Raw genomic sequence first — 144,179 nt, forward strand, 5'->3', positions numbered from 1 at the left:
TTATATAAATATTTGTGTACAACTTTATGTGAGGGTGTATGTTTTCATTTTTCTTGGGCATATACCTAAGAGTTGGTTCCTAGATCATCTGGTAACTCTATGTGTAACTGCCAGACTGTTTTCTGAAGTGGCTGCACAATTTTATATTCCCACTAATAGTGTATGAGGGTTTGAATTTCTCCACATTTTCCCCAACACTTGTTATTGTTCGTCTTTCACTTTATTTATGGTATACTTTGAAACAAAATGTTTTTTTTAAATGTTTATTTTTGAGAGAGAGAAAGAGACAGAGCATGAGTGGGGAAGGGGCAGAGAGAGAGGGAGACATAGAAGCTGAAGCAGTCTCCAGGCTCTGAGCTGTCAGCACAGATCCCAATGTGAGGCACAAACTCGCGAAGTGTGAGATCATGACCTGAGCTGAAGTGGACACTTAACCAACTAAGCCACCAAGATGCCCCAAAACAAAATGTTTTTGATTTTCATGATGTTCAGTTTATTGATTATTCTCTTGTGGTTTGTTTTTGGTGTTATATTTAAGAGATGATTACTTGATTCAAGATGAAGATTTTCACTTACAGTTTCTTTGAAGAGCTTTATAATTTTATCTCTTAAGGTTAGGTGTTTGATCCAGTTTGAGTTAATTGTTATACCTGGTGTGAGATAAGGGTCCTATTTAACTCTTCTGCATCCCAGTACCATTTGTTGAAAAGACTATTCTTTCCCCCATTGAATGGTCTTGGCATCCTTGCCAAATGTTGACACTTGTAAAAATAAATAAAAGGAAACCTTATTGAGAATGGAGTCAGGAGACCAGGAGGGGGAAGCTCTTAAACTCTACCACTTAACAATTGCAAATCTAACAGGAAGAGATAGACCTTGCACATGGATACACTTCCTTAGGAGGAAGGGTGTTTCCCATAGCCTGACAACAGCCCAGCCAATAACAGACTGTCACAGCTCAGCCAATGAATAGCAACTATACTTCAAACTCCCAGTTTTTATTCCAATAGGCTTTTTGTTTATAACAGCTTTCCCAGCATCCCCCTTTCCTGTATAAGAGCAGTCCTCTCCTTTGTTCTGTGGATTTGCCTGTGGTTCTGCTGCAGCTTGCTTGTTCCAGATTCCAGTTCTCTGCTATTCCCAAACCCATTTTTGCTGGTAAAATAACTGGCAGTTTTATTTTTTAACATGTGAAGGTTTATTTTTGAACTCTCAATTTTATTCCAAAAGAGCTGGAAAATTTAACTGCTTGCTGTGTTTCAGCCACAATCCTAATCACAAATTCATTTACTCCTCATTGTAACTCTATGAGATGGGAACTATTTTTATTCTCCTTTTACAGGTGAAGTAGCCAAGATACAGAGTGATTTACCCAAGACCGTACAACTAGTAAGCGGCAGAGCCAGGACATGAATTTAGGCTGGCTGATGCTCTGTGAGAAATTAGAACCTAAAATCCCAATAACGAGTTCATTTTTTAAAAACCAGGTGGAGGTCGAATTGGCTAGTAAGTTTGGAAAAGCACAACAGAGAAGGAGCTTTACTAGCTTGCTTCTGAGTTTTAGAAACGGACCTGCCTTCCTTGATTGAAACGTTTCCAACCCCAACTTCACAATTTGTATGTCGACCCAGTAGGCTGGCTTCTTGGGCTACTGGGGCAGTGCAGATCACGGTTCCCCCTTTCAGTCCACAGCTACAGCTTCCTCTGTGCTTATTCCCTAGCCCTCATGCCCCACCCCAGTCTCAGACAGCTCTAGAGTCCAGGACTAGAAGGAGTCTGCGCCCAGGGCGGTAGGCTGTCTGGGATGCAGGAACTCTCGCGGGAAGATGAGTTCGTTGCCTCGGTAACAGCGTCGGTCGTGAAAGATGGCGGGGCGCAGTGTCGGTCCCCGGGTCAGTTCAAACACAGACACGCGAGTAGCGACTAGATTTCCAGCGGGCTGAGAACGCGGAACCTCATTTAACTTCGGGTCTGAAAGTCCCTTTCTCTTTTACAGAGACGGAGCGTTCCGGGCACTCCGCTCCCGCAGCGTATTCAGCAACCTGCTGCGCCTCGACGTGACCTACTTGCCCGGGAGGAAGAATATAAGTAAGAAGCCGTTCAGCTTTTCCTACTTTCCTTTACCCAAATGAGGCTGCTTGCAAGTACTTTCCTGGTGACTGACGGGGTCTTCTGGGTTACTCACTGTTTACCACTCTCCTTTCATCATCCTATTCGCTAGTCTTTCTTCATCTTTTCTCCGCTTGCATCGTCAGTGTTTGAAGGGGATGGGAATTTACCCCAAGTAAACATGTTCATCAGGAAAATGATAATGCTCTTTGTGAGTAGGATAGCAGGAATTGCCAATATTTCAGTTTCTAGTTTAAGAAAATCCACTTAATTTGGAGTCCCTAGAGTTTAGTTATGTAAATTTCTCTTGGTTTTTAAATTGAAAGCGTGTTTCTCATTGAAGTTGGAATTCCCGTTCTCATCCACATTTGGTGGAGTTGGGAGGAGCATTTCCTTATCTGCGCTCAGTGTAATTATACCTATTCTGACAACACGTGCTTTCATTTTTAGATCATTTCTGCCTTCATGCCCCAGTTTTCACACAGACCCAGAGTAATCATTCAATTTGATCATGTCACTCCCTTGCTTGAAACTTTGCAGTGGTTCCCTGTTGCACTTTAGAAACTGTCTGAAGTTAGGGAGGGAGCCAAACCCTAAGAGACTTTTAAAAACTGAGAATAAACTGAAGGTTGATGGGGGGTGGGAAGGAGGGGAAAGTGGGTGATGGGCATTGAGGAGGGCACCTGTTGGGATGAGCACTGTGTGTTGTATGGAAACCAATTTGACAATAAATTTCATATTAAAATAAATAAAAATCAAAAAATCAAAAAAGAAGCTGTCTGATCTGGCTCCTGTCTCTAGTTTGATCTGGTGCCCTCTCTTTTTTGCGTACCAATTTCGAGCCTCACTGGTCTTTAAGCTTCTCAGACTTTTCCCTTGAGGACAATCACACATATGCCTTCCACCTGTAATGCTCCACGTGGTCTTCCTGAACTATGTTAAAGTAAGCTCCCCAGTTACTCTTTTTATAGGGACTTACTAATTTTTCTTTGCAGTTAGCATAATTGTTACAAATTCATTTGTTAGTGTACTTTTTGTCTGTTTCTTCCACTGGGCTGTAAGTTCTTTAAAGTAAGAGACCACGTCTTTTATTTGTCATTGCATATACCCTTACAAAAAATTATATTTTACCAACTCATTTTCTTTTTAATTTATCTAATTTAATTTAAAATTGGGAAACATTATAGTACTGCATCATATAGTTAAACATAGAGTTACCATATGATCTGTACTTAAAATTAAAGCATATTTAAAGTTAAAACTGAAGTGAACTCTCTTGATGAACTAGACATGTACTCGTTAATTTGCCATAACATGTAGGAAGATAATAATTCTCCTCTATTTAATGAAATGGGCCTATTAATTCACTTCAGGAGTTTACCTAAGTAACTCATCTGTTGTCTGTGTACAGGTCTGAATCAGCTGTGCTCAACCCCAAATCGTTATTTTCATTATACTCTAGATAGCACTAAATACCTGCACTGATTAGGTTAATTCATTTACTTATTTAGGGGTATAATTTGCATCTAGCTCTGGTATGTTGTTATGGTCCTGCTTCAAGTCTTCTTAAAGACGTTTATAGGAGCTATTCTATTTTAACAAAAGTCATTTTGTGGTAAAGGTGGCCAGTTGTTGCTTGTTCTGTTACCTGTACTCAGGTGTGCAAATCTGAGGCATATATGAACAGAGTGGCTTCCTGGCTCTGCCTGAAGCTATAGATCACTTCTGTGCCATGCAGAAGAGTAAAATATCTGGCCATTCTTATGGGCAAGAATAAGAGGTAATAACAAAGTATTTTGCCACATGCGCTCTTGATATTAAGCATATTTGGGATGTCTCCACTCAGCAGAACACAGAATTTGCCGGGATCCCAATCCAGAATGGTCTACAATCAACTGCTGTTAGATATTTTCAGGAAATAATCACCATCTGAGAGAATATACTAAAGAATGTGCTGATTACTCAAGTCAGTAGGTTTTCCAAGTTTCTTGCCTATATTATAAAACTAGAAATCTAAACAGTAAGATTCTGTGACCTCTGTTATAATGGTCTTGATAACCGGTAGGGCAAGCCCCACTCCTCCCCACATCCCATACCCATAAATACCACTGACATTGGATTTATAGATTAATTGGCAGAGAACTGGCATCTTTATGGTATTGAATCTTTCTTTCCATGAATATTGATACATCTCCATTTATACAGGGGTTGGGGTTTTTTGGTGTCCTTTAATATTTTATATTACTACATTAAACCCTCACATATGTAATCTATTTCTAGGTGCCTTATAGTTTTTGTGGCTATAATGAATGGCTTTTTAAAATATTTCTAATTGATTAGATGTGTAGGAACATTGGTGATTTTGTATGTTGATCTTACGCCTGTATTTATATATAGTCAGTCCTGCTGAACTCTCTTAGTCGTTGTGTAGATAGAGTCCCTTGGATTTTTTATAATCATTGTTATATTAAATGCAGATAAGGATAGTTTTGTGTCTTCACAGTTTCTTATGCATTTTTTTAAATCAATCTGGTTAGCACCTCCACTGCAGTATGGAATAGAAAAAGTTATGATGAGCATCCTTATCTTGGTTATGATTTTAAGGAGCCCAGTTAATTTATCACTGTGTATGAAATTTGATAATAGAGTTTTACTAGATTGTTTTATTAGGTTTAAGGACATTGTTTCCTTTAATTCCTGTTTTGAATGAATGTTAAATCCTATCAAAACTTTTTTCCCTAATTAATTTAGGTGACTAAATGCCCTCCCCCACCATATTTAATGTTTTAACACTTTGAACTACTAAGCAGATTTTTTATTTTCCTTTAAAGACTGCTGGATTTGACTGCTCTAATTTTATGTAGGTTTTTTGCATCTTCAAACAAATGAAATTGGTCTTATACTTTTTTCTAGTTCTTTTCCTTTCTGATTTTGATACCCATATTATCCTAGCCACATGAAACAACAGAATAGTTTTCCTTTTTGTTTTTTTCTGTTCTTGGAAGCTTTTTGTAACTAGGGATCATCTATCCTTTGATTAAAACTGAAATTGAGTCTGATGTATTTTTTGTTGATGGAATTTTTTTGCCTATCATTTCAGTTTCATAAATGAATAATCATTAATTTAGATGTACTAGTGCTTCCAGAATAAATTTTGGTAATTTATAGTTTTCTAGAAAAGTGTCCACTTCATGTATGTTTTAAAAAGGTAAATTTATAATATAAAAACATAAATATACGCTTAATATGTTTATTTTTTAAGAAATAGTTAATTTATTACTATTTTTTTTAATTCCAGTATAGTTAGCATATAGTGTTATATTTGTTTCAGGTGTACAGTGTGGTGATTCAACACTTCCATACACCACTCTTTGCTGATCACGACAAGTGTGCTTTTTAATGCCCATCCCGAAGTTGACCTATCTCCTCACCCACCTCCCCTCTGGTAACCATCAGTTTGTTCTCTGTGGTTAAGTATTTCTTGGTTCTCTTTCTCTTTTTTTCCTCCTTTGCTCATTTGTTTTGTTTCTTAAGTTCCACATCAGTGAAATCATATGTTATTTGTCTTTCTCTGATTTAATTTTACTAACATAATACTCTCTACCATCATCCACGTTGTTGCAGGTAGCAAGATTTCATTCTTTTTTATGGCTGAATAATGTTCCATTATGTGTATATGTGTCTGATGTGTGTGTGTGTGTGTGTGTGTGTGTGTGTGTATTTTAAGTCTTGTGCGTGTTTGTTACCTTATACACACACATCTTATGGAAGCTTTCTAGTGTCATTTATTTTTGCCTTTTCTTTTTTGCAGTCTTGCTGGAAGGTCTATTTTATTGGTCTTTTCAGAGAACTAGCTTTTTTTTTTTTTCTTTAAGTAGGCTCCATGCCCAGCCCAACACGGAACTTGAACTCATGACCCTGAGATCAAGACCTGAGCAGAGATCGAGAGTCAGATGCTTAACTGACTGAGCCATCCAGATGCCCCCAGAGAACTAGCTTTTGATTTTGCTGCTAATCTATGTTTTTTTATTTGGTCTTTATCCTAGCTCTTCTAATTGTGGTGGATTTTTTTTTTTTTTACTCTTTAGTTTAGTAATTTAGCTCATATTTAGTTTACTAGGGCACCTGGGTGGCTCACTCAGTTGAGCAACTGGCTCCTGACTTCTGCTTAGATCATGATTACAGGGTTGTGAGATGCAGCCCTGTGTTGGGCTCCACACTGAGCATAGAGCCTGCTAAGACTCTCTCTCTCCCTCACCCCTCTCCCCTGCTCATGCTCTCTGTCTCAAATTAAAACAAAAAAGTTATTTTTAATTTACTTTAGTTTCATTTTTAGTTTTGTTTTTAATTTTTTAATAAATACATTTAATTTTTGTAAATTTTTCTCCACCTACAGCTTATTTGTATTTCAGGGCCTAGTTTGATATATTTCTTTTGTGGTTATTTGTTTTAAATATTTTATGATTTTCATAAGTGATTATTTAGGAGTTTTTTAGTTCCCAGGCATATAGATTGTTTGATTGCTTTATTTTTATAATTTTAAAATTTATGTTTAATTGCACTATGGTCAGAGAATTACATACTAATGATATTTGAAAATGTATTGAAACTTACTTCTGAATAGATACATGTTCAGTTTTTGTAAATGTTCATGTATTCTCTGATAGAAAGTATATTTGCTATTTGTTGATTAATCTCTTAGCTCAAGCTAATTAATTTGGCTTTCCATAATATCAGTATCCTCACCATTTTTTTTTTCTTGCTAGCTCTGTTGATTCCTGTTAGAGGTGTATTGAAATAAGCTATAACTATAATTTAAAAACTTCTTCATAGAATTGTGTTCATTTTTTTGCTTGGACACTATATTGTTTGATTTCCTTAAATCTTCCAGATGAAATGAATTATTCCTTTCATTATTAGTTCCATTTTTTATTCTTTTATTTATAAGCTTTTTATATCATTTAGTTTTAAAAACATTGTTTTTATATCCTGTCTGATCATTTCTGCCTCTGATAAGTGAATTTATTTACATTATTGTGTCATTAATTTGAAATTCTTTGGGTCATTTTATTTTTTGTATTTCCTCTTTACTATCCCTTTGTTCTTTTCTGTCTTCTATTGGGTTGAAGTTTTTGTTGTATCTCTATTTTTCTTTTTCTGGTTTGGAAAGACCTTAAAATGCTTTAACTTGGTTTTCTTCTATCTGTCAAGTTAGATAATACTTGACTTGCTCTTAGTTTTGAACATTCCTGCTCTCCAGGTTATCATTAATGTTATTTTTATGTTCTGTACTAATTTAGATTTATCATCATGTTTTCTAATTTTTTTCCCTGTTGTGACCTTTTTTCTAGGTCCAGCTTCCTCCTTCCTGAAGTGTAGACCCTTCATTACTTTTTCTGAGTCTGCAGTCTTTTTTGAAAATTTTGTTAACACTTATTCTTCTATGGTAGTTTAGTTGGACATAGAATTCTAAATGGTCAGTTTTCTTCCTCTGCAATCCATTGAAGTTAACACTTCATTGTCTATTGGAATCTAGAGATGTTGATAAACTGTCTACTCTCAGCTTTTTAGAACATCATGCTGGTAGACTATTTTTTTTTTTAAATAATTGCTTTGATAATTTAAAGATTATTTTTGTCTTTGAAGTTCTGTAATTTCACTATGACATATACAGGTGTGGGCTAATTTTCTTTCTTTCTTTCTTTCTTTTTTTCTTTCTTTCTTTTTTTCTTTCTTTCTTTCTTTCTTTCTTTCTTTCTTTCTTTCTTTCTTTCTTTCTTTCTTAAGATTTTAAGTAATTTCTAATCCCAGCATGGAGCTCAACCCCACAACCCTGAGATCACGAGTCATATACTCTACTGACTGAGTCGTCCAGGTGCCCCTGTTTTCTTTTTTGATATATGTTTGTTATATGATTATATATATATGTTTTGATATATGTTTGTTATATAATAATTTTAATTCTTTTATCCCCAGTGATTTTGAGAACCAGAATGATCAGAGTGGGAAAAGGAGATATGAATGTAACATAAAAGAGGCTAAGTAAAAACTCTGTAGTCTTGAATTTGAATTGGAAGAATGTTTGAACTTATGATTTATTTTATCTTTAAAACAAAATAGGGGTGCCTGGGTGGCTCAGTCGGTTGAGCGACTTCGGCTCAGGTCATGATCTCAAGGTTTGTGAGTTCGGGCCCCGTGTCGTGCTCTGTGCTGACAGCTCAGAACCTGGAACCGGCTTCATATTCTGTGTCTCCCTCTCTCTCTGCCCCTCCCCCACTCATGCTCTGTCTCTCTCTCAGAAATAAATAAACATTAAAAATAAATAAATAAATATATAATAAATAAACAAAACATCTCCTCCCCTTCCCCCCACCCACTATTTCCTAGCTTTGTCCATGAAAAGACCTAGAAACAGTAACCATTCTAATAACACCAACCTTAGTGCCCAGATTACAGTCTTTTTTTTTAAACTTGTTTTATTTTTTATTTTTTTAAATTTACATCCAAATTAGTTAGCATATAGTGCAAAAATGATTTCAGGAGTAGATTCCTTAGTGCCCCTTACCCATTTAGCTCATCCCTCCTCCCCACAACCCCTCCCATAACCCTCAGTTTGTTCTCCATATTTATGAGTCTCTTCTGTTTTGTCTCCCTCCCTGTTTTTATAACATTTTTGTTTCCCTTCTCTTATGTTCATCTGTTTTGTCTCTTAAAGTCCTCATATTAGTGAAGTCATATGATTTTTGTCTTTCTCTGACTAATTTCACTATTTTAATTCCACTTGAGATCCATGTCTTTCTTCAGTACTAGAAAATTCTCAGTATTTGAATATTGATGTTCCTGCTTCTGGGATTTCCTTCTGCAGCTTCTATTAGGTAGATGTACATATGTCTTTGTCAGTCTCTCTTCAATGCATGTTAACCTTTCTTTTGTTTTTTTATCTTTTTGCTTCTCTTTATCTCCTTTTAGGTGCATTGTCTCTTATCTCTCATTCATTTCCTCTTCAGTTCATTTGATTGTTCAGTGTAACCATTGAGTTTGAGTTTTTAAGTGCAATGACTGTGTTTTTGTTAATGTAATTTCTACTTGGTTCTTTTCTAAATTCAGTGTTCTTTTGTTAAAAAAAAATATTAGCTCTTGCCTAATAGTTTCTATTCCTGCTTTTTGGGGAGTGGGCAAATGAAAAATCCTGATTTAAAATATTTAAAAATAGATTTTAGATTTAGATTTTTATTTATAGATTTAGAAAATCTAGTTATTATGGTATAAGTTTTGTCGTGTCTGCTGTTTCTCTGTCTTGGTAACTTCTTTATGCAGTTTGTTATGTTTGTGAGGTTATTTTTAGCAGGGTTTGCTTTCTGAGAGAGCTCCATATGTTCTACATGAATAAATGTCATTATAGGTTGATTTCACATTTACCTTTCCTAGCTTATCAGAGTTTTCACTGCTTTCGGTGTACCTTTCTACACTAAAATTTGGCACAGTGTCCCCACACCATCTGGGAAAGATGAATTTGCTCTGACCACTGACAAGAGAATCTTTTCCACCCATGACTCCAGTTTCATTTCCATTTGCCTAATGTTATGGGTAGTGTTTTATAGTCTGTGTTTCACAGGTGTAGTCCTTCATGACTCCCACACATGCATCAGTTTTTAGCTGTTAGACTCTTTTGGCTTCTGTTCCTGTTTACTGCTCTCACTTTGAGTTACTGCTTTATTTTTAGTGTCAGGGTATTTTCCTTGCCTGAGTTGGAGTTTAGCAATATTTCCTTCATTACATTTTATCCAACATGTCCATTTGGACATCCATGGTTTGGAGCAGAATAGTGTTCTGAGTCATCCTGAGGAAACTATATTGACCAGAAGCTTCTATTTAAGTTCTCATGATTCTTAAGAAAATGTGAAAAATCAAGTAATGGCATCTTAAATGCAACTTTAAGTCTTTATTAGTTATTTTTCTTTTGATTAACTGATCTTAAGATGTAAAAATATTTCTTACATTAGACTGTTTTAGGAAGGCATAAGGAATGTAGTATTGCTTCTCTTCTTCCTTTTTTTTTTTTTTTTTTTTTTTTTTTACTGGGGGGTGGGGATTGTCTGAATTTTGTTTCTTCTGAATCACATATCGAAGAAAAACAAACAATATCATATCTCATTTTAAAAATTACTCAACATATTCCCTTCATGTAATTTCAAAAGAGACTAGATGGTCTAGAAATGTGACCTATGAATAAAATTAAAAAGTTACATGCTTTTGAAGATATTTATTATAGTGTTAACCTTTAAAAGTGAAAAAGAATCTTTAACAGTAGGAACAGTTTAGTACATTATGTTAAGTGCAACTCATTAGAATTGTGTAGCCATTTAAGGCATGAATTATAAAGATTATGTGGAGATACATATTCCTTCTGTTTTTTGTAGGAAAGCATAGTATGAAATTGTGTGTATAGATGAAAATTAGGGAATATGAAAAATAAAAACAATTGGATGATGGTGGAAGGATTATGAGCACTTTTTTCTTTAAAAAGAGTTTCCTTCAGTGATATTGCCATTCTTGCCATTCTTCCCATCTAAATGGAGCCTAATAGTATTCCTATTCTTGGTTAGATTCCAAGTAGATGTGGTGGGGTGAGGCAGGGATGGGGGTGGAGGAAGGAGTGGCAAGTGGAGGCCAAAACAGTCACCTTTGTTTCTGAAGCTGATACTGAAGTATGTAGCTGAGGTGTGAGCCACATTAGGTCTGCTCACTAAACCCAGAGTTATCTCCCCAGTTGCAGCAACACCCCAGACCAAAGCAGGCCTCTCCCCCGACCTGCCCTATTCCTGTCCCCAGTTGGAGTTGATCCCACGAAGATGGAGAGTGAAACTGAGTTGAACCCATCCAGTTTGTTCTACCCAAATAAATCATTCCACCTGAAGTGAGGGCCAGAGAGAGGCCACGAGTTACTGTATGAATTTCTACCACAAAAGATAAGGAATCATGAGTGGTTGGAGGTAAGAGTTCTAAAGTAATGGTAATTTTAGAATAGAAATGTCATGTGTGTATTTTGGCATTTTTTTGATTAACTAAAGTGTAGTTACTGAAATTTAATTGCTTTTATTTTTGTTAGAATTTTGAGTATATCCCAAATAATAATTATTTTCTGCCTTTAGGCGTTTAAATGCAGAATTGGAGGCAAAAACAGCTGATCTGGTTCGACAAGCTGAGGAAGTAATAGTAAGTAAATATGCAATTATTACTAATTTCATGTGAGCGCTAGTTTTTTTTAACTTTTTAAAAGTGCCCAAAACATAAATTTTTAGTTCAATGAATTATCACAGAATGAACATGAATATATGAATAGGTGTGTGTATATATATGCAAGTATATGTTTTTGATATGCACGCATTTTTGAAAAGCCACTGAAAAAGTGTTTTCTGTTTGATGTTCCAGTCATCTAATTAGTAAGAACATTCATACTTAGTAATCTTTCCCACTACTTTAAAATTAATGTTTGAGAGTAGATGTATATAATTAATTCTGGTAATTCAGTAAGGATAGAAATAACATGGGCTCTGCAAAAAAGTTGAATAAAGGATAACAGTCATCACTGACACTCAGATGGTAATTTGTTTCTTAAATTCTGCAGTTGGATGTAACTCAGATTCTTAGGGCTAGACTGTAGTCAGTTTTATAGTTAGAGAAAATGTAGTGAAGTTTTATCACTAGACAATATAAGCATATTTTGCCCCATTCTGGCTACCAAATTGTTTATTCCTAATGTAAGCAGCTCCGTATGCATCAACATTCCCATTATTTATTCCTTAGAGGAATAAAGTGGCTGCTTTCAAACTTTTTTCAGTTTTTACTCTACTTAATACATCTTCTTTTAAATTCTCACCCATCCCCCTTAGGAGGGTAGTGAAGAATAGGGAATAATTTGTTTGAACTGCCTTATACAGTCCTTCATTATTCGTTAGTTTTGAAATAATAAATATATGTTATATATAATATTATGTATACACATATATATAATATGTATATATATAATGTATTATGTATACACATATATAATATATAATATAATATATATAATATACATGTATACACATATATACACACATACATACACACACATCACATTCTTTTCAGGTAATGTATTCAGATAATGGTTATAGACTTGCTAGTTTCATTTGTAATTAAAAATTTACTTTTAGTAAAATATTTATGATATCTTTTAGTTTTTGCCAGTGTCTAGAGTAGGAAAATAACAAACCATATTATAGGAAAATGAGGGATTTATTGCTCCAAGAATCCTCTAATAAGGACAATCTACCTCTACCCGAAAAAGAGTAAAGTAGAAGCCCAGGAAGGGCTGGGAAAGGGGAGAAGACATTGTTGCCCCACAGAAGCTAATGGATATAACTTTTGCTCCCTTGAATTTTTGTTTACTCACTTTGATTTCTTGATACATCATTACAAAAAACTTAGTACTTTAGTGCTTCATGATCTTCTTAACATTGAAGTCTTGCCTATTTTGACATAAGCATTTCTACCCATTAAACAGATTTATGTTCTCATTTCCTGTGAGCCTAATTTCCTTTGTATGTTACAAGTTGGAAGACTAATGTAGTGGGGAAACAGGAGTTAGATAAGATCACATAAGGCATTGATACATTTTTCCTTTAAAATTGACTTTCTTAATCCAAAAAGAATGAAAGGCGAAATTACATTGTTCCAAACCTTATATTCATACCATAACATTTCGAATTCTGTGCCTGGATTTCATGGAAACTATGGACAACTCTGAAATGATTAACGATCAGAAAGGCACTTAACCATATCCTGGTTTTGTGATTTTTGTTTATATGACTTACCTTTACTCATTTAACTAGAGAGATCAGCAAGAAGACCAATTGAGGCCTGTTTCAACACAAATTAAATCATATGAAAAGGAAGAGGATTGCAATTTAAAGTAAGTTAAATCTCAAATACCATTTTTTTGATGATGCATTTGGATCTTTTTTTATGTAAGATCTTTTTGCATGTAAGTATTGGAAATTTATAATTTGAAGAATAATGTAATGTATAATGTAGTAATAAAATGGGAGCTTATATCAGCCAGACACAATGTAAACCCTTTACCTACTTTATCTCATTTAATTCTCAGAGTACTATTTTGAAATAAATGTTATTGTCCTCATTTTAAAAATGAGGAAACTAGAACTTAGCAAAGTTCAGGAGCTTGCCCAAGGGTATATAGATAATATGTGATTTCACTGAGATGCAAACCACAGTTGGTAAGATTTCCGAACCTGTTCTTACATCCTATACTTTCTTTTAAAATTGCATATGAAAATTAGGTAAAAATAAATAAATTAGTAAAAATAAAATATATTAGATCTTTTTTCCCTTGAATTTCATGTGGACTTCAGGTATGTTAAAAGAAAAAAATAGGGACCCAAAAAGTATTTAGGAATAAATTTAACAGGAAACATAAAAGATCTATGTGAATAAAACTATAAAATCTTAAAGCTGAGGCAATAATGATCACCCAACATTCTAAGTTTCTTGCTATGAGCAAAAGTCAGACTATTCTCTTCGAAGCCAACAGATAGGAGTTGGGTTTTGAACCTCAAGCTGAGTCTTTCTATGCCATGATCAGTGAAAATCCAGTTGATGAAATCTCCCAGCCTTGTCTCTGGGTGACCATATGGAACTTATGGTAGAAAAAAGTGTGGCTTTAGGTTTGTAGTTAGGTGGTAGCCAGTGAGGAAACTGATCCTGGAAAGATAGAGAAGTTGTATTAAATGTACCAGCAGTGGATTTAGTAAAACTGCCACCTTTGCTAAATGGGAAGGCAGAACAGGTGTCAAATGAACTTGTGCGTTAGGGAGAGAGGTTGGAAAACAGAATATTAGTAGTATGTGCTGTTAGTTACTATTAGCTGTATTATTCTTTGCCCACTGAATGGTCTTGGCACTTTTGTCAAAACTCACCTGACCAGAGACACATGGTTTTATTGGTGGACTCTCAATTCTACCCAATTGATCTATATATCTTTTTTTTTTAATTTTTTTAATGTTTATTTTTGAGAGAGAGAAAGACAGAGTGTGAGCAGGGGAGGCACAGAGAGATAAGGAGACACAGAATCCAAAGCAGGCTCTAGGCTCTGAGCTGTCAGCACAGAGCCTGATGCAAGGCTCAAACTCATGGACCATGAGATCATGACCTGAGCTGAAGTTGGACACTCAACCAACTGAGCCACCCAGGCGTCCCAATCTATATATCTTTTCTTATGCCCTCCCTCACTGTCTTGATGACTCTTGCTTTGTAGAATTAGCTGCTTTTTGACAAGAGAAATTATGATATAGAGAAAATCTTTGAGGAACAAAAGCCTATTAAAGCTCAGCCTTGAAGTAAAAGTCAAACTAAAGATGTGCGCTTCATGCTATTGATAAAACTTTACAGTGGATTAAGATTCTTCAGGGCAAGGATCATTTTGAATGGCACCTAGTGAAACTTTCCAATTGGGTAAAATGGCTCAGTGCAAAGATCTAACTAAAGCTGTAGTTTCCCCATAGAAGCCTGACAACCTCAAAGTAAGCCATTTTTAAAGTCAGGAAGGAGAAGGGGAGGAGGGTGAGGTGTTCAGTTTAAAGAAATACAGTCTCGGAGAGAACTGTAGGTGTGGTAATGGCACACAGAACTAACTGGAATCAAATAGGTGTGAAATCCACTAGTTTTTGAGGGAGTTTTATTGGCAAAGAAACTTTGAGTGATAGACTAAAACTGTGACTGTTTAAATCTTAAAACAGCTGTGCGTCCTCCCATTCTTCTGAGATGAAGAAGCAGGCTGTGAAAGCAGAACAGCCCCAAGAGGGTCTAATGTTTAAACACCTTAGAAGGCTTAGAAACAGAAAAGAAATGTGTTATTTAAGCAGTAGTACAGTTGGCTCATACTTGAAATATTGGGACATCATTCATTTACTCAAAAATACTGCGTATGATACAGCAATTCTCCTTTCACTGGTTACCCAAGAGAAATGAAGACACATGTCCAAACAAAAACCTTTATGCGAATGTTTATAGCACTTTTATTTATAATTGCAAAACTGGAACAACTGAAATATCTATCAAGTAGTAAACAGGTAGGATAAGCAAATTATGTTATATCCATGCAATGGAATACTACTTGGCAGCAACAAGCAATGAACTATTGATGCAGCAGCAACATAGAAGCTAAGTGAAGAAGCTAGACTAAAATATATGTATGCTGTATGATTCCATTTTTTTAAAGTTTTTATTTAAATTCCAGTTAGTTACCATACAGTGTAATATTAGTTTCAGGTGTACAATATAGTGATTCAACACTGCCATTACATCACCCTGTGCTCATCATGACAAGTGCACAGCTTAATCCCCATCACCTATTTCACCCATCCCCCCACCATTCACCTCCCCTCTGGTAACCATCAGTTTGTTCTCTGTAGTTAAGAGTCTATTTTCTAGTTTGCCTCTCTCTCTCTCTCTTTTTTTTCCCTTATCCCTATGTTCCTTTATTTGACATTCTGGAAATGGTAAAACTATAGAGACAGAATCTGATTCGTGGTTTTATGTTGTGGAGGGGAGATAATTAACTGCAAAGCACAAGGGAACTTTTGGGGGTGATGGAAACATTCTCTGTCTTGGTTGTTATGGTTATATGATCTAAAGTTTGTTAAAATTTATAGAGCTGTATAGCTAAAAAGAGTATATTTTACTGTAAATCAGTAAATCTTTCTGAAAAAAAAAGAAACAATTTTTGAACACCATCCATGCCAGGTCTAGCTACTGGTGATACAGTGATAACAGACCAGGTCCTGCTTCCAAGGAGTTAATGCCTGGTGCATTTTAATTTTTTTTAATAAAATTTTTTCCCATAAAAATTTTTTTATATCATCGTTTGACATACACACGTGAAACAACTCATCCTTATTATATATAACACTTTCTGATACTTTATGGGAAATGATGCTATCAAAATTCCAAAATTTGGATTACAGAGAAGATGAGGCATGGCTTTTATCAAGTAAATGAATAGATTGAAATGATGGTAATGACTGCTAATGCCTAGTTTCTGTTGAAGCAAGTGAGAGACTGATTTCACAAGCCTAAAGATAAATCTGTTGGTTTTCTTTCACAAAATTTTCCTTAAGTGCAAAGTGGTGATGACACCTCTGTTTACCTTGGTCAGGTGACTTTTTAAAAAAATACTACTGTTTGAACAATTGGCTTTTAAACATGCTACTTGACTATTAGTTGGGAATTGCTGAATCTGGAAGGTAATTCTGTAGAGAGACAATCCATTTTAGCTTGGAGAATAATACACCTAAATGATTATGGTCAGGCAGTATACATTATAATAGGTCTTCAACATCCAAGGTTACTCTGCCAAACAATACAGTTGGAAAACCAGAATCTAGCTTCTTAACAGTATGGGATACATATCCTTCGATCTGTTGGAAGCAAGGTTTACCACACAAATCCTTTCAGTCATGTTACGTACAAACCTTTCATGGAGAAATGTAATGAAAGTAACTAGAATACTCTATTTTAGTTCATTTTTCACAGAAATACACTAGCAAAGTAATGTCACTCAGCTAAACCTGAGGGAGACAGATAACCGTTAAATGTCTTTTGGCTGATACGTTTGTGTATCTGGGAAGGAACAATGGAAGCTACAGAAAATGTAAGGAAATGGCAAATATTTTTGATAAGAAGGCCATGGAAGAGGACAGCTAAAATTTTGTATAAAATTTGGTAACATTTTAATGTCATATGTGAGAATGATTCTTAGTCTGTAATTTTAAGCTGTTTTAAAGCCTTCTTTTTATTCTTTGCAAAGCTATTTCTGGTTCTTTGAGAGGTTGTATATAATATCTATCTAAGTATATTTTTGTATTTAATATTGAAATAACCTATGTGTAACTAGTTCAGTAGGTGATATCTGATAGAAAGTAATTTTGTTTTTATGTCCTTATTCTGGTAATGAGTTCTCAGGGGGATATGATGAAGTGTTTTGTTTTTTAAGTATTTTATTTATTTTTTTATTTATTTAGGGAGAAAGAGAGTGAGAATGTGAGTGGGGGAAAGGCAGAGAGGGAGGGAGAGAATCCCCATCCGGCTCCACACAGTCAGTGAAGAGCTGCACGCAGAGCTCCATCCCACAAACCATGAGATCCTGACCTGAGCCGAAATCAAGAATAGGACACTTCACCAACTGAGACACCCAGTGCCTGTTTTGCTTTTTTAATAGCAACAAGATATAGAAATAATAATATATGTAATGGGGATGATCTAGACAATTGATCAGGGGTAGGCAGAATCTTCCTGTGAAGAGCCAGATAGTAAATATTTTTGTATTTGTCAGCTTTACAGTTTTTGTCACTACTCAGCTTCGCTGCTGGTAGTGTGAAAACAGCCATAGATAATGTGAAAATGTGTTGATGTGGATGGATTCAGCCCATGGGCCAGAGAGTGCAGACCCCATAAACACTCTTTGTACTAAATAAAAACATATTTTGAAAACTGCGCAGAAAAATGAGTTGTATTTTAGAGGTACAAATTTCTAGTAATAAATTAAGTCAGTCACAGGGATGTAATGTACACCACAGGGAATATAGTCAGTAATATTATAACAACTTTGTACGGTGACAGATGGCAACTAGACCTATTGTGGAGATCATTTTGTATTGTATAAAAATACTGAATCACTATGATGTACACCTGAAACTAATAGACTATTGTATGTCAAAAAAATGTGAAGTTAAAATGTTTAAAAAATGAATTGTATTTTAGATTCATGCATTTAGCAAATACTTACTTGGTGACAATTTAAGAACCTATATACCATGTACTACACCATGTACTAGGCATAGAGCAGTGAACAAGGCAGACATGATTCCTACCTTCATGGATTTCACAGTGTAATGGGAGAAACAAATACAGACCACGTATTTAAATGCATTAAACAAAGGATAACACTGGGCGGGCTCACACTAAAAAGCCTTGTGGTGAATTATTTTGTAAAATAGATAATCCCTGTGTGTGGCAATAATCACTCCTTATGATTTTAATTTGTTAAAGTTTGTGCTTCATTTTCCTACAAAAATATTGGTATTACATTATAACTTCTTAAAGGTGAATTATTTAACCAAAGCAATTTTCTTGTGTTAATAAATTAACATGCACATAACTAGAATTATAGCAAAGTCTACTTGGTAGTTGTCTATTTTCCCTTTCAGATGTAATTACTGTTGACTTTTATTGTGTCTCAGCTTAGTATCATCTATTATTAATGTATAATGTTTATTTTTGGTCTGTAGAGGTCTGTTGTCTGAAGGGATAGTTCATCTTCATTCAGAAACTAAGGTATGAAATTGAACTTGCTGTAAATGTAATTACGTTGTATAGAATTTAGGTTATTTTTTAGGCTTTTCTTAGAACAAAACAGAGGAGTATGACTCTACAGAAACAGAATATAAGCCTTGATACTTAGAAGAGATGCCTTCATGATGTTACTTATAAAATAAGCTGAATCCTTTTTTGTCTCATAATTTCACTGAACAATTTGGTTATATACTGGAAGAAATTCTGAGTAAAATGAATCTGTAACCTAAGGAGTTTGTTTTCCCTCTGAAGCTGAAATTTACCAGGTATTCGACCCAAAAATGAAAATTATTTATATACTAAGAAGGTAATTTGAAAGGTTTATTCATTCATTTAAATATTTGCAGTGTATAGATCACTATTACAGGTGCTGGGCTTATTGAGGTCTACAGGTTCCCCACCCACAGATATCAAGGCCAAGAAAACAGCCTATGTGAAGGCCTGCCTGGGGAATAATCAGTGAGGAGAACTCAGTTCTGTGAGTCATAACATCCGGTTTAATATTCCACTAGCCAGCTGAATATCCTTGACTTTATGGGACTCATTTTCCTTATCTTTGAACCTGTTGGTGCTAGTGATATCTAGGTCTTTTCCAGCTATACAGTTTCTGGGATTCTTTAAAATACAATTCAATAATTCCATGAAAATAGGAGTTCTTCTGTGTAGTAAACTAGCAGTTCTCTGTATTACAAAACTGCTTTCCAGGGCAAATGATTAGAATCTAATTAATCAATAATTTAAATTCTTTGATGTAGCCAAAGACCAAAAATGTTGATGCAGTGAACAAGATTCAAAACAGACTACACTCTACAAATAAAGGAAGGAAAACAAATTCAAGGTATAGTACAGTTTTAAAAGTATTACTTTCTATTTTTTTAGTTTTATGATTCATACTATCATGATTTTAGTTATTAAGCTCTTTCTCTTTCTCCAGATCTTTTTATACCTGGCATCGTATATATCTTATCTACATTCAGTAATTTAAAACATTCTCAACTCAGAAATGTCTTACAGCAGTTAGTAAACATTGTACACAGTTCTTTTAAGCAAAATCGCCACATTTCAAATTTTTAAATGTTATTTTTAGTGAGATATTTTCTTAGAACTGAGTCTAGAACATAGGTGTCTTTGCTTAGTTCTCTCAGACTAGTCTACTTTTTCGAACATTTAATAGAACACCATACATTATTGTGTGTATTCACATACAGAGTGATTTGGTAGGCTCTAAATAAGACTATAGTATCATTATAATTTACATTCTATTGTTTTTGGTGATAAAGAATTCAAGACGGTTCTTAGTAGTTTAAGCTTGAAAAGGGGACCTAAGAGGCAATCTAGGATAGGAAACCTTCTGGAAAAGGAAGGTCATACCTACAATGGGTTGTACCAACACGCTTCTTATTCACAGTAAATTATTAAGTGTCTATTACTTATCCAAACTGATACTGCATTATAATCCTGGAAAAATCTTTGTTAATGTTGGTGTCTTTTAATAGGCTAAATAACTTTTTTTGTTTTTTGAATAAAAGAAAAAATACAGTGAAGGGATAAGGAAAATAAAATAAATCTAAAATAGGTTGATAGGGGAGCCTGGTGGCTCAGTTGGTTGAGGGTCCAAATTGGTTTCGGCTCAGGTCATAATCTCATGGTTCGTAGGATCGAGCCTCACATTGAGCTCTGCACTGATAGCGTGGAGCCTGCTTGGGATTCTCTCTCTCTCTCTCTCTCTCTCTCTCTCCCTCTCTCTCTCCCTCCCTCTCTCTCTCCCTCTCTCTCTCCCTCTCCCTCTCCCTCTCCCTCTCTCCCTCCCTCCCTCCCTCCCTCCCTCTTTTTCTCTCTCTCTCTTTCTCTCTCTCTGTCCCTCCCTCTGTCCCTCCCCTGGTTATACTCATGGTCTCTTTCTCTCAAAATACATAAACATTAAAATAAATAAATAAATTGATAGAAGAAAAGAGAACATATACTGCGTACATCAGTACATGCATGCATGCATAACTGGTTATCTTATTTTCAGACTTCAAAACTACTTTTTAAGGAAAAGGTTGTTTTTATAAATAGAATTCTGAAGTCTGTGCTTATGTATTAAAAGAAAGTTAGGCTTTAAATTAAGTAAAAAGTTAAAAACAAGGCTTTTGGAATCATAAACTTGATGGGTTAGGCTTGGCCCATTCCTTAATGCCTTTACTAGTGACTTTTATTTCATATTTCTTCTCTTGTTAAGAAAAGCAAATCCAATTTTTGGTTGATTTTGGTTCTGGTTAGAATGTGTTTCTTTAGGTGGAAAAAAAAGTTGATTTTGATTGAGCTAATAAATGTTCACTCTAATTCTTAAGAGGTATTATTCTCAGTGTTTGCAGAATTATGGCTAAACACAATATCACTTTATATAGTTCTTCAGCAGCATATAAGTTAAAATCCACAGTCTGGATCTAACTTGGGAGGCCAAGTTCAGCACTCTTAGTTTTGATGTTTACTTGTTTGGAGGCAATGTGTAGACAAACTGGTTTCATAAGCCTTCTCTAGCTCTGTGGCCGTGTGATTCATAAAGATTGAAAGTCAGCCAAGTCTTTTATAATATAATCCTTGGAAGTATCAATTATAGGTTTCATCATAAATTCAAAATTAATAATTTTTTAATTAATAATTTTGATCTTTTTTATTTGGATAAAAGTCATATTTCCTTTGTGTGTTGACATTGTATATAATATATAATGAGTATGTATATGTGTGTGTATGTTTATTTATAGTATAAAATTGAAATACTTTGATGTACAGACTGCCAATGATGTTGCCATTCCAGAGGATTTCTCAGACTTTTCTCTTGCTAAAACAATTAGTAAAATTGAAGGGCAACTGGAGGAAGAAGGCTTACCTGATTATATCGATGATGATATTTTTTGTGGTGTTAGTAATGACATTGGAATAGGTAAGTTTTCTTCTGTTTATTTTTATCTGTATATCACAATTACTTAGAAACAGATATTTGGGAAATATTTTTTTGCATTTAAAAAAAGTATTGTGATATCTTGCACTTGTTTCAAAATCATCTAGTGGGACATGATGGTAGGAGGAATGAGTGGAATTATAGATGACATAAAATTGGTTATGAGTCAGTTGTTGAAGATGGATGATAGGAAAGTAGTTTTTCATTGACAGCGTCTTTCTACTTTTATATGTTTGACATTTTCCATTATAAAAAGTAAAAATGAAAAAGACTATATGGTATTGGTTTCATTGACCACTGTTCAACTAAGGTTAAAATGCCCCATAGCTTATCATTAAACATTAAAATACTTTTTAAAACCCAATGTCTTTGTATTTCTTTCATTGATTGTTACCGTATTCTACTTATGGCATGTTAAAAGGATAAATGAATCACTCATGTGGCATCAGTTAAAATAATCAAATTAGTTTTCTAATGAATGTGATTTTCTTTCTTATAAACTCATTCTCTGCAAATCACTTTGAAAAATAATAATAAGTTTAGATACTCTAAAAACATTATCAGTAGTGCCTCTAGAACTGTTGAATTTATGAGGTGCCACCTATGCTATTATAAACATAAGACGTTGAGTGTAGATGAAGAGTTAATACTGAACTATAATTGTAAGTTCAGGCAAGCCACTTGGCCTCTCTGTAATTGCAATTTCTTAATTTCAAAATTTAGCAGTTTATATTAGATGGTCATCAGGTTATCTTTAAAATTCTGATTCTGTGAAAACAATAACAATTTATATGTATAATGATTATTGTGCTACATGCTACTCATTCATAAATGAGCAATTCATTTATGAATTTATCACATTTACTGGCTAGTAAATCTAAGCTTTCTGGGTGTACTTGTCAGAAGAGAAGATAAAGGAAGCAGGAAGCTGCCTTTAGGTCTTTGTCAAGATGCCTTCAAGGACACACTGGTCACATGTTGGCTGTTTCTCAGTACATAGTCACCCGTGGTCCCATTACAATATTCCCACTCCCAGATACATAGAACCAATACAACAGACTACCTTATATTGCCACTTGGTTTTTATTGCTGAATCACCTCTCTGCCACTTTGTCTCCCTGCATTCCCTTTCCAGAGTCTTTGGCCTAGGTATCTCCCCTTTTGGGGGAGTTTTTCTCTTATTCCAGATATGAATGGGTATCTTACAGGCAAGAGGAAAAGATAAGAAAAGTAGTTTAGTAGCACATACTGCTTTCTAAGACTAAAGTCAGAGGGAGATGGGGATGGGAGGTTAATGCTGTGGCCTACAGAGATGAGAGCACTCAACTCCTTGATGACACTAAGGTTAGTTGGGGAGAGAAAGAGATGGACAAACTCAGGCTCTCGCATTCTTCCTCCTTTCCCCTTAGAGAACAGCTACTGCAAACTTCACATTTTTAAATTTATCATTTCCCTTCTATCCTGTGCTGCTAACCTGGAGTGACACGAGAGGCTTGAAGGAGAGTTGAGGCTGGAGAGATCTAGGTGGGTTAGAGCCAGTCATCATTAATCATCTCCATGATAACACTGGAAGCATTTAATAGAGCTTTGGGGGCACCTGGGTGGCTCAGTCAAACGTCAGACTCTTCATCTTGGCTCAGGTCATGATCTCATGGTTTGGGAGATCTAGCCTTGCGTCAGACTCTGTGCTGACAGCACGGAGCCTGCTTGGGATTCTCTCTTTCTCTCTTCCTGTCTCCCTGTACCTCCCCAGCCCACATGTGCACTCTCTCTCTCTCAAATAAACTTAAAAAAATAAAAAGAAGAGCTTTGGAAGGAGTATGGATGAAGAGATTTTGTGCATTCTCTGGGGTATATTCTAATGACTTCTCAGAGACCACTCAGGGTGTTTACTCAACATAAGATCCATGAAGGCAAAGCTTGTTTTATCCCCATTAGGTCTGGAACATTGTAGAGACTTAATGTATATTTTTTCAATGAATGATTGAATGAATTATGGAGTGAGTGCTAATTTCAGTTTTCACTTTATTTACTTGTATACACCTAGAAACATCAAAGATTTACTGCTGATATCATTGAATAAAGAACTTTAGGTAGCAATGAAATACTTTGCAAAGGCAGATCTTAGAGTTTGTGCAAGAAAGCTTCAGCAGTAAGGTATTAGTGTATTTCTTTGCTTCTAAGGCACATAGACTACATTATAACTTCCGTGAAATTGGCATGTGTGTTACAGTCAATGGTATTTTATAATTACAATGGCTGAGACTGAAGTTGAGTTTTGCTCGAGTGGTTTTGTGTTTGTTTCTGCCAAACACCTGGGGATGTTACCAACCTGAAACCACTTTAAATTTTGACTGAGGTATTTTGTACCACCTTGGTAAACACAAATTCAGTTTGCAAGAGTGAATACTGGCTTGTGGTTCAGATTCTAAGGAGAGGTTTTTGGGTTTTTTTCCCCTCTTTACTCAGTTCCACTGTTGATATGTGAACAGTTCCTTTCTGTTGGGTGGATTTGTTTTTCCTTTACCTTGATAGTATGAGTATTCAGTGTCTTTAGTGTTCTCAAACAGGGGTCTCCTGATAAACTTGCCATCTTGAGCATTCTTTTTCCTCATAAAATGGTCTGTCTGCAGTTAATGGCATCTTAGATTCAGTGAAGGACAATAAATGTAATCATTTAAATCCACAGAAGCACAGAACAGATTTCTAAAGGCCAAACTCCGTGTTATGCAGGAGGAATTGGATAATGTTGTATATGAATGCAATAAGAAGGTATGTTTTTTAAACTAAATGCTCTATATTTAAAGATATGTTAGGAGCAGTTTCATTATTTTTACCATAAATGTTTATTGACATATAATTTACAGTTAACTTTTGAATTAAAAATTGTATGTAAATACTGACTTATATTCTATTCTGAGATGTTGAATTTTCACTAAGTGAAAAAAATTTAAATACTTGTTAGCAGTTAGAATTTTTTGTATAAGATTTACAAATGGAAGCTATTAAACACAAATGAAACTTCTAACTTCTATTTTTGAAGATGAGAGTGGAACACAATTTGTTATTCTCCTTGAAATGGATATAAGTATCTCATTAAAAATCATTGGAAACTCCTTTTTGTTTTCTGCTTTATGTTTTGATACCAAATCTTGTGTATTTTTCACATAATCTGTAATTTTATAACTATAGGAAAATGAAATTCAGGATTTAAAGTCTCAAATAAAAAACTTGGAAGAAGATTGTATGAGACAGCAGCGAACAATTAATTTGCAACAGTCTCAAACAGAAAAATATAAAACTCTTTTTGAGGAGCTAAATAAAAAATGTGATGGATTACAGCAACAGCTGTCTTCAGTAGAAAAGGTAATAATTTTGTGATTTTTCCTGCCCTAATGTTAAAAACACTATAAAACATTAAAGTTACATGTTTGTGTAGACATCACTTTTGTTCACTTATTTTGTTAGTGTTTACTAAAAAGTCTTCCACCATATATAGGAGAATATTAATAGATTTATTGAGATAAAATTCACATATAGTACACACCACACTCTAAAATTTTTTTTAATTTTTTTAATGTTTATTTATTTTTGAGAGAGAGACAGAGCACAAGCAGGAGAAGGGGAGAAAGAGAGAGGGAGACACAGATTCCAAAGCAGGCTCCAGGCTCTGAGCTGTCAGCAAGAGTCAATGCGGGGCTTGAACTCATGAGCTGTGAGATCACGGCTTGAGGCAAAGTTGGATGCTTAACAGACTGAGCCACCCAGGCACCCTGAAATCACCCTTTTAAAGTATACAATTTGGTGACTTTTTCTTAAAGTTTACTTATTTTGAGAGAGAAAGAGAGGCATCCAGCATGAGTGGGAGAGGGACAGAGAGAAAGGGGGAGAGAGAGATTCCCAAGCAGGCTCTGCACTGTCAGTGCAGATCCCAATGCAGAGCTCAAACTCATGAACCATGTGATCATGAACCAAGCTGAAATCAAGAGTGAGATGCTTAACTGACTGAGCCACTGGGTGTCCCCCAATTTAGTGGCTTTTAATATATTCACAGAATTGTGCAACTATCACCATGATCAATTTTAGAACATTTTAATTCAAATGAACATTTAAATTTAAATACAGGTTAACATATAGTATATAGTTTAATAATGATTTCAGGAGTAGAACTGAGTGATTCATCACTTAACCTATAACACCCAATTCTCATCCCAACAAGTGTCCTCCTTAATGCCCATCACTCATTTAACCCATCCCTCTCCTTCCTCCCCTCCAGTGACCCTCAGTTTGTTCCCTGTATTTCAGAGTCTCTCATGGTTTGTGTCCCTTCTCTGTTTTTATCTTATTTATCCTTCCCTTCCCCTATGTTTGTTTGGGTTTTTTTCTTAAATTACACATATGAGTGAAATCATGATATTTGTCTTTTTGTGACTTATTTTGCTTAGGATAATAAACTGTAGTTCCTTCCACATTGTTGCAAATAGCAAGATTTTATTCTTTTTGAGCACTGAGTAATATTCCATTGTGTGTATATATGCCACATCTTCTTTATCCATTCATCAGTTGATGGACATTTGGGCTCTTTCCATTCTTTGGCTATTGTTGATAGTAGAGCTATAAACATTGGGATGCATGTGCCCCTTCGAAACAGCACACCTGTATCCCTTGGGTAAATACCTAGTAGTGCTGTTGCTGGGTCATAGAGTAGTTGTATTTTAATTTTTTGAGGAACCTCCATACTGTTTTCCAGAGTGGCTGTACCAGTTTGTGTTCCCACCAGCAGTGCAAAAGAGATCCTCTTTCTCCACATCCTTGCCAACATCTGTTGGTGCCTGTGTTGTTGATGTTAGCCATTCTGACTGGTGTGGGGTGGTGTCTCATTGTGTATTTCCTGATGATGAGTGATGTTTGTATTTCCCTGATGATGAGTGATGTTGAGCATCTTTTCATGTGTCTGTTAGTCATCTGAATGTCTTCTTTGGAAAAGTGTCTATTTATGTCTTTTTCCCATTTCTTCACTGGATTATTTGTTTTTTGGGTGTTGAGCTTGGTAAGTTCTTTACAGATTTTGGATACTAACCCTTTATCCAATATGTCCTTTGCAAATACCTTCTCCCATTCTGTCGGTTGCCTTTTAGTTTTGCTGATTGTTTCCTTTGCTGGGCAGAAGCTTTTTATCTTCATGAGGTCCCAATAATTCATTTTTGCTTTTGTTTGCCTTGCCTCCAGAGACATGTCAAGTAAGAAGTTTCTGCAGCCAAGGTCAAAGAGATTGCTGCCTGCTTTCTCTAGGATTTTGATGGCTTCCTGTCTTACATTTAGGTCTTTCGTCCATTTTGAGTTTATTTTTGTTTATGGTGCAAGAAAGTAGTCCAGATGCATTTTTCTGCATGTTGCTGTCCATTTTTCCCAGCATCATTTGCTGAAGAGACTGTCTTTATTCCATTAGATATTCTTCCCTGCTTTGTCAAAGATTAGTTGGCCATACGTTTGTGGGTCCATTTCTGGGTTGTCTATTCTGTTCCATTGATCTGAGTGTGTGTTTTTGTGCAAGTACAATACTCTCTTGATGATTCTGGCCTTTTAATACATCTTGAAGTGTGGGATTGTGATGTCTCCAGCTTTGGTTTTCTTTTTCAGGATTTCTTTGGCTAGTCAGGGTCTTATCTGGTTCCATACAAATTTTAGGATTGTTTGTTCTAGCTTTGTGAAGAATGCTGGTATTAATTTGATAGGGATTGCATTGGATATGTAGATTGCTTTGGGTAGTATCAACATTTTAACAATATTCTTCCAATCCATGAGCATGGAATATTTTTCCATTTTTTGAATGTCTTCTTCAATTTCTTTCATAAGCTTTCTATAGTTTTCAGTGTATAGATTTTTCACATCTTTGGTTAGGTTTGTTCCTAGGTATTTTATGGGTTTTGGTACAATCGTAAATGGGGTCGATTCCTGGATTTCTCTTTCTGTGGCTTCATTATTGGTGTATAGGAATGCAACTGATTTCTGTGCATTGATCTTACATCCTGTGACTTTGCTGAATTCATGGATCAATTCTAGCAGTTTTTTGGTGAAATCTTTTGGGTTTCTGTATAGAATATCATGTCGTCTGCGAAGAGTGAAAGTTTGACTTCCTCCTTGCTGATTGGGATGCCTTTTATTCCTTTGTGTTTGCTGAGGCAAGGACTTCCCATACTGTGTTGAATAACAGTGGTGAGAGTGGACATTCCTGTTGTGTTCCGGACCTTAGGGGTAAAGCTCTCATTTTTCCCCCATTGGAGATGATATTACCAGTGGGTCTTTCATATATGGCTTTTATGATCTTGAGGTATGATCTTCTATCCCTATTTTATGATCTTGAAGTATGATCCTTTATCCCTACTTTCTTGAGGGTTTTTATCAAGAAAGGATACTGTATTTTGTGAGATGCTTTCTCTGCATCTATTAAGAGGAGCATGTGGTTCTTGTCCTTTCTTTTATTGGTGTGATATATCACATTGATTATTTAGCAGATATTGAACCAGCCCTGCATCCCAGGTATAAATCCCACTTGGTCATGGTGAATAATTCTTTTAATGTATTGTTGAATCTGGTTGGCTAGATCTTGTTGAGGATTTTGCATCCATGTTCATCAGGGAAATTGGTCTGTAGTTCTCCTTTTTAGTGGGATCTTTGTCTAGTTTTGGAATCAAGGTAATGCTGGCTTCATAGAATGAGTTTCGAAGTTTTCCTTCCATTTCTGTTTTTTCGAACAGCTTCAAAAGAATAGGTGCTAACTTTTCTTTAAATGTTTGGTAGAATTCCCCTGGAAAACCATCCGGCCCTGGACTCATGTTTTTTTGTTTTGTTTTGTTTTGTTTTTTTGAGAGAGATTTTTGATTACTAATTTGATTTCTTTACTGGTTATGGGTCTGTTAAATTTTCTGTTTCTTCCTGTTTTGGTTTTGGTAGTTTATATGTTTCTAGGAATTTGTCCATTTCTTCCAGATTGCTTAATTTATTGGTGTATAATTACTCATAATACTCTCCTATTGTTTTTATTTCTGCTGTGTTAGTTGTGATTTCTCCTGTTTCATCTTGATTTTGTTTAGTTGGATCCTTTCCTTTTTCTTTTTGATCAAATTGGCTAGGGGTTTATCAACTTTGTTACTTCTTTCAAAGAACAAGCTCCTGGTTTCATTAATCTGTTCTACTACTTTTGTTGGTTTCAGTAGTATTCATCTCTGCTCTAATCTTTATTATTTCCTGTTTTCTGCTGTTTTGGGGTTTTATTTGCTGTTCTATTTCCAGCTCTTTAAGGTATAAGATTAGATTGTGTTTCTGAGACCTTTTTTCCTTCTTAAGAAAGGCCTGGATTGCTATGTACTTCCCTCTTATGACCACATTTACTGCGTCCCAGAGGTTTTGAGCTGTGGTGTTATCATTTTCATTGGCTTCCATGTACTTGTTAATTTTCTCTTTCACTTCTTGGTTAGCCTATTCATTCTTTAGTAGGATGTTCTTTAGTCTGCAAGTATTTGTTATCTTTCCAAGTTTTTTCTTGTGATTGATTTCAAGTTTCATAGCACTGTGGTCTGAAAATATGCATGGTATGATCTCTATCTCTTGGTACATGTGGAGGGCTGATTTGTGTCCCAGTATGTGATCTCTTCTGGCGAATGTTCCATGTGCACTCAAGATGAATGTGTATTTGCTGCTTTAGGGTGAAATGTTCTGAATATATCTGTTAAGTCCATCCGGTTCAGTGTGTCATTCAAAGCCATTGTTTCCTTGTTGATTTTCTGTTTAGATGATCTGTCCATTGTTGTAAGTGGGGTGTTGAAGTCCCCTGCTAGTATGATATTATTATCAATGAGTTTATGTTTGTGATTAATTGATTTATATATTTGGGTATTTCCACACTTGGAGCATAAATCTTTACTATGTTAGATCTTCTTGGTGGATAGACCCCTTAATTATGATATAATGCCCTTCTTAATTTCTTGTTACAGTCTTTATTTTAAAATCTAGATTGTCTGATATAAGTATGGCTACTAGGGCTTTCTTTTGGTGACCATTAGCATGATAGATGGCTCTCCATCTCCTTACTTTCAATCTGAAGGTGGCTTTAGGTCTAAAATGGGTCTCTTGCCAAAGAGACTTTTAAAAACTGAGAATAAACTGAGGGTTGATGGGGGGTGGGAGGGAAGGGAGGATGGGTGATGGGTTTTGAGGAGGGCACCTTTTGGGATGAGCACTGGGTGTTGTATGGAAACCAATTTGACAATAAATTTCGTACTAAAAAAATAAATAAAAATAAATAAAAATAAAATGGGTCTCTTGTAAACAGCATATAGATGGATCTTGTTTCCTTATCCATTCTGTTACCCTATGTCTTTTGATTGGAGCGTTTAGTCCATTTATATTTAGAGTGAGTACTGAAAGATAGTAATTTATTGTCATTATGTTGCCTGTAGAGTTGGTGTTCCTGGTGGTGTTCTCTGGTCCTTTCTAGTCTTTGTTGCTTTGGGTCTTTTTTTTCCCCATCTTTTCTCCCCTCAGAGAGTCCCTCTTAAATTTTCTTTCAGGGCTGGTTTAATGGTCATGAATTGCTTTAGTGTTTGTTTGGGTAACTTTTTTTCTCTCCTTCTATTTTGAATGACAGACTTGCTGGATAAAGAATTCTTGGCTGCATATTTTTCTGATTCAGCACATTGAATATATCCTGCCACTCCTTTCTGGCCTGCCAAGTTTCTGTGAATTGGTCTGCTGTGAACCTGATCTGTCTTCCCTTGTAGGTTAAGGACTTTTTTCCCTTGCTGCTTTCATGATTCTTTCCTTGTCTGAGTATTTTGTGAATTTGACTATGATATGTCTTGTCAATGGTTGGTTTTTGTTGAATCTAATGAGAGTTCTCTGTGTCCTGGATTTTAATGTCTGTGTCTTTCCCCAGGTTAGGAAAGTTTCCTCTATGATTTGCTCACATAAAACTTCTACCCCTTTTTCTCTCTCTTCATCTTCTGGAGCTCCTATGATTCAAATGTTATTCCTTTTTAATGAGTCCCTGAGTTCTCTAATTCTTATATTGTGCTCTTTTGCCTTAGTTTCCCTCTTTTTTCCTGCTTCATTATTCTCCATAAGTGTGTCCTCTGTATCGTTGATTCACTGCTCTGCTTCATCCATCCTTGCCACTGGGGCATCCATGTGAGAGTGCATCTAAGTTACAACACTTTTAATGTCATCTTGACTAGATTTGACTTTTTTTTATCTCTGCAGAAAGGGATTCTATGCTTTTTTAAACCCCAGGTAGTATTCTTATTATTGTGATTCACAATTCTAGTTCATACATCTTACTTTTATTAAGTCCCTGGCTGTCATTTCGTCCTGTTTTCTTTTGGGGTGAATCCTTCGTTTTGTCATTTTGCAGGAAGAAAATTAATACAATAAAAATAAATAAATAATTAATTAAAAGCAACACAGAAAAAAACAAAGGATGCTAGATTCTAAATGTGTTTTGGTCTTGTTGAAAGAGGCTTGATAGAGTAGAGAAAAAAGGGAAAGAAAAGAAAAAAAAACGTTTGAAAATTTTAAAAGATGAATACACTAAAATAGAATAAATTGAAATGGTGAGAGTAAAATAGAACCAAAAAATTTACCAAAAAGTAAAAAATATAGTAGAAAAAATTAAAAATCTTCTTTATAAAAATAATTGTTTTCTCTTCCTATGTTCAAGAATAAAAGGAAAAAAATTGATAGATGGACCAGTGAACAGAATGAAATATGATTAAAGTTATGTCCAGTTTACCCTAGAAGTCCAACTATGAAGCACTTTATAGTCCGTGAACTATGCAGGCAGAGAGACTTGTGGTCCTCTAGAGAACGGTTGGCCCAGTTGGACAGGGCTTGGAGTAAGGACACTATTCTCCACTAGATGGCACTGCCTAATTTACTGGTAGATGGCACTGCTTAATTTACTGGTGTGGATTATTGTGGCACATGTAGCAACAGAGGGGTGAAAATGGTATCACCCAGCTACCCTGTCTCTAGTATCAGAACTCTGTGCTCTTGAGCATTGGCAATCAAGCACCCCTCCTTTGTCTCCAGCTTCTGTTAACTCCCCACTTCTATACTGTGACCAAGCCATCAGCCTGCCAGGCAGCACCTGTCCTAAGTTTTATCTCAGATGGGACTGTGTTTCTAGACCCCTCACTTCTGAGGGCCCTGCAGCTTTGACCCACTCAGACCCTCTGGGGAATGGCTAGGTGCTGGCCTGCCCTCAGGAACTTTCACATGACTGCTTTGCTGCAGATTCCCAGAGACTACAGCCAGGTGCCTACCTGCCCCAGAAAAAGTTTGCACAATCATGTAGCAACAGTGTTTCAAGGATTATGGGAAGTTACAACACACATCTGGCACCAGGTTTCACCCTCAACGTCCTTGTTCCAACACCAGCAAACATGGCTGTTCTCCAGAAACCCCTGGGACCTTTGCCTTTGGGGAGGCCGCACAGCCTCTATCAAATGTCCTCCCAGCAGGGGAACCGCCACTCTCCATGTGGCCTGAGGACCCCTTGGTCCTCACTGTCTTCTCCTGGGGATTCGCTCTTCCTACTAGAGCTCCACCAGGTATCAAGCTGCAGAGTTTCAGACTCTGTACTCCCCTGTTCATACAGTCTGAAAGGTATCCAAACCCTCTCCTTTCTCCCTTTCTTGTTCAGTCCCTTGCAGGTTTTCTACTCTTTCTCTTTCCCTCCAGCTGCTTTAGGGGGGAGTGCTTTTTCTGTACTCTCCATTCTCTCTCTGCAAGCAAAACCAGCTCCCTACCCTCTCTGGCTTCTCTCTCCCCATTTCATGTCTCTGTGCCACGTACCTGCTGAATTCTGTGGTTCAGGTTGTATTGTTATGTTAATCCTCAAATCAGTTTTCTAGGTGTGCAAGATGGTTTGGTGTTGATCTGGCTGCATTTCAGGGACAAGAGAGGCAAAAAAAACTTCCTTGCTGCTCCTCCATGTTAGCTGGCAACTCTCAAATTTCTATCTGTCTCTTCTTTGCTTACATAAGCACTTAAAGCTATAAATTTTCCTCTAACTGCTGCCTTATCTGCATTCCACAAATTTTGATGTTGTCTTTTAATTTTCATTAAGTTCAATGTATATTCCCATTTCCTTTATAATTTTTCTTGATCATTGGATTATATAGAAGTATATTGTTTAATTTCTAAATAATTGGGCATTTTTCATGTCTTTCTGTTGATTTCTAATTTAATTCTGTGGTGTGAGAACCTACCCTGTATGATTTCATTCTTTTAAAATTTATCTCAACTAGTTTTATGGACCAGCATTTAGCATCTTTTGATGAATACTTCATGTAATTTGAAAAAAATATATAGTATGCTGTGTTGAGTGGAGTGTTCTGCAAGTATTAGGGTGAGTTTGTTGATGGTGTTGTTAAAGTGCTTAATCATTTATTAGGTGCCGATGCTGAAATCTCTGACTAGAGTTGTGGATTTGTCTTTTTCTCCTTTCAGTTATATCAGTTTTGGATTCATGTATTTACAGTCTCTATTTTGGATGCCTGCAGAATTAGGATTGTAGTGGTTTTGATTAATGCTTCTTTGTAAATACTTTTTTAAAATCTCTGATGATATTTCTTGTTCCAAAGTCGACTTACTTTTTCTGATATTAGTGTAGTAGTTCCAGCTTCATGATGCATAGTGTTTGTGTGATACATCTTTTTACTTGTCATCTGCCTTTTATACTGAGAATGAGTTTGTTATAGCCAGTACAAAATTGGGTTTTGCTTTTTTATCTACTTCGATGGTCTCGTCTCTCATTGGCATGTTCATACCAATTACATTAATTCAGGTTTTGATATTTGGATTTAAATCTATCATCTTGCTTTTCTAACTGTTCTGTTACTTCCTTTCTCTTCTGAATTAAATATTTTTTAGTATTTTGTGGTTTTTCCCCTATTGGCTATATCTTTGTTTTATATTTTTATGTTAGACTCAACACAAAAAACATCAAAAATGTTTGCATGCATAAATTACATCAAACACAAAAAACATATTTACCATATCACAATCTACCTTCAAATCATGTTATACTATTTCAAATATAAGACGCTCACAACCATATACTCCATTTCTACCTCCTTTCCTTTATGCTTGTGTTGTTATACATTTACTTTTAAATGTCATAAATCTCACAATATTTCTTTAAATAGTTATAGTTTAAAAAGATTAACGTATGAAAATGCCTTTTATACTTGCCATTTCTGGTATTCTTCATTCTTTAGATCTGTTTTTGTATATGTCTGCTTGAAATAACTACTCTTTCCATTTTTGTGGTATCAGTTTGCTAATTACTGATTCTTTGTTTTTGTTTCTTTGAAAAAAGACTGTTTTCTTTAAATTTTTTTTATTTTGAAAATTATAGATTCACAGAAAGCTGGAAAAATAATAAGTCCTGTGTACCCTTCACTCAGTTCCCTCATTGATAACATTGAACATAATTACAGTACAATATCAAAACCAGGAAACCAACATTGGTACATGCCACAGGTATTATTCATATTTCATCAATTTTGTATGCACTTGTGTTTGGACCCTTACGTTTTTGAAGGGTATTTTCCTCTAGAGATAGAATTATCTGTTGAAAATTTTTGTCTTCTTTTAGTACTTTAAAGATACCATCCCACTGTCTCCTAGGTTATGTCATTTCTGACAAAAATTTCACAGTAATTCTTTGCTCTGTCTACCTTTTTATTTTTACATCTTTTATCTCTGCTTTTAAGACATTCCCTGGTACTGGTTTTCAGCAATTTGATAATGATGTGTTTTCTTAGTTTTGTGTGGAGAATGTGTTTATTCTGCTTGAAGTTTGTCGAACTTTTTGGATCTGTGGGTTTATAATGTTCCTGAAATTTGGAAAATGTTGGCAATTATTTCTTTCAGTATTTTTTCTTTATCCTCTCTCTCTCCCCCGACCTGAGACTTCAGTTATACTTTTGTTACACCACTTGATATTATCACACTGATAATATATCAATGATATTAGGTCACTGATGTTTTTAAGCCTTTTTCCTTTATATTTTTTGTTTGGATAGATTCTGTTGCTATGTCTTCAGTAGTTCACTCATCTTTTCTTTTCAATGTCTGATGTGTTCTTATTCTTAACCCAGTGAAAAGTTCATTCGGATATATTATTTATCTGTAGAAGTTCCATTAGATTCTGTTTTATATTTTCACTTTATGTTCTCATTATAATAATGTATATAATTAAAATAGCTGTTTGGAAAGCCTTGTCTGCTGGATCCATCATTTTTCTCAGATATGGATTTGTTTCTCTTGACTATTTTTTCTCCTGGAGATCAATCACATTTTCCCGCTTCTAGAATTGGTTAGTGATTTTATATTGGATGATACACATTGTGAATGTTATATTATTGAGTGTCTGTGTTTAGTGTGCTCTTTGAAGATAGTATTGGGTTTTAACAGATATTTTTCAATATAGTCCCTTTGAGGCCTGTTTTTAAGTTTGGCTGGGTGTATCTAGAGTAGCCTCCAAGAATAATTCAACTCTACTACCAAGGCTTCCCTTAAAGATATCTTCCAAAATCTCCACTGAATGCCTTAGATTATCACTATGGACTCTCACTTCTGTCTGTTTAGAGCTCAAATGTCTTCGTTCCTTGTCTGAATGACGTGAATTGTTCTATATACCCTTCCTGCTTGTTCTTTGCTGGCCTTGTTGAGTTTCTCTGTATGCAGGTGTGGCCTAATCCTCAGTATGTGGATTCCTGAAGTTCCTTCCTAATGGAGTTCCTCCTTACTTGAACCCTTCTTAGAAATTCTAGCTGCTTCAGTCTCCTCCAACTCCCATCTCTGTCTCCTTACTCAGCTCAACAGACCTTGAGCTCTATTTGTGTTTTCTCTTCCTTGTACCCAAAGTGTGGGTGTTGCCTTGAGGCAGAATGCTGGGTGATTATAGGACTACTTCATTTATTTCCCTTCTGTCAGGAATCACCATCCTACTCTTTTCCATGATCTCTAAATAGTCATTTAACAAGTTTTGATTATTTCTTTTAGTTGCTTATGGTGTGTTTTTATGTTAGATCCTTATTGTTTATCATGTGTGGAAGACTTAATCTCTGTTTTATGTTGGTTTTGGTCAAATTAAAGTCAGCAGGTACATCCACAAGTTTCTCTGACCATGGATTGTGTCACACAAACATGCTTATCATTAGTAACTCACTTTTTAAAAAGTCTGCTCTCTTTTTATCTTTTTCCCCAGCTAAAATTGATGTTTGTATCATTTCTTGAAGATACTTTATTCTTTTTTGCTTTTATAGCAAAACTACTCAAAATCATTTTCTTAATTTCTTCAAGTTCTTATTTTGCAAAGAAAGTTTTTAAAATTTTTGCCTAGATGTGTCCTGTAGAGCTGTTATATTAATGGTCCTTTTGTTTAATATTGTGTAGTTTACAAATTGCTATCACGTACATAAGATAGTTGTGTATACTCAAATACATTTTTATTATACAGATCTGTATCTCCCCCCAGTTCTTTATTCCCTTCCTCCCAGCTTAGTTTTCATGTTCACTACTTAATTATCCATTGTATATTCTTAATTTCCCTGCAAATCTAGTGTGTGGGCAAAACCCAAGCCTAGTTAAACCTAATGTCCTTGCTACTGCATGCTTCCTCAAGTGCAGTGAATTTGGGCTGTCAAAACAAAACAAAACAAAAAAACACCAGCCAAATGGATTGGTCCTATTTTAATTTATTTTACAAATCTCAGGTGTAATGCCATTCTCCTCTCCAACTTTCTGAGAAGTCATTTCCCTCTCCCAAGATGATTATTAAACAGGTGAACTTTTCTCCTCAACTTTTCAGTACTTCTTCTAACTTTCCCATTTTAAGTTCATGACTTTGCCCCCTGTTTTACTAAGAAAATAAAATCAAAAGATAACTCTTTGTCATCCTGTCACTAAATCTGTGAATGTCTCTGCCTCTGTACCCATCTACTCTGCTTCCCCCTAATGTATGACAATAGATTCCTACCTCTTCTGTGTAAATGCCTCTCTTTACCGTGTACTGGATCACATACCCTCTCTCCTACTCAAGGACTTTGCTTTTACAATTATCCTGTCTTTCTCTCTCAAAAATCACATTCATCTATTGGATTACTCATATTATCATAGAAACATGTTATAGAATATGCAATATATTTTTTAAAACCTCCATAGATCTTATATGTACCTCCAGCTCTATAACATTGCTCCCCATTATAGTGAAGCTTGTTAAAATGGTTGTTTATACCCAATGTCTCTATTCCTCATTTGTCATTCTCTCCTGAAACTAGTCTAGTTAGGTTTCCATCTCTGCTCTGCCTCAGAACCATTCTTTACAACATCATCAATAATCCACACTGCCAGTTGTAGTCAGTTATTATTCCTTTCAGTAATTTGTCTCTCAGTAACATTTGCCATGGTTGATTACTCCTTGAAATACTTTTCATTTGACTTCTATAGCACACTTAATGATTTTCGTCCTTATTTTCTTGATCTTTACATGTTGAAGTGCCCAAGGCTGAGTCCTTGGCTCTCTTCACTATTCTGTCTACATCCAGTTGTTAGATGCTCTCATTCACTTCCATGGCTTTATATACCATCCATATGTTGATCACCACCACATTTCTTTTTCTTGCTCTAACCTCTTCTTTGGTGCCCACTTGATACTTCTGCTTGATATGTTAAACTTCGTACATCTTAAAAGGAGCTCCTGCTTCCCTGCCCTCTGCAAACATGCTTTTCCTCTCCTTCTCAGTAAAAGACATCAAGTTGTTCAGGCCAAAATCCAAAAGTCCTGTTGCTCCTTCTCTCTTCCCATATCTACATCCAACCCATCAACAAGTTCTGTCAATTCTATCTTCAAAATACATAGAATTAACTACTTATCAAAAACTCACTACTTCTATCCAAGCCCCAGCTACTGTCGTTCACTTACTCTATTCCAGTAACCTCCTAGATTGATAGTCCTACCTCAATAGCAATACCACCTTGGTGATCTTTGAATATGCTGAATGGATTCCTACCTCAGGATCTTTGTTTTCATTGTTCCTTCAGTCTATAATTCTTCCCTCCAGATCTTTACAAGAATCATCCCCACATTTGGAAGCCTTCCAAATGTAAATTTCGGGAGTAAATATGACTCTCTTAAGGTAGCCAAATGCCTCATCACCTAATTAGTGACATGCATGAATAGATGAACAAGATTCCCACTGTCCCTACCTACTATCCAGTGAAACCAAAGCCAGGGGAACAGGCTTGGTGGAATCAGGGGGGAAAGAAGACCCTGTTGACCTTGACTCTAGTCTGGCATGGTGAAGAGACATGAGAGGTGTAGAATAAGTGGGAGGCCCCCAGTGGCCCACCTCCCATCCCTGTGAGGGGTTAACCAGGGAATGGGTCAACCAGGCAATTAGAGAAGAAATTTAAAAATAGATGGAAACAAATGAAAATGAAAATACAACAATCCAAATGCTTTGGGATGCAGCAAAGGCAGTCCTGAGAGGAATATACATTGCAATCTTGGCCTATCTCAAGAAACAAGAAAAATCCCAAATATAAAATCTAACAGCACACGTAAAGGAAATAGAAGCAGAACAGCAAAGACACCCCAAACCCAGCAGAAGAGAAATAATAAAGATCAGAGCAGAAATAATATAGGATCTAAAAAAAAAACCTGTAGAACAGATCAATGAAACCAAGAGTTGATTTTTTTAAAAAGTAAACAAAATTGATAAACCTCTAGCCAGGCTTCTCAAAAAGAAAAGGGAGAGGACCTAAATAGATAAAATAATGAATGAAAATGGAATTATTACAGCCAATCCCTCAGAAATACAACCAATTATCAGGGAATACTATGAAAAATTATATGCCAACAAACTGGACAACCTGGAAGAAATGGACAAATTCCATTGGAATTCCAACTTCTGTTGGAAGGTCTAGCATCAGCAATCAGACAACAAAAGGAAATCAAAGGCATCAAAATTGGCAAAGATGAAGTCAAGCTTTCACTTTTTGCAGATGACATGATATTATACACGGAAAACCTGATAGACTCTACCAAATGTCTGCTAGAACTGATACATGAATTCAGCAAAGTCGCAGGATACAAAATTAATGTACAGAAATCAGTTGCATTCTTATACACTAATAAGCAACAGAAAGACAAACTGATCCCATTTACAATTGCACCAAGAATCATAAAATACCTAGGAATAAACCTAACTAAAGATTTAAAAGATCTGTATGCTGAAAACTACAGAAAGCTTATGAAGGAAATTGAAGAAGATATAAAGAAATGGAAAAACATTCCATGCTCATGCATGGGAAGAATAAATATTGTTAAAATGTCAATACTACCCAAAGCAATCTACACATTCAATGCAATCCCAATCAAAATGGCACCAACATTCTTCTGAAAGCTAGAACAAGCAATCCTAAAATTTGTATGGAACCACAAAAGACCCCGAATAGCCAAAGAATATTGAAGAAGAAGACCAAAGCGGGAGGCATCACAATCCCAGACTTTAGCCTCTACTACAAAGCTGTAATCATCAAGACAGCATGGTATTGGCACAAAAACAGACACATAGACCGATAGAATAGAGACTCCAGAATTGGACCCACAAAAGTATGGCCAACTAGTCTTTGACAAAGCAGGAAAGAATATCCAATGGAAAAAGACAGTCTCTTTAACAAATGGTGCTGGGAGAACTGGACAGCAACATGCAGAAGAATGAAACTAGACCACTTTCTTTCACCATTCACAAAAATAAACTGAAAATGGACAAAGGACCTGAATGTGAGACAGGAAACCATCAAAACCCTAGAGGAGAAAGCAGGAAAAAACCTCTCTGACCTCAGCCGTAGCAATGTCTTACTTGATACATCTCCAAAGGCAAGGGAATTAAAAGCAAAAATGAACTATTGGGACCTTATGAAGATAAAAAGCTTCTGCACAGCAAAGGAAACCACCAACAAAACTAAAAGGCAACTAACAGAATGGGAAAAGATATTTGCAAATGACTTGTCAGACAAAGGGCTAATATCCAAAATCTATAAAGAGCTCACCAAACTCCACACCCAGAAAACAAATAACCCAGTGAAGAAATGGGCAGAAAACATGAATAGACACTTCTCTAAAGACATCCAGATGGCCAACAGGCACATGAAGAGATGCTCAACGTCACTACTCATCAGGGAAATACAAATCAAAACCACACTCAGATATCACCTCACGCCAGTTAAAGTGGTTAAAATGAACAGATCAGGAGACTATAGATGCTGGAAAGGATGTAGAGAAACGGGAACCCTCTTGCACTGTTGGTGGGAATGCAAATTGGTGCAGCCGCTCTGGAAAACTGTGGAGGTTCCTCAAAAAATTAAAAATAGATCTACTCTGTGACCCAGCAAAAGTACTTCTAGGAATTTACCCAAGGGATACAGGAGTGCTGATGCATAGGGGCACTTGTACCCCAATGTTTATAGCAGCACTCTCAACAATAGCCAAATTATGGAAAGAGCCTAAATGTCCATCAACTGATGAATGGATAAAGAAATTGTGGTTTATATAAACAATGGAATACTACTTGGCAATGAGAAAGAATGAAATAGGGCCTTTTGTAGCAATGTGGATGGAACTGGAGAGTGTTATGCTAAGTGAAATAAGTCATACAGAGAAAGACAGATACCATATGTTTTCACTCTTATGTGGATCCGGAGAAACTTGACAGAAGACCATGGGGGAGGGGAAGGAAAAAAAAAGTTAGGGAGGGAGCCAAATCATAAGAGACTTTTAAAAACTGAGAATAAACTGAGGGTTGATGGGGATGGGAGGGAGGGGAAAGTGGGTGATGGGCATTGAGGAGGGCACCTTTTGGGATGAGCACTGGGTGTTGTATGGAGACCAAGCTGACAATAAATTTCATTAAAAAAAAATAAGTGGGAGGCCCCTGGCGTCCCCGCCCCCCCCCCATGAAGGGGCGGGGCAGGGTCTGCCGGCCTTGCCAGCCAGCGGTGAAATACCACTACTCTTACCGTTTTTTCACTGACCAAATGAGGGGGGGGGGGGCAGGATGAGCCCCAAGGGGCTCTCGCTTCTGGCGCCAAGCCTTCTTTATTTTTCTTCATAGCCCTTATCACTACCAGATATTATGTATGAGTATGTATATATGTATGTGCTTATCATCTGTCTTTTCGTCTAGAAGGTAAGCTTTATGAAGGGAGGAACTTTGGTTAATTATCATGTGCCCATCATTCATATAGAATAGTACCTGGCACATAGTAAGTGCTTGATAAATGTGTTGCATAAGTAATTAGATATACATCTCATCACTTCCAATTTCAGATGTGGAAACTGAATCTATCACAGTTCATAGGTTTTCTGACTCCACGTTTAATGCTCTTTGTACCTTAGCCACCTGTTTCTAGAACCTTATCTGATCATTTACTTGTTGTCCTCATGTGATTATTTCTCTTCTAAATTACTGTGGCGACTTTTTCCTCTGAAAGCATTTGCTACATTTCATCCTGTGCTGTGGCTACTGATACATACCTCTCTGTATTCTTGCCCTCTTGTAGTGCCTTATGAATGCTTTAAAAGTTATCAGAGGATGGCAAATTATTTCTTGGATCTCATACTCTTTGAGTTTTAAAGTTAGATTTTATTTTCTTTAAGCTATCTAGATTTTTCTTTTAAAGCTGATGTAAAAGTAAGGGCTTGAGACCTTTCATAAAAATTTTCTCTAACAACATGTAAAATGCTTAACTTTGGTAACAATAGGTTTACTTTATTATTTTCAGCATATATAAAAAATATTGGTACTTTGTATGCATTTTGTAAAGAGTCCTTGAGTGTGACTGAAAACAGCAATGTTTTCAAGTTTTTGGTAAGGTTTTCCCTTAGTAGATTTACTCGTATAGGAATATTTTATTTCGTATTTTAGTATTCTAATGGCTACCGTTTTTCTTTTTCACTTCTCCCAAGCAGGAGGTCAATATTGATTCACAAAAAGGGGAACATAATGTGGTGTAGGATGGTTTCCATTTCTCTATGAAGCAGGTTACAAAGTCACCAGGAGGAAAGAGAAGGGCAAAGATTTATCTCAAATTCTTACGAGAGGAGGCTGAAATGAGGCAGCTAGAATTGTGGACTTTCTAGCTAATGAGAATCTCTGCCTTTTCCATGTGAACAGTGAGATAAATCAAGCTTGCTCTTACTGTAGCTACCACCCACAAAGCTGTGAAGAAGGCTGGTGATAGCAGATGGTATCCATACACAGTTTGATTTGTTTAGAAACCTACATAAAGAGCAGCATGTGTTTTGTTGTATTTTGTTTTGTTTTGCCCTTAATTACTCAGAGCCAGGGAGATCAGTTTTCAAATAAAACCTAGTGATGCAGCCAGGAGAAAAAAAACTTAATAAAAGAAGAAAACAGACAACTGTAGCTTTAACTGCATCATTTCAATTCCCTGATATTTATTGAGTATCTGTTGTATATAAAGCTCTGTACTAGGCACTATAGGAAATGCAAAGAAGAGTGAGTTAAGTATTACAAAATAAATTTAATTGAATAAACATGTCATTAAAGTTCTGGGAATACAGAAATTAAGACCATTTCTATCCTTAATAAGTTTATATTATAGTGGGGGAAATGAAGTAAATGGATAGTTTCAGTTCTCCACAGCAGGTACCATGATAAATGTGCATCACGGTGTTGTAGAAGCTCTAAAGGAAGGGTACCTAATCCAGCCTAGGAGGAGAATGAGGAAGATAATGAGGGAAGGCTTCTTGGAGGAGGTAAAGCCCTCGTGTACACCCTTCACTGAGTTTTAAAGGATAAGCATGTAAAAATGAGGAGTAGGCAGGAGGGATCAGGGCAGAAGCAAGAGCATGAGCAAAGGCTTAGAGGCAAGAAACATCATAGCTGTTTAGAAGAGATCCACATACTGCTGATACATCTGAAGGTAACATTTCTGGCAGGAGATGAAACTGTAGTGCCAGATGATGGTAGAATTTGGAGTTTATCCTACATGTTCATGTTTCTTCATGTGTGGCCTGTAGACTCTGTGCAGCAGCATCTCTTAGAATATTTGCAGAAATGCAAGTCTAAACCTACCCCAAGATGGGGAAAATTAATCCACAAGATCTGTTGTTTTTGCTCAGAGTTGGGATTTTCCCTATAAGGCTAACATAGAATGCTCTGTTTTTAACAAATATTTCTTCTATACTTTGTTAGGTTTACATAAACACAGTGTTTATGAGAGAGTTTGTGCCTTACATGGGTGTTTTGGGGAGGTTCTCAAAGGAAGAATTGTAGTTACAAGGAGTTGCTTATAAAATAAATACAGAGAATCTCTATACTACATAAAAAGAAGTAGAAAATTCCAAACAAATAGTAATTTGAAAGTTGAATTCATAACTACATTTTTAAGGATATATTTTCCTACTACTAATTTGGAAGTGAGAATTCCCTGAGACTTCTGTCAGTCAGTCTTCAGCCCTCCGCCCCCAGCTGTATGTGTTTGTGTGTGTGTGTGTGTGTGTGTGTGTGTGTGTGTGTGTGTGTAAAATTTGGGAGAAATGGAAAATGTTATATAATAATAGAGGGAACTTGTGATATATTTATAAATGTCCCATATATTTCTTTTACTGTACAGGAATTAGAAAATAAAAGAAGACTACAAAAACAGGCTGCTACTAATCAAAGTGCTACAGAAGTTCGGTTGAATAGAGCTCTAGAAGAGGCAGAAAAGTATAAATTGGAGTTAAGTAAATCAAGGCAAAATAACAAGGTATGGAAAAATTGAACAGTTTGGGTAGTGGTCACCTTTGGTAACTTCTTTTATGCAAGAGTCAAAAATAATAGTTTTTAAATTATAATTCTTGATGTCATGGCAAACATTTCTCTTCAAAGAAGAAATACTTTCATCATCAATATGTACATCTTCAATAAGTTAGGATTATATTTCTTGGGCTATTGCCATAATTGGATGATAGCACACCTCTTTAGAGGATTCAGTCATTTTCCCATCCAAAAATCTTTATTGTGTGCACATATTATGTGCCAGACATTTTTCTAATCTCTGGGGATAGATGAAAGGAAAATGTCCCTTTTCCACCTCAAGTCTGCTTCCTTCTCTGAGCCTCAATTTTTCAGTATATTAATGCAATTATGTGGTTCTCAAACTTGAGCGTGTATCAGAATTACTTGGGAGGCTTATTAAAACACACATTGCTGGGCCCCAACCCTAGAGTTTCAGATTTAGTAGGTCTGGGGTGAGGCCTGTTGTAACTACTTTAAGGAAGCAGTTTTAACAAGTTCCCAGGTTGATGCTGATGCCACTGCTTCTGAGACAACATTTTGATAGTCACTATTATAGGGTTGTTGTAAGGATGACTGTTGTATCCTGGTATCTAGCCAGTGATGGTCATAGAATTAGCACTCAGTCCCTGAAATGTCTGTTGAATAAATAAAGGCTCACATATCCATGTTGTGTAAAAACTTTTTGTATACTCTATTTTGTATATCAAAATCTTGTATAAATTTTGGCTATTAGTTTTTGGTTCTATGTCAGCCTAAAATTGATGCTCCATTGGAATCTCTCCCTTAGGACAATAATGAATACTTTAACAATGACTTGGGTGATGAAATTAGGAGCCACTGTCATTATAGACACAGATGATACATTTTGGACTAAATTAATAACACTTAACAAGTATTAGAACTAACAGTAACACTATGTTAGAACATAGAACTAAACTGAACTTGATGAATCCTCTAACATGTTTAACAGAGGCAAATATGTTACAGTGACTAAAGAGTTTTAAGATATCTTCTGTGAGATAGTTTATGCTGTGTGATCAGACTATGTTCATGTTCAAGAGCCATCAGTGATAGTATGATGACAGGGATTTATTAATAGAAGTTAGTAAGCAAGTTAGGAAGTCATCTTTATAACTTGCCAATAATTAGCATGCTCTTGGAGTATTATTTTCACTTTGGTGCACTCTGAAGGGATTTTGAAGAAAATGGAATAACCATGTATATGCCAGGATTTGCTAATTCTTGGTTGTAGATGTGATGTCTGTTTTAGCACACACATTAGAGAAGCAGAAGGAAAAACTAGTTTCCATGACAGCAATAATCCTAATCAGCCATTTTACAAATTCAAGTAATGAGGATTTGGTATGTGATCTCAGTTTAAAACCCTCAACACTGTAAAAACAAATGTGTCCAAGATAAATTTATGATCCCAAGTCAGCATTATGGGTGATGAGTTTAAAGACAGTTGGGATAACATTTTGTGTAACGATTTGCTATGAAGTAGGCATTTCAAGATCAGAGTTCTTAGACATAACTTATTTCAGATTTCTGAAAAAATATGTGTATGTCTTTAAGGTTTTCATTTTTTAATTACTTTGCTTTATTTCTAACTTCTGTCTTTGAAGGACTCTGGGCATATGCTGTTAGGTTTTTCCTTGTTGTCTAGTCTGTATATAAGTTTTGTGAGGAGGTATATTTTATTTTCCATTTTAATTCTTTGTACTTTGCTTCTCATTCTCAGACATATAAATAGGTAGGTAATTAAAATTATTCAGGTCTGTATGTTTAAGAAATAGTAAATTTTCCATAAAATAGAACAAGATTTCCTCAGAGTCATAAGAAAGTTAAAGATTTATTTTAAAAATAATGATATATTTATTCTCCACAGAGGTTAGGAAACAAGTAATCTGGCCTTAGAATAAGAGTAACTTTCAAAATGAAAAGTCAGTCAGCTTAAACCAGATGCTGCATGAGTGGAGGGACCCTGAATGTCTCATCCATTGTTGGGTCTCAGTGCCTGAAACATAATAATTGCCCCCGAAACACACTGCAGGAAGGAATGAGGAAAAACAACTTTGTGATAGTTTAATTGGAATTCTTAAAACAGGGCATTTGATGATTTGCTTGTAATCCATTTAAAACATGTCACCAAGTCCATGTCATTTAGGAACAAATAATATCTAATTCTTCCTTAATTCATTCAGAAATATTTATGAGGGCCTTCTAGGTACCTGCCAGATTTTTACTAGAGGCTAGAGATATAAACATGATAAAAATAAATGTGGTGCTTACAATCACACACTTCATAGTGAAGAAGCTGTGTGTTAGACAGTTCATCAAGCAAAACTAAGGTGCAACTGTGCTTTCAGCAGGTAACCAGGTCAAGGAATGCTTTTTTTTTTAATTCTTTTTTTTTAATGTTATTTATTTTGAGAGAGACAGAGCACGAGCAGGGGCAGAGAGGGAGGGAGACACAGAACTCGAAGCAGTCTTCAGGCTCTGCGCTGTCAGCACAGAGCCCGACGCGGGGCTCAAACCCACAAACCACGAGATCATGACCTGAGCTGAAGTCGGACACTTAACTGACTGAGCCAACCCTGCACCTCAAGGAATGCTTTTTTAAAAAGTAATTCTAAGCTAAGTTCTAAATAATATTAATGAGTTAGATGCTAGATTATGGACAAAAGGAATCCTATGTAAAAAATGGCACTGTGGCAGGAAGAAAGACAAGGTATGAAAGTCAGGGATGGATGTCAAGGGAGTGTTGCAAAGTGAGGCCTCCAACATTAGGTAGAGGCCAAACCATCTAGATCCTTTAGGCCATGTTAAGTATTACAGGTTTTACCCAAAGAGTAGTATAAAGTCACTGTATGGTTATTTGAAAAAGGTGAAAGGAGACTCTGCTATGATCAGATGTGTACCTGGAAAGTATTTCTGTGTGCTGTGTGGATAATTGATTGGAAGGATGGATGCTGGTTAAGAGGTGCAGTGTGAAAGATGAGGTAGCTTGGACTAAACTGATACTGGTAGAATCAAGTTGCATTCTTTTATATGTGAATATCTAATTTTCCCAGCACCATTTATTGAAAACACTATCATTTTCCCATTATTAGTTGACTGTATATGCATGGATTAATTTCTGGGCTCTTGATTCTGTTCCAGTGGTCTATGTGTCTGCTTTTATGCCAATACCATACTATTTTAATTACTAGTCTTACAATATAGCTTGAAATCAGGAAGTGTGATGCCTCCTGCTTTGTTCTTTTCTCTCAGGATTGCTTTGGCTTTTGGAAATCTTTTGTGGTTCTATATAAATTTTATGATTGTTTTATCTACTTCTGTAATAACTGCAACTGCAATCTTGATAGAGAGGCATTGCATTGAATCTATAGGTGGTTTTGGTAGTATGGAAATTTTGCTTGGAGTTGCATTAAATCTGTAGATCAACTTGGAAAAGTGACATCTTAATACTGTGTTTTCCACATCATGAATAGAGCATATCTACTTTTTAAGCCTTCTTCATTTTCTGTAGGCAGTTTTTTGTAGTTTTTGGAATACAGGTCTTGTACATTTTTTTCACACTTGTCCCTTAGTTTTTAATCTTCCTCATGTTATTGTAAATTTTTAAAATTTCAGTTTTCAATTATTTGTTGCTAGTATAGAGAAATACAGTTTACTTTTATAGATTTAATTTGTATCTTGAAACTTGGTAAAGTCACGTATTCTATCCTTAGGATTCTACACAGGACAAAGGTAGGCAAACTTTTTCCATAAAGGGCCAGCTAATAACTATTTTAGGTTTTGTGGGCTACATATTGTCCTTGTGACCTTCACCAAATTTCATTTTTTAAAAAAATTAATCTTGTCAAAATAAAAGAAAATCATCCTTAGTTCATGTGACAATATTTTGAATTTCAAATTCAGTTTCTCTAACAGATACATAGTATTCTATATAGAGGCCATCTGTACCTTATTGTGTGATTTGGATGTGTCTTTCAAAGCATCTTTGCATTTTTTTTCGAAGTCATTGTTTTTTTTTTTTTTTTTTATTGTAGAACATTATACAGCCAGTGGTAAAAAGCACAGTGAAAGTTTTATTTATTTTGTTTCTTCAATATATGAAATTTATTGTCAAATTGGTTTCCATACAACACCCAGTGCTCATCCCAAAAGGTGCCCTCCTCAATAACCATCACCCACCCTCCCCTCCCTCCCACCCCCCCATCAACCCTCAGTTTGTTCTCAGTTTTTAAGAGTCTCTTATGCTTTTGCTCTCTCCCACTCTAACCTCTTTTTTTTTTTTCCTTCCCCTCCCCCATGGGTTTCTATTAAGTTTCTCAGGATCCACATAAGAGTGAAAACATATGGTATCTGTCTTTCTCTGTATGGCTTATTTCACTTAGCGTCACACTCTCCAGTTCCATCCACGTTGCTACAAAGGGCCAGATTTCATTCTTTCTTATTGCCATGTAGTACTCCATTGTGTATATAAACCACAATTTCTTTATCCATTCATCAGTTGATGGACATTTAGGCTCTTTCCATAATTTGGCTATTGTTGAGAGTGCTGCTATAAACATTGGGGCACAAGTGCCCCTATGCATCAGTACTCCTGTATCCCTTGGGTAAATTCCTAGCAGTGCTATTGCTGGGTCTTAGGGTAGGTCTATTGTTAATTTTTTGAGGAACCTCCACACTGTTTTCCAGAGTGGCTGCACCAATTTGCATTCCCACCAACAGTGCAAGAGGGTTCCCGTTTCTCCACATCCTCTCCAGCATCTATAGTCTCCTGATTTGTTCATTTTGGCCACTCTGACTGTCGTGAGGTGATATCTGAGTGTGGTTTTGATTTGTATTTCCCTGATGAGGAGCGACGTTGAGCATCTTTTCATGTGCCTGTTGGCCATCTGGATGTCTTCTTTAGAGAAGTGTCTATTCATGTTTTCTGCCCATTTCTTCACTGGGTTATTTGTTTTCTGGGTGTGGAGTTTGGTGAGTTCTTTATAGATTTTGGATACTAGCCTTTTGTCCGATATGTCATTTGCAAATATCTTTCCCATTCTGTTGGTTGTCTTTTAGTTTTGTTGGTTGTTTCCTTTGCTGTGCAGAAGCTGTTTATCTTCATAAGGTCCCAGTAGTTCATTTTTGCTTTTAATTCCCTTGCCTTTGGGGATGTGTCAAGTAAGACATTGCTACGGCTGAGGTCAGAGAGGTCTTTTCCTGCTTTCTCCTCGAGGGTTTTGATGGTTTCCTGTCTCACATTCAGGTCCTTTGTCCATTTTGAGTTTATTTTTGTGAATGGTGTGAGAAAGTGGTCTAGTTTCAATCTTCTGCATGTTGCTGTCCAGTTCTCCCAGCACGATTCATTAAAGAGACTTTTTTCCATTGGATGTTCTTTCCTGCTTTGTCAAAGATTAGTTGGCCATACGTTTGTGGGTCTAGTTCTGGGGTTTCTATTCTATTCCATTAGTCTATGTGTCTGTTTTTGTGCCAATACCATGCTGTCTTGATGATTACAGCTTTGTAGTAGAGGCTAAAGTCTGGAATTGTGATGCCTCCTGCTTTGGTCTTCTTCTTCAAAATTACTTTGGCTATTCGGGGCCTTTTGTGGTTCCATATGAATTTTAGGATTGCTTGTTCTAGTTTCGAGAAGAATGCTGGTGCAATTTTGATTGGGATTGCATTGAATGTGTAGATAGCTTTGGGTAGTATTGACATTTTGACAATATTTAGTCTTCCAGTCCATGAGCAGGGAATGTTCTTCCATTTCTTTATATCTTCTTCAATTTCCTTCATAAGCTTTCTATAGTTTTCAGCATACAGATCTTTTACATCTTTGGTTAGATTTATCCCTAGGTATTTTATGCTTCTTGGTGCAATTGTGAATGGGATCAGTTTCTTTATTTGTCTTTCTGTTGCTTCATTATTAGTGTATAAGAATGCAACTGATTTCTGTACATTGATTTTGTATCCTGCAACTTTGCTGAATTCATGTATCAGTTCTAGCAGACTTTTGGTGGAGTCTATCGGATTTTCCATGTATAGTATCATGTCATCTGCAAAGGAAGCTTGACTTCATCTTTGCCAGTTTTGATGCCTTTGATTTCCTTTTGTTGTCTGATTGCTGATGCTAGAAGTTCCAACACTATGTTAAACAACAGCGGTGAGAGTGGACATCCCTGTCGTGTTCCTGATCTCAGGGAGAAAGCTCTCAGTTTTTCCCCATTGAGATGATGTTAGCTGTGGGCTTTTCATAAATGGCTTTTATGATGTTTAAGTATGTTCCTTCTATCCCGACTTTCTCAAGGGTTTTTATTAAGAAAGGGTGCTGGATTTTGTCAAAGGCCTTTTCTGCATCGATTGACAGGATCATATGGTTCTTCTCTTTTTTTTTGTTAATGTGATGTATCACGTTGATCGATTTGCGAATGTTGAACCAGCCCTGCATCCCAGGAATGAATCCCACTTGATCATGGTGAATAATTCTTTTTATATGCTGTTGAATTCGATTTGCTAGTATCTTATTGAGAATTTTTGCATCCATATTCATCAGGGATATTGGCCTGTAGTTCTCTTTTTTTACTGGGTCTCTGTCTGGTTTAGGAATCAAAGTAATACGGCTTCATAGAATGAGTGTGGAAGTTGTCCTTCCCTTTCTATTTTTTGGAATAGCTTGAGAAGGATCGGTATTATCTCTGCTTTAAACGTCTGGTAGAACTCCCCAGGGAAGCCGTCTGGTCCTGGACTCTTATTTGTTGGGAGATTTTTGATGACTGATTCAATTTCTTCGCTGGTTATGGGTCTGTTCAAGCTTTCTGTTTCCTCCTGATTGAGTTTTGGAAGCGTGTGGATGTTTAGGAATTTGTCCATTTCTTCCAGGTTGTCCAGTTTGTTGGCATATAATTTTTCATAGTATTCCCTGATAATTGCTTGTATCTCTGAGGGATTGGTTGTAATAATTCCATTTTCATTCATGATTTTATCTATTTGGGTCATCTCCCTTTTCTTTTTGAGAAGCCTGGCTAGAGGTTTATCAATTTTGTTTATTTTTTCAAAAAACCAACTCTTGGTTTCATTGATCTGCTCTACAGTTTTTTTAGATTCTATATTGTTTATTTCTGCTCTGATCTTTATTATTTCTCTTCTTCTGCTGGGTTTAGGCTGTCTTTGCTGTTCTGCTTCTATTTCCTTTAGGTGTGCTGTTAGATTTTGTATTTGGGTTTTTTCTTGTTTCTTGAGATAGGCCTGGATTGCAATGTATTTTCCTCTCAGGACTGCCTTCGCTGCATCCCAAAGCTTTTGGATTGTTGTATTTTCATTTTCGTTTGTTTCCATATATTTTTTAATTTCTTCTCTAATTGCCTGGTTGACGCACTCATTCTTTAGTAGGGTGTTCTTTAACCTCCATGCTTTTGGAGGTTTTCCAGACTTTTTCCTGTGGTTGAGTTCAAGCTTCATAGCGTTGTGGTCTGAAAGTATGCATGGTATGATTTCAATTCTTGTATACTTATGAAGGGCTGTTTTGTGACCCAGTATGTGATCTATCTTGGAGAAGGTTCCATGTGCACTCGAGAAGAAAGTATATTCTGTTGCTTTGGGATGCAGAGTTCTAAATATATCTGTCAAGTCCATCTGATCCAATGTACCATTCAGGGCCCTTGTTTCTTTATTGACCGTGTGTCTAGATCATCTATCCATTGCTGTAAGTGGAGTGTTAAAGTCCCCTGCAATTACCACATTCTTATCAATAAGGTGCTTATGTTTATGAGTAATTGTTTTATGTATTTGGGGGCTCCTGTATTCGGCACATAGACATTTATAATTGTTAGGTCTTCCTGATAGATAGACCCTGTAATTATTATATAATGCCCTTCTTCATCTCTTGTTACAGCCTTTAATTTAAAGTCTAGTTTGTCTGATATAAGTATGGCTACTCCAGCTTTCTTTTGACTTCCAGTAGCATGATAAATAGTTCTCCATCCCCTCACTCTCAATCTGAAGGTGTCCTCAGGTCTAAAATGAGTCTCTTGTAGACAGCAAATAGATGGGTCTTGTTTTTTTTATCCATTCTGATATCCTATGTCTTTTGGTTGGCGCATTTAGTCCATTTACATTCAGTGTTATTATAGAAAGATATTGGTTTAGAGTCATTGTGATGTCTGTATGTTTTATGCTTGTAGCGATGTCTCTGGTACTTTGTCTCACAAGAGCCCCCTTAGGATCTCTTGTAGGACTGGTTTAGTGGTGACGAATTCCTTCAGTTTTTGTTTGTTTGGGAAGACATTTATCTCTCCTTCTATTCTAAATGACAGACTTGCTGGATAAAGGATTCTCAGCTACATATTTTTCCTGTTCATCACATTGAAGATCTCCTGCCATTCCTTTCTGGCCTGCCAAGTTTCAGAAGAGAGATGAGTCACGAGTCTTATAGGTCTCCCTTTATATATTAGGGCACGTTTATCCCTCGCTGCTTTCAGAATTTTCTCTTTATCCTTGTATTTTGCCAGTTTCACTATGATATGTCGTGCAGAAGATCGATTCAAGTTACGTCTGAAGGGAGTTCTCTGTGCCGCTTGGATTTCAATGCCTTTTTCCTTCCCCACTTCAGGGAAGTTCTCAGCTATTATTTCTTCAAGTACCCCTTCAGCACCTTTCCCTCTCTCTTCCTCCTCTGGGATACCAATTATGCGTATATTATTTCTCTTTAGTGCATCACTTATTTCTCTAATTTTCCCCTCATACTCCTGGATTTTTTTTATCTCTCTTTGTCTCAGCTTCCTCTTTTTCCATAATTTTATCTTCTAGTTCACCTATTCTCTCCTCTGCCTCTTCAATCCGAGCCATGGTCGTTTCCATTTTATTTTGCAGCTCGTTTATAGCGTTTTTTAGTTCCTCCTGACTCTTCCTTAGTCCCTTGATCTCTATAGCAGTAGATTCTCTGCTGTCCTCTATACTGTTTTCAAGCCCAGCGATTAATTTTATGACTATTATTCTAAATTCACTTTCTGTTATATTGTTCAAATCCTTTTTGATCAGTTCGTTAGCTGTTGTTATTTCCTGGAGATTCTTTTGAGGGGAATTCTTCCATTTGGTCACTTTGGATAGTCCCTGGAGTGGTGCGGACCTGCAGGCCACTTCCCCTATGCTGTCTTGAATAACTGGAGTTGGTGGGCGGGGCCGCAGTCAGACCTGATGTCTGCCCCCTGCCCACCGCTGGGGCCACAGTCAGACTGGTATGTGCCTTCTCTTCCCCTCTCCTAGGGGCAGGATTCACTGTGGGGTGGCGTGGCCCGTCTGGGCTACTTGCACACTGCCAGGCTTGTGGTGCTGGGGATCTGGCGTATTAGCTGGGGTGGATAGGCAAGGTGCACGGGGGCGGGAGGGGCAGGCTTAGCTCAATTCTCCTTCGTGATCCACTTTAGGAGGGGCCCTGTGGCAGCGGGAGGGAGTCAGACCCACCGCCAGAGGGGTGGCTCCACAGAAGCACAGCGTTGGGTGTTTGTGCAGTGCAAGCAAGTTCCCTGGCAGGAACCGGTTCCCTTTGGGATTTTGGCTGGGGGATGGGCAAGGGAGATGGCGCTGGCGAGCGCCTTTGTTCCCCGCCAAACTGAGCTCTGTCATCAGGGGCTCAGCAACTCTCCCTCCCGTTGTCCTCCAGCCTTCCCGCTTTCTGCGCAGAGCTGTTAACTTATAACCTCCCAGATGTTAAGTCCCACTTGCTGTCGGAACATACTCCCTCTGGCCCCTCCGCTTTTGCAAGCCAGACTCAGGGGCTCTGCTTGGCCGGCAGGCTGCCCCTCTGCCCCGGCTCCCTCCTGCCAGTCTGTGTAGCATGCACCGCCTTGCCGCCCTTCCTACTCTCTTCCTGGGCCTCTCGTCTGCACTTGGCTCTGGAGACTCCGTTCTGCTAATCCTCTGGCAGTTTTCTGGGTTATTTAGGCAGGTGTAGGTGGAATCTAAGTGGTCAGCAGGACGTGGTGAGCCCAGCATCCTCCTACGTCACCATCATCCCTGAAATCCAGAATCTTTACATTTTACCTATGTTGTCAAATTTATCGGCATATAATTTTTTTTGTTATTCCTTTATTGTCCTTTGAATAACTAGAGAATTTATATTGATGTTCTTCCCACATTCTCATAGATTTCTTTTTCTCCTTATTCTTGATATTGGTAATTTGTATCATCTTGATCAGCTTTACTAGAACCTTACTAAATCGGTTTTTATTTATTTTTCCTCAGTTTTCTCTTTTATTGATTTCTATTTGTTATTTCCTTCTCTCTCTTTAATTGGGTTCAATTTGTTCTTTTTCTAGTTACTTAAAATGGGAACAGAATCTGTTGATTTGAACCCTTTCTTTTCTAATATAAGCATTTAACATTGTAAATTTTCTTCTATGCATTCTTTTAGCTACAAATTTTGATTTGTCATTTTTTCATTTTCATTCTATTCACATACTGTCTAATTTTCCTTTTGATTTCTTTTTTACTTATGAGTTATTTAGAAGCTTGTTGTTTCATTTACAAATATTTGGTAATTTTTCCAGATACTTTTTTTACTGATTTCTAATTTAATTCATGGTGGACATATAATGAATTTGTGTTTGTTTTTGTTTTTTTAAGTTTTTTATTTTAATTCAGTTATAGTTAACATACAAGGTTATATTAAAGGTAAACAATATACTGATTGAACAATTTTAAACATTTTCTGTACTCACATATCTGATAAACGTATTCTTAATCCCCATCACCTATTTCACCCATTGCCCTACTCACCTCTCTGTTAACCATCAGTTCTCTATAGTTCACTCTTAGTTTGTCTCTCTCTTTCATTCTCTTTCTCTCTTATGCTCATTTATTTTGTTTTTTAAATTCCACATATGAGTGAAAGCATAAGGTATTTGTCTTTCTCTGACTTATTTCACTTAGCATTATATTCTCTAGCTCCATCCATGGTGTTGCAAATGGCAAGATTTCATTCTTTTTGTGGCTTAATAATACTCCATTGTGTATATGCACTGCTTCTTTATCCTTTCATCTGTTGATGGACACTTGAGCTGCTTACCTATTTGGTTATTTTAAATAACCAGAGGGATGCATATATATCTTTTTGAATTATTCTTTTCATGTTCTTTGGGTAAATATTGAGTAGTGGAGCTACTGGATCATATGGTATTTCTATCTTGAAATTGTTGAGGAACCTCCATACTGTTTTCCAGAGAGGCTGCACCTGCTTGCATTCCCACCAACAGTGCATTGAGGGTTCCTTTTTCTCCACATCCTCACCAACACTTGTTGTTTCTTGTGTTTTTGATATTAGCCATTCTGGCATGTATGAGGTGATACCTCTTGTGGTTTGATTTGCATTTTCCTGATGATGAGTGATTTTGAGCATCTTTTCATGTCTTTTGGTCATCTGTATGTCTTTGAAGAAATGTCTATTCATGTCTTTGGCCCATTTTTGGATTATTTGGTTTTGGGTGTTGAGTTGTAGAAGTTCTTTATATATTTTGGATATTAACCCTTTATAGGATAGGCCATTTGCAAATACTTTCTCCCATTCAGTAGGTTGCATTTTAGTTTTGTTCATTGTTTACTTCACTGTGCAGAAGGTTTTTATTTTGATGTGATCCTAATAGTTATTTTTTAAGCTTTATTTCCCTTTCCTCAGGAGACATCTCTAGAAAAAATATTGCTATAGCTGATGTCACAGGAATTACTGCTGCTCTTCTAGGTTTTTTTCATCGTTTCAGGTCTCATGTTTAATCCATTTTGAATTTATTTTTGTGTATGGTGTAAGAAAGTGGTCCAGTTTCATTCTTTCACATGTAGCTGTCCAGTTTTTCCAACTCCATTTGTTAAAGACACTTTTTCCCATTGCATATTCTTTCCTCCTTAGTTGAGGATTAATTGACCATATAATTGTGGGTTTATTGGGGGCTCTATACTCTGTTCTATTAATCTGTTTTGTGCCAGTACCATACTGTTTTGATTACTTGAGCTTTGTAATATGACTTGAAGACTGGAATTGTAATACTTCCCTCTAGTTTTGTTTCTCTTTTTCAGGATTGTTTTGGCTACTTGGGGTCTTTTATGGTTCCATACAAATTTTAGGATTGTTTATTCTAGTTTTGTGAAAAGTGCTGTTGGTATTTTGATAGGGATTGAATTTAATCTGTAGATTGCTTGGTAGTAAGGACATTTTAACAGTATTCGTTCTCCCATTTCATGACCATGTTTATTATATCTTTCCATTTCTTTGTGTCATGTCCAATTTTTTCATCAGTGTTTCATAGTTTTCAGAGTACAAGTCTTTTACCTCTTTGGTTAGGTTTATTCCTAGGTATTTTATTATTTTTGGTGCAACTGTAATGGGATTCCTTGCTTAATTTCTCTTTCTGCTGCTTCATTATTAGTGTATAAAAATGCAAGAGATTTCTATACATTGGTTTTGTATCCCTCAACTTAACTCATTTATCAGTGCTAGTAATTTTCTGGCGAACTTTTTAGGGTTTCCTATATAGAGTATCATGTCATCTGCACATAGTGAAAGTTTTACTTCTTCCTTACCAATTTGGATGCCTTTTATTTCTTTTTGTTGTCTGATTGCTGTGGCTAGGACTTCTAGTTCTATGGTGAATAAAAGTGATGAGAGTGGACATCCTTGTGTTACTCCTGACCTTAGGGGAAAAGCTCTCAGTTTTTCACCACTGAGTAGGATATATGCTGTGGGATTTCAATATAAGGTCTTTATTATGTTTAGTTATGTTCCCTCTAAACCTAATTCGTTGAGTTTTTTGTTTTTATCATGAAGCATGTTGTACTTTGTCAAAAGCTTTTTGGAAATGATCATATGGTTTGTATCCTGTTAGTGATGTGCTCTATCATGTTGATAGATTTATGAATATTAAACCACCCTTGAATCCCAGGAATAAATCCCACTTGATCATGATGAATGATTTTTTTAAAAGTATTACTGGATTCAGTTTACTAACATTGTGATGAGGAGTTTTGCATCTGTGTTCATCAGAGATATTGGCCTGTAGTTCTTTGTGGGTTTGTGTGTGTGTGTGTGTCTGTGTTGGTTTTATCTAGTGTTGGTATCAGAGTAATACTAATCCCATAGAATGAATTTGGAAGTTTTTCTTCCTATTATGTTTATTGGGATAGTTTGAGGAGACTAGATATTAACTCTTCTTTAAATGTTTGATAGAATTTGGGGCACCTGGGTGGCTCAGTCAGTTAAGCATCTGGCTCTCAATTTCAGCTTAGGTCATGATCTCATGATTTGTGGGATCAAGCCCTGCATTAGGCTTCATGCTGACCATGGAGCTTTCTTGGGATTCTCTCTATCTCAACATAAATTAATAAAGATTAAAAAATAAAATATGTTCAATAGAATTTGCCTGAGAAGCTGTCTGGTTCTGGACTTTTGTTTGTTGGAAGTTTTTTGACTAGTTCAATTTCATTGCTGGTAATCATTCTGTTCAAATTTTCTATTTCTTTCAGTTTTGGTAGGTTATTTGTTTCTAGTAATTTATCCATTTCTTCTAGGTTGTCCAATTTGTTGGCATATAGTTTCTCATAATACTCTCTTAAAATTCTTTATGTGGTGTTGGTTGTCATTTTTCCTTTCATTTATGATTTTGTTTGAGTCCTCTTTTTTTTTTTTTTTTTTTTTTTTGATGGGTCTCCCTGGAGGTTTATCAATCTTGTTGATCTTTTCAAAGAACCAGCTCCTGGTGTCATTGATCTGTTCTATAATTTTTATAGTCTTTATATCATTTATTTCTGCTGTAACATTTATTATCTTCTTCTTTTGGTTTTGGGTTTTGTTTGGTCTTTTTTTTTTCTCGCTCCTTTAGGTGTAAGGTTAGATTGTTTATTTAAGACTTTTTATGTTTGTTGAGATAGGCCTGTATTTATGTAAACTTCCTTTTTTTTTAACATTTTTTTTTTAACGTTTATTTATTTTTGAGACAGAGAGAGACAGAGCATGAATGGGGGAGGGTCAGAGAGAGAGGGAGACACAGAATCCGAAACAGGCTCCAGGCTCTGAGCTGTCAGCACAGAGCCCAATGCGGGGCTTGAACTCACAGACCGCGAGATCATGACCTGAGCCGAAGTCGGACACTTAACCGACTGAGCCACCCAGGCGCCCCTAAACTTCCCTTTTAGAAACACTTCTGCTATATCCCAAAGAGTTTGTACTGTTGTGTTTTCATTTTCATTTGTTTACATGTAATTTTTTATTTCTTCTTTGATACCTTGGTTGACACATTCACTTTTTAGTAGCCTATTATTTAACCTCTAGATATTTGTGTTCTTTCCAGATTTTCTCTTGTGATTGATTTCTAGTTTCATAGCACTGTGGTCAGAAAAGATGTATGGTGTGACTTTGATCTTTTAAATTCTGTTGAGACTTGTTTTGTGCCCTAATATGTGGTCTGTTCTGGAGAATGTTCCATGTGTGCTTGAAAAGAAAGTGTATTCTGCTATTTTAGGATGTTTTGAATGTATCTGTTAAGTCCATTTAGTCTCCTGTGTCATTCAAAGCCACTATTTCTTTGTTGATTTTTTGTTTAGATGAACCGTCCACTGATGTAAGTGGGATGTTAAAGTCCCCTACTATTATTGTGTTACTATTGATTAGTTCCCTTATGTTTGTCTTTAACTGCTTTATGGATCTGGGTTCTTCCATGCTAGGTGTACAAATTTTTCAATTATTGTATCTTCTTCTTGGATTGTCCCCTTTATTATATATAGTGTTCTTTGCTTTATGTTACAGTGTTTTAAGTCTATTTTGTCTAAGTACTGCTATCCCAGCTTTCTTTTGACATCCATTTACAAAATAAATATTTCTCTATCCCCTCACTTTCAATCTGCAGGTATTTTTAGGTCTAAAATGAGTCTCTTATAGGCAGCATATAGATGGATTTTGTTGTTATCCACTTTGTCATCCTGTGTTTCCATTGGAGTATGTAGTCCATTTACATTCAAAGTAATTATTGATAGGTATGTATTTATTGTCCTTTTGTTACTTGTTTTGTAGGATTTTTTTGTAGTTTTTCTCTGACTTTTGTCTTGCTCTCTTTCATGGTTTGCTGATTTTCTTTAGTGATATACTTGGATTCCTTTCTCTTTATTCTTTGCATATTTTTTACTGTTTTCTGATTTATGGTTATCATTAGGTGTATATATAACATCTTCTACCTTTATCATAGTCTTATGAAGCTGATGGTTGCTTAAGAAAGAGAGGGAGAGAGAGAGAATCCCAAGCAGGCTCTGCAATGTCAGCACAGAGCCTGACCTAGGGCTCGAACCCTTGAACCATGAGATCATGACCTGAGCCGAAATCGAGTTGGCTGCTTAACTGACTGCTATGAACATGAGTGTACAATTACTCTTTTTAAGACCCTGGTTTCAGTTTTCTTGGGTATATATCCAGATGTGGAATTGCTGGATCATATGGCAAATACTTATTAATTTTTCAGGAAACAACCATACTGCTTTTCCACAGGAGCTGTCTCATTTTACATCCTCACCAATGGTGCATGAGGGTTCTAGTTTCTCTGTATTTTCACCAGCAGTTATTTTTTGTGGTTTTCGTTTTATTTTTTTTTATAGTAGTCATCCTAATATTTATTAGGGGGTTATTTCTCATTGTGGCTTTGATTTACATTTCCCTAATGATCAGTAATACTGACCACCTTTTTTGTGCTTGCTAGACATATGTATATCTTTTTTTGGAGAAAGGTCTACAAAATAGGCAAGGACTTGAATTGGTTGACTGTTCTGTTACTGATTTGTAGGAATTCTTTACATATTCTGGATATTAATTCCTTGTCAGATATATGATTTGCAGAGATTTGCCATTCACTCTGTTGATTTTGTCCTTTAATGTAGTATTTTTTTAAATTTTTTTGTGGTTGCTTGTACTTTTGGCATCCTAAGAAATCACAACTGAATCCAATATCATGTACCATGTCCCCTGTGTTTTCTTCTAATAGTTTAATAATTTTAGGGTTTACATTTAGGTCTTTAACCAAACTTGAGTTAATTTTTGTAGATAGTATGATATAGAGGTACAAGCTCATTATTTTGCTTGGAGATACCAAGTTTCCAAGTACAGTGTGTTAAAGAGGATGTCCGTTCCCAGGGAATGGTCTTGGCACTCTTGTCAATATAATTATTTGTCCTTATGTGTTTATTTCTGGGCATTCTGTTCCATTGGTCTATGTCTTTTATGAAGGTATCACATTGCTTTGATCACTGTAGCTTTGTAATAAGTTTTGAAATCCAGAAGTATGAGACCTCCAACGTTGTTATTCATTTCAGGATTGTTTGACTATTTATATCCTTTTGAGATTCCATATCAATATTAGGATGGATATTTCCATTTCTGTAAAAAAACACAGTTGGGATTTTGATAGAGATGACATTGAATCTATAAATATCTTTTGGGTAGTATTGGCATCATAAAAATAAGTCTTTCCAATCCACAAACACAGAATATCTGTCCATTTATTTGGATTTAAATACTTTCAGCAGTTTTCAAGTTTTCAGTGTAAAAGTCTTTCATGTTGGTTATGTTTATTCCTAAGTATTGTATTCTTTTGAATACAATGGTTATTGTATGGTTACAATACAATGGTTATTGTACAATGGTTATTTCTTTTTAGGAATATTCATTGTTAGTATATAAAACATAACTGATTTCATGTAGAATCTTTAGGGTTTTCCACATACATGTGTTATCTGTGAACAGGAATAATGTTTCTTCTTCTTCTTTTTTTTAATTTGGATGCCTTTTATTATTTTTCTTCCCTGGATGCTCTGACCAAGACTTCCAGTACTATGTTGGATAAAGTGGCAAAAGCAGGTATCCTTGTCTTGTTCTTGATAATAGAGTAAAAGCTTCTGGTCTTTTACCACTGAGTATATTAGCTATGGGCTTTTCATGTGGGGCTTTTATTATGTTGAAGTAGGATCATTGTTCCTTGTCTGTTTCATGTTTTTTAACATGAAAGTGTGTTTAATCTTCTCAAATCCTTTTTTGACATCATTCAAGAGGATTGTGTGTGTTTCTTTCATTGTGTTAATGTGAAGTGTTACATTGATTGATTTTCATTATGTTGAACCATCCTTGCTTCCAGGAGTATATCCCCCTTGGTCATTCTGTACAGTCCTTTTCATGTACTGTGGAATTGTGTGCTATTATTTTGTTGAGGATTTTCATGTAAGCATTTGTGAGGGATATAGGTCTGTAGTTTTTTTGTTGTATTTTTGTCTGGCTTTGGTATTAGGCTGATGCTGTCTTCATAGAATGAGTTTGGAAGTGTTTTTGTTCTCTTCAGTTTGGGTAAAGAATTTGAAGATGGTTCATGTTCATTTTTTTAATATTTGGTAGAATTCACCAGTGAAGCCATCTAGTTCAGGGATTTCCTTGTTAAAAGGTTTTTGAATAGGGATTACCTTATTAAAAGGTTTTTGAATACTCCTTCAATCTCCTAACTAGGTACAGATTTATTTGGATTTCCTGAACTGATTTCGTATTTATCATTCAGTTTTAGTAGATTGGGAATGTCTAGGAATTTGTTTCATCTAGGTTATCCAATTTATTGGTGTACCACTGTTCATAGTATTCTCTTACCTTCTGTATTTCTGGGATATCAGTTGTAATGTCTACTCTCCCATTAATTTAAAATCTTCCAAAAATAATAAATAAATAAATAATAACATCTCCCAAAATGGGGGCACCTGGGTGGCTCAGTTGGTTAAACATCTTCACCTAGGTCATAATCTCACGGTTTGTGAGTTTGAGCTCATGTTGGGCTCTGTGCTGACAGCTCAGAACCTGAAGCTTGCTTCTGGTACTGTGTTTCCCTTGCTTTCTGCCCCTCCCCCACTTGCACTCTCTTGTAAACATTAAAAAAAATTAAAAAATAAAATCTTCCAAAATGGCTTTGTTTCTGTAAAATCAGTTGCAATATCCCCTTTTTCATTTTTGTTATTATTTTTTTGAGAGTGAGTAAACATGAGCAGGGGAGGGGCAGAGGGAGAGAAGTTTAAGTAGACTCCATGCCCAGTGCAGGGCCCAATGTGGGACTTGATCTCGCAAGCATGAGATCATGACCTGAGCCGAAATCATGAGTCAGACACTTAACAGACTGAGCCACCCAGGTGACCCCTGCTTTCATTTCTGATGTTAGTTGAGTCATCGTGGGTTTTTTTTTTTTTTTAGTCTAGGTAAAGGTTTGTCAATTTTATTGATCTTAACAAAGAATGAACTCGGTTTCATAGATTTTTCTCTACTGTTTTTTTATTCTCTATTTCATTTATCTCTGCTCTAAGCTTTATTTTCTGTTTTCAACTAGCTTTGGGTTTAGTTCTCTAGTTATAGTGAGATTGTTGATTTGAGATATCTTCTTTTTTAATGTAAGCATTTATAGCTATACATTTCATTTTCCCCTTAGCACTGCTCTCACTGCATCCTATAACTTTTGTTATATTGGGTTTTCATCGTCATTTATCTGAAGATATTTTTCTAATTTCTCTTGTGATTTCTTCTTTGACCCATTGGTTGTTTAAAAGTATGTTAATTCCCATGTATTTATGGATTTTCCATTTTCCTTCTGCTATTGATTTCTAGTTTCATTTCACTGTGAACAGGAAAGACACTTTGGTTTCAATCTTTTAAAATTTCCTAAGACTTGTTTGTGGCCTAAAATGGTCTATTTTGGAGAATGTTCCATGTGCACTTAAGAAAAATATATATTCTGCTTTTCTTGGGTGTAATGTTCTAATATGTCTTTTGGGTCCAGTTGGTCTTTAGGGTTGTTCAAGTACTGTTCTTATTGCTCTTCTTTCTGGTTCTATCCATTATTGTAAGTGGGGTATTGAAGTCTACTGTAACTGTAGAGTGGTTCTTTTTCTCCCACCAATTCTGTCCATGTTTGCTTCATATATTTAGGAACTCATGTTGGGTGCATATATAATTGTTATAGCTCCTTGGTGAATTAAGCCTTTTATTATTATATAATGGCCTTTTTTTGGTCTCTCGTACCTGTTTTGACTGAAAGTCTATTTTGTCTGGTATTATTGTAGCTACCTCCATCCTCTTGTGCTTACCATTTGCATGGATTATCTTTTTCCATCCTTTCATTTTCAATCTGTGTATGTCCTTAGATCTAAAGTGAGTCTTTTGTAGACAGTATATACTTGATCTTGTTTTTTAAATCCAATCTATGGGGACTTTAATTCACTTACATTTCAAGTTATTACTGATGGGGAAGAAATTCCTGCTACCATTTTGTATTATTTTCTATATGTCTTAAAGCTCTTTTTGTCATTTAAACGTCTTAATTTCCTAGGAGTCTCAGCCCTGCTGCTTCTCAGGGCCTTAGATGTTGTATTTTATTCCTCTGCCCATAATCTCTTGCCCTTAGGCATTCATGGTTCTGCAGACCCCCAGTAGCCCTCAGGTGTAGCAGTTCCCATCAGTGCTCTGAGTCAGGCAAGACAGTCCCTCAAGCAATCCTCAGACAAGTCAGAACATCACAAGTAAGTTCCACTCTTTTTTCCATGAATTTAGAGGCTTTTTTCCACTAGGCCAGGAGAGTAAGGGGAAAGGGTGAGCATAAAGGCCATAAAATTTCCTATCATTTTGAATGTGGCTTTTTGTTGGTTAGGTGTTTGGTTGTTACTGCTGCTTAATTGGCTTCTAGAGTTCTCACGTTACATTGGGGAGTATATTGTATCTTCAGTGTTTCCCTGTGTATTTGTTGGGGGGAGAAGGGTCTGGAGCTTCCTAATCTTGGTGATATCGCTGTCAATTATCTTTTACAGAGATTTATTTTGAAAAGAAGTCTAATATTCTATTATTTCTGGTACTTTTTTATGTGTATGTAGATTCAGATTTCCTTCTGGTATCATTGTCCTTTTGCATGAAAGACTTCCTTTAATATTTCTTTAAGATCTTCCCATACTTAAATAAATTCTACTGACCTGTCTTAAAGCTCACAGATATTTTTTCTGCACTGTCGAAATTGCTGCAGAGCTCATTCAGGTAATTTTTGCCAAAATTACAAACTCTGCCTTGTCAGACCACTGGCTGAATTCTCTTCCCAGCTCTCTAGACCACAGCTCTTGCCTTTCATGTTGTCTTTCCTAGGGGTCTCACTCTGCACGTGGGCTATCTAGGTATCTGCCAAGGATTTGAGGGAATTTTGAGGGCTCTTTTCTTTCCAGGATTTGCCACCTGGAAATTTCTACCACCCTGGCAACCCTGCTCTTTCATTCCTTAGCCCAGTAAAACTACTTTTTCCTTGAGGTCTATCTCCTGTGAACCCATTAAGTGGAAAGTGCTCTCAGAAGCCAGTTGAATATGGACCTCAGTCAGTTTATTTCCCTTTTTTCAAGGATCATATCATCTCCACTTTCTGCTTACTATTGATTACTCATCTGTGCCTTCAAATATGTTATTGTTACCCTCAGAAGAGTTTGGTCCATTATAAGTTACTCTGCCACTACTGGAATTAGAACTGAATTATATTTAAAATGCTTAAAATGTATGAGTTATCAAAGTCAGTTTTTCAGTAATGCAAAGAAGATTTACAAAAATTTTATATTTTAAAGGTAGTTATTACAAAGTGACTATAGTTTTTATAATTTGAAGACTATATGGGATTTGTTTTTCCTTGTGCAGGATATAGCCAATGAAGACCACAAAAAAATTGAAGCATTAAAGTCTGAAAACAAGAAGCTAGAAAAACAAAAAGGAGAATTAATGATAGGGTTCAAGAAGCAGTTAAAATTAATTGATGTTTTAAAAAGGCAGAAGGTGAGTCTATTCTAAAAAAAAACACAGTTAAATTGTAGATATTTTTAGATGTGTTTGATATGCTTAGGTACAAAATTTTACCTATAGAACATACATAATAAGATTTCTACATAACATGTCATCCAAGCAAATGGATATTTTCAGGCAGGTAAATTAGTAATGTGGAAAATGGGACTGGTAAATACAGTATGGGTACTCCCTAATGATAGAAAGTATATACAAGAGTATAATATACTATTATCTTATTGGATTGGTTTGCCTCTTTAAACACGGAAGAGTGAAAATGGATTCCAAATCACTCTTCCCTTCTCTACACATGAATTACCTGGTGGTGAGAAGATTCGAAGCCATGGCTCTGCCACTTTCCCTTTTTGCAAAGGTTATGTATTAAAATACTACTGACGTGTTCTCTCAACAGGTTGATTCAGTAACCACCATGGACAAATAGGCTTTTACAGGCTGACCCTTGAATGTAATTATTTCAAATATGTTTATTGGAATTAGAGTACACATTCCAACAGAGCTTATCATTTGATAGCATATTTATATACACATTTTTATCAACTGCGTGTTGTCCTGTGGTCTACTCTTAATGCTAAAACAATATTGATTTGTTACAAACACAGATGCATATTGAAGCTGCCAAGATGCTGTCTTTCACCGAAGAGGAATTTATGAAGGCACTTGAATGGGGAAATTGATAAGTGACCTACTTTAATTAGTCTGTGTAACTGACTTTGTGCCCCATATACATTTTAAAGTTTTAATGATTTATTTTTACTCTTTATAAATAAGATATTTGATAATGAAATCAAAGCAATTGCAACAAATTCCCTGTTTAGATTTGGGGTGGATACAAAATTGATAGATGATTATTAGAAAATTGTGAGCCACTTGCCCTTTTATATAAAGTATTTTATGCTCTGGTGATTTAGCTCTAGTTAATAAAAACAGTACTAGCACATAAACTGTCATTTAAGTTCTTATTGACAATAAAGCACTTTGAAATTCCTCACTCTTTACTATTCTTTTCCCTTATAGTAGAAAGAAAAAGATAATTTCCCTAAACACAAATACCAAGCTCTGAGCAGGAGGAGTAGTATGGAAAAGTTAGTCTCCTGGGTTTGGCTGTATTGTATTTATATAAAGGAAATGTTGTAATGTGGTGTGTAACTCAGCTCTTCAAATTATCAGTACAAGAACAAGAATTTGGCTAATAGCAATTAATTTTATAGATAAAAAATATTCTGCAATTTAATTTTATCAGAAAACAAATATTTTCTTATAGATAATTGTTTACAAATGATGAAATACAGAGTTGCTTTACAAAATCCAAATAGATTATGGATTCTATCACTGACCTGTGAAACAAAAGTCACACTGACATCTAGTGGTGAAAACAAAACAATCCAGGTTTTACCAAATCTTGATGGTATCACTTCTCTTCACAAATTTCGCTCCTTTTCTGATATACTTTTCTAAACTCTTCACCAAGCAGATCAATATCCTCCTTTTTAAATACTCCCTACAGGAAAAATATTTTGTGAGTTACTTCAAATGCCAGAATATTTAAATGCTTCTAAGACTAACATAGACTACAAAAATTTGTAAAGTTATCTCCAAGATAATGAAATCTATTTCATAGGTTTACATATAATATCACTAGTCTCTGAAAATTATGACTCTGTGTATAATGAAATCTTTGACCTGATTTCCTGATTTTATTTATCAGCTCCAGTATAGGAATTTGTAATAGGAATCTGGAATTCTATTTTACTACCTCAAGTACCACTGCTTGGATTGGCTGAATGAGAATTTCATAAGGTATGAGAGCAGAGTTAAGAGACTGAGCTTTGCCAGATTCATGCATGGGATTGGCTCTCACCTCCATTCTATGGTTGATCAGCAAACATTGTCTTGCAGGAAAGACTCCAGATTTGGAGTTACATGCCCTTTAAGCAAGCCCTTTGAAATTCTTGATGCTTTTATTTACTTTTCTTTTCCTTATAGGACACAATAAAAGGCTGTTAAATATTTACTTATGTAATTTAAAGGAGCTAAAGAATAATTTAGGTCATTTAGGGCCATTAGGACCTAAAAGATTAAAATCATTTTGGCAGAATAGGTTTGTTAGACTCTCCTTATCTCCACATTTATTTCCTTTTAAAAGTATCTAAACTGAGATTCTCCAGAATTTATAGTCTAATTTTTTTGAAATGAATTTCTTATAGCTTTTGTCAGTATATCATTTCATATTCATTAATCCAATCAGCCAATTAGACTATAACATCCTGTGGACAAGCAATAATTACTCATATATTTCCCTTTATCTTTCCTTAGCACTGGACTGAACCCAAAATAAGCACTTTATTCTTCCAATGGAATAAAATATCAAATGACATTTCTATTTGAAGGTTGTAAATTTTATTTACATGAGTCCAGATGTTTATGGGGCTTAGGAAAATCCATTGTTACTTCATTTATAGTCAGAATGTATCCCACTTATACATGAAAATCTGTTACCTTCTGGAAGTACTTTTAAAAATAGATTACTTAGTACCTACTTATAACCTCCCATTATACAGCAGCTCTGTCTCGGACTCGGTTCAAGCATGTGTCTGTTATCAGTGTTACCAATTACAAGAGTTTCCTGTACAAAAAGTATCACAGTTCCTTTAGGGTAGTTTAGTTTTAGACTTCCTACACCAAAAGGGAAAAAGAACTTCTAAAATTTAAATTCAGTAAATCTAGCTCCTACTTTAAGAATGTGCCAAGATTTGGGGTACCTGGGTGGCTCAGTCAGTTAAGCTTCTGACTTTAGCTCAAGTCATGCTCTCACAGTCCATGAGTTCAAGCACCAAGTCAGGCTCTGTGCAGACAGCTCAGAGCCTGGAGCCTGCTTCAGATTCTATGTCTCCTTTCTCTCTGACTCTTTGCTGCTTGTACTCTGTCTCTCTCTCAAAAATAAATATTAAGAAAAAAAAAAAAAGAATGTGCCAAGACCAACTCTAATTTTAGAGACAGATGTTCAATGACTGCCTCCGATCCCACTGCTGCTTTGTAACAGCCACAAGTAAGTGAAACCCAGGCCCTCTGTTTTTTTTCCCCATTATTAGAGTTTAGGAAGATTATACCTTGAATTAAATCTCACTTACTTTAGGAAGATATCCTAGTAATTTTGTAGCATGTTCTTTGAGAAGCTTTAGTCTTTCTTCTTCAATAATTGCATTAATACATCCTTGTCGTCTTTGCTGCAACTGCCATTCTTCCAGTTCACGTTGCTGGAAATGTAAATGAAATTTTATTGTCACAGAATACATTAATCTTTTAAGAAGTCATCAAATAAAGCCATCTTGCAGTGGATTAGATAAAACTGAACTATTTTTTACACTAACTTCAGAAAATATTATGTAGTATATATATCTTTTATATTTACTATATATATACAAATCTCTTTTTTACAGTCACTATTCCCTTAAGGATACAAAAAAATAGGCATGGCTGGGATTTTAGGGAGGCAAGTATATGTCTTCAGGACAGTATCTTCATCACCAAGGAAAAAATGTACAAAGAAGGGACTTCCTAATTAATTCAAATATTTATGTAATGTTTACCATATGCCAATTGCTGAAGGCAGCTTTCAGTGTAAAACAAAACCAAAAACTGGATGAAACAGAATAGGGATATCTAAAAGATAAATATTTCCATGTATGTTAAAAATGTTAAGAGCCCAGATGAAGCACAGGAGTAGCAGCAAGAGTTCTAACAGGAGAACCAGTGTTTCTCAGGCAACAGTTCTGAATGCTCTCATGTAACCGCACCAAAATTCTGTGCCACATGCTATGGAAGAGATGGCCAGCTTTAAAAGTTTTAGGGCTTAAAAGAACTCTTACAGTGTTGTATCCAAATAATCTATTGGAAAGGGAAGGGTGCTAAAGGCAGGCCACTGAAGTAGTGATGAATTCCTACATAGAATTAAAGTAGTATTAATGTTGAGCTGGTCTGTGCAATAAGTAGTTTCCTAGGGTCACAATTTCTTCAAAACTCTTCATAGTTACCAAATAAAGAAGGATGCTAGGACACAGCCATATCCAATGCCACTTAAGCCTTTAATGGCTTCTAATGAGACTATTTTGTCTACTATGATATTACCTTATTTGCATTACAGAATCAGAAGAAGCATTGGTAGCTGAGAAAAGACTTACACTCTCTACCCATCTTGTTATTGAATCAAAGAGTTGAGTGGCTCTTACTTATTTTCTAAGATGATATAAAGTTATAGAATCTGCCATGGAATCGTTATACCTGAATTTGTTTTGAGACTATATTTCTAAGGCTCCCTTATAATCATGTGTGGTCACAACAGGACTTGGTTTCTGCCAATGGACTATAAGCAAAAGTGTCATATGGCAGATTCCAGGAATCAATCGTATACACCCACTTTGTCTCTCTTCAACTCTTCCATCTGCTACTTGAAACATGAAGGGTGAAGATCCAATTTAGACCATGAAGATAAAGGGTATAGGCTACAGAAACCACAGCGAAATGCTAGGATGACCCTGGTTCCTGAAGGCTGAATACAGCCTCCATTCCAGCCCTGAATTCCCTTAGACTTTTATGTGAGAATAGTAAACTATCTACTATGCCACTATTAATTTGATACTCTGTACCTGCAGCCAAACCTAATCCTAACTGATCTGTTCTTTATAAAAAGGAGATGCAAAAGATTCTGAAACGTTGTGAGGAAAGGTCAGTTGTTAGATTTTTGTCCAATGATGTATGGTCTCTAGTTGGGGTAGAATATAAGATTTCTCTACTTGGGATGTGGTAAACACATTAAATATTTATCCTAATAAACACTTTCATAGTAAATTAGGGTAAATAGAAAGTATGAAACCAATTTGTCCATTTAGACAAACTCAATAGAGCTGGTATTAGGTAACTCTTTCCTGGGGAGTTTTATATTTTGTCTAACCATATGATTTTTTTAGAGGTAGACAGAATTGTAGTTACCTATTTAGGAATATATCTGAAATCTAAAAAAACAGAGTTAGAACCTTATAGGATTAATGTGTTCCATGATCATGAAAATCCACCCTTGCTCTTGGGCAAGAAAAATGTGACCCAATCTCACAGACACTTTTAGCACACAGCTTTATATTAGGAATATTTACATTAGAAAAAATTAAGAAAATTAAGACATAAATTGTAGAAATATCTATGCTTTAGGTGGTTTTATGTGATTTCCATTTATAGTTGCCTTGCTAACTTTTCTAGGAGCTTTCTAATTACCTCTGTAAGCCATGAGATAGGACGGTCTATCACTGTTTCTACCTCTTTCTAGGCAAGGAGTATTCAAAACCTTCTGATCATTTCAAATTTTCATCAAAATTCTAATTTTCATCCTCCTTGACTGCTCTGCTTGTCTGACACTGTTGATCACCCTCCTTGATTCAACAAACATTTATTATTCACCACTTGTCAAGCAAAATGCTAGGTGCTTAAAGGTTAACCCTTAAAGGTTAGAGTAGATCATGACTGATTTATCAAAGATAAGGAATTGGGATTTTATGCTGTAGGAATCCACTTAGGTTTAAGTACGAGGAGGACATAATGAATTTTTTAAGCCCATTATAACTAGTAGCAGATGGACTAGTCATATGGTGACCAGTAGATAACAATTTCAGTAGTCCATAGGAATGGTATTAAATGTCTGAACTAAGTTATTAAGAAAAGAAACTGGATTTAAGACTTATTACTGAAATGAAGTCAATGGAATTTGGTGGCTGACTAAAAATTATTAGATAGGAATGGGGAAAAGTCCAGGATGATTTCAAAGTCATAGACTTGGGTGACTGACTGAATATGCTGTCTTTAACCAAGATTCAGGCTACAGAAACTGTAAAAAGTTTGTGTGGAATGTTCACTTTTGGAAACTAAATTCTAAGGCACCTACAAAATTTCCAACTATATCATTTAGACAGCTAGAAATATGGCATCAGAACAAAAGCATGAAATGAATAAGAATAGAAGAGTCCTAAAAATTGAACTCCAAGTATCCCCCCCACCTCCCCACTTCATGGAGCAGACAAAAAAAAAAAAGAGCTGACCTCGCTTAGTTTTCTGTGACTACAACCATCCAGATTCTCTTGCCTTTCTGACCATCTCTTGGTCTTGTCATTGTTTTTTTCCTCCTCCTTCTACTCCTAAGTAAGAATGTTCGCTGAGACTCCATCATTGGCCTTCTGATTGTTTCTCATTATAATATATTCTTGGAATCTCTGTGTGCTAATTAATGCCAGATATGTATGTTTAGGAAAACTTGACCTAAGCTTTGCTCCTCTGAGTCAAGTGCCTTCAAGATATTTTCAATTTGTATTTCTATTTCACGTCCAACATGATATAAACTGAAGTAATTATCTTTTTTCTCTGACTCAAAACATAACAGCACTTGGTATTCTTTGAGTTCTCCTAGTTGAAACCTTGGAGTTATTTTGACTCCTTCCTCCAGTCTACCCTATATGATCCACCAACAAAACAAAACAAGACAAAACAAAACATACCAGTCTCATATTCCTTTAAAAATATTTAAACTCTTCCTTTCTTGCTTCTCCCATGCTTTGTTAACCTATTCTAGGTACTCATCACCTCACTCTTGAATCACTACATTCTCTTCTTCCTAAGACCATGTTGTGATCACCAATTTCCTATTGTATCATGTCTAAACTCCTCTATCACTCAAGTTTCTCATTGTGGGTAATTCCATATGCTGCCAACTTAGAATAGCCTTCTTCTGCTTTTATTCATCTTTTATGTATTTCCAGGAAAACCCACATAGTTCTGCCATAAATGCACAGTTGACCCATGAACAACACAGGTTTGAACTTCGTGGGTCCACTTACCTGCAGATTTTTTTCAGTAATATAATATGGTACCATAAAGATATTTTCTCTTATGATTTTCTTAATAAGATTGTTTTCTCTAGCTACTTTATTATATGAATATAGTTTATAATATGTATATAAAATGTGTGCTAATTGACTTTTTTAAAATAAGATAATCTTTTTTATTTTTTTATTTTACAGAGAGAACACAAGCTGGGGAGAGGGACAGAGGCGGGGAGAGGGAGTGGGGGAGAGAGAGAGAGAGAGAGAGAGAGAGAGAATATCTTAAGCAGGGCTCCATGCACAGCACAGAGCCCAATGTGGGACTCAGTGCCACAACCCTAGGATCATGACGTGAGCTGAAATCAAGAGTCAGATGCTCAATTGACTGAGCCACCCAGGCACCCCATGTGCCAGTTGACTCTTCATGTTATCAGGAAGGCTTCTGGTCATCAGGAGGCCATTAGTTAAGTTTTGGAGGAGTCAAAAATTTTATGTGGATTTTTGGGGTGGGGGTTGGGGGAGGTGTCAGCACCCTTACTTATCCCCTGTGTTGTTCATGGGTCAACTGTATTGCACAATTGGTAAATTATAACTACCAAATTCTATAAATGTACACTGTACATTTAAGAAATGTATTCTTAGTATAATTTTATATATAACTGAGAGTTTTGGGAATCTATACCCCATTTTTTGTACTACACTAGAAAGTACCAGAATTAACTTGTATTTATTTTGGTTCTCTCACCAATACTCAGCAGAATGCCTAGCAGATCAGTATCTATTGATTACAAGAATATCCTGAGATTTCTTTCTGCCTACCCATACTGGAAAAGATCATCATTAGGATATCAATTAACTTAATTCCAGCTCTGCCACTTACTTGCTATAAAACCCCGACCTACCTAACTCATAGAGTTGAAAGGTTAAAGTTATTTGCTTGAAATGAGCTTAGAATAGTTGAATGACATATGTAAAAGCTCAATAAATGTTAGTTGTTACACTACCACTTATATTAATTATTTTAAAATATTTACCCTATGCCTAATCTGTACTCTTCATATTTAGAGTGTTTATCTTTACAAAGCACTTATACGTTATCTTATTTGGTTCTTTTTTTTGAATTTTTTTAATATTTATTTATTTTTGAAGGAAAGAGAGACACAGTGTGAGTGGGGGAGGGTCAGAGAGAGAGGGAGACACAGAATGTGAAGCAGGCTCCAGGCTCTGAGCTGTCAGCACAGAGCCTGACGCGGAGCTTGAAATCATGAACCATGAGATCATGACTTGAGCCCAAGGCGGACGCTTAACCGACTGAGCCACCCAGGTGCCCCTCTTATTTGGTTCTTAAAGCACAACAAGCTGGTGTGGCAGATTAAGTATTATTTCAGTTTTATAAATCAAACATAAAATAGATAAATCAATGTGTCCAAAGGCACAAACCTAGTTCCATCTCCAACTCTTAAATCCATATTTCCAACTAAGAAATCAACCCCTGGGGCCTCAAAATCAATGTGGACAAAATAGAATTATATACCCCCTTGAAATCTATTTTTCTTTGTTTTCTTTAGGACATCACCCACTCACTCACTGAAGATGGAAGCAATAGTATTATTTAGTGGTAGTAGCAGGCATAATCCTGCTCTCACCTCTCCAGACCCAGCTAACTGGTCAGCAAGCCCCATCAAGTCTATCTCCCTAACATCTCTCACATGGCCCCCTTCTCTATTTGCACAGGCTTTCCCCACCTATCATGGACTGATGGTAGTAATGTCCTAACTGATCTCCCTGTCTCTGGTCTCACTCCAGGCAGTACCCCCAGTACCACTACTCAAGTCATCTTTCCAAGTGCAGATCTTATCAGATAGCTTTCTTAATTCTTCAGTGGGTTCCCCTGGATAAAGACCACCTTCCTTAAAATAGCATCCAGGGCACTCATGATCTGTGCCCTGTCTACCACACCAAGATGCCCATACCTGTATAATTATTGTCACGTGTACCTGGCATATCTTTACAATGATTGTTTTTATATATTTTCTTTAACCAAGACCATAAAATAAAATCATAGATGTCATAGACTTAGCTGTACATATGTTCTCAACACCAAACGGTGTCTAGCACATAGAAAGCATCAATAAATACATTCTAGATGCATAAATAAATGGTCAGAAAATGTCTATGCCATGTGACTAGTAAGCAGATATCTAACATCACCTGGCACATAAAAGGGTCTCAGTTAAATGCTGAGTGGATGAATAGATGAGCTGACTACTGTTCAGTGATAACAAAAATGAACACTTTTTCTTACTTTGTCTGCAAGGAACTGGTTGCGACGCTCTTCAATAAGCTTTTCCACAGCCCTCCTGTGTTCTAGCTGCTTCATTCTTTGCTTCTGAGCATTCATCAGTTCTATTCGATCATCCTCAGCAAGCTTAGCTAGCGTAGCTTTTCTAAAGGTCTCCTCTTCCTCTTTTGCAGCCTGGAGTACTAGTTCCTTCAGGGCCATTTGTTCTAGAAAATCTTGTTTCAACTCCTTTTGCTTTCTTAATTTCTCTTCTGCTTCCTCCTAAACAACAATCCGTATAAACATTGATTCAGTAACTGTTTCTTTACAACAGATTTATAAAGAAAGGGTGGATAGAGTTTGGTTAAGTGCAGTGTTACAATATGAAATAAAGCTGAAAAATTAAGCCTTTTCAAGATAACACCTTCCCTCACCCTATTAACACTAGTTGGATAAAGGACATGTTACTTTGGATTGCCTTCTTTTATTTTTAAATTTTAATTTGTATCTATTTTGAAAGGAGCTGACATAAAAACTTTTTTGCATAACTGAGATCATTAAATCTGTGGTCTGTGAAATTTGTACCCACAAAGAATCATTCTAGAATCTTGCCTGAAATTATGATTCAAATTACTGGGAAATATTTTTCAGAATAATAATCTACAAGTGACAAGCACAAGTTTTTCAGGAAAATTCAAATTTACTTGGAGCAGTTCAAGTGTTTTCCTACAAGCTTTAATTTTCCTAACATTATGAAAAATTTCAAACATAACTGGAAAATAGAAGTTTACAGTGATCACTCATCTACCTAACACCTAGATACTATCAGTAACATTTTACTATTTTTGCTTTATCATCTATCCAATTAGGACTGATACAATTCCTTCTCAACTGTAACCTGCCTTGCCTAATTCAAACACGATTTCCAGGAGGTAAGCCATATCCTCAAGGCAATCAAAATATTGCCTTAATAACAGCCGTTTGGTCAGGTTTCTTACAGGTAACAGAAGCTATAAGGGATTTACTACAGGCCAGCAGGTGTTATGAGAGAACTTCCAGGATGGCCAAGGAGACAGCCACCATCTTGGATACCATCTGTCTTTGGTAGAGTTAACCATCATGGCTCAAATTCCATGATGGTAACTCTACCAAAACTACTCCCAAAGACCCAGTCTTCTACATGTGACTGTGACCTCATTTTGCCCACTTCTATCTTCACACCTTGAGGTGGAGAGTAACTTGGAAGATAACCTAGGTCCTATGAAGAATTCTAGCTAAAAGAAATGTGGTTTTAACTCTATAGCTTTTATAACAAAGTAAGACAAAAAAGTATAGGAGTGGATTTTAAGCCACCCAATCTGGAATATTAGCTGTTTGTTCCACCTATTTGTTAATTATCTTGAATGTTCCACTTCTTTTTCTTCACTTACCTCTATCTAATCTGTTCAAAACCTACCTTCTCCAGAAAGTCACTGTAATTCATACATCTCTCTCTTTTGGGCCTCTGATACCATTTATTTTTCCCATCATTAATTTTACTTCAGATACATGCATTATCTCCTCACTAAAAATAAATTCCTAGAAGGCATATTATTTCTTATTATTTTATTTATCTTATATATTATTTTTCTTTGGGATGCTGGGCACAGTGTTTTTATGATATTATAGTTTGTGTTCATCTCTATGTATTCTATATAGAAGTCAGAAGGCTCACTGAAGGCAGATATTGTCTCAGCTTTGAATTCCTCCAGAGTTTATCCTAATACCTTGCACACAAAAAATACACATAGAACCAAATCAACTGTTGACATTTCCTGGCATCCATCTCCCATACAAATTTTAGTTTAATCCAATCAACGGTAAAGACATCTGGCTAAAAATCAGGGAAATGTTAGCAAAACAAAACAAAACAAAACACCATTCACTGTATTTTTTTTTTCAACTAGAAGAATGTCCCTATACTCTTTGATATGCCTGGATCAGGAATATATATTAATGTAATATGAACTGCATAATTTTCCAAACTTTTCTACATTCTAAAGCCCATAATGTGGTTTGAGAAATAGCTCTTCACTGCAGGTTTGAAATAATTTGCTGAAAAAACTACTTTGAGCCTGGAAACTTTTAGAGGTATCTGGGTTCTCCTCTGAAAGCATAATCTTACACAAATATTTGCGTATACATATTTTATGAGAGAGAGAGAGAGATCTCAGGAAGCAGCAGTGAGGGAAAAGCAGAGAGAAATAGGGAAGGGAGAAAAGCCAACACGTGGGTGCATCACTGAACTGGTTACTATGTGGGCAAGTGTGGCTTAATCCTGCCAGAATCTTGTGAGGAATGCATGAAGCACCTTTCAGGTCTGTCCTCAAGGCTGACAGGAAGAAGCATTTATCCCTTAATTCCTGTCCACTGTTGGCTGAGGGATGCCTCAGAGGGTGTTCACTCCCTGCCCCCACCAACAGCACCACACATTAGGACACTGTCAAGCACAGTCAGTGTAAACCCTCACAAGTGTTCTCCACAGCTGTCACTGAAATTAGAGGTGAGGCTAAGAGGGTATGAGGCAGGGCACAGCAAGCTTTTCACATGGGATATATCCTTAGTAATCTTATTTTGGCTTTTTCTACATTTTTTTGAAATCACTATATTTTTAATGCAGAAAATAGTACCATTAAGATTTTCCCATTTTATAAGTATACAATTGAATGACCGTTCATTATTTTCTAATCTTTTTTCTTTACAGACCTTTTAGTCTTTCTAGTTTTGTTTTTGCTTTCCTTTTTAGTATGTTTTTCCAGAGTAAAAGCTTTACCACCCAATACTAAATAATTGGATTAATTAATTCTAATATGTTTTCCTGATTTTGGTAAATTTCCACTTGTATCTTTATGATTCCCTTCCATATTCTTGCCCCATACTTGAATTTGTATTGTTTTTCTAAGTTACTGAGTTGGCTGCCTGGATAATTTTTTCTAGTATTTCTTGTTAAAAATTAATTGCCTCAACTTTAAGATACAAAACAGATGGACATAAGGGAAGGGAAGCAAAAATAATATAAAAACAGGGGGACAAAACATAAGAGACTCTTAAATATGGAAAACAGAGGGTTACTAGAGGGGTTGTGGGAGTGAGGATGGGCTAAATGGGTAAGGGGAATTAAGGAATCTACTCCTGAAATCATTGTTGCACAAATGCGAATTTGGAGGTACATTAAAAAAATAAAATATAAAAAAAAATTTTAAAAAGATTAATTGCCTCAGAGATCAGTTTTATAAATCTGATAAGATTTTGATGTGTACTAATCTCATCCTCTAAATTACCTACAAATTTCCTCTTCAACCAATAATAACTGAAAATAATATTTTTAGATTTTCAGATAGAAGATGAAAATATTTGTAATTAATTTCTAGTGATGATAAATACCATTTCCCCTTGTATTATTCTGGTAAATTTTCTTTGGAAGTTTAATAGCTTTTAAAGTTATGTACTTCAGGGGCGCTCAGGGGCGCCTGGGTGGCTCAGTCAGTTAAGCATAGACTTTTGGCTCAGGTCATGATCTCACGGTTTGTGAGTTTGAGCCCCACGTCGGGCTCTGTGCTGTCAGCTCAGAGACCGGAGCCTGCTTCAGATTCTGCGTCTCCCTCTTTCTCTGCCCTTCCCCTGCTTGCACTCTGTCTCTCTGTCTCTCAAAAATAAATAAAACATTAAAAAAATTTTTCAAGTTATGTACTTCAATGCAATGTTACATAGAAGATTAAATGTTTATCCTGTAATACCCTCATTGTCAACTGTACCTTTCATCTGTGATATCTGGGATTCATTTGATGTTCTATCTATCTGATGCTAACCTTGCCTATTTGCTTCCCCTTGGTCCATATATACCTGTTACACCTTCATCCATCATTTTATTCTTAACTTTTTTGGGTAATTTGATATTAGGTATATATAAATGGATTACATTAAGTTGTTTTTAAAAAGAAATGTACATATTTTACATTTAAAAAAATTTTTAATGTATTATTTTTGAGAGAGAGAGAGAGAGAGAGAGAGAGAGAGAGAGAATGAATGGGGGAGGGGCAGAGAGAGAGGGAGACACAGAATCCGAAGTAGGCTCTAGGCTCTAAGCTGTCAGCACAGAGCCCAACGTGGAGCTTGAACCTACGAACCACAAGATCATGACCTGAGCCCAAGTCGGACACTTAACCAACTGAGCCACCCAGGTGCCCCTATATTTTACGTTCTTACATGCAGTAATCATTAAGAATATACACCCAAAAGGGTTTTGATATCAATACATGGTAACTCTTTCCAGTTTATCTAAAATGATGTTTTGTTTTAGGAGAAAAATATTAAAAATAATGCTAATAACCAACAATCTATTGTATACTTGGCTATTCATGTATTTGTTGTATGAAGTCTTTGTTCAAACTTGTTGCTCATTAAAAAAACAGTTCTTTATTATTCTATTATTGAGTTATAAGTGTTCTTTTTATATTCTTAATAAAAGGTTTTTGTAAGATACACGTACAGAATACTATTTCCCAGATTGTGGCTTGCATTTACAATTTCCTAACAGTGTTAGTTTTGATGAAACCCAATTTGCAACTTTTTCCTTTATGGATCATACCTTTTTTACTGTACCAAAAAAATCTTCACCCTTCTCAAGGGTGAAGACTTTCTCCTCTGTTTTCTTCTAGAAATTTTGTAGTTTCAGCCTTTTTGTTTGTCACACTTATTTTGAGTTAATCTTTGTATATAATGAGACAGAAAATAATAAACTGGAGGGTAGGGGAAATAGGAAGAGGTTGATAATGGGTACAAAGTTCAGCCATAGGGCCTGAGGATCTAATGTAAAATGTGGTGATTAAAGTGAATAACACTGTATTATATAAGTGAAGTTTGCTAAAAGTCCAACTTAAGTGCTCTCTTCAAAAAGAAATTAAAAAATAATTATGTGAGGTGATAGATGTATTAACTAGATGGGAGAATCATTCCCCAAAATAAACATATATCAAATCACCATAATGCTTTAAATATCTTACAAGTTTATATGTCAATTATACTTCAAGAAGTCAGTAAACTTGAAAAACCTGAGGCAAGAGTGACCAAAAAAACAAAGAAACAAATTACCAATATCAGGAATGAAACATGGGATAGCATTGGAGACCCTGCAGACATCAAAAGGATAATAAGGGAACAGTATGAATAATTCTACATACACGTTTGACAACTTAGACAAAAGGGATCACTTTCTCAAACACAAGTCACTAATAGTAACCAAATATGAAATAAGATCATTTGAATTAATCTATAACTATTAAGGACACTGAATTAATAATTTAAACCTCTCAAAAATAAAACTCCAGGGCCAGATGGTTTCATTGGAAAAGACTACCAAACATTTTAACAAAGCATTAAAACCAATTTTACACAATCTTCCAGAAAACATAAGAGGGAACACTTCTGCATTTATTTTATGAAGATCAGAATACCCTGATACCAATATGAAAACAGAAAACTAAAAAGCAATATTCCTCATGAATATGGATGAAAACATCCTTAGCATAATATTAGAAAATAGAATCCAGCCATATATTAAAAGACTTATACACCAATGCAAAGTGGGATTTATTCCAGTAATCAGACTGGTTCAATATTCAAAAAAAAATAAATGTAACCCGCCAAAGTAAAGAAAAAACACACAACATTATCTATAGATATAAATAGATATCTATATAGATAGACAGATATAGATATCTATATCTATAGATAAAAAAAAGCATTTGACAAACTTCGTATCTCTTCATGATAAAAATCTTCAGAAAATAGGGTTAGAAGAGAACTTCCTCAACTTAATAAAGAGCATCTATCTACAGAACTACAATTAACAAAATGCTTTCCCTGAAGATAGACAACAAAGAAAGCCGATATCTATCTCATCACTGTTACTCATCACAGTGGTAGACAATGCTAGAAGTTTTAGCCAGAACAGTAAGGCAAGAAAAGGAAATAAAAAGGATACAGATAAAAAAGAATTAAAACTGTCCCTATTCTCAGAAAACATAACTGGGTAGGTAAAAAAAAAAAAAAAAGAAAAACAACTCCTACAGTACAAAGTTGTGAGATACAAGATAAATATAAAAAAAGTGAATTCACTAGTAATGAGTCCGTGGACACTGAAATTAAAACTAAAATTCCATTTACAATTATTCAAAAAAAAGAAATACTTAAATATAAAAACAAAGCACATACAGGATTTGTACGATGAAAACTATGAAACACAAGAAAAAATACAAAGATGATCTAAATAAATGGAGAATCATACTATGTTCATGGACTGGTAGACTCAACAGTGAACACGTCAGTTCTCCCCAAATTGATACTTAGATTTAATGCAATTCCTCTCAAAATCCTAAAAGACTTACTTGTACTTAGAGACAAGATTATTCAAAAATATGTATGGAAAGGCTGGGGTGCCTGGGTGGCTCAGTCAGTTAAGTGTCCGACTTCGGCTCAGGTCATGATCTCGCGGTCTGAGTTCAAGCCCCACGTCAGGCTCTGTGCTGACAGCTCAGAGCCTGGAGCCTGTTTCAGATTCTGTGTCTCCCTTTCTCTCTGACCCTCCCCCGTTCATGCTCTGTCTCTCTCTGTCTCAAAAATAAATAAACATTAAAAAAAATTTTTAAAAATATGTATGAAAAGGCTAAAGCAAATTTGAAGCATTACATAGCTACAATAACCAAAACTGTCTGGTATTGGTGGAGGGACAGATACATAGATCAACAGAACAAAATAGAGATCCCAGGAACAGATCCACACAAATATACTTAACTGTGTTTTAATAAAGTTGCAAAAGCAATTCAATGTAGGATAGAAAATCTTTTCAACAAATGATGTAGAGCAACTAAATATCTAAAAGCAAAAACCTTTGACCTAAGTTTCACATCCCACACAAAATATTAACTGAAAATAGATCACAGACTTAAATGGAAAAGGCAAAAAGTTTTAGGAAAAAAAGGAGAAATTCTTCAGGATCTAAGCAAAGACTTCCTAGAATTGATACCAAAGTATGATCTAAAAAAAATAAAATTAGCAAATTGGACCTCAAAGAAACTGAAAACATTTGCTTGGAAGAAGACCCTGTTAAAAAGATAAAAAGACAAACTATAGACCAAGAGAAAATATATGAAACCCACATACCTGACAAATGACTAATATCTATAATACATAAAGAACTCTCAAAACTCTACGATAAATTAACAACACAATTAGAAAACTGGCCAATCATCTTGACTTGTGGTCAAGGTTTTTGATGTTGTTGAACATATAGCCTGTGGTTTTCTGACTACTTATTCTATATATTAATGAGAAGGGATACTGAAATCTTCAACTATAATTATGGATTTGTCTCTTTCTCCTTTCAGTTTTACTTCATGCATTTTAAAGCTTTATTTAGGTTCATCCACCCTTTAGGACTATTATATCCTCTAGATGAATTTACCATGATTTCCAACACCACTTGCTTTTGATTAGTGTTTAGTATATCTCTCTCCATCCTTTTGTTTTTAAACTATATGTCTTCATATTTAAATTGTGTGTCTTATAGATAACACAGTTGAATCATACTTTCTATGCAGTTTGTGAACTGTTACCTAGGTATGACTTTTTTATCCAGCCTGAAAATTTCTCTTTTAATTGCAGTGATTATGCTATTTACACATAATGTAATTATCAATATGGCTGGGTTTAAATCTACTATTTTTCTACTGCTTCATCTCAAAATGATATTCTTCTCTATGTTAATCATTCTTTCCATTTCCAAAACTTACTTTTAGTTTCATCTTATGTATTTCAGCTTGTTCTTCCTGGTATAATTCTTGTCTCACTTGTTCCAAATCTTCACGTTGCCGCAGCATTTCTTCCAATTTCTGAGTCAGCTATTAAATTTTTAAAGAAACACACAAACATTAATAAGAAACAAATTCTATATCAAGTATTTCTGAATTTCTCCAATGTTAAAGAAGTGGCTATTTTAATACCATATTCTGAAGCTGCAGCCTTTTTTCCTCATTTTCTTGAACTTTTGCCATTCGATCTTCTTCTCTTTGTTGCTGCATGTTGGCAAACTCTATGATTTTTCTGTTTTCTTCTTCCATCTCCTCACGTTTCTTTTTTCTCCAGAGAGCCTGCTCTTTCTGAAACTCTTCTATGTACCTTCGAGTTACATTCATTTTTTCTAACTTTTGTTGTCTTTCCCTAAAAAAGCAATAGTTGAGTACAGTTTTATAGTACAAGAAATAATATAAAAATGTGTCATTTCCTTCAGTTGATAATGTGGGAAAAAACAGCCTTTCTATTTATAGTTTATTCATTCATTCATACCACAAACATTTTGAGTGTCCACTATGTACTGCTAAATATAATGACAGGTATGAATTTTCCAAGTAAAATACTACTTATACCTTTCCTCTAACCTATTAATGAAGTTTTATGCCTCTCACTTCAGAAAAGCACCAACCTGTTTACATAAGCCTAGCAGTACACTACACTTCAGTTGTCTAGCAAAGAAATGATCAGAAGACAAGTCCTCTGACATGATATGGGCACATTTAAGAAAAACAAAGGTTTAATCATTCTGTTACCTAATAAGCATTTGTTACCAGATAATTATCATGCTCACAAAGATAAACAGGAGTTGGACTCCGTTTATGTGATCGTAATAATTCCTGAGAACTTAGTATGTATTCAGCACTGTTCAGGTGCTTCTCCTCTTCACAACAAGCCTGACATAAATCTCATCTCAATTTTTAGGCATGTAAAGAAACTGGGATAAACTTACAATTGATCTTCTTCATAGATTTTCCTAACAATTTCATCAATCATGAGTTTCTCTTTCAGTAACTGCTCATAAGCTTCCTGCTTTTTCCTTTCTTGTTCCTCAAGTTGTTTCTCCAAGTCAAGATAATACTGTGCTTTTACTTTATTCCGTTTGTTCTCTGCAGCATTCTCTTCCTTTATTGCTCTCTCGTGTTCTTCCATCATGATTTTGGCTATTTCAGCATCACGTTTCTGTTATGAAAACAAAATTCATCTTTCTACTTTCAAATGTGAGTGCAGTATGATAGAATATTTCAAAACAGGTGAAATTGAATATTATAAAGTGTACTGCATAAAATATTTTCATCTGTCCAGGTAAATGCAAAGGTAAGTCACTGTTACTTGAAGGGTTTGAATGATGAGTCAAACCCTAAAGATGCTTTCCCATTCCTTCAAGTAGATCTCAAGGAAATACGAGATAAGTGTAACTAATAACTCCACGTGTGAGAAAATTAGAAAAACTCCGCATTTGAAAAACAGCAAAAATTTGAAAAAATTAGAAGCACTTTATTAATAACTGTTTTTAAAAAAAGCAGTAGTAATCTTTTCCTTTTATTTAAAAGTCATGTAGGCAATTTTTAGCTCCATTATGTATCAGCTGCCCTTTACAGTAAGGATTGTACTCTTTTTCAGACAAGTCTCCTATTAACCAGCTCTAAGCAACTCTGAAGTTTCTCTCAGCCTAAACTTTCTTTCTTGCCACCAGCCTTTGAAGTCTCTCATTTTTCATTTATTAAATGCCCTTTATTAATCACTTTAACTTAAAAGAGTCACATATATCATTGTGCCTGTTTTCTGTAGCTTTTAATTCACTCATTCAAGACCATTCCCTCTGAGTTAGAGACAATCTTACTTCTTAACTAGGTTAAACCTCTTATTTGTTTTGAGCATTTTGAAATCACTTAACAAAATAAGTTGTAAATTAAATATATTGAGGCAATTTTTATTACCCTTGACCATTATGATCACATACCAAATAGCATCAAATAGACAAGAAAAGATTAAAATGTGAATGTGAATGCCATTCCTAATCTAATTGAGGTTTTTAACATATACACTATTAATATGACTTGACCAAAATTCTTTCTCTTCTACTTTCTTAGCACGTGTTGTATTGGGTTCTTTAAAAAAATGTGAAATGACAAAAACATTTATGTACACACTGCCACACACTTATAGACATACAATGTTCTCATTTCACAGATTTAAGAAGACTAAAGCTCAGACAGACAGAGCCCATATTGGCACCTAGGTATCTTGACACCTAGTCAAGTTGTAAGACTATTTGACTTTAATTTTTGTGGACTCATTTTATTTAGAAAATAGTGGCAATTCTTTCAGGAGTCAGACTTAAATGTACAACTACCTGGAAAAACTTCAATGATCAGAATAAAACTGCAAACTACTGGTCAAAGAGTACACTGTTCATATTCTACTTTATTTTTGTTTTTAATTTCATTTATTTTGAGAGAGAAAGAAAGAGAGAACATGAGGGGAGGAGCAGAGAGGGAGAGAGAAAATCTCACAAGGATGTGGGGTTGATCTCACAAAGCATGAGATCATGACCTAAGCCAAAATCAAGAGTTGGACCAACTCCTGGCTCAGCTTAACCAACTGAGCCACCCAGTTGCCCCAGTTCCACTTTATTTTTGAAAGGGTAGAAAAGAACTACATGGCTTAGGAAATGAGGTCTCCTCATGCTCTCCTACCACCTGCCACGCCAAAGGCAATCCCAGTTAACAGCATGCTGTGCAACCCTTCAGACTTTTCCTGTACTAACACACATGCATGCACATCACTGTGGCCAGCATCTATTCTTATGAGATGCCTATGTTGCATTGTGCTGGTTAAGTATTTTGATATTATTCCTCTAATTGTATGTGTGCATCAACATATATGTGTTGAAATATATACACATATGTTAATATACAGTTTTTAAAAAATACAGACGGTCTGTGATGTGTATTTCTCTCCAACTTGATTTTTCTGCAACTTTTTTTTTCTTTTTAACCTAAAATATAACTTTAAAAGCCACAACATTTACCTCTACCTCTTCTTTTTAATAGCTTATAATCCTTGAAAGGGATCCAAGAGAGAGGAAACTCTACAACAAAAATGCTCTATGTATTAATAGAGAAACGAGAGAAAAGAACTTCTAAGATTGTGTACTATTGCAATCAGACCTTTTCATCGATGTCTAGCCTTTCCAGGGGACCATGAAGGCTCACGTGATGGTGTGCACGCTGCTTTTCAGAATTAACTCAATAAACCCTATTTTACATTTACTGTAGCACCACTAGTGAGTGTGTTTAAAACTCCTTTGCCCAAGAGTAACTCTTGCCCTGAATCTGGCAGTATGTCAGGAGTTAGAAAAGGGAATAAACAGAGGAAAAAAGATAGAGATAGCTACTTACAAAACAGGAAAGTTTCCTGCTTAAAATTATAAAATAGTTCACTTTTTAAAACATTTAACAAATGCAAAATCTAGTAACATTCTAAAATGAATTGATCACACTAACAACTTGTACTGTATTGGTTTGTCAAAGAATTATCAGTCAGAGACCACAAAGAATGCTCAGACTTACTGAGTACAGCTATTCATTCTAAACAGCAACCACATTCTTTGTGTCTCTGAAAGGCTCTAATATTAAATTAAACAAGGCTCACTATTGAATAATTTCTGAGTTTCTATACCTTAAGGATCTGAAAAGCATAAAAGTATTTAAGAAATCTAGCAGTGTAAATTCTTCATAGTATGTAGCAATTTTCAAAAAATTGGTCTATTGTTGGTTTTCTAAATGAAGCTAAAAATATAGAAAACATAATGACCAGAAACATGATTACCATTTGCTCATGTTTAATGGCATCCTTCTCTGCAATCTGAGCTGCCCTTTCTTTATTCATGTAAGCTGCTTTTAATTTCTTCTCCAATTCTCTGAGCTCAATACTGTTTAAAAAAAAAAGACAGAAATTTAAAATTGAGGACCACATTTTCATCTTAAAAATCTGTACCTGAAATTTAAAATAATTTTTTTCTAAATGTATATTTATATTAAATATCTTGAAAGTTAATACTCTTTTCTCTCTTCATCTAAAGAAAATCAGAATGAAAATGAGGCATTATAATTAATTTTCCAGACAAAACAACTGTTTTATTTCCAATAATCATCACTAAAAATCTTTTTGCCAGTGCCTGACTCAGAGAAGATGCTTTATCAATATTGGTTAAAATTTCTGTCCAGCTACTGACACTATTGAGCTACAAGAACTATAGTGGAGGGGTTGTAAACACTCTGAAAGCCATGACTATTTTTTGATGATTAATGATGGAGAGGAATGACCATGGGCAAGTTTGCTTCACTTCTCTGGGCTTGTTTACTTACCTGTTAAAAATGAGGATCACCCTCAGAAAACCTCTGAACTGCTTTTCAATCTATCCCTTCCCTAACTATAGTGGAAAATAATATGCCATACACAACTTTTCATTTTAATGTGCCAGTCATATTTCTGAATATGAGAATTCTGAGTCAGAAGGGTACTTAGATGTCACTTAGAAGCACATCTTGGGGCACTGGGGTGGCTCTATAAGTTGAGCATCTGATTCTTAATTTCAGCTCAGATCATGATCCCAAGGTCGTGGGAGCCCCTGCGTGGATCATGGAGCCTAAGATTCTCTGTCACCCTCTCCCTCTCCCCTTCCTTGACTCGTGCATGCTGTTTCAAAAAATTAAGTTAAATTAAAAAAAAATTTTTAAAGCACATCTTAATTCTTACTAGAACAGAGGCACTCACCTAATTATAAACAATTTAGAAGTACCCTACACCTCCAAAGAGACAATCATGGGTAGGGAAGAGAGCTATTCTTGGTATTGTGATGTGTCCTTCTTGCCCTCACTGCTGTAGTTGTAAATGTATGGGACACAAGATTGCCTTCTTTCATAAAAGTAATAATATAAATGAGGATTAAGTTTCTAGGTTAGTCCACATATTTTACTCTAAGGAGCTGACATATTTACAAGAGTTTTTGTTGGATTAGAGCTAGGTACTAATATTAGTAAGCCAATGTACATACCCAATCCCAATTTATAATATTACCTCTCCAAAACAAAGTGCATCAAATTCCAAACAACTAACATGCAAATAAATGACTTTCATTTGAAGGACAAATGCACAGATTTCTATTGGATATATACCTAGGAATGAGATTTCTGAGTCACAGGGTAGACTATATTCAAATTTCATAGAAAATGCCAGCTTTCCATGCTCTGTACAGAGATTTACACTCATAGTGCTTCAGTACCCCCCACTGCTACACATCCCAGCAACACTTTTTAGTCGTGTCATTCTTTTTCATTTTAACCACTCTTGTGGGTAAAATATCACTGTGGTTTTAATTTGTTTCCCTAATAAAATGAAACTCAGACCTTTTCATATGTTTGAATCATTTCTGTGAAGTCATTCATCTTCTGTGAAGTTTTTGTCCAAGAATTTTTTGCCCACTTTTAGACTAAATTGTCTACTTCTTGTTACAGAAGAGTTCTTTGTATGTTCTTAATATAAGTCTCTTGTTAGTTACAATCATTGCAAATATTTTATTCCAGTCTGTACTTACTCTTATAGCTGTTTCTTTAGATGAAGAGAAGTTTTCTAATTCACCCATCTGTTTCTTCATTGTCAATGACTTTTGTGTCATGTTTTAAGAAATGTTGCCTACTGCACAGACATAAAGTTATTTTCTTTTGTTAGTCTCTCAAAATTTTGTTTCACCATTGACTTTTAGACTATAATCATTCAAGAATTGAATTCTGTGTGTAGAGTGAGGTAAAAAATCAAGGTCGTTTTTGTATATATGGCTATTTAATTGATGCAGTACCATTTTATAAAGATGTCCATTTCTGAATGTTCTGCACTACTATTGTAGTGCCAGGGATCTGCAGTGTCATAAAGTTTAAGTGTGCATATATGCATGGATCCATTTTGAATATCCCATCCCATCATTCCTCAACTGGGGTTCCATAAGAGAACTAAGCCTCACAGAAAATGGAGTCTATATTTTAATTCTCTCATAGACGGTACATAGCAGGCATTGTTTTAGATCCACAGGAAGTAAGTTAATTCATTACAAATGCCGTAGGCCATTAGGGTTTAAATTTTCTGGTTGAAAAGATCTGCTCCATCCTATTTCATCAATCCATTTGTTTATTCTGTGCTAAAACCACAATATCTTAATTATTATAGCTTTATAATAAGTATTCATATCCTAAAGAATAAGTCTCCAATTTTGGTCTTCTTAAAGATTGTCTTAGCCATTCTAGGTACTTTGCATTTCCATATACATTTTAGAATAAGCTTGTCAAATGTCATAATAAACAATACTGGCTGAGATTCTGATTAGGATTATACTGAATTTATATATCAGTTTGACATGTTTACAATACTGAGTCTTCAATTTTATAAACATGGCACATCCTTCCAATTATTTAGGTTTTTAAAAACTCTATTGATAATAGTTTTTTTTCAGTGTTGAGGTTTTACACCTCTTTCATTAGTTACTTACTTTTCTATGCTCTTGTACAAATTATTTTAAAACTTTCATTAATTGTTGCTAATTTACAGAAATACAATTAATGTTGTATATTGACTTCACATCCAACAACACTGCTGAACTTATTTTTATAATTTATACATAGATTCTTTTGGATTCTCTACATACACAATCATATCATCTGGTAATAATGAAAGTTCTATTTCTTTACTGACAATCCTAACAACTTTCATTTACTTTTCTTGCCTTATTGCACTGGCTAGTGTGCCCAATACAATTATTAAGAGAAGCTGTTATAGCAAGCATTCCTGTCTTCTTAATATAAGTAAAGTGTTTAATGTTTGCCATTAAGTATGATGTTACTGTAAACTCCTTTTATTCCTAATTTGCTAATCCTCTTTTAATCTTAGAGTGATGTTGATTTCTACCAATTGGTTTTTTTCTGCTCATACAGTTTTTCTATTATATTCTGTTCATCGGATGAATTACACTTACTGATTTTCTAATGTTAAAACAAGTTTGTATTCTTAGAATAAGTTAAATTTAGTCAGATTTTTATCTTTCTCACACACTGTTGGATTTGACATTAACTAATTTCAGATTACAGTAGCTAAATTCAAGAGAAAAATTAGTCTATAATGTTCTTACCCTACTCAGGTACTGATCTGATTACAATCAATTGGAAAGTGTTTCTTCTTTTCCCACTCTGCAAAACTATGTGAGATCAGGGTTATTATTTGAATGTTTGGTAAAATTCACCAACCACCTAGCTATGTAGGTTTCTTTGTTAAAAAGGTTAATTATAGGTGTAATATCTTCAAAAGTTATAGAAACATTTATGTTTCTGTTTCTACATATGCCAGTTTGGTAAATAGTTCTATTTAAGAATTTATCTAATTTTCAAATTTATTTGTATCAAATTATTCACAATATCTTGCTATGATCTAGTAAACATTTGTATGATCTACAGTGATATCTTATCATCCATTCCTAAAATTGGTTATTTATGCATTCATTCTCTTTTACACTATACCATTCTAACCAGAGGTAATCAATTTTATTAGCCTTTTTAAAGGCACAATCCTGGATTTCATTCTACTTTATGTTTACATTCTAATTCATTTGTTTCTGCTCTTATTATTCTCTTCCTACATTCTTTTTATAATCATTCCAGATGGAAATTTGGTGTACATTCTCTAATATCCAGATTGAGCCTTCATTTCTAATAGTCATTTCAGATTATAAATTACTCTTGAGCAACAGCTTTAGCTAAACCCCATAAGTTTGAGGGTTTTCATATTATAATTTTTTTATTGTGGTACAATACAAAAAAGAAAAATTTGCCATTTTTAACTATTTTAAGTGTACAATTCAGTGGTGTTAGTTGCATTCACAATGTTCTACAACGATCATCACTATTTCTAAAACTTTTTCATCATTCTAAATAGAAATGCTGTACTCATTTAAGCAGTAACTTCCCATTCCTCTCTTTTCCTAGCCTCTGGTAATCTCTTACTACTTTTTGTCTCTATAAATTTACCTGTTCTAGTTATTTCACATAAGTGGATTTACACAGTAATTTATCCTGTTGTGTCTGGCTTACTGCACTTAACATATTGCTTTCAAGGTTCAGCCATATTGTAGCATGTATCAGAACTTCATTCCTTTTCATAACTGAATGATATTCCACTGTATATACATACCAAAGTTGTTGATGGACAACAGGGTTGTTCCTACCTTTTGCTATTGTGAATAATGCTGCATTAAACATTAATGTACAAATATCTGATTAAGCCTCAATTTTCAATCCTTGTGGGTATCTACCTAGATAGATCATACGGCAGTTCTATATTTAACTTTTTGAGAATCGTCAAACTATTTTCCACAGTGCTTGCACCATTTTATGTTCCTACCAGCAATGTCCAAGGGTTCCAATTTATCCACATCTTCACCAGCATTTACTTTCCATTTTTTTATTAAAGCTATCCTATCAATTTCCCTAATGACTTAATGATGTTGAGTGTTTTTTTTTTTCATGCGCTTATTGCCCCTTGTCTGTCTTCTTTGGAGAAATCTCTTAAGTACTTTGCCTATGTCCAAACTGTTGAATTGTAGGAATCATTTATATATTCTGGATATTAAATTCTTTTTTTTTTAAGTTTTTTAATGTTTATTTTGAGAGAGAGAGAGAGAGAGAGAGAGAGAGAGAGAGAGAAAGAATGGACAGGGAGGGGCAGAAACAGAGAGGGAGACACAGAATCTGAAGCAGGCTCCAGACTCCGAGCTATCAGCACAGAGCTATCAGCACAGAGCCTGATGCAGCTGTGAGATCATGACCTGAGCAGAAGTCAGACACTTAACTGACTGAGCCACCCAGGTGCCCCAAGGATATTAAAATCTTATCAGAGATGTAATTTGCTTTTCTAGTCTGAGTTGGTTAGGAGTTATGTGTAACAGAGATGAGCATCTTGTGTCAATCCTACAGGTAGCTACCAGGTAGGTTCAAACATACATACATAATAATTTTCTAATAAGATCTGATCTGCTCTCCTCTCTCCAGAATGAGGGACAGATACTCACAATATAGGCTACTACTTTCAAGACTGCCTTAGAGCTGGGAGGGGATGGAGCAAGGACAAATGAAAAAACTACAAAGCTTTGCTGCCATTTATAAGTTGCCTTTTTCTTGATTCAGCATTCACTTGGTTGCTATGAACCTTTGACTGTTCGAACTGTACCGCCATCAGGAACAAAGTGGCTATGTGTTTAATAAAGGAAGCCTATCTCTGTCTCCTCTTTGAGCCAGTGTTTGCTAAACTTAACTATCAATTATATATGAGATACTTGTTTTTGCTTTTATAAAACTATATATTAACTATATAGTACATGTATAGCTGCTAATTATGTAATTATAAATCGTATAATTAATTATATAATTAAGCATAATAATTTTAAATAACTGAAATTATTAATCACACATAATTATTGATCTGTGGTATAATTTTAAAAAAGACTTCTAAAAATAGGAAGTGACTAAAAAAATAAAAAATAAAAATAGGAAGTGATTGTCCCATCTCAAGGTAAAAGCAGTGATAAAATTAAACTGTCTTTTAAATATTTTCTTGGATTAAAAAATCATGTGTTCAAAGATCAAATAACAAAGAATCTCATGACTTTCAAAGTCAATTATTTTCAAAATAAATGTCAATGAGCTTTAAAAATTTACCTTGGGTTTTAAAAATTCATTTCTTTTAGATTTAAAGAGGCTAATCTTACTATACATGGTTTTTAATCACTTAGGATGTATTTTGAGTATCACTGCAAACATTTCCTTGATTTGAGAACTGCCAATTTGCAGATGAAAACACTGATCAGAAAACTGGTCCCTTTCTGCACGTCAGTCACAATTCCATCACGGCTTATGCACAAAATTAAAAACTCTTAGCAGTTTTGACACTGCTAAGAAGTAGCATACGCTATTTGAAAAAGCACTCAGCTGAATGACTTCTGCCTTAAATTTGAAGAAAATTTTCAAAAATATAGTATTCTAGATGGGCCATTATTTTCTTTCAGCCCTTTCAATACATGGACTTCTCGTTTTCACTGTTACTTTCAAAATCGAGTTGTACTTCTGATTGTTGCTCCTCTGAACGTAATAGTCTTTTGAGGGGCTGCTTTTGTGATTTTCATAGTTTTATTTATTGTTGGATTTCAAAAGTTTGACTAGGATAAGTACAGGTATAGTTTTCAACATTTGTTGTGTTTTAACCTGTGGCTTTATGTCTTTTATCATTTTTGGACATTCTTGGCCAATATCTCTTCAAAGAGATAGAAAGCCCTTATCTCTTTCAAGCTTTCTTTTGTATTTTTCTATCTTTTTGTCTCTCTGTGCTTCATTCTGGATATTTTCCACTGGCCTGCTTGCACATGACTCTCTTCATCTGTTTCTTTCTAATAAAATCAAATTGAATTCTGTATTAGTGAAGTAAAACATACACAAAGGTGCAAAAATCTTAAACATAAAGTTTATTAAAATGTTGAACACCTTGCCATATGCTTATTGGCTAAGCTCTGCTTCAGTTCTTAACTCTCAGCCATACTTTTGGAATCAGCAAAGCTTCCAAAAGAAATGCAGCTTCAAATGCCAAGCTTACCATTCTGGTTTTCTTCTTTCCCAGATCTGACTTTTATACTTTCTCCAGATAACCTGTTCTCAGAGGGAGCAATTATTGGAATCACTTTGTCTAAAAATTGCCAGAAGTAGAAAGTTCCTCCATTTCATTTTTAGATCAGTGAATTAGACAAAAATATGATGAAATATTTGTTTCATCTTCAGATAACATAAAACCACAAGGGATAGCTCATATGATTGGAGAATTAATGTCCAAAAAGACAGTTTGCGACTAGAACAATACGAAGACATTAGTGGCAATTTTAAATCTTTAAGAATTAGTAAAAGAATTTGATAAAAGTTATAGACCCAGAAAAACACACATGGGTACATCTGTCAAACATATAAATATAAATTAATGAAGTTTAGAATCCCTGAAGGTCACCCATGGGTCATAGTCCTACAGGAAGTTTGGCTCAGTTAAGAAAAAATGTAACAATTATCAAAGTAAATAAATTTCTATTATATTCAACTATGTAAGTATAGGATGGGTATTTAGTTAGCCCTGAGTTTTAACCAACAGCGTGACATGGCTGCTCCTAATAAGTAATTCTGTCTTAGGCAACATTAAGAAACATATTTTAGAACAATGTGGTTAACAGTCCCTCTAGTACGGGTATTAAGCAATACCCTGGAGCATTACACATAATTATGGGGGTAATATTTTGTTAAGGACCAATAATCATGTAAATTATATCTACAGAAGAGAACCAGGATGGTGAAGCTTGAAATTATACTATATGTGAAACAAATGAAGGAATGAAGGATGTTTAACTTATAGAGTAAAACATTTATGGGATTCATAAATATGAAAGGATATCTTAAATAAGCACTAAATTTGTTTGTTTTTTATTAGATAGCAGAAATGAGATAAATTCATGAAAGTTACAAGGAAATTAATTTTGAAACAATATGGGGGAAAGATATTCAGAGTTACAGCTGAATGAAAAAAGAAGTTCTATGGCAATCACTAGAGGTGTTGACCCATAGTTGACCAGCCACTTTCCAGTAATACTGGGGTAGAAAATTCAATTATGTAAGGTTTCACTTAAGAGTAGGATTCATGAGTCTATTTTTTAGGTCATTTAAAAAATTACATTTAGAGGAAAGATAAGAAAGTGATATTTATTTTCACCTTAAACACTACTTTGAATACAACTTCTTTTCTCAAATGAATATATACAGGACTTAAAGCAATAAGCATTTCCAGACAAAATATTAACTAAGTGCAATGATACAAAGAAAGAAATTTCACTTTCAGGTGCCAAGCATAACATAAATAGTTTAAAGGCAAAAACAAAATAACTGAAATTTATAAAGGCCAAGATACCTGTTTTCTCTTACTTGTTGCCTCATCTTCTCATCCTTTAGACTTTCATGTTTTAGTTTGGTCAATTCCATAGCCAATTTTTCTTCTTGTTCAATCTGAAGTTCCCTCAATCTTTTGTTTTCTTCTGCCTGAATTTTTTTAAAACAGAAACTTCAATTATTTGTCCTTCAGAATCAGATATATTTTTTCCTCAAGGAAGACTCTGTTTTGTAACAGAAAACTTCAAGTGCCTTCGGAGCAACAACCATTTGTGTTTTATTTTAAAATACAAAACGCTATTTCAATCAACACTTTCCCAAACATTTTACCATAGAAAATGTCAGATATCTTAAGTAGTAAGAATATTAAAATACACCCTCAAGTAGCATTACTCATTTTCAATAACTACCAATATTTTGTCAACCTTTTTTCTTTGTTCTTCTACTCCAATTTCATTTTTTTCTTTGTTCTTTTTTGCTAGACTATTTAAAACATATCCTAGATATGTCATTACCATATAAGTAATTCAGTATTGATCTCTATCTGATAAGAATTTCATCTCATATAACAACCATACCATTAACATGTCTAAATAACAGTTATTCCTTAGTAAGGTGTAGTCCATTTTCAGGTTTTCCCAATTGTCTCAAAGATGCTTTTAGTTTGCTTTTTCAAATCAAAATCCAAACAAGGTCCACATGTGGCATCTAGTTATAAGTTCTGTAATAGTCATCCCATACACACATTTTTCCCCTCAAGCCATTTATTTGTTGTAGAAATTAGTACATGTAGCCCGTAGAATGTCCTACATTCTGAACTTGACTGATTGCTTCTCCAGGATACCATTTAACTTGTTTCTCTTTTGTATCACAGGTAAAATGGTAGAAGAATCTACAGGCTTAACTAAATTCTGTATTTGGAAGGAATAAGCACATGAAAAGATGTTCACTATCATTAGCATTCAGGAAATGCTGATTAAAATTACAACGACAGATCACTACAAACCTATTACAATGGCTAAAATGAAAAATAATGGAAAACCAAATGTTGGTGAGAAATTGTTTGCTGGGTGGGAATGTAAAATGATAGAGCAACTCTGGAAAACAGTTTGGTAGTTTGTTGTAAAGCTAACATACAATTACCATATAACTCAGTAACTTCACTCAAGCATTTATCCCAGAGAAATGAAAACTTATGTTTATTTAAAAACCTATATCCAGAATTGGACCCACAAATGTATGGCTAACTAATCTTTGACAAAGCAGGAAAGAATATCCAATGGAAAAAAGTCTCTTTAACGAATGGTGCTAGGAGAACTGGACAGCAACATGCAGAAGAATGAAACTAGACCACTTTCTTTCACCATTCACAAAAATAAATTCAAAATGGATGAAGGACCTAAACGTGAGACAGGAAGCCATCAAAACCCTAGAGGAGAAAGCAGGGAAAAACCTCTGTGACTTCAGCTGCAGCAATTTCTTGCTTGACACATCTACAAAGGTAAAGAAATTAAAAGCAAAAATAAACTATTGGGACCTCATCAAGATAAAAAGTTTCTGCACTGCAAAGGAAACAATCAACAAAACTAAAAGGCAACCAAAATAATGGGAAAAGATATTTGCAAATGACATACTGGGTAATAAGGGCTAGTATCCAAAATCTATAAAGAACTCACCAAACTCTACATCTGAAAAACAAATAATCCAGTGAAATAGTGGGCAGAAGACATGAATAGACACTTCTCTAAAGAAGACATCCAGATGGCCAACAGGCACATGAAAAGATGCTCGACGTCACTCCTCATCAGGGAAATACAAATCAAAACCACACTGAGATACCACCTCGTGCCAGATCAGAGTGGCTAAAATGAACAAATCAGGAGACTACAGATGCTGGAGAGGATGTGGAGAAACAGGGACCCTCTTGCACTGTTGGTGGGAAGCAAACTGGTACAGCCGCTCTGGAAAACAGTATGGAAGTTCCTCAAAAAATTAAGAATAGATCTACCCTATGACCCAGCAATAGCACTGCTAGGAATTTACCCAAGGGATACAGGAGCGCTGATGCATAGGGGCACTTGTACCCCAATGTTTATAGCAGCACTTTCAACAATAGCCAAATTATGGAAAGGGCCTAAATGTCCATCAACTGACGAATGGATAAAGAAGATGTGGTTTGGTTTTTTGCCGGAAGATGGCGGCGTAGGAGGACGCGGGGCTCACAGCGCGTCCTGCCGATCACTTAGATTCCACCTACACCTGCCTAAAGAACCCAGAAAACCGCCAGAGGATTAGCAGAACGGAGTCTCCGGAGTCAAGCGCAGACGAGAGGCCCACAGAAGAGGGTAGGAAGGGCGGCGAGGCAGTGCGCGCTCCACGGACTGGCGGGAGGGAGCCGGGGCGGAGGGGCGGCTCGCCGGCCAAGCAGAGCCCCCGAGTCTGGCTGGCAAAAGCAGAGGGGCCGGACAGACTGTGTTCCGACAGCAAGCGCGACTTAGCGTCTGGGAGGTCAGAAGTTAACAGCTCTGCTCGGAAAGCGGGAAGGCTGGAGGACAAAGGGAGGGAGAGCTGCTGAGCCCCCGGACTGCAGAGCTCAGCTTGGCGGGGAACAAAGGCGCTTGCCAGCGCCATCTCCCCCGCCCATCCCCCAGCCAAAATCCCAAAGGGAACCAGTTCCTGCCAGGGAACTTGCTCGCTCCGCGCAAACACCCAACTCTGTGCTTCTGCGGAGCCAAACCTGCGGCAGCGGATCTGACTCCCTCCCGCTGCCACAGGGCTCCTCCTGGAGTGGATCACCTAAGGAGAAGCGAGCTAAGCCTGCCCCTCCACCCCCCGTGCACCTTGCCTACCCACCCCAGCTAATACGCCAGATCCCCAGCAACACAAGCCTGGCAGTGTGCAAGTAGCCCAGACGGGACACGCCACCCCACAGTGAATCCCGCCCCTAGGAGAGGGGAAGAGAAGGCACACACCAGTCTGACTGTGGCCCCAGCGGTGGGCTGGGGGCAGACATCGGGTCGGACTGCGGCCCCGCCCACTAACTCCAGTTATACACCACAGCACAGGGGAAGTGCACTGCAGGTCCTCACCACGCCAGGGACTCTCCAAAATGACCAAACGGAAGAATTCCCCTCAGAAGAATCTCCAGGAAATAACAACAGCTAATGAACTGATCAAAAAGGATTTGAACAATATAACAGAAAGTGAATTTAGAATAATAGTCATAAAATTAATCGCTGGGCTTGAAAACAGTATACAGGACAGCAGAGAATCTCTTGCCACAAAGATCGAGGGACTAAGGAACAGTCACGAGGAGTTGAAAAACGCTTTAAACGAAATGCAAAACAAAATGGAAACCACGATGGCTCGGCTTGAAGAGGCAGAGGAGAGAATAGGTGAACTAGAAGATAAAGTTATGGAGAAAGAGGAAGCTGAAAGAAAGAGAGATAAAAAAAATCCAGGAGTATGAGGGGAAAATTAGAGAACTAAGTGATACACTAAAAAAAAATAATATACGCATAATTGGTATCCCAGAGGAGGAAGAGAGAGGGAAAGGTGCTGAAGGGGTACTTGAACAAATTATAGCTGAGAACTTCCCTGAACTGGGGAAGGAAAAAGGCATTGAAATCCAAGAGGCACAGAGAACTCCCTTCAGACGTAACTTGAATCGATCTTCTGCACGACATATCATAGTGAAACTGGCAAAATACAAGGATAAAGAGAAAATTCTGAAAGCAGCAAGGGATAAACGTGCCCTCACATATAAAGGGAGACCTATAAGACTCGTGACTGATCTCTCCTTTGAAACTTGGCAGGCCAGAAAGGCTTGGCACGATATCTACAGTGTGCTAAACAGAAAAAATATGCAGCCGAGAATCCTTTATCCAGCAAGTCTGTCATTTAGAATAGAAGGAGAGATAAAGGTCTTCCCAAACAAACAAAAACTGAAGGAATTTGTCACCACGAAACCAGCCCTACAAGAGATCCTAAGGGGGATCCTGTGAGACAAAGTACCAGAGACATCACTACAAGCATAAAACATACAGACATCACAATGACTCTAAACCCATATCTTTCTATAATAACACTGAATGTAAATGGATTAAATGCGCCAACTAAAAGACATAGGGTATCAGAATGGATAAAAAAACAAGACCCATCTATTTGCTGTCTACAAGAGACTCATTTTAGATCGGAGGACACCTTTAGATTGAGAGTGAGGGGATGGAGAACTATTTATCATGCTCCTGGAAGCCAGAAGAAAGCTGGAGTAGCCATACTTATATCAGACAAACTAGACTTTAAATTAAAGGCTGTAACAAGAGATGAAGAAGGGCATTATATAATAATCACAGGGTCTATCCACCAGGAAGAGCTAACTATTATAAATGTCTATGCGCCAAATACCCGAGCCCCCAGATATATAAAACAATTACTCATAAACATAAGCAACCTTATTGATAAGAATGTGGTCATTGCAGGGGACTTTAACACCCCACTTACAGAAATGGATAGATCATCTAGACACACAGTCAATAAAGAAACAAGGGCCCTGAATGATACATTGGATCAGATGGACTTGACAGATATATTTAGAACTCTGCATCCCAAAGCAACAGAATATACTTTCTTCTCGAGTGCACATGGAACATTCTCCAAGATAGATCATATACTGGGTCACAAAACAGCCCTTCATAAGTTTACAAGAATTGAAATTATACCATGCATACTTTCAGACCACAATGCTATGAAGCTTGAAATCAACCACAGGAAAAAGTCTGGAAAACCTCCAAAAGCATGGAGGTTAAAGAACACCCTACTAACAAATGAGTGGGTCAACCAGGCAATTAGAGAAGAAATTAAAATATATATGGAAACAAACGAAAATGAAAATACAACAATCCAAACGCTTTGGGATGCAGCGAAGGCAGTCCTGAGAGGAAAATACATTGCAATCCAGGCCTATCTCAAGAAACAAGAAAAATCCCAAATACAAAATCTAACAGCACACCTAAAGGAAATAGAAGCAGAACAGCAAAGGCAGCCTAAACCCAGCAGAAGAAGAGAAATAATAAAGATCAGAGCAGAAATAAACAATATAGAATCTAAAAAAACTGTAGAGCAGATCAATGAAACCAAGAGTTGGTTTTTTGAAAAAATAAACAAAATTGACAAACCTCTAGCCAGGCTTCTCAAAAAGAAAAGGGAGATGACCCAAATAGATAAAATCATGAATGAAAATGGAATGATTACAACCAATCCCTCAGAGATACAAACAATTATCAGGGAATACTATGAAAAATTATATGCCAGCAAATTGGACAACCTGGAAGAAATGGACAAATTTCTAAACACCCACACTCTTCCAAAACTCAATCAGGAGGAAATAGAAAGCTTAAACAGACCCATAACCAGCGAAGAAATTGAATCGGTTATCAAAAATCTCCCAACAAATAAGAGTCCAGGACCAGATGGCTTCCCAGGGGAGTTCTACCAGACATTTAAAGCAGAGATAATACCTATCCTTCTCAAGCTATTCCAAGAAATAGAAAGGGAAGGAAAACTTCCAGACTCATTCTATGAAGCCAGTATTTCTTTGATTCCTAAACCAGACAGAGACCCAGTAAAAAAAGAGAACTACAGGCCAATATCCCTGATGAATATGGATGCAAAAATTCTCAATAAGATACTAGCAAATCGAATTCAACAGCATATAAAAAGAATTATTCACCATGATCAAGTGGGATTCATTCCTGGGATGCAGGGCTGGTTCAACATTCGCAAATCAATCAACGTGATACATCACATTAACAAAAAAAAAGAGAAGAACCATATGATCCTGTCAATCGATGCAGAAAAGGCCTTTGACAAAATCCAGCACCCTTTCTTAATAAAAACCCTTGAGAAAGTCGGGATAGAAGGAACATACTTAAAGATCATAAAGGCCATTTATGAAAAGCCCACAGCTAACATCATCCTCAACGGGGAAAAACTGAGAGCTTTTTCCCTGAGATCAGGAACACGACAGGGATGCCCACTGTCACCGCTGTTGTTTAATATAGTGCTGGAAGTTCTAGCATCAGCAATCAGACAACAAAAGGAAATCAAAGGCATCAAAATTGGCAAAGATGAAGTCAAGCTTTCGCTTTTTGCAGATGACATGATATTATACATGGAAAATCCGATAGACTCCACCAAAAGTCTGCTAGAACTGATACATGAATTCAGCAAGGTGGCAGGATACAAAATCAATGTGCAGAAATCAGTTGCATTCTTATACACTAACAATGAAGCAACAGAAAGACAAATGAAGAAACTGATCCCATTCACAATTGCACCAAGAAGCATAAAATACCTAGGAATAAATCTAACCAAAGATGTAAAAGATCTGTATGCTGAAAACTATAGAAAGCTTATGCAGGTAATTGAAGAAGATATAAAGAAATGGAAAGACATTCCCTGCTCATGGATTGGAAGAATAAATATTGTCAAAATGTCAATACTACCCAAAGCTATCTACACATTCAATGCAATCCCAATCAAAATTGCACAAGAAGATGTGGTTTATATATACAATGGAATACTACTTGGCCATGAGAAAGAATGAAATCTGGCCATTGGTAGCAACGTGGATGGAACTGGAGAGTATTATGCTATGGGAAATAAGTCAGGCACAGAAAGACAGATGCCATATATTTTCGCTCATATGTGGATCCTGAGAAACTTAACAGAAGACCAGGGGGGAGGGGAAGGAAAAAAAAAAGTTAGAGAGGGAGGGAGCCAAACCATAAGAGACTCTTAAATACTGACAACAAACTGAGCGTTGATGGGGGTGGGGGAGAGGGGAAAGTGACAGATGGGCATTGAGGAGGGCACCTGTTGGGATGAACACTGGGTGTTGTATGAAACAAGTTTGACAATAAATTATATATTAAAAAATAATTAAAAAATAAAAATAAATAAAAACCTGTATCCAAATGTTTACAGATTTATTCAAAATAGCCAATAATGGAAATAAACAGACAAATGCTACCAGGTGAATAGTGAGATAAACTGTGGTACATCCTACCATGGAGGACTGCTCGACAACAAAAGGGAACGAAATAGTGACACTAGCAACAACTTGGATGAATTTCTAGCAATTAAGCTGAGTGAAAAAATCCAATCCCAATATACTGTTTGGGCCCATTTATATAATGTTCTTGAAACACGTTCCTTATTTTACAATTGCGCTTTAATTCACATATTATAAAATTCACCTTTCACAATTCCCAATTCAGTGTTTTAAAAAAAATTTTTTTTAACGTTCATTTATTTTTGAGACAGAGAGAGACAGAGCATGAACGGGGGAGGGTCAGAGAGAGGGAGACACAGAATCCGAAACAGGCTCCAGGCTCTGAGCTGTCAGCACAGAGCCCGACGTGGGGCTCGAACTCACGGACCGCGAGATCATGACCTGAGCCAAAGTCAGTCGCTCAACTGACTGAGCCACCCAGGCGCCCCTGTTCAGTGTTTTTTTAGTATATTCACAGTGTTGTGCAACAAACATCATTATCTGGTTTCAGAACTTTTTTTTAAGTGGATATTTTTTTTTGAAGCAGCTTTGTGTTCACAACAAAACTGAGCAGAAATAAGAGAGTTCCCATATACCCAAAGCCCACACATATGCACCGCCCCACCTCACTATCAACACCCCACCAGCGTGGTACGTTTGTTACAATCAGTTAATCTGCAATGACACAATCACCCAAAGTCCACAGTTTATATTAGGGTTAACTCTTGGTGTTGTACATTCTGTGGTTTTGAGAAATATGTAATGATATTTATCTACCATTACAGTTATCATACAGAACTGGTAGATAGTTGGAATCATGCAGTATGAAGCCTTTACAGGTTGGATTCTTTCACTTAGTAATACACATTTAAAGTTTCTCCATGTCTTTTCATGGCTTGATAGTTCACTTCTTTTAGCACTAATATTCTATTGTCTGGATCAACGATCCATTCATCTACTGAAGGACATCTTAGTAGCTTACAAGTTTTGGCAATTAAAACTGCTATAAACATCCACATGCAGGCTTTCGTGTAGATGTAAGTTTCAACATTACAGAACAGTTTCATCGCCTCCAAAAAAAAAAACAAAAACAAAAAACAAAAAAACACCCATACCTGTTAGCAGTCACTCACCATTCCACATACCCACTAGTTTCTGAGAACCACTAATCTGCTTTCTATCTCTATGTTCTTGCCTATTCTAGATACTTCATTTAAATGGAATCACAGAATAAGTGGCCTTTTTGTGCTCGGCTTCTATCATTTGGTGTAATGCTTTCAAGGTTCATCCATGTTGCAGCATGTATCAGTACTTCATTCCCTTTTATGTCTGTATAATATCCCACTGTATAGATAGAACACATTTTATCTAGTCATCAGTGGATGGGCACTTGGGTTGTTTCCAACAACCACCTTTTGGCTATCATGAATAATATTGCTTTCAATATTCATGTACAAGTTTTTGTGTGAACATGTTTTCAATTGTCTCGGGTTTAGTAGAAGAATTGCTAAGTGATACAGCATTTGCATTTAACTTTTTTGAGGAACTGTCCAACTGTCTCCCACAGCCACTACAACATTTTACATTTCCAAAAGCAATGTACAAGGGTTCGAAGTTCTCTACATCGTTTCCGATACTTACTATCCTTTTTAAAAAGAATTAGAGCAATTTTCATGGCTCTGAAGGGATACCTAACTGCGATTTTGATTTGCATCTCCCTAATGACATTATGTTGAACATCTTTTATGTGCTTATTATTCATTTGTGTATCTTCTTTGGAGAAATGGCTATTGATGTCCTTTGTCCATTAAAGAGTTTATTTGTCTTTTTATTGTTGAGTTGTATAGGTAACATTCTTGAAATGACAAAATTATAGAAATGGAGAACATATTAGTGGTTGCCAGAGTCAGGCATGAGGTATGGTGTACAAGAAAGAGATGGTTATGTTTATGAAAGGACAAAATGAGCGACCCTTGTGGTCATGGAGCTCCCCTGGATCATGACTGTGGTGCTGGACATACAAACCTACACGTGTGATAAACTGTAGGGAACCAAATACACACACACACACACACACACACACACACACACCAGTGCACAGACAGGAGCACAAGTAAAAGTAGGGAAATCTGAACAAGATTGGTGGATTGTATCATTGCTGTTATTTTGCCTGTGATATTGTACTACAGTTTTGCAAGATGTACCATTAGGAGACATTAGGTGCAAGGTATATTGGGTCTCTCTGTATTATTTCTTACAACTGCATATGAATCCACAATTATCTAAATAATAATTTCAATTAACAAAAAGCAACTGCAAGTACTGGTGATGACACAAAACAACTGGAATTCTCATACACCACCCGAGGAAATGCAAAAAAATGCAGCAACTCTGCAAAATGGTTTGGCAATTTCTTATCAAGTGAAACACACACCTACTATATGACACAACCATCCTACTCTCAGATATCTATCTAAGAGAAATGAAAATTTATGTTCATATAAAAGTTTGTAATCAAACGTTTATAGTAGTTTTATTCACAGTTGCCATAAACTGGAAACAATTCAGATTTTTTTCAACATGCAAATGAACAACTGTGGTACATCCATATACTAGAATACAACAATACCATTCAGCAATAAAAGGAACAATTCATACAACAATATGGAATCTTACATTTGTTTTGCTAAGTGAAAGAAGTCAGACCCAAAAGGTAACATATTGCCTAATTCCAGTTATTTTTATGACATTGTGGAAAAGGTGAACCTAACAGGACATAAAAGAAATCAGTGGTTTCCAGGGATTTGGGGAGAAGGGTGAGTGGCTGACTACAAAGGGGCAGCATGAGGGGACTTTGGGGATGATAGAAGTGTTTGAATGACACTGGGAGGGTAGAGATAGAAATCTATCCATTTGTCAAAATCCATAGAACTACATATACATCAGAGAGAATTAATTTTATAATATGCAAATTTAAAAAGAAATCAACCAGTAAATCCATGCCATGCACTACTACTCAATAATAAAAAAGAATTAACTATTGACAAATTCAACAACTTGGATGACTCTCAAAAGCATTACACTGAGTGAAAAAATCTACTCTAAAGGTCACATATAACTCTACATATATATGGAATCACACACAATTACATTTATATAACATTCCTGAAAAAACAAAATTACAGAGATGGAGAACAAATCAATGGTTGCCAGGCATAGTCGGTGGCAGCAGCGGGGTGGTGGGGAGGGGAGGGCAGTGGTGGTGAAGAAAATATATGACTATAATGGGGTAGCATGAATAAGGTCTTGGTGGTGATACAACAGTTCTGTATCTTGAATTAGGTGGTGGCTGTGTAAATCTACTACACATTTGAAAAAAATGACATATGGGTATATATGCATATTGTACCAATATCATTTTCTAGAGTTTGATATTATATTGCAGTTATGCAAGATGTAACCACCGGGGGAATCTTCTGTATGGTGCCCAATGGACCTCTCCATATGATTTTTGCAATTTCCCAAGAATTTGTAACTATTTCAACATAAAAAAATTTTTTAAAGAAATCGACCACATGTGGGGGGAATAATGGAATGCAGACTATGTCAAATTAACTGTATTAAAAATCAGGGGGTCCAAGATGGCAGCATAGGAAGATCCTGAACTCATCTCCTCCCATGGACACACAAAATCTACAGCTACATGTAGATCATTTGTGTAGGAATGCTGACAATACCGACTCCATCTTTAGCCCTCCATCTTGTTCATGGTTGCTCAATGACCTTTCTTGGGGCTACAGGTTCCATGTAGCCATTCCATGGAAATGAATAATCATACCTTAGAAATGCCCACCAAGACCAAAATAGGGAGAAGGTTGTTTTGGTCTCCCATTAATCTTTTAGAAATAATAGTCTTTCCCCTTCCTGATGCACAGGTGAGGCTGTAAGATCTAATTAAAAGTTAGCTGTCAATTAGACACATTCAAGCTCTCTGCGGTGTGTGTGAACCCTCTGATCTCAGTATGGTGCCCTTCTATGAGTCCCTTTGCTCTATAAGGTTTGTGGACTAAGGTCTGGATTTGGCGGAGAATAACTATACAGTTGCTGTGAATAGTCAGTCTTCCACCCAATCCCCCTGTCAGTAAGTTACCTGAAGTAAAACACTGTGTAAACTGTATGGAGTGGCCTACTTCATTTTCCGGTCTCCAAGTGCCTTCTCAGTTTGGGGGATACTTCATGTCTCTCCTGTACCTTCTAACAATTTCTCTCTGAAAAGGATCTGAAAACTAGATGAACTGCTTCTCTACAACAAAGGATAAAAGGACCACATTGAGAGGGGTAGAGACACTGTCTTGCCAAAAAACCCTACATCCAATAGGCAGGGAGACACAACAGAGAGGGATCTCACCAGTCCAGCACCTCTGCCAGATGAGTGAGGGGTTGGTGCCCCACATTAGGCACTCCAACACTTCAGAGCTGCACCAAAAATGTCTGGCTTAGAAAACCAACAGGGCTGACATCCAAGGGACCCAAAGTACTATAGGAAACTGAGATTCTCATTTTAAAGGCTCACCTACAGTCTCACTCATCCCAGGATCAAGCACAAAAGCACCAATTTGAAGGGAATTCATTTGCTGATCTGGGGGAATCTGCTGCAGAAGTAAGGGACAGTTGGGACTCTGCCAGAGACAAAGGCAAGGCTAACTCCTTTTGTGTGCTCTCTACCTAACCTGCCAGGGTAGCACACTGGATGCTGCACCCTCTCACTGCCTCCCTGGGGCTGGTGGGACAGGTGGCCTCAGTGACATCCTGCTGCTTACCTGCAGCTGGGCAGTGGGAGCGGTCATAGCAATCCCCCATACCCTGCTTGGACTGGCAAGTGGGAGCAGTTGTGACATTCTCCTGCCACCAACCTGGGGCCATACAGGCACAGAGACAGGGCACTCTCCCACAGTATCACAGAAGCCTTCAGTCACATGCAGTCAAGACATTTCCCCCCTGCCTTTCTGAACCTGGTGAGCGCACCTTTCGGAGCAGGTGTGTGCAAACTACACAGGGAATGCCCTTTGTTCACTTGGCCTTGGTGGCCAAGAGGGCTGAAAGTCCTGAGCTCCAAGGGACTCTTACCATCAGAAGACAGTTCTTGGCAGGCCAACCCCCCAGGGCACTGCACGCCCAGTCTTCCTTGAAAAAGGCCTATTTATCCTGGAGCTTCAGCCTAAGAAAGAGTCTTCAGGTTTCCCACACAAACAGTAGCTACAAAGGCACTCCCAGGGAACATAAGTAGGGAGACATTATTCTTGCCCATCCTGTTGGCCTCACTGCAGCTCAACAAGACCTCCCAGAAAGGAGCTTATATACTCATCTGCAGCCCTGTTTTTACAACTGTTGCCCAGGGAACACCTCCATCTCTAGATCTGGAGGCCAACAGAGTTTACAATTGTAGCCCCACAGGACTGCATATATTTGCATATATTAAAAGCTGCTGCCTGAGGGTCTGGCTTCCATTCAGCCTGAAACTAGGTGCTGAATAAGATTCCTCTCCCTGGAACACAGACAGGTCTTGGCATACCATCAACAATACAGACATATCAAGAATAAAAATCAGGCTGTTCACAGACGATCACAAATGTTCAAGAGACAACCAAGAACTAATCAATGGTGAATGAGAAGTTTCATCATCTACACAAAGCCACTTCTTCAAGACTGAAAGAAGTACTTGTTTTGCCTAACAGAGGGAAACAAACACAGCCAAACAAAATGAGGATACAGAGAAGTATGTTCCAAATGAGAGAATAAGACAAAACATCAGAAAAAGACCTTACTGCTCCAGAGATAAGTAATTTACCAGATAAAGAATTCAAAGTAATAGGCATAAAGATGCTCACCAAGCTTAGGAGAAGAATGAATGAACACAGTGAGAACTTCAACAAAGAGATATAAGATATAAGAAAGTATGAAACCGAAATCAGAGCTGAAGAATATAATAACTGAACTGAAAAATACACGAAGAGGGTTATACAGCAGATTGGATAGAACAGAAGAATGGATCACAGAACTGGAAAACAAAGCACTGGAAATCACCCAGACAGAGCAGCAAAAAGAAAAAGGAATTCTTAAAAAAAAGATGATAAATTAAGAGATCTATGGGACAAAATCAAGTGAAATAATATCTGCATTATAGGGATACCAAAGGAGATGAGAAAGGAAAGAGGCAGAAAACTTATTTGAAGAAATAATGGCTGAAAACTTCCCTCACCTAAGGAAGGAAACAGACACCCAGATCCAGAAACCCAGAGAGTTCCAAGTAAAATAAACCCAAAGAGATCCATGCCAACACACATTATTATTAATATGTCAAAAATTAAAGAGAAAATCTTAGGGTGCCCTAGGTGGCTCAGTTGGTTAAGTGTCCAACTTTGGCTCAGGTCATGATCTTGCAGTTCATGAGTTTGAGCCCTGCATCGGGCTTTGTGCTGACAGCTCAGAGCCTGAAGCCTGCTTTGGATTCTGTGTCTCCCTCTCTCTCTGTCCCTCCCCTGCTTGCACTCTGTCTGTCTCTCTCTCTCTCAAAAATAAATTTTAAAAAAATTTTTAGAAATTAAAAAAAAAAAAGAAAATCTAAAAGCAGTACAAGCAACTTGTTGCAAAGAAAACCCCACAAGGCTATCAGCAGATTGCTCAGCCCAAGCTGTGCAGGCCAGAAGGGAGTGGCATGACATATTCAAAGTGCTAAAAGGAAAAAACTTCCAACCAAGAACACTCTACCCAGTAAGTTTATCACTCAGAATTGAAGGAGAGATAGTTTTTCAGATAAGCAAAAGCTAAAGGAGTTCATCACCACTAAACTGGTTTTTCAAGAAATGTTAAAGGGATCTTTTAAGTCGAAAAGAAATGGCACTAATTAACAACCAGAAAACATTTGAAAGTAAAAATCTCTCTGTAAGATTTAATATGTAGTGAAGGTAGTATATAAGTTAACTCATAAAGTTAGTATGAAGGTTAAAAGACAAAAACAGTAAAAGAAAACTACAATAATTAAGTGATACATAAAATAGGAGATAAAATGTGACATCAAAAACATAAAATGGGGGAGATGGTAAAAGTGTACTATTTTGGAGTAAGTTCAAGTCGATATCAACCTAAAAGGTTGATAGGATGTTATATATGTTGTATACATAAATTATCTCACAGTAACCACAAAGCAAAACCTTACAGTAAATAAGTAAATAAAAAAACTAAACACAACACTAAAGAAAGACAATGAAACACAAGGAAAGAGAGAAAGAAAATGGAACAGAGAGGAACTACAAAAACAGCCAGAAAACAATTAACCAAATGGCAATAAGTACAGATCTAACAGTAATATTTTAAATATAAATGGACCAAATGTTCCACTCAAAAGACAGCTGGCCAAATGGATTATAAACAAACAAACAAAAAACAAACAAGACTCATCTATATATTGCCTGCAAGAGAGTTACTTCAGAAGTAGGGATACACACAAGCTGTAAGTGAAGGAATGGAAACAATATTCCATGGAAATGAAAAGAAAGCTGGTATAGCTATACTCATATCAGACAAAATAAGCTTTAAAACCAACACTGTAATAAAAGACAAGGAAGGGCATTTCATGATAAAGAGGTCAATCAAGCAAGAAAATATAAAATTTACAAATATATATGTATCTAATATAGAAGCATCAAAATATATAAAGCAAATATTAACACACCAAAAAGGGGAAATCAACAATACAATAATGGTAGGGGATTTTAACACCCTACTTATATCATCTGACAGAAATAAGAAAATCAATAAGGAAACATCAGCCTTAAACAACACCTTAAACCAGGTGGACTTAATAGATATATACAGAACATTCAGTACAAAAATAGCAGAATACACATGCTTCTCAAGTGCATATAAAACATTCTCCAGACCAGATCAATGTTAGGCCACATAAAAAAGAAAATCTAAATAAATTCAAAATTGATATTATATCAAGCACCTTTTCCAACCATAATGATATGGAATTACCAATTATCAAGAAGAAAACAACAAAAATGTGAGAATTAACCAGCATGCTACAAAGCAACCACAAGAGCATCGAAGAAATAAATACCTAGAAGAAATGTTTAAAAAATCTACAGACAGGGGCACCTGGGTAGCTCAGTCATTTAAGAATCAGACTTTGGCTTAGGTCATGATCTCACCATTTCCAAGTTCAAGCTCTTTGTCAGACTCTGTGCTAACAGCTCAGAGCCTAGGCCTGTTTCGGATTCTGTGTCTCCCTCTCCCTCTCTACCCTTCCTCCCACTCATGCTCTGTCTGTCTCTCTCTCTCAAAAATAAAAATAAACACTGAGAAAAAATTTTAATTAAAGAATAAAATTTTAAAAATTTGGAGACAAATGAAAACAGGAAAATAACATCAAAATGCAGCAAAAGCAGTTCTAAGAGGGAGGTACACAGCAGTACAGATCTTTCTGAAGAAACAACAAAACCCTCAATTAAACAGTCTAACTTTGCACCAAAGGGAACTATAGTAAGAATAAATGAAGCCTAAGGTTGGTAGGAGGAAAATAATAAAGATCAGAGTGGAAATAAATGAAATATGGACAAAAAAAGACAATAGGAAACATCAATGAAACTATGAACTACTTCTTTGAAAATATAAATAAAAATGGGGTGCCTGGGTGGCTCAGTCAGTTAAGCATTCAACTACTGGTTTTAGCTCAGGTCATGATCTCACGGTTTGTGAGTTCGAGGCCCAGATTGGGCTCCATGCTGACAGTGCAGAGCCTGCTTGGGATTCTCTCTTTCCCTCTCTCTCTGCCCCCATCCCCATTCATTCTATCTCTCTCTCAAAAATAAACTTAAAAAAGAAAATATAAATAAAATTGACAAACTTTCAGCTAGACTGTGGGGGGCCGGGCCCCGGTGCCAGGCTGAGACCCGGTCGAGCAATGTTCCCTGTTGACTTAGCCAACCCGGTGGTTCCCCCTCCCATTTCCCCACTTTCAAGGGCATACCAAAGCCTTGTCAAGGCTGAGAAAGTTAATTCCTGAAGCCTGTGGTCTGCAGGTGTTGGCAGTAATGCTACCTCCCTTTTTCTACCCCGAGTCAGATAGAAACAAACATGGGAATTGTGTTTTGCTAGCAATCTTATCAAGAAGGTCTTGTTGTGACCCGTCTAGAAAATGCACAAGAAACACAGAACTAAATGTTTTGGTTGGCAGCGATTATGTGAAACCTGTTTATTCTTAGAATGGACTGACCCATAAGAGTCTGGATATAAAAGATTGTGTACAGCAACAATAAAGCCGTCACTTGGGCCATCAGCCCAGGGGACCCTCCTGTTCCCAAACTTTCTCTTCTCTCTCTTTTTTCTTGCATTCCCCTACCCTCAGGACCCTGACCTCGGTGTTTGTCGCGCCAGTCGCGACACTAGACTTACCAAGGAAAAAAGAGAGAGGGCTCAAATACATAAAAATGAGAAGTGAAAAAGGAGTTACAACTAATACTAAAGAAATGCAAAGGATCATAAGAGAGTAATATGAACAATTATATGCCAAAAATTAGACAAACTAGAAGAAGTGGATAAATTCCTAACACACGATCTTCCAAGACTGAATCAAGAAGAATTCTTGAATCAAGAATAAAATCAACATACTAGTAGGGAGATTACTAGTAAGGAGACTGAATCAATAAAACGTCCCAAAAAACAAAAGTCCAGGACTATGTGGCTTTACTGGTTAACTCTATCAAACATTCAAAGAATTAATATTTCCCCTTCTCAAACTCTCAAAAAACTGAAGAGAAGGGAACACTCTCACTGCATGTCATGAGGCCATCATTATCCTAATACCAAAACCAGACAAGGATGCCATACAAAAATAAAATTACAAGCTAATATTCTTGATGAACATAAATGCAACATTCCTCAACAAGGTATTAAGCAAACCAAATTCAACAACATATTAAAAGGACCATACACCATGATTAATGTGACATTCCAGGGATGCAAGGATGATTCAACACCCCAAATCAATCACTATTATACACATTAACAAAATGAAAGATAAAAATCATTGATCATTTTGATTCAGGAAAAGCAGATTATGGAGAGAATGTGCCTCAACATAATTAATACCCTTATGACAAACCCACAGTTAGTTTCATACTCATTGGTGACAAGCTCTAAGATCAGGAACAAGACAAGAATGCTCACTCCATCCCCACTTTTATACAACATAGCACTGGAAGTCCTAGCCATAGTAATTAGGCAAGAAAAAGAAATAAAAGACATCCAAATTGGAAAGGAAGAGGCAAACTTGTCACTATTTGCAAATAACACAATACTAAAGACTACACCAAAAAACTATTAAAATAAATCAATTCAGTAGTGATAAGACACAAAAAATACATAAAAACCTGTTGAATTTCTACACATCAATACCAAAAGATCAGAAAGAAAAATCAGAAAACAATCCCATTTACAACTGCATCAAAGAGTACAAAATACCTAGGACTAAATTTAACCAAGGTGACTATATACTGAAAACTATAAGATACTCATGAAAGAAACTGAAGAAAACACAAATAAATGGAAAGATATTCTGTGCTCATGGAGTAGTGGTATAAAATGTCTGTACTTTTCAAAGCAATCTACAGAGTCAATGTAATTCCTACCAAAATATCAACACCATTTTCACAGAATTTGAACAAATAATTCTAAAATTCATATAAAAGCACAAAAGAATTAAGATAACCAAAGCAATCTTGAAAAAGAACAAAGTCAGAAGTGTAATGCTCCCAAATTTCAAACTATTATCACAAAGCTATAGTAATCAAATCAGTATAGTATTGGCATTAAAAACAGACACATAGAGGGACTCCTGGGTGACTCAGTCGGTTGAGTGTCTGACTTCTGGTCAGGTCATGATCTCACTGTTCATGAGTTCGAGCCCCGCGTCCATCTCTGTGCTGACAGCTCAGAGCCTGGAGCCTGCTTCAGATTCTGTGTCTCCCTCTGTCTCTGACCCTCCCCCATTCATGCTCTGTCTCTCTCTCAAAAATAAATAAACATTAAAAAAATTTTTAAATAAAAACAGACACATAGATCAATATAACAGGACAGACAGCCCAGGAAAACCCACACATATATGTCAATTAATTTAGAACAAAGGAGGCAAGAATATACAACGGGGAAAAGTGGTGTTGAAACTCTTCAAGTGCTGCTGGGAAAACTGGATAGCAACATGCAAAAAAATGAAACTGGACCACTATCATACAACATATACAAAAATTAACTCAAAATGGATCAGAAATTTGAATGCTAAGACCTGAAACCATAAAAGTCTGAAAGGAAAACATAGGCAGTAAGCTCCCTGACATTAATCTTAACAATGTTTTTTTTTTAAAGCTGATTCCAGAGGTAACTGCAATAAAAAAGCAAAATCAAATGAGACTACCACAAACTAAAAAGCTTCTGCACAGCAAAGGAAACCATCAACAAAATGAAAAGACAACCTACTGAATGACAGAAGTATTTGCAAATCATATATCCTATATGGGGTTAATATCCAAGATATATAAAGTCATAAAACCCAAAAACAAACAAAATATAAACAGTCTGATTAAAGAATAAGCAGAGGACCTAAATAGACTCTTTTTAAAAATGACATACAGATGCCCACCAGCACAGGAAAAGATATTTAACATCACTCATCATCAGAGAAATGCAAATCAAAACTATAATGTGATTATTACCTTACACCTGTCAGAATGGCTATTAGCAGAAAGAAATAAGTGTTGGTGTGTGGACAAAAGGGAATCCTCATGCAGTGGTGGTGAGAATATAAATTGGTGCAGCCACAATGGAAAACAGTATGGAAGCTCTCAAAAATTTTTAAAAAATCACATGATCCAGCAGTTTCACTTCTGGGTATCAACCAAAGAAAACAAAAGCACTAATTTGAAAAGATATATAAATGTAGCATTATTTATAATAATCAAGATATGGAAATAACCTATGTCCATCAATGGATGAGTGGATAGAGAAAATGTGGTATGTAAGTACAATAGAATGTTGCTCAGCCATAAAGATAATCTTGCCATTTGTGACAATTTGGATGGACCTTGAGGGTATTACACTAACTGAAATAAGTCAGAGAAAGACCACTATCTTTGATTTCACTTATATGTGGAATCTCAAAAACAAAACAAATAAACAAAACAAAACCCAAATTCATAGATATAGAGAACCAATTGGTGGTTGCCAGACGAGAGGGGAGAAGGAGTGGAGGTGTGAAATGAGTGAAGAGGATCAAGAAGTACAAACTTCCAGTTATAAAATAAGTAATGGGGATTTACATACAGGATGGGGAATATAGTCAATAATAGCGTATTAACTTTGTATGGTAAATAGATAGTAACTAGACTTATTGAGGTCATCATTTCACAATGTATACAAAGGTCAAATTGCTATGTTGTGCACCCGAAACTAATATCATAATGTATGTCAATTATACCTCAATAAAATTTTTAAAAAGACAATCACATAAATGCAGTAGAAATAGACATAAGTAATTTTAGGAAACAGCGTCTGACTAGATATTATAAGGCTAAGGACAAAAAATATTTATATCCAAATCTGTACTGTAGTAAGTAAATGTGTTGTTCACAGGGGTGCAGGTTAACAATTCTGAGACTACTTTATTTGTATACTAGGGTTGAAAGAATAAGTAAATATACTATAGATAATGAGAACCAGGTTTCTTTTTGTTGGAGAAAGCAATTATGAATAAGGAAAGGAGAAAGGCTAGAATAACCACTGTGCTAATCAGAAGGGAGATTCTCTTGGGTAGGCCTGACCTAATCAGGTGAGCCTCAAAATGACAAAGAGCAGTTGAAGCCACTGTTCTGTGGATATCAGGGAAACAGACTGCTATGTTGTGGAAAGGATCAAGTGGCAGGGAATGTCAGCAATCTCTGAGAGATATGAGCATTAGTCTTCGAACTATGAGAACATGCACTCTTCCAACTTAAATGAGCTTAGAAGAGGACCCCAAGATTCAGATGACAATATATTCCAGACAACACCTGGATTTCAGCTTTGTGAGACCAAGCAGTCAATCCAGCTATAAACCATGTTTGGATTTCTAACCGTGAGGTAATCAACAGATGTTTTTAGCCACTAAATTTGTGGTAATTTGTTACATAGCAACAGAAAACTAATATAATAAATGAACAGTAGTCTTTAAAATTGTCAAGGTCATGAAAGACAGGAAAAGTGAAAAACTGTTACAGATTGGAGGAGATTAAGGAAACATAACAACTAAATGCAGTTTGTATTCCTGAAACAGAAAACATGTTAATGGAAAAAACTCATGTGATCTGAATAAATACTATAGTTAACATATTGTACCAAGGCTAATTTCTTCATTTTGATAATTGTTCCATGATTATTTAAGATGTTAACTTAAAGAGAAATCAGTAAAGGGTATACAGGAATTCTCTTTACTATTTTTTGCAACTCTTATATATCTAAATTTATCTCAAAAATTGTCTCTAAATATTATTTCCACTAGATGATAACAGTGCTCTTTGGTACAATGGCTGATTCCGGGTGTGAAGCCAGAAATTTACAAGATGAGTCTTGTATTCACCAGAGGAAAAGAACAAATAGGATAATGAATCAGCTCAAGTGATTCCTAAGATCTGAGAGTAGAAAGCCAGAGACCCAGAGAGGCCTGGGTGGCTCAGTCGGTTAAGCATCCAACTTTGGCTCAGGTCATGATCTCACAGTTCATGGGTTCGAGCCCCGCATCGGGCTCTGTGCTGACAGCTCAGAACCTGGAGCCTGCTTTGGATTCTGTGTCTCCCTCTCTCTGTCTCTCCTCCACTCATGTTCTGTCTCTCTCTGTCTCTCAAAAATAAATAAACGTTAAAGAAAAATTTCTTTTTAAATAAATAAAGGATGAGGGAGAGACTATTTTAGATTAGAGGTACCTAACAGACATAACAACCAAATATACTATATGAACCTTGTTCGGATCCTGATTAAAACAAACCAACTGTAAAAGCAGACTTTGACATAATCCCCAAAACTTGATTATGGGATGGCATTAAATGATACCTAGAATTTACTGTTAATTCTATTACGTGAGATAATGGCATTGTTCTGCTACTATGTTAGAAAATATCTGTATTTTGTAAGATGCATCTGATATCTAGGATTTTCTTTAAAATTAAAGAAAAAAATAAGAATAAAAATAGGAAAAAAAATCTAATCCCTAGGATCTTATTGCTCAGAGTTGAAAATCATGTCTAAGCTTTATGAAATTGAAATTCAGAGGGATGGATATCATTTTTAAAAGTTGCTTTTGCCATTCCCCACAATATCCTGCAAAATGTTGAACATAAAGCAGGAACTCAAAAAAGAGTGAAATATCAGAACACCTTTTTCACATTTATGAGAACTTGTTTCTTATTGGTTTCCCTTTTTTACCACCTTCACCCTGTAAAATATTTAGAAGTTTCCATTGAAAAATTATCTCCATATTTTAGGAGTTATATATATGTACTGTACCTGAATTCAAGTCAGTATTTCAAAAATCAAAAATACAAGTAAATTCAAATCTAATACATACATGTTCATTTTCTACCACTGAACAATGAACATGTTTAATATCAGTAAATTCAAAAAAGGTAATCTGAAATTTTTTCTTTTGAATTTTATGGAATGCAACTGAATTTTACTTATATGAGCAAAACTCAGTAATTATGGATTTCATGTTTATGAAAAAAACGAGAAAACCTGTGTCTTACTCTGTTCCAGGTACTTTTCCAAGTGCTTTGCATGTATTAAATCATTAACTATTAAAACAATCCTACAAAGTGGGTACTATTATAATTCCTGTTTTATAGATGAGGCAGCAAGTAAAATCATGGTTCAACAGCTTATATACAGCAATACTAGGATTTAAAGACATAACAGTCTAACTCCAAAAACCCAGTTCTTTACCACTACACTGGACTGACATACAATGAGGCATACTTTATCTGATGCTGTTATCTATTCAATTGCAGTATCAGCAGTTGATTTTTATCATTTCCAAGGAGAAAATGAAGGGAAAAAAATGATGTAAGAATGAATAGTAAAATGTACCTTTTGAATGGCCTCTTCCATATCCAACTCAAATTGTTCATTCTGTAATAATCTGAGGAATCTCCTGCGCTCCACACGGTCATCATTTTCGTTCTGCACCATTTGGTCCCTGACTTGATTCTGTATCTTTCTTAGTGATTGGACATGCAATTTCTTGCAGTAGTTTACATCTACTAATTTCTGATGTCTTTCACTGAAGTTCATAGCTCTCCTTTTAGAAGCCTATAATGAAAAAAAAGAAAAGTATGCATACTTTGATATTCCAAAATCTAATTTTTAAAAGAATACTGCTGTTGAGTGCCTGGGTGGCTCAGAGGGTTATGCACCACTCTTGATTTCCGCTCAGGTCATTATCTCCCAGTCCTGGGATTGAGCCCCGCTAAGGAATTGAGCCCGGCTGAGCGTGGAGCCTGCTTGGGGTTCTCTCTCTCCCTTTCTTTCTGCCCCTCCCCCACTTGTGCTCCCTCGCTCTCAAAATAAATAAATAAATAAACTTTAAAAGTATACTGATGTAAGCTCCCATTACAAAAATAGGGAACACTAATAAAAACAAAGGACCTTTGGCCCCCTTCCTAAATTCAGAGAAATAAAAAAAAGTAAGCGTGGTAGCTAATATATTGATATATCAGTAAACTTTTATTACTCCCCATTTTATAGATGAAGAATAAAAAGTAAAAGCAACTTTACCCAGGATTCCTCAGCTTAAATATGCCGCAGTACTAAGATTCAAAGACCCGTAGTCAAGCTCTGTAGAACTAGCTTTTAGCGCAATACAGGGAATTCCTCCTTCCCCATTCCACCCCCTCTCCCTTACCCCTTGGCCATCAAGTTCCGTTGAGAAACTGGTCAGGTTTTCCTAATATAGATTTAACAGGTCGGGCCGCTGCTACTTAATTCATTCACTCTCTCCTGTAGTTTTCCTCCCCCAGTTATTCGTTCAACGTTCTTAATCTTTTCCCAAATTTCCACAATATGAGAAAAAAGATATTTACTGGGCAGATCTAATAACAGCCAGAAATTTGAGAAAAGGCTGGAAGCCACCGTGTTCGTTGCTTAAACAATAGCACAGGAGGCCTCTGAAAGCAAATTGTACGAGTTTCCCACTTTAATTCTCAGATTAGGCACTTCAAATCCTTTTTAGGTGCAAGCTGGCTCTAAACTACAATTAAACCAATAGATAAACAAGTAGTTTCCAGACCCCCAACCGGCTTACCATCTTGGCAGATGAAAATCCCCCTCTCGTGCTCCAGCGGCCACCACCTCCCGCTTCCAAAGCAGAGGCTCAGCTCTCTGATGTTGATGCGGTTTCCTGGCAACTGCCGCCAAAGAGGGTCCCACCTACCGGCGCAGGGCGCAGTTTCTCATTGGACGCAGGAAGAGCCAATGGGCATTGAGCTTCTTGGAAGGCTGGCAGAGGGGCTACTTCTCCAGCTCTAATTAACAGGCGGGAAGTTCAGATTCTGTATCCAGGCGCGAGCTCTTTGTAGTCTTTTAGGGCGCTCACGATTTCCCTCAAGCGGCTAAATTGTGTGATTTGGGTGGGTTTGGGAGCCAAGGGGAAGCTGTGGAAACTTTACACAGAAATACGCAAACTCCTATTCCATGGGGCCAAAGTCACTTTCCACGCATAGAACATACTGTGCCCTCAAAGCCCGTTCTGCCTGAGTTGATGACTGCCTTCACCTTTAGCAGTGGGAGGCACGGCCACCGTCTCCCTAGCTGGGTAACGGTGAGGCACTGCGGGTGGCATGTCCTTCCAGCGCCCTTCACCTCACACCCCGCAGACGCTGTTGGTAAACTGTGGTAATAAAATGCATGGGCCACACAGAGCTTCTCCGCTGTGGAATACCTGGTCCAGGTATCGATGAGCCAGCATACAGATGATGGCAGGATGTGATCAGGTTTATTTTACTGGCAGTTACACACTACAGTCCATTTTAAATGGAAGAATTTAAGAACAAGAATGGGTCAGAAAAATTAGTCAAAGATTATAGAGATGACAGAGAAGTCCCTAAAAAAAAATGAGGCGACTGCGTGACTCAGTGGGTTAGGCATCTGACTTAAGCTCAGGTCATGATCTTGGGGTTTGTGAGTATGAGCTGATAGCTCAGAGCCTGGAGCCTGCTTCAGATTCCGTGTCTCCCTCCCACTCTGCCCCTCCCCTACTTGCGCTCTCCCTCTCACTCTCTCCCTCTCTATCTCTCTCAAAACTAATACAAAAAAAAAAAAAAAATTAAACGTAGTGTGGGAACTCGACTTAGTTTGTGCTAGCTAATTTGAAGCCCATCATGTGCAGCAATATTGTACTTAAAGATTAATAACCAAAAGGACTTCCAGTTCTAGCTCCAAAATGTAAAAGCTTGGAAGTTATCACTTGTCCTTACTATCAGAAAAATTTCAACAAACTAAAAACTAATGATTTTTCTTGGACTCATCAAAGAACTGAGGTCACAGGGCAACCTACAACCCTGAAATCTGGAGAGGTGAGTCCAGGGGGTAACAGCCAAAACCTACTTATCTAGAGCAGGAGCCTCTGAAGCCATAAACAAGGAATACTTGAATACTAATTTTGATTAATTGTTGGAAACTGAGCACAGACTGGCGTGAGTTAAACTACCCGGGGTTTGCAGTCTTGGTAGCCCCAACACTTGCATGGGTTTTGCTTTGACGAACTCCAGCAAGTTCTCACCATGAAAAACCAAGAAAGATATCTTGTGGCTCCAGGAAGCAGATAAGATTAATAATTATTATCAAATATATCTAGAGCCTTCTCCTTAATAAAGGCCTACTTCCCAGAAGAAAAGATTGTACCAAAGCTATATCCCACCCAAGGCAAGGACAGTTCTCTGACTATAGCTTCCTCCAGCCTGCCAGTCTCTCCTAAGTAGAGAGGAGGAAGCTAAGAAACACTTGTGAAGGTCACAACCCAAAGAGGTTTAAAGAGGCTTAAATATAAAATTATGGAATTCTTCCCACACTTAACATTGAGTACAGATGAAAGCACTGCAAAATCACATACTAACAAGGAATTCTTAGGGAAATCCAAAGACAACAGGAGACAGAAACAAAAATACTAGAGGTATTTGAAACCTCTAGAACAAACAGCTACAGCAAACATGAAGCACAGCCCAACTCCTAGCCATGTAATAAAAAACTCACATTAAGCGCTATTTACCTCAATTCCTGTTACCCAATATAGCACAGCCAGTTTCAACAAAAAACAACAAGGCTAAAGGCAAGGAAACAGTCAGTTTGAAAGGCAAAGTAAGCATCAGAACTAGACTCAACCAGATTGGGAGAAACAGAACAGATTGGGAGATTATTAAACAGTAATATAACTATGATTAATATGCTAAAGGAGCTGATGGAAAATATTGACAACATACAAGAATAGATGGGTGATGTAATCAGATAAATGGAAACTCAAAGAATCCAAAGAAAATTTTAGAAATAAGAAACACTGTAACAAATGAGGAATGCCTTTGACAAGCTTATTGTAGACTGGACAACACCGTGGAGAGGATCATTGAGCCTGAAGATATGTCAGTAGAAACTTCCCAAACTGAAATGCAAGGAATAGATAATCCTATTGGGCTTGTAGACCTCACCTTAGAATCAAATTGTTTTCTACAATAGAAAAGGGCATGTGCGTGTGTGTGTGTGTGTGTGTGTGTGTGTGTGTGTGTTGAGGGGATGGTAATTGTCAAGGTTTCTATTTTTTGGGAGATCATATAAACCCAGTTACCACAAAAGTCGAATTGGCCACATGTGTACAGTGCAAAACATTTTGAAAACATTCAATTTTGTTTGTCTAGAACTTCCACAAGAATTCTACAAAAAGCACAGCTTATGTATAGCTTCTCATAAAGTAGCCTCTAATTAAAATTTCGTTGGTTGGGCTGTCAGCAGGAATTTTTGTTTTGTTTTGAACAATGATTAGTGCCTGGCACATAAGAGGTGATAAATAAATATTTGTTAAATTAACAAATGATTGAAATTATGGTACTGTTATACACATAGGAAAAAGCTCTACCCAGAAATAACTTTGAAGAAATATTGCTCTTCATCATTTAAAGTTTTATCAAATTTACTTATATTTTCAAAGAGCAAACTTTTGGCTTTATTAATTTCTCTCTCTCTCTCTCTCTCTATATATATATATATATACACATATATATGTATATATATTTTTTTTTCCATTTTAATTGTTTGCTGCTCTTACCATCATTATTTTCTTCCCAGCTTGCTTTGGGTTTAATTTGCTTTTCTCTTTATAGTTTCATAAGGTGGAAGTTTAAATCTTTAACACCATTCTTCTTTTCAAATATAAATATATAATATAAATTTCTCTCTAAGCCTTGCTTTAGCTGCTTCCCACAGATTTTGATATATGGTGATTTCTCATTCATTCAGTTCAAAATATCAAAGACTTTTTCTTTGACTTATGAATTATTTAAACATGCTTTGTTAGCCATTTCCAGGCATCTTTTTGTTATTTTTTTTTTTAATTTTTTTTTCAACATTTTTTATTTATTTTTGGGACAGAGAGAGACAGAGCATGAACGGGGGAGGGGCAGAGAGAGAGGGAGACACAGAATCGGAAACAGGCTCCAGGCTCCGAGCCATCAGCCCAGAGCCTGACGCGGGGCTCGAACTCACGGACCGCGAGATCGTGACCTGGCTGAAGTCGGACGCTTAACCGACTGCGCCACCCAGGCGCCCCGGCATCTTTTTGTTATTGATTTCTAGTTGATTCCATTATGGTAAAAAAATGTACCTGTATGACTTCAAATCTTTTGAGTTGTAGAGATTTATTTTATTCAGCAGAATATGGTCTATTTTGGTGACTGTTTCATGTGTCCTTGAAAAGAATATGTATTCAGGTACTTTGGGTGAGGTATTCTATAAACATCGCAAAGGTCAAGTTGGTTGAGAATGGCTTTCATCCAATGCCAAGGAAATTCCATGTCCTTACAGTATTTCTATTTTATCAATTACTGTGAGAAGTGTTGAGGTCATCAAGTATAATTGTGGATTTGCTTATCCTTTTGCTGCATGTCTTTTAAAGTATTATTGTTAAGTGTGTATATCTTTAGGATTAAGGTATATACATTAACATTTTGACATTAACATTTCAAACACCCTTATTTTCCCCTGGTAATTATTCTTTGTTCTTTTTAAAATTTTTTTAACATTTATTTATTTTGAGAGAGAGAGAGAGAGAAAGAATATCACAAGCAGGCTCCATGCTGCCAGCACAGGGCCTGATGCAGGGCTCGAACTCATGAACTTTGAGATTGTGACCTGAGCCAAAATCATGAGTCAGACACTTACCTGACTGAGCCACCTAGGCACCCCAGTAATACTCTTTTTCTGAAGTCTTGTTGCCATTAATGTAGCCACCCCAGCTTTCTTATAACTAATGTTTACATGGCATGTATTTCTCTATGTTTTTACTTTTCTAATTTTCTATCTAATGTATCTGCATATTTATATTTAAAATGACTTTCCTACAGATAGCATATCATTGAGCATTATTTTCTTATTCAATCGAATAATCTCCATCTTTTTTTAAATTTAAGTATAATTAACATGTAATGTTATACTAGTTTCAGCTGTAGAATATAGTGAGCCAAAAATTGTATACATTTCTCAATACTCATCAAGATAAGAGTACTCTTAATCCCCTTTATCTAGTTCACCCAGCCCCCCACCCCTCTCTGGCCGGTTCCCCTCTGGCAACCACCAGTTTGTTCTCTGTATTTAAGAGTCTGATTTTTTTTTCTTTGTTCATTTGTTTTGTTTTATCACTAATCATCAGGGAAATAAAAATCAAAACCACAATGAGATATCATTTTATACCTGTCAGAATGTCTAAAATCAAAAACACAAGAAATAACAAGTATTGTTGAGGATGTGAAGGAAAAGGAACCTTCGTACACTATTGGTACAAATGCAAATTGGTACAGCCACTGTGGGAAACAGTATGGAGTTTCCTCAAAATTATTAAAGACAGAATTAGCATATGATCCACTAATTCTACTACTGGGTATTTACCCCCCCCCCAAAAAAACCCAAAAACACTAGTTTGAAAAGAAATATGCACCCCTATGCTTATTACACATTATTTACAATAGCCAAGATATAGAAGCAACACCAGTGCCCATCCATAGATGAATGAATAAAGAAGAGGTGGTAAATATGTACAATGGAGTTATTACTCGGCCATAAAAAAGAATGAAATCAGGGGTGCTTGGGTGGCTTGGTCGGTTAAGCGTCCGAATTCGGCTCAGGTCATGATCTCACGGTCGGTGAGTTCAAGCCCCGCGTCGGGCTCTGTGCTGACCGCTCAGAGCCTGGAGCCTGTTTCGGATTCTGTGTCTCCCTCTCTCTCTGCCCCTCCCCTGTTCATTCTCTGTCTCTCTCTGTCTCAAAAATAAATAAACGTTAAAAAAATTAAAAAAAAAAAAGAATGAAATCTTGCCATTTGCCACAATATGGATGAACCTAGAGGGTATGTTTGACTGAAGTCAGTCGGAGAAAGACAAATAGCATATGATTTCACTCATATGTTTAATTTAAGAAAAGTTTAAGAAAGTCTCCATCTTTTAATTGCTAGGTTTATGCCATTTACATATCAGTAATGAGATGTATGGATTAAAATATACACTTATGCTAATTTTAAAATATTTGTTGCATACGTTTTTTATTTTCTCTTCTTTTTTGGTCTTCTTTTTTTATTATTTGTGATTTCATTTTATTTTCACTATTGACTTGTTATTTATACCTCTTAAATGTTTGTGATTGTCCTAAGCTTTACTATTTATATATTATTCAAATACTGTAACTCTGCCTCAGTTGTTGTGTGTAAACCTTAGAACAGTATAATTTCAATTCTTCCATCCCATATCTTGTGCTGTTACCATACATTTTAAATTACATAAATCCACAATACATATGTTAGATTGTTGGATATTGTTTCAAAATTCTCAGGTGCTCTGTTTTTTGTTTTCTCCGATATTTTTCAGTCTTTCATTTTGGGTAATTCTTATTAATATATCCTCAAATTTGCTGACTCTTTTCCTCAGCTATGTTGTCTTTTGTTGAAACTGTCAAAGTTCATTTGTTTTATTTTTATCTAGAATTTCCATTCAACTCTTATAGTTTCCATCTTCTCAGCTAAAATTATCCAAGTTTTCATGTATATTGTCTACCTATTCTGTTAGGATCTTTAATATATTAATCATAGTATTTAAATTTTTCTGAGTTTCACCATTTGGGCCATGTATGAATTTTGTTCTGTTGATAGGTTCATCTTTATACACCTTTTACAATGTTGTTCCTTGAATTTTGGTGGATGTCATAGTTCTGGATTGAATACCAGACATCACATGTAAGGCAGTAGAGACTGAGGTAAATCATATTTAGGCCTGGAAATAAGCATACAACATCAGTGTAGGAGGTTGAGCCTACGTAGTCAGGAGCTGAGCTGGATTTGAACTTCGTGTTGCTATGGTTATGTGGTTCCAGTACACCATTATCTTCAAATTTCTCTAGCATTATCTTTTGCTTATGGTGGAAGCTAGTTTTCCAAAAGGCTTCTCTCAGTGTTCCTGGTTCATCTTTAGCTTAAGGCCTTCCCTGTGATTCTGGCATGCCAAAGCTTGTCTCTCTCCACCTTCTGGTTCCTGCCCTCCCAGGAGACTGCTGTTTTTTTGTTGCTAAGGCTAGCTTGCCAGGTAGTGGGAAGAGGGGCTTCTCTGTTACCCTGGTCCAGTCTCAGTGTTAGGTGGGTTCTGGCACACTAGTTGTGGGGGGGGGGGTCTCATAAACTGATAAAACTTCTCTTAATGGTAAGTACTGGCTGTTTTCTTATTGCTTTTAAAGAAAATCTAGAACCCTTCACCTGGCTATAAAGGCTGTATGTTTATCTCTTCAGATTTCTTCAAACTTCAGCCAAAATTGACTTCTTCGAGCTCCTTCCTGCAAGAAGGCCTTTACATGTGTGGGTCTCTGCCCTTAATAAGAGGTTGTGATGACTGAAAGCCCACCAGCCATCTTGTCAATGAGATAACACATGCTCTGGATGGCAGAAGAGAAAAATGGAAGGAGCCTTGGTTATTTATGACCACAGAGCTACGATATCAGATTGGGCTGCCTAATGCTATATGAAAGAAAAATAAATTCCTCATTTGTCTAAGCCTCTGTGTCCTCTTCTTCACTCCGGATTCTTATTATTAGTCAGATGCAATTCCTAAATGATACAAACCACCATCTCTATTTAATCTCATGGGTGAAAATGATTAAGAAAAACAAAACTTTTTATAGCATTCATTGCCTTTTAAAATCAATATTTGATTTTGAAGATTAACAGGCAGAGTGGAAAACCTCCGATTTCCTTTCTCCCATTTTCCTCTCTCCCTTATCTTATAGAAGCTACTAATTAGTTCCTTTCCCATAATTCCTGTGCTCAGAGTCTTGATCACAACTTTTGATTCTTGTGTTGTTGTTTTTTTAATTTAATTTACATCCAAGTTAGTTAGCTTACAGTGCAACAATTATTTCAGGGGTAGATTCCTTAGTGCCCCTTACCTATTTAGCCCACCCCCCTCCCACAACCCCTCCAGTAACCCTCTGTTTGTTCTCCATATTTAAGAGTCTCTTATGTTTTGTCCCCCTCCCTGTTTTATATTATTTTTGCTTCCCTTCCCTTGTGTTCATCTGTTCTATGCCTTAAAGTCCTCATATGAGTAAAGTCATATGATATTTGTCTTTCTCTAATTTCACTTAGTCTAATACCCTCTAGTCCCATCCACATAGTTGCAAATGGCAAGGTTTCATTCTTTTTGATTGCCGAGTAATACTCCATTGTGTGTGTGTGTGTGTGTGTGTGTGTGTGTGTATACATACATATATATGTGTATATATATATATATATATATATATATATATATATACCACATCTTCTTTATCCATTCATCCATCAGTGGACATTTGGGCTCTTTCCATACTTTGGCTATTGTTGATAATGCTGCTATAAACATCGGGGTGCATGTGCCCCTTCGAAACAGCATACCTGTATCCCTTGGATAAGTACCTAGTAGTGGAATTGCTGAGTCCTAGGGTAGTTCTATTTTCATTTTTTTGAGGAACCTCCATACTGTTTTCCAGAGTGGCTGCACCAGTTTGCATTTCCATCAGCAGTGCAAAAGAGATCCTCTTTCTCCACATCCTTGCCAACATCTGTTGTTGCCTGAGTTGTTAATGTTAGCCATTTTGACAGGTGTGAGGTGGTATCTCATTGTGGTTTTGATTTGTATTTCCCTGGTGATGAGTGATGTTGAGCATTTTTTTCATGTGTCGGTTGGCCATCTGGATGTCTTCTTTGGAGAAGTGTCTATTCGTATCTTTTGCCCATTTCTTCACTGGATTCTTTGTTTTTTGGGTGTTGAGTTTGATATATTCTTTATAGATTTTTGGATACTAACCCTTTATCTGATATGTCGTTTGCAAATATCTTCCCCATTCCATCGGTTGCCTTTTAGTTTTGCTGATTGTTTCCTTCCCTGTGCAGAAGCTTTTTATTTTGATGAGGTCCCAGTAGTTCATTTTTGCTTTTGTTTCCCTTGCCTCTGGAGATGTGGTGAGTAAGAGTTGCTGCAGCCAAGATTACAGAGGTTTTGCCTGCTTTCTCCTCAAGGATTTTGATGGCTTCCTGTCTTACATTTAGGTCTTTCATCCATTTTGAGTTTATTTTTGCATATGGTGTAAGAAAGTGGTCCAGGTTCATTTTTATGCATGTCGCTGTCAGGTTTCCCAGCAACACTTGTTGAAGAGACTGTCTTTATTCCACTGAATATTCTTTCCTGCTTTGTCGAAGATTAGTTGGCCATACGTTTGTGGGTCCATTTCTGGGTTCTCAATTCTGTTCCATTGATCTGAGTGTCTGTTCTGGTGCCAGTACCATACTGTCTTGATGATTACAGGTGTGTAGTACAGCTTGAAGTCCAGGATTGTGATGGCTCTTGCTTTGGTTTTGTTTTTCAAGATTGCTTTGACTATTTGGGGTCTTTTCTGGTTCCATATAAAGTTTAGGATTGTTTGTTCTAGCTCTGTGAAGAATGCTGGTGTTATTTTGATAGGGATTGCATTGAATATGTATGCTTTGGGTAGTGTTGACATTTTAACAATATTTGTTCTTCCTATCCATGAGCATGGAATCTTTTTCCATTTTTTGTGTGTGTCTTCTTCAATTTCTTTCATAAGCTTTCTATAGTTTTCAGTGTATAGATTTTTCACCTCTTTGGTTAGATTTATTCCTAAGTATTTTATGGTTTTTAGTGCAATTGTAAATGGGATCGATTCCTTGATTTCTCTTTCTGTTGCTTCATTATTAGTGTATAGGAATGCAACCGATTTCTGTGCATTGATTTTATACCCTGCAACTTTGCTGAATTCATGAATCAGCTCTATCAGTTTTTTGGTGGAATCTTTTGGGTTTTCCATATAGAGTATCATGTAATCTGTGAAGAGTGAAAGTTTGTCCTCCTCCTGGCCGATTTCGATGCCTGATTCTTGGTTTTGATTTCCAAAATATCCACATAACATGTTTAATAACTCCCAGAGTCATGTCATTTACAAATTGAATAAACATGCCTTTTGTATTTTCAAATACTTAAAGGATAAAAAAGTAGACAAGGCTCCAAGAACAAAGAGCCCTGACATATACTATTAGAGTATATTTTAGAGGGGAACTAAATCAGCAAACTTTGAGTATGATCATCTAACTAGTTACCAATGAACCAATTTTACTAAAATGTTACCAATATTTATATACCTTTCCATAAGAATTTACTGGGAGGATTCTTCAAAAAGACTTCATTAAAGTCTAAATACATTATAATTTCTTCATTTCCCTTATCTGTCTAACACAATCCAATTGACCTCTTGGCGACCAAATGACAAATCTTTTTGGTTGCATAGATAGATTCAGGTCAATGTTATTTGCCTGAAATGCTCACAGATCAATAAATATAAATGTCTTAAAAACATTAAAAGGGTACAAATCTGATCATTAAACATTAGTTACTTGCTAACTAAATATAAGCTCTCATATACAATGAACTTCTAATACATACTAATACATTAGTTTTTGCAAGGAAACATTTGTAACCTAAAGACTACTTCATTAATCAAATACACAAAGTGTTTCACTCATCAATACATAGATTATCTGTTTAGTTAGGCAGCTAAATATATCAATTCCATTTGCCTCTTAAAACATGCAATTAGCATTTCAGAACACCACACATGGTAAGCAATAGTCTAAATGCATGACTAATTGTCTAAATTTACCAGAATGTGGCTAGCACAGAGCTCTGAACATAGTATAGCTTAGTAAGTATACATTGAAGGACTGACAGTATATTTAGAACGTGGTGATTTGAGTGTTAGGATGTTCAGAAGGATAATTCAGATGGAGAATCTACTGTGTAGGAGGAGGGAAAAGCTTTGCATTTAGTCAGTAGAAATAAACTAAGATGAAACCATATAGGTGACCAGAAATTATGAGATGAGAGACAAAAGAAGAATGTTAAGGAATGGTTGGTGTACTTTTAATCACAAGAGTGGAGGGTGCTGAAAAAGCAACAGGATTCTGAACAAGTAGAATTCAAGTCCTCGGTCTAAGAGGACCTACACTGCACTCCAGGTTGCCCTGACAAAGGGACCCCTACCTTAAAGTAATGACATTATACTAAGAACAATGTTCACTAATGAAGAAAACAGTGATAAAATGTAGGGCCATACACAAACAAGCTAAAAACATGCAACGTTCATGTTAAAGCAAATTCTGGGAAGGAGTTTGAGAAAGGTCTATATGTGGCAAAGATTGAGACCATAAGGAAAAGAATCTAAAGCATGAGTAAAAAGATTAACTGGAGCTGTGAAAAAAGTTCTGGGAACTGCAAATCTTTTGTTCCTCTCTCTGTCCTTGGGTTATTGATCGCACGGTTGCATATCAATATTATCTCTCCCGCTCTACTCATCGGCAATATTGCCTGAGAGGAACAGAAGGCACAAGCTTTCTCTCTTGGTGTTCTGTGTAAATTGACCTGGAACAAAGCAAAGCAGACAGCCTGCTGCCAATTTCTTGATATAACCACTTCCCTAAAAGGTTAGACTCCCTGTAGCAAGGGTAAATGAGGAGGACAGGTTCAGGATATACCAGGTTTAAGAGAGTGGAATTTGCTAATTCCTAATAGCGAAATGTGATGTAGTATTATAAAGTATTTTAGCAATTATTTTTTGCTTCTCTAAGGATTGTTGGTTCTAAACGGAATTTTAGTTATAGCTTCTTGTTTCCAGGCAACACATGAGTATTGTAGAAAGATTCTACAATAATTTACGTAATTTAATAAGGGATCTGTCAGGGAAAAAGATTTTTGGCCCAAATGTTCATCTAAATTAAAGACAAATTTGGGGTGCTTGGGTGGCTCACTCCATTAAGCGTCCAACTTCAGCTCAGGTCATGATCTCATGGCTTGTGGGTTCAAGCCCTGCATCAGGGTCTGTGCTGTCAGCTCAGAGCCTGAAACCTGCTTTGGATTCTGTGTCTCCCTCTCTCTCTGCTCCTCCCCTGCTCACGCCCTGTCTCTCTCAAAAATAAATAAACATTACAAATAATAATAAATTAAAGATAAATTTAGTAAGTTGCAACAATTAGCTGATTTGACCTGAAAAAATAGCCTAATTTTTTTTAATTAATAGACTTTGCTTTTTAGAGCAGTTTTTGATTTATAGAAAAATTGATAGGCTACAGAAAGTTCCAACATGTCCTCTCCTCCCTCCATACTCACACAGTTTCTACTATCATTAGCATCAAACATTAGTGTGGTACATTTATTATAATTGATGAACCAATAGTGATACATTAACTAAAGTCCATAGTTGACATTAAGGTCCACTCTATTTTACAGGTCTATGGGTTTTGAGAAATGCATAATGTCATGTATTCACCATTACAGTACCATGCAGAATAGTTACATTGCTTAAAAAATCCCCTGTGGTCCACCTATACATCCCTCCCTCCTTCCCCCCAAGTCCTGGAAACCACTAATCTTTCTATTGCCTTTTTTTTTCTTTTCCAGAATGTCATATAGTTGAAATCACACAGTCTGTAGCCTTTTCAGACCAATTTATTTCACTTAGTAATATGCATTTAAGATTCTTCCATGTCTTTTTGTGGCTTGATAGCTCATTTATTTTTATCACAAAATAATACTCCATTGTATGCCTTTTTAAAAAAAAACAATTACTACATTTAAAGATTATTTTTTATGATAAATTATCATAAATGCTACTTCATTGTTGAGGAAGGATTTATGCCCTCCCAGCATTAAGGAGAAATTTTCTGGTTCATTTCCCTTTGGAATATAGCTTTTCACCCACAGGTCTAGACTAAAGGTCTAGAGTATGTAAGGGAAAGAGCTTTTCCTAATAATAAATGATGGATTATATGATTCACAGTTCCCAACAGTTACAATATAGGGAGGTTGAACATAACATAGTTCCTGATATGAAATAAGTCATGGTAATAGGTATACACTGTAAGTTTAACCATATAGTAGAAATTATTTACAAAATTGTATTGCTTTATCAAATGAGGCAATTAAAAAAAAAGCAATTTTTCTTTCATTCAGAAAAATGCCCAAATCTAATCTAATTTGCTGCAGCTGGACACCACCTGCAGATGACTAAGTACTCTGAACGTTACACACTTATCTTTTAAATATTGATAATGCCATTTTTCATTTCCTTGACATGAAATCCCACAGGGAATAATTATGCTAATAAACCTTAATGATTCTCGCAAATAAATGATCAAACCAAATTGCTACTGTTGATTTATATTAATGGATGCCTTTAGGACGAGATTTGCCAGTACGGTGCTGCCTCTTGAATCTCAATTCATCTTATTTAGCTGAAGAGTGTACATAGTTTGTTAAATAGATGAAGTGTTTAAAATATAATGTGTTTGTGCAGTTTTCGCACTTCATAATGTTCAAGCATTACCATCTTGCCTTGTGGCAAATCTGCATTTAATGGTTTCATTGTATATAACTTCCTTTCTTACTTTGTCTCTCTGTGATATGCAGTTAGGAAGTGACTATTTCTGGTCGATTCAGAATAAGCCAGTTTCCATATGTTGAACCTGACTGTTTCATTAAGGCAATAAAATCTGTTTCTGGATGTTTTATCCACCATAATCTGGGAATCACATTGACTAGGTGCTGATGGGATCAAGAGCTAAATAATTGTTTGTGGGGGAGGGAGGAGACACAGTTATAGAGGCTTATTTGTCGCCCATTTAAACCTAGATTAGTGGATCCCTTCCTTCACTGCTCTCTTAGTTTCATCCTCGCTCTTGCATGCTCACCTATTAGGAAATTACTGACTTGGTAAATTCTAAAGGAACGCTAGAAAGTAACTATAGAAATGTTACACGTACATTTCTAAGGTTGGGGAACACCACACGGAAAGAATGCTTATTCTTTGTGGATATGAATAAAGTTTTATCTGGGTAATTTTTTAAAAAGCCACTTTTATTTAAAATGCCATGTAGTTTGGCATGACTGGCTAGCTCAGTTGGTAGAGCCTGTGACTCTTGATCTTGAGGTTGTGGGTTCAAGCCCTATGTTCACTGTAGAGATTACTTAATAAAATAAAATAAAATGAAATACCATGTAGTTGAAAAAAATTATTACCTTCATCTAGATGATTGCCTCAAGTTGTCTATTTTTGTGCATTCTGTAATTCTAAGCATAAGAGGAAAACCAACGGCAGATACAACAGGTGTAAGAACAGAATTGAATGAAAAGTGACATTAATTAGTACTAAAATAGGTGGTAGGCATATACATAACAAGATATGGAACAGCAAGTAAGAGTTGCTTAGAGATTTGTCATTTGGTGCATAGAGACTAATTGGTTAGTGGTGAAACAAAGACAACCACATCTAATTCATTGTAAAGAGCAGAGGAGTCCCTTTCTGAACTATAAAGCTCATATTCATTTTTTAAAAAAGTGTGTACATATTAATATCCAAGTACATATATAGGTAAAACACCTTTAGAAAGGCGTTAATTGTTTTTCATTTCTTAACTTTGGAAAAAGTACCTAATTTGATCAAATTTGGCATATTTGGCCAAATTTTTTTCATTAACATGAAATTTCATTGGCATTTTTTTCAATGGAAAATTAACCAGACCAAACAAAAATTTGAAACCACTAAATGTATTATTTTATTTACTGTAGAATTTTCCAATTTAGCAGAAAAAGTGGAGCAGCCCAAATACACAATGGTAAGGAAATGATGAAATAAATAATAGCACATCAGCTATGTACCTAGAGAACATGTGAGTATGTCTGGAGGGTCAGAGGGGCAGGCCCAGAAGAGGTGATTTGCAGAGAGCCTGAGCAACATCATAGGAAAGAATGACTGGGCACTGAGAACCTGAGCACCAACTCTAAGGTCCTGGAGAGCAAGAGGGACCCAATACTCCTTCAAGAGGAATGGCAGATGAAGAAGGCAGCTACCTGAGGAAGGAGAGCCTAAGAACCCAAGCTCACTGTGATCACTTGAAGCAAGGCAAAGGAGTATGGTGCAAGGCTGTTTACATTGTCCTAAGATCCAGCCCTGCTTGGCCCATTGCCAGAAAACAGAGAGGAACTGGGGGGCTGTGGGGAGGTGGAGACAGGGAAAAAGGGAGGAGAGGGGAAAGGCAAAGGGAGAGAGAGAGAGAGCAGCTGTATCAATTCACTGGTAGAGCTAACAGACCAGAATGGCCCAGAAATCCTGTAACAACCTTGCCTTGAGATAATAGATGACAAAGTGTATAAGGAAATGCAGTGCAAAATATTTTGAAAACATTTTCTTGCTACCTTATACCTAATTGAGCATCTACTATATACCAGCCACTTCATTTATAATTGTCTGTAATTATCAGGACAATTCAGTTTGTTTTACATATGAAGAAAACAAGATTCAGTAGAAGCAATTTGCCAAATTCATGGAAGGGGTTAGTTGTGCAACAGAGTTTTATACCAAGTCTGTCTCCCCAGCTCATGCTTTTTTATAAAATTAAGTATTTTTCAAATTGTGGATCACGAATAAGGTAAGATAAGAAAGAAAGCTAAGAAAGCAAGAAAGAGAGTATATATTGGATCATGATATAAATCGTGTTTCTTACTATGGGTCAAGGTCAAAAAAATTTAAAAACTACTGAATCTCAGGGAAATGCTGTGAACTTCGGAATTACAGCAAATTTCTCATTTTATAGAATGTTTTCCACAATGTCTAGGGCATCATTCAACACAAAATCATTTTTTTTCAAACAATCTCTGAATCAAGTGTGAAGTATATTTTCCCCAAACTTTACCAATCCTTCCAATGATTATGGAGTAGTATATCAAAATGATCCCCACTTATTCTTTCCTAGGATTTTTGGAACATGGGGAATTTTGGAAATAATTGGAATGCTGGGAGAAACTGATCCAAGTATAAAGGTTACATGGAGAGGGAAAGGAAACAATGGTTTCAATCCTAACTTTGGAAACAGTGCCAAGGAATCCAATTTTAGGTAAGACAGCTCTGGCCTATAAGAAAACATCAGTTGTAAAAGTAGCAAAAAAGAAAAAGGAATAAAAGAGTGAATAGAGTCAGAAGTGACAAGAGTAAAGGTTCTTGCTTCCTATGACTTTTTTAAAATGTTTATTTATGTTTTAGAGAGACAGAGAGACAGAGTGCGTGCAGGGGAGGGGCAGAGAGAGAGGGAAACACAGAATCGACAGCGGGCTCCAGGCTCTGAGCTGTCAGCACAAAGCCCCATGCAGCTCGAACCTATGAACGGCAAGATCATGGCCTGAGCTAAAGTCGGGCGGTTAACTGATTGGGCCACCCAGGTGCCCCTCCAAAACTTTTTTTTATGCCTCTTTGGATCCCTACTTATTTCTATAGTAATATGCCCATGACAATATTTATCCACAGTATACCTATCCATCATATAATTCTGTTCCATGAGTTTTTCTTTCCTTTCCTAGTAGATACATCTAACAAATAGCCAAATAATAACCCACAAAGGTTAATTCAGCCCCTTAGGCCTTTAGAATCTATAATAGTACCTAGCATCTTGTGACCTGAATTGAGATGATATTTCTTACTGAATCAATCTATGACACCATCAATGGTAGGATGCCCAGGTATTTTATCCATCAGTAAAGGAAGAAACCCCTCTGATTTAACTGCAGCACATCATTTATTTTAAGGCCCATCCCAATTTCAGAAAGACTAAAATGAAAAAAGAAAGTATATCCTAGAATCTGTGAAACATGGATTTTCTCCCCCTGCCCCACCACCACCAGAAGTAAATTTTACTACAATACATACGTATATCTAAGGCCATGCCATCATGAAGGAGCACAATTAAGGAATTGTGATAATGGTAACTACAACAACCAGACAGAAACTATTGCTTTCAAACCACTCCCTCCACAAAGCAGGATCCTAATTTTTTTCTCAGTTAATGTTTAAATCCCTCCTTGACATCAACCAAGGCAACTGCTATATTCTGCATCAGCTAGGGTCTTCTGTGATACAGATGCCAGGACCAAACTGGCTGGTCAAGAGGTTTACTTTGGAAAAGGTCTATAAAGGAGAAAGGAGGAGGGAGAAGTAGACATAGGCATGGAGAGCCTTCAGAACTGATTCTGACACCTGTAAAAGGAGAGAGGAAAAGAAGAAGAGCCTCAAACTGCTGTACAATTGATAAAGTCTCTACCAGGCCAGTAGGGAGTCTCCAAGCACAGCCTTTCCATGAGAGATGTCCCATGTTGGGCCAAAAAGTCCCGGCTCTAATCCCCCAGTCATGCTCAGGCATTGCCTGGGAGCAGCTTTGGCAGAGTATGGCCTGAGTGTGAACGCTGCAGTGGATCCTGATGTGCAGCAACCAGAGGTTCTTGGCCAATTGCTTTCCTTGAAGCAAGTTCCTTTAAAGAGAGATTTGAGGGGCGCCTGGGTGGCGCAGTCGGTTAAGCGTCCGACTTCAGCCGGGTCACGATCTCGCGGTCCGTGAGTTCGAGCCCCGCGTCAGGCTCTGGGCTGATGGCTCGGAGCCTGGAGCCTGTTTCCGATTCTGTGTCTCCCTCTCTCTCTGCCCCTCCCCCGTTCATGCTCTGTCTCTCTCTGTCCCAAAAATAAAATAAAAAATGTTGAAAAAAAATTAAAAAAAAAAAATAAAAATAAAGAGAGATTTGAGCAGAGCACCCCCATGGCTGCTACATTGACACAGGGAGTGCTAGTATGCGTCTCACATTTATAGTGGCTATTCTCATTTCCTCTAATCTTCTCATATGTCATCTTTGTTATCATTGTTATTCTGCTGACATCTTCTCTAAGACTACCCTGTGTGCCCAGTTTATACACTTACATCTCGGAATCAGACATACAAATCCCTAAGAGAGGTCATGGCTGGCAAAGCACCACCAGGATTAGGTATCACTCACATCTGCCAAACTGGGACTCCTGGTTTTCCAAGAGTCCATATAGGGCTGGTCCTCTGTCTCCAGAGTCCTCCTCTTGAGGGTGCAGACCAGGATCCTGCCCTCACTACCCACCCCCCACTTTGCTGCATAATCATTATGGAACAGGCTTCAATTTTCAAAAACTTAGAGGCAAATTAAAAAAAAAAAACCTGTGTTCAAATAATATTTCATGATCCAATGCAAAGAAACTCATAAAAGTTTAAAGGATGCATTACTGAACCTATTTACAGGATGCACTGGCAAAGAAAGACTGTGTCTTTGACCTTGAACAAGTTATTTAACCTCCTTAACGTCTGTTTCCTCTTCTATAAAATGAAGAGGGTGGGCTAGATAATCCTTAAGGCCTCTTCTAGCACTAACATTCTATGAAATAAAAGTCAACTTAGAGATTAATTGGGTTTCTGAGCCTCGAGCAATTAATTACACTGTCGCTGCCCTTTAACAGACCCATCACAGAAGAAAATTAGATTCAACTGACAGATTTTAATCTTCACCAACTCATGTTGAATTGAAGTCCAACATTATTTTTTAAGATTTGCAAATTAATGCTTTCACAAAAGGTTCAGTAGCTTTGTGGGCAAGGAATTTGACCTGATAGACATATTATAATACCGAGGCCATTCTTTTCTATTTAAAAAATAGCCATTGTGCTGGCTTTTTTCCTATATCCAGAACTTCAGCAGGCACTCTACCGGAATTTTGAAAAATGATAGAGAGTGGTTTTGTGAAATTCCTTACCAGTTTCCAAAGTGCTCAAGGACATCTGTGGTCATGGACTCTAGTTGTGCCCACACCTACTTCATCTAATTCCATTATGTTTTTCTTACTTTTGTTTCCTTTACATTGCCTTTATGTATTATGATGCATTGCCTTTATCTTGGGTCAACATTGAATTGTTAATAGAAAAACATCCTGGTTAATTTTCCATTAAACAAAAGTCTGTTTTGATCTCCAGTTAATAAGGAAGTATTTCACATTATCCTTTTTTTAATGCCTATTCATTTCAACAATGCTGATATTTTCCTATTTTTTCCTTAAATATCATAACTTATATACATAGTTTAGATTTTAAAAATTAAATCCCACAACTTTTGGTTTATTAAACTTTGTTTTCTGGTATCTAGTTTCTACTTTTGTGACATGTCTACTTGCATTGGTAACATCTCCAACATAAAAGCATAGGGAATAATATGAACGCCCATGTTTCTATTTCTAAAAAAATTGACCTAAGAAAAACTGTGGAAGCTATTTTTGTGCACCAGGGTACATATCCTGGTCTCGTCTCTCTGACTTGAGACAACACTATTCTGTATTTAATAGCATCATTCCCACACACGGCTTTATACTTTTAATACTTCTAAAGATGTGATATTACTTTCCATGTTTAATAAGGCTGAGACACACTTCCTAAATCACTTTTAACTCCACGTGTGTGAGATTACTACATCCTATTGCGGGTACATCTACTTTGTTTTCTCTAAGCTGTGGCATATATATTTTACTTTGTCTAAAATGGCTTTTAATGCACAGAAATTTAAAATCCAGAATTGTCAAATTCATCAATTATTTCCTTTAGGTCTAATGTGGGTTTTTTGACCATATTTAAATACACTTTTAGTAATGTGAGATCATAAAGATTTTATGATCCAACTATAATTCACCTGGGATTTATATATTCTGTATAATGAGATAGGTGTATAATTTTATTATTCTTTTGTCCATATGAATACCATTGTTCCAGTACCATTATCTTTCCTTATTGATCTGCAATGCACCAATTTCAGTTTTAATTACTCCATGTGTATAGTAACACTACCTTGCAGAGCAAGGCTTTGCCTGATTTATTGTTCTTCAATAGAGGGCTATTATTTGCCCTCTATTGTTCTATATAAATTTAGATTTCCCTTGCCAAGTCCCTTGAAAATAAGGTTGGAAATTGCAATGGAATTTATTTGAATCTACGGATCAATTTGGAGAAAAAAACAATGTCTGCATATTATGTCCTCCTAGCCATGTACATGGTATAGCTCAATAGCTGTTTTAAAATGTCCTTTAATTAAGCTTTAGAATTTTTCTATAAAGGTCTTTTGCCTCTTTGTTTATTTCTAGTTAAATTCTTTGTTGCTGCCATAAATACTATCTATATCCTTGAAGGCCCAAGTAGGAAACAGCACCCTCATATTAGGTCATTTACAAAGACGTAGGCAGGGTTTAAGCAAACTACCAGGGAGTATACAGTACCTAAGGTGCAGTAATGTTGGGGAACCATTACTACTCCTAAACATAAAGGGAAGGAAAGAGGAAATTCTCCAGAACGCAAAGACAGAAACAGCTATGCAGAGAGAGCCCTCTGATGGGAGCTATGACTTTTGATGGGTGATACAACCAGCCAAGAGCAGCCCCACAGGGAGAGAGATGAGGTTATATAACCCTCATACTCTTTTCCTCCTCCCTTGGATCTCCTGCTGCTGCTGCTGCTGCTACTACTTACTGAACCTAATGAGAAGCCAGAGAATAAGGGAACTTGTTACTGCAGGTCGGTATCCCAAGGCACTACCACTGTGGAGGAAGGTGAAGAGTGAATCTGGAGGGGCAAATTGATATTCAACAAATTATTTCTCTATATTGATTTTATATCCACTAGTCTTGCTAAATTCCATTTTAAAATTTGATCACGTATCTGTAGATTTTCTTGAGTCTTCTATGTTCATAAACATCTTTTGCTTTCCTCTCCTTACACCATATAAAAGATTTTCTTCCTTTATTGAACTAACCATAACTTCTAATAAATAGAAGAACTAATTAATATGGGTATCCTTGGGGCTCCTGGGTGGCTCAGTCGGTTGAGCGTCCAACTTCGGCTCAGGTCATGATCTTACAGTTTGAGTTGGAGCCCCACATCGGGCTCTATGCTGGCAGCTCAGAGCCTGGAAGCTGCTTCAGATTCTGTGACTCCCTCTCTCTCTGCCCCTTCCAGGTTGCACTCTGTCTCTCTCTTTCAAAAATAAATAAACGTTAAAAAAATTTAAAAAAAATTTTTTTATCCTTGCCTTATATGTTGACATCTGACCTCTAAGTAAGATGCTTGCAGTAATTTTTTTTCTTGTTTTTACTTTTATTATTGCAAAATCAGTATATGTACATTGTAGAAAGTGAGAATATATAGATAACAATATAAGAACACTATATTTCTATTGGCAGAGTTTATGACTATTAACACCTTAGTGAACTACAAGAATATACATGGGCAGATTTTTAACTGAATGAGATTATACTGATTATGCATATTATAAAAGGTTACACACTATGAAGGGCATTTCATACTATAGGTGTCTTATTCCCTTGTTTGTGAATTTTCAGCCTCGATGGAAATTTAAATTTTATCAATTTATTTCTACATTCAGAAAAAAGTTTTTTTGTTCTTATCAGTCAGTTAATTTCTACAATAGTTCTTTTATTCTATTTTTTTTTAATTTTTTTTTTTGAGAGAGAGAAAGAGAGAGAGAGGGAGAGTCTGTGCACACACACAAGTGGGGGAGGGGCAGAGAGAGGGAGACATAGGATCTGAAGCAGGCCAGGTCCTGTGAGCACAGAGACCAATGTGGGGCTCAAATCCATGAACCGTGAGATCATGGCCCGAGCTGAAATCCAGAGTTGGCTGCTTAACCAACTGAGCCACCCAGGGACCCCACAATGGTTCTAACATTCTTATTTGGTTGTTTTGTGAAAGTGGGTGTGAGTGGGCTTATAACCTGGACAGAAAACTTTCTGGCTCAATTAACTTGAGTACACTGATTTAAAACGTACTGTGTTAAAGTAGAAAATACTTTCATCTTATTTCTCTTATTAAACAAAGATGGAATTAAAATCATAAGTTTAAACAAAATGTATTTGATAATTTTATTATATAAAGCATATTAGATTTTTCTGCCAACTCTCATGGTTGATGAGTATTCATCATTCTTCATGCTTCACCATGCTTCATTTGTGGGAAAACTGTGAGGCCTAGGCTGCAGATATGTCTCCCAAAAGGAGGATTAATTTTTGTTCCACAGATGAAGCTATGTAACTAACTGAGAACCACTTTTAAATGCTTATTTCTAGGCTTTATTTGGGGAGGACAGTTGAAATATCAGGAACAATAGATGTGAAAAAGAAGAAAAAATATGGAAATACCATCACTGTGGGTAGCAGTCATTTCACGTTTTAAATTACCCCCAAATAGTAAACATAATCTAGTTAGCATATGTGAATTTTTTATGAGTATTTATCTCTGTGCTTAGCCCTTTTAGGGTTGTTGCTATTGTTGTTGCTGTTGTTTTGCCACAAATGATAATGATATTTGGAGAAGGGGTGAACTAGCTGGATATCACTAGCCTAACAGTGGTTCACAAACACCAGAAACATCTGTGGAACTTTAAGTACAGCTGCTACATGCCAAAGATTGAAGTTATACACTTACATTGCATCATATATACCATGTAAAAAGTTAATCCAAGATGAATCAAAGACCTAAACCTAAGAGCTAAACTATAAAATTCTTAGAAGAAAACATAGGGGAGAAAAGTTCAAGATTTGACAATGATGTCTTGGAAAGGAAACCAAAAGCCCAGGTAACAAAAGAAAAAAAAGATATAAACTGGACTACATCAAAATAAAAATTTTCTGTACAAAGGACAAAGTCAATAGAATGAAAAGGCAACTTACAGAATGTGAGAAAATATTTGCAGATCATACATCTGATAAGGAGTTAATATCTAGGATGTATAAAGAACTCATACAATTCAACAAAAGCCAAACATCCAATTTTAAAAATGGCAAAGTATTTGAATAGACATTTCTCCAAAGAAGAAATGTAAAAGGCCAAGAAGCACGAAAAAATGTTCAACATCTCTAATTATTATAGAAATGCAAATCAAAAACCACAATGAGATACCACCTCACATTTTTTGTAATATCTACTGTTAAAAAAAAAAACCCACAAAAATTCAAACCAGAAAACAAGTGTTGGCAAAGATACATAGAAATCAGAACCCTTTGCGCACTTTCAGTGGGAAAGTAAAATGGTACAGCTACTGTGGAAAAATTTGGTGTTTCCTTAAAAATTAAAAATAGAATTATCATATGACCGACCATTTCTACTTCTAAGTATATACCCCAAATAATTGAAAGAAAAGCCTTCAAGAGAGACCCGTACACTCAAGTTTATAGCCGCATTATTCACAATACCCAAAGGGTGGAAGAAGTGTCCACTGATGGATGAATGGATAAACAAAATGTGGTATATTCACACAATGGGTATTTTTCAGTCTCAAAAAAAGGAATCAAAGTGACAAATGCCACAAGTTGGATGAACCTGGAGGACGTTATGCTAAGTGAAAGAAACCAGTCACAAAAGGACAAACACTGTATTATTCCACTTACGGGAGGTACCTAGAGTAACCAAAATCATAAAGACAAAGTAGAATGGTGATTGCCAGGGGCTGGAGTTGGGAGGTGGGAGGAATGGATAGCTGTTTAATAGACACAGACTTTCAGTTTTGTAGATGAAAAGAGTTCTGAAGATGGATGGTGGTGATAGTTGCATAACAATGTGAATATAGTTAACGTCACTGAACTGTACACTTAAAAATGGTTAAGATGGTCAATTTTGTTATGTTTATTTTATACATTAAAAAAAAAACGTGTAGATGAATGAGCTCTGTTCGCCAGATGGTCTGACTCAGGAAGGCAGGGGTGGAACCCTGGCATTTCTCTCTCGCCTTCACAGTCAAAGCCAAAATAAAATTTTGAGATTCATTAAGTAAAAGGAAGTAGCCTGGAAGAAGCAATAGAGGAATGACATGTTAATGATACAATACCTAACTAAACCTTGATTGTTTTCAATTTTGGCTGGATGCTAATCTTTCTGGTAAGTAAAACTTTTATATTTTAGAAACTATTCTCACTTGTAGTAGACAAGGTAAAAGCTTTTACCAACATAGTTATAATTCCAGAGAGAGGCAATTTTCATTTTAACTTCTCTTTTCTGACTACTCCGTCTTTCCTTTTTCTATTTCATCTTGACTTTCTTGCATTTCATTTTAAAGAAATAAAACTTAACTCCTCAAACTTTCTTTTTTTTAAAAACTTTTTTTTTAAATTTTTTCAACGTTTTTTATTTATTTTTGGGACAGAGAGAGACAGAGCATGAACGGGGGAGGGGCAGAGAGAGAGGGAGACACAGAATCGGAAACAGGCTCCAGGCTCCGAGCCATCAGCCCAGAGCCTGACGCGGGGCTCGAACTCACGGACCGCGAGATCGTGACCTGGCTGAAGTCGGACGCTTAACCGACTGCGCCACCCAGGCGCCCCTCCTCAAACTTTCTTAAAGCTTGATGGCTGGGGAAAAAAAAATTCCACAAATGGTATCATTTATTCAGGCTGAGTTTATACCTGTAACTTTCTTCAAATAAGAGAAACTACATTACTGGTAATCACATTGCCCTTGAAGTCATAGTCTCCACTATTGACTATAACAGTCTTTTAGCATCAGTTGACAAATGTGTCAAGTGGATACATGATATCATGTGAGAGATAGTGGAAATTTTACCAACACATTCTAGATATGTGGTCTCAACTCTAAGGAAACAGAGTTGAGATCATTTGGACTCATGAATGTAAAGTAAAAAAAAAATACATATATTCGATAGATTTTTAGTTATTTGCCTATAAACCTTTTGAAAATAGTCACCTTCCTTTTACTTCCACTCGGAATATATACCTACTACATAGCTGGTTCATAGTGAGCATTCAATAAATATTTGTTGGATGAGTAAATATGGAGCATAGTCAACTAGGAAAAGCAATAGGATATAGAAGAAACTCTTCTCTAGTACATAAAAATCAACAGATATTCTAACATAGAAGTGTAAGATTTCCAAATTTAATACCTACAGTATGAAAGAGGAGTGCTAGAAATAGTCCAGAGACACATTCCTTCTGAGCAATTATTTATACTTTAGTGGAGCAGAGTCTAAGTTGGCAACTAGATCAAAATTTGAAATTCTGTTGAGGTTTTTTGACAAATAAGGAAATTATTACTTACGCAATTAATACAGGTTGTTGAGTTTGGTGAGTCCACATCTTGTTCTGCTCAGCCAGCAATGGCTTTTTGGTATAGGGAAATCCAATTCCTTGACTGACGTGTATCTTCTGTGATTGACAGAAATAGAGATTTCTGGACTTTCACTGGCAATGACAGCCACTCCTAACTTAACATTTATTACCTTTGCCACACTAAGTTGTCTAATACAGCTCCCTGTTACATCTCACTTTAAAGAGGGAATCTATCTCATTGGTTTCAACTTTGCAGGGGAACTATTCTTCTCTATTGCTATTTACTTAATGGTAGCTATTCAAAGAATTATCAGCTCAACCAGGGCTAGCTGTCCCTCTCTTTGTTGCAGAAATGTTCAAGTAATTCTTAATCTCATCTTATACCTGTGAACTTATTCCTAGCAAATAATAACACCTGGTATTGACTGTTTTCTACTGTGCACCATCAACACTTCACATGTAGTATCTAATGTAATGCTTTTTAACAACTCTAATAGTAGGCAGTAGGGTCACTGTTAATTTAGAGAGGAAGAACCTAAGGCCCAGAGTAGATAATTTGGGATGCCTAACATAATAAAACTTAAATGATGAAGTCAGGATTTGACAGTCACATGCCAAGCCATTGGACCATATTGCCCTTCAAATGAAACACTGAATACAGCCTTGTCAGCAATAAGCTGAAGCTGCAAGGAAACAGTGAACCTCCCTCATCATCCGCAGGTGCTGGAAGAAGTGCAGGGAGAGGGAGATGAGCCTCAGAACCAGCTGGTACCAACTCCTGGCCCTGACCACAGTGTTGGAACTCCAGAAAAGTATCTATTATTTGCTTAATTCTTGCTCAGACATATGCAGACTAAGTATAAATTCCTTGCTCTTTTATGTCCACATTTTTCCAGAGAGATGAATAACTTAAGGTGTTAGTCCTGTTTCAGAGACTAATCTTGCCAGGGTGAAAAACCACCAGAGAAAAAGATCCTTTTGTTTTTATCTACTGGCCAGGCCTGAGCAATAAAACCTACAATCATGGATCCTATTGTCTCACTTACACAATAAAAATCTTTTTCCCCCCTCATGTGGGCCATTTCAGTTTTATTTCCCACCTCTGAGGCACAGAACACATTAATTCTCAATTATGCTTACTCAGGACCCCAATCTGCAGTCCTTACATAGACAAAACTGTAATGAGAAGCCTGAATAATTAGTTCCTTTGACATCACCCAGGCTGAGGGATTTATTTTGTTTGCTTGTTTGTTTATTTATTTTAAGGAAAACTCCTGGGATGCGGATTCAATGGGGTAGGCAGGATTAATGAGAGTGGAACTTTACCTTTCTAATCAGCCAGACTGGCCACTGCAGATGACTAAGAAAGAATCACAAGACCCTGGTACATCCAGTGAATGCTTCACAAAATGTTAAATAAGAATGACAACATCAACAAATAGCACTCTTAGCTACATAGGATTATAACATGTTAGGAACAGAAAAGTTAATGTCTTTCAAAAGCATTAACAAGAAAAGATTTCTCAGTAGTAAAGACAATTCAGTGGAGACTCTTAGTACAAAGTTTATCTGTCTTTCAACAGATACTAAGAATAATGTTAGCAACCAAAAAGTGATATTAACATGAAAACATGAGATGTAATGGATGCTGTGTTGTGCTGCCCAGTTCTGTCTTCAGGTAGTGGTGTCAGCAGGCAGCTCTTGGCACTCAGCCCAGTCCAAAAATTGCCCTTAGCGACAGCGCACCCTCTCCACCCAGGACCAGCTTGCATCCACTGCCTGGTTGCAATGAGAATATGAAAGCCTAGCCTCCTTACTGCAAGGGGAGTTGACTGTAAAGAGTCATTTCAGCTGCTCTGAAGAGCTCCTCAAAGGGCAAGCTGAGACCTTTGTTGAGACTGCACTGAGTTCAGCTTTTCCTGCTACCCAGTCCTGCCTCCTTGCCTTCCACAAATGTTGATTCTAAGGGTCCCTACTCTCTAATGCAAGCTCTGCATGCTCATCACTGCCTCTGAGTTTGCTTCTCAGGGAAGCCAAATTCTAACACTAAGGAAATCAATTTCTTTGTTTCTAACATGTTATTAAAATATAAGTATTATAGGGGCACCTGGGTGGTTCAGTCAGTTGAGCATCTAACTCTTGATGTCAGCTCAGGTCATGATCCCAGGGTCTTGGGATCAAGCCCTGCATCAGGCTCTGTTCTGAGTGTGGAGCCTGCTTAAGATTCTCTCTCTTTCTCTCTCTCTCTCTCTCTCTCTCTCTCTCTCTCTCTCCCCCCCTCTGCCCCTCTCCCCCACTTACGCTCTCTCTCTCACTCTCTAAAATAAAAAAAAAAATACCCACAAAAAGAAAATGTAAGTATTTTAATAAGGAAATAGGTTTCTATCCATCATTTAATAACATATTGTTTAGGTATTTTTATTTTTTATTTTTTTTTTTTTAATGTTTATTTCATTTTGAAAGAGAGAGAGACAGAGTGTGAGCAAGGGAGGGGCAGAGAGAGAGGGAGACATAGGATCCAAAGCAGGCTCCAAGTTCTGAACTCTCAGCACAGAGCCCAAAGTGAGGCTCGAACTCATGAACTGAGATCATGATCTGAGCTGAAGTCAGAACTTAACCAACTGAGCCACCCAGACACCCTGTTCAGGTATTTTTTAAATCCCCTGGTACAGAATTACTTTACTGTGGATAGAGGTGGAGCTAGTTGATTTACTGTGATAGAAAAACAATCAGGTGGGAGAAGTGCATTAGAGGTAGACTACCAAACTGTCAAGTCCCCACACTTAGGAAGTTACACTGGGGATTGGGGAATGGAACTGGAAATACATGGGAGAGAGAGAAATTAGGAGTTTGCCATTCCCAACAGAATTCACACAGAAAGTTTCTTGTTGATGCCTAAAGCCATTCAGCTTTCTAGAGGACCAATTTCCTCAAATGGCTCTGTCAAAGACATGGCATGGTGAAGAAAATTTAGTAGGACAATCTGCCCCTCCCTTTGTCCTTAGTCC

General features: G+C 36.3%; 2 protein-coding genes across 2 annotated transcripts; one reads left to right on the top strand and one right to left on the bottom strand.

The window, feature by feature from the left end:
* The first annotated feature begins 1,820 nt into the window (after positions 1-1,820).
* On the top strand, positions 1,821-65,195 carry TEX9 (testis expressed 9). The gene is made up of 12 exons (XM_049613674.1): positions 1,821-1,892; positions 1,997-2,088; positions 11,262-11,325; positions 12,984-13,063; positions 18,456-18,501; positions 19,275-19,357; positions 21,267-21,445; positions 24,153-24,235; positions 24,656-24,829; positions 43,175-43,309; positions 64,046-64,180; positions 64,807-65,195. The coding sequence occupies exons 1-12, from the start codon at positions 1,866-1,868 to the stop codon at positions 64,879-64,881; spliced, it is 1,173 nt and encodes a 390-aa protein (XP_049469631.1). The 5' UTR covers positions 1,821-1,865; the 3' UTR covers positions 64,882-65,195.
* MNS1 (meiosis specific nuclear structural 1) lies at positions 64,647-116,795 on the bottom strand. Its single transcript, XM_049613673.1, has 10 exons — positions 116,688-116,795; positions 115,475-115,696; positions 93,272-93,399; positions 85,070-85,172; positions 82,188-82,417; positions 81,388-81,604; positions 81,178-81,285; positions 73,373-73,630; positions 67,336-67,461; positions 64,647-65,705 (listed from the first exon to the last, which is right to left on the bottom strand). The coding sequence occupies exons 1-10, from the start codon at positions 116,688-116,690 to the stop codon at positions 65,616-65,618; spliced, it is 1,485 nt and encodes a 494-aa protein (XP_049469630.1). The 5' UTR covers positions 116,691-116,795; the 3' UTR covers positions 64,647-65,615.
* Positions 116,796-144,179: the final 27,384 nt, after the last annotated feature.

This window comes from Panthera uncia, assembly GCF_023721935.1.
Source record: "Panthera uncia isolate 11264 chromosome B3 unlocalized genomic scaffold, Puncia_PCG_1.0 HiC_scaffold_1, whole genome shotgun sequence".
Taxonomy (NCBI): Eukaryota; Metazoa; Chordata; class Mammalia; order Carnivora; family Felidae; genus Panthera; species Panthera uncia.

Coding starts and splice junctions, on each gene's coding strand:
- TEX9 (XM_049613674.1), top strand. CDS start 1,866: ATGGCGGGGCGCAGTGTCGGTCCCCGG. Junction 11,326..12,983: donor GACAAGCTGAGGAAGTAATA/GTAAGTAAATAT, acceptor TCATTTAACTAG/AGAGATCAGCAAGAAGACCA. Junction 18,502..19,274: donor ATCTTCATTCAGAAACTAAG/GTATGAAATTGA, acceptor TCTTTGATGTAG/CCAAAGACCAAAAATGTTGA.
- MNS1 (XM_049613673.1), bottom strand. Junction 85,173..93,271: donor CAACAAGTAAGAGAAAACAG/GTATCTTGGCCT, acceptor TTTTTTAAACAG/TATTGAGCTCAGAGAATTGG. Junction 73,631..81,177: donor TACATAAGATGAAACTAAAA/GTAAGTTTTGGA, acceptor ATTGTTGTTTAG/GAGGAAGCAGAAGAGAAATT.